This window comes from Hevea brasiliensis, chromosome 7 (genome assembly GCF_030052815.1).
Source record: "Hevea brasiliensis isolate MT/VB/25A 57/8 chromosome 7, ASM3005281v1, whole genome shotgun sequence".
NCBI lineage: Eukaryota > Viridiplantae > Streptophyta > Magnoliopsida > Malpighiales > Euphorbiaceae > Hevea > Hevea brasiliensis.
In genome coordinates, this window is record NC_079499.1 from 7,247,340 (window position 1) to 7,391,518 (window position 144,179).

The window sequence follows — 144,179 nt, forward strand, 5'->3', positions numbered from 1 at the left end:
AGGGTTATGATAGCAGTACTGCATATGACATTATGCCATTCCGTGATTTATGGCTTTTGTGGCCATTTTGTGATATTATGGCTTTTGGCCATTTCGATACACTTGATATACTTGGCCTTGTGCACGATGATTACTACGGCTTATTAGCTGTTCTGTTGCACACCTGGAGACAGTTTGTGACCGATGGTGTGATGGCCTAAGATACTTGGTACCCAGTACCAGTTTATCGGATTATCCAGTCCAGTCAGTTGCATAGGTTACTAGGGCAACTAAATTTAGTTTTAATAAAAAGCACCAAATTGTTAATAATATTAATAATTACCTAAAATCTCAGTATGCTCATAATCATAATATGAATTTTGCATATTTAATTATCTTAGTTTATTTTTATTTTATATTGGCACCACTAAGCAGTATTGCTTAGCGCGTTGTTTTTGCCACGCGTAGGTACTGGAGACACAACTGAGAAGCCCAGTAGACCTCAAACCAGGTGATTAGTCAGATCTGCACAGAGTCCAGAGTCACCTCTTATCTGCAGTGCACTTGGTAGGACATTAGGATTTTGTTTTGTATTTTGTACTTAAACTTTCACTATTGTCATATACATTGTAAACTTATGAAATTTTATGTTAATGTAAATATTTTGTAAATCATTATTAATTATTAAAAATTGAGTATTTCTCCATGAAATTGAGATTGATTATAATATGAATGGAATTGTGAGGTTATATTAAAATGTTGAGATTGATGAGAAATTTTGAGATTGTGTTGAGATAAATTGAGTTTAAGAAATTGAGTATTATATTGAAATTGTTTTTAACAGATTCAGAAGAAATGTTTTTTCAAATTACAGCCGGCACTCTGCCGGATTTTTTGTAAAATTTGCCAAAACTCAAATTTATCAAAATTTAAAATAAATGACATAAATGGTATGAGTTTTATATAGCTCCAGCACTCCGTGTGACATGCCTTGCTCGGCTACACTGTAGACGGGTGATGGGTGTTACAATCTTTCTTTCATATCATAGTACATTTTTGTGGAGCCTGGGTGAACATTATAAGGTGTATAGTGTGCCTCTTACATCATTTCAGTCTTGAGATTGTCCACATCTAGCACATATACCCTAAAGCCTTGCATAAGGGTACCATCTGTACCAAACTCAAACTCATAGTCTTCTCCCTGTTGTATCCTTTTTTACAATTCTCATTAATTTATGGGTCTCTGTATTGAGTAACTCTAATTTTGTCTTGCAGGTCTAGCCTTACTCTAAAATGTGCCAATAGTGCAGTCTCATATGATATATCCAAAATTAGACCCTTATCCATTAACTCATGTATCTCTTGTAGGTCTCCTTTCTGTTGAGATATGTGCTAGACTACCATAAGATTTTCTATTTAAGACATCTACCACCACATTTGCCTTACCTGAGTGATATTGCATTGGTGCAGTCATAATCCTTCAGAAGCTCCATCCATCTCCTCTGCCTCAGGTTTAAGTCCCTTTGCTAAAAAATGTACTTTAAGCTTTTTATGGTCAGTTTATATCTGATATACTTCACCATACAGATAATGCCTCCAAATCTTAATTCGAAAAGTACAGTTGCCATTTCTAGGTCATGAGTGGGTAATTCTACTCATGCCTCTTAACTGCCTTAAAGCATAAGCCACTACTTTGCTGTGCTGTATTAAAATACACCCTAACCTAATCCTGGAGGCATCACAGTACACTATGTATCCTTTGCTACTCACTCGTAATGTCAACACATGGGTTGTAGCTAGACATTCCTTAAGTTTTTGAAAGCTTTCCTTACACTCGTCTGACTAAAAGAATGAGACATTTTTTCAACTCAATATGGTCAGAGGAGCTGCTATTCTGGAGAAATTCTGCACAAAGCACCTGTGCTAGCCTGCTAGACCTAGAAAACTTTGCACTTCAGTGACTGTTGTAGGCCTAAGCCAATCAGTTACTACTTCAATTTTCTTTGGGATCCACCTGAATACCTTCACTAGAGACCACATGTCCCAAGAATGAGATACTCTCCAGCCAGGACTCATATTTTGAAATTTTTGCATATAGTTGATGCCCACTTAAGGTTTGCAGTACCATCCTTAGGTGCCAAACATGCTCTTCCTCAGTGCAGGAATATACCAAAATGTCATTTATGAAGACGATGACAAAACGATCCAGGAACGGCCTAATCACCTCGTTCATTAAATCCATAAAGGCCGTTGGTGCATTAGTGAGCCCAAAAGACATCACCAGGAACTCAAAATGACCATACCTAGTCCTGAATGCTATCTTTGACACATCCTTACTTCTGATCCTTAGATGGTGATAACCTGACCGCAAGTCTATTTTTGAAAAGTACCTTGCTCCTTGTTGCTGGTCAAATAGGTCATCAATCAAAGGAAGTGGATATTTGTTCTTAACAGTCACTTTATTCAGTTGTCTATAATCAATACACAACCTCAAAGATCTATCCTTCTTCCTCATGAATAGAATAGGAGCACCCCAAGGTGAAGTGCTTGGCTGGATGAAACCCTTGTCTAGAAGCTATTGTAGTTGCTCCTTCAGTTCCTTTAACTCTGCTGATGCCATCCTGTAAGGTGGCATAGAAATGGGGTTTATACTCACCACAATGTCTACACAGAACTCTATCTCTTGGTCTGATGGCAACCCTAAAAGTTCTTCAGGAAACACATCCACAAATTCCCTAACAATAGGAACATCTTTCACACTGACACTTTCAACAGATGTGTCCCTTATCAATGCCAAATATAACCAATCCATCCCCAAGATCACATCAAAATCCATCATTGGCAAAGGAACCAAGTTTGCAGGAAGGATCTTTCTATCAACTACTACTGGGCTAAACAAAAAAACTATATCTACATCTATGTTGTCACTAAAAGAGGTAGCTATAGACAAGGGACACTCTAGAGCTGTAGGATTCCTACCCAATCTTAAGGTGAATATAGGGGAAGTAAATGAGTGCATAACACTCGAGTCTATCAAGACACGTGCCTCAAAAGAATACACTGAAAGAATACCTGCCACTACTGCATTTGAAGCCTGATCATCCTGGTGTGTCAGAGTGAAAACTTGAACCTGTACTCTACCTTGAGATGCAAAACTCTGGAATTGGCTTCTACCCCCAGATCTATCTTCAAAGCTGCATCTTCCCTAACCACAACCCTGTTAGCCATAAAACTGGTTGCCTGCCATGCTGGAAGTACTAGGGTGTAACTGGTGGAGTACATTAGCAATCGATCTTTGGGATCCCATTAAATGCTAGCTGAACGTGGGACATTCCCTGGCTAAGTGACCCTATTGGCTACATCTAAAGCATCCATCAGAGCTCATCAAATAAGGTCCTGAGTGTACTCTCCCACATTGTGTACAAGGTGCTAAAGAAGACCCTGAACCAGATTCAGAACTACTATAGCTCAAACTCTGTCCACTGCTAGACCCATAGCCTAGCTTGAATCCTCTGGCTCTATGTTTGAGGCCTGCTTTTTTGTTCCCTCCACTCTTTCTACCTTGGTGGCCCTGGCTACCACCACCCATGGTGCTTATATGTGGCATACTTGATGACCCTTTAGCTATATTTTTCTTTGTTCTACTCCTATCATTTCCCATATAACTAATTTCAATCTGTCTGGCCCAATCAACTACCACATCAAATGGCTGGTTTAACAACATAGCCAAGTTTGCATACTTATTGTCTAGCCCCTTCAGAAATCTTTTCACTTTCATGTTTTTTGTGGCCACTGTAATAGGGGCGTACATGCTCAACTTTAAGAACTCAGAGGCATATTCATCCACTGATATGCCATTCTGTCTTAAGGCCTCAAAGGCCCACTACTTCTTATCTCTCAAACTCTTTGGCACAAATCAGTTTATGAACAATTAAACAAACTATACCCAGGATAACCCCTCAATGTGAGGAAGCATATCATTTGTCATCCATTATCTAGGCATAGGTCCCATTACATGCTGCACACACTCTATTAGTCTCCTATCATTCAATTACAGTTCCACCCCTACCTGTTTGCAAGAGTCCAAAAATCAATATGCATCATTTATAATATCATAAGTACCCGGCGCCAATTTCTTGAAATTTATTATCTGTTTATAAGGTTCCACTCTCTATACTGAGGGCTACTGCTATTGTGGAGGGTGAATTATATACTGTGCCATCATGGTAATGGTCCTTTGTAGACCAGCTAGGGTGGCTGCCATTGGATCCATAGGACCCTGGGCTGTAAAAGATTGTTCCTGTACTGGTGGCTGCTGCTTTTTCACTTGAGTAGCTTTAGGTCTCCTGCCCCGTTTTCTTAGGGTAGGTGCTTCATCTTATATCGATACTTAGTCCGACACTTCCTGTTTTGGCGCTGTGGTAGCTCTCCTACCTTCACGCATTTTCCTGAAATTTAGCAGTATTAGCTCACAAAAATCCAAAACAGTATACTAAGCATCTCTACAACTCATAATCACATACAAGTACATAAAGCAGAAACTAGATGCAAGGATGACAGTGCAAGGAAGAATATGGATCCTATACTTCGCATGTGACTCCTAATAAACCCCCTTTTTACATTCCCAAATACAATCTTTCCCAAGAATTTAGAGCCTAAGCTCTAATATCAACTTTGTCATGACCCAAATTATGGGCCGAACTAGCACTAGGACTTGGTTTTTGCATAAGGCCCCCAAAGCCCATAGCAAGCCTAACTATTCTGGCCTAACCAGGAAGCCCATACTCTCAGCCCCAATTCAAGAAACTAATCGGACAGGATCTGGCCATAATCTAGACTATCCAACGGGGAGTTTTTAGCTCACTTGATCTATAAATACAAAATATATCAAATTGGGGAGCTCAGCTCACCCTTACTATCCTCAATCAATCACAAATCAATCAAACAGGAGCTTAGCTCCCTCATCCATAAAACATTCCATCTCAAATACCCATACACAGTCACATATATATTATTATCACAACCCTAAGGTTTAGTTATTTTAAACCCAAATAAATATTACACCACTGATACATGCGGAGTTCTAGAATGAAGATAAAGAAAAAGAAGAATACACTAAAACTTCTTTAATTGAACCTATGAGAAAGAATACAGGTTATACTTAAAAAGAGATTCTCCTATAGCCTAGAAAAATAAGATGAACAGGAGAGAGCGTTCGACTTATAGAATAAGATATTAATTTTAAATACAATTTCTATAACTATCTAGGGCCAATACATCCCTAAGGATGACATACAACATACATCATCAAAGTCAATCAAATTTAGACAATATTTGCACAAAGAATAATTTAGAGCACTCATACACCCGTATGTCACATTAATCATATATATATATATATATTTGGGAGCTAATCCCCTATATAGCTCTATTAATTTCAACCTTTACTAGCGAGATCAACTCGAGTCGGACTTTATCTTAATAATTCAAATGTGGAGGTCAGCGAGATCAACTCAAAGTTGTACTCACCCTGACTTATAACAAAAAGGATCAGGCCCCAAGTGAGACTAGCTCAAGCCGATCTGCTAGTCCTATCCATATCCAGTACTACACCTTACACACGCCGACACACACATACACCTTCAAATTACCCTAAGGCGACACTCACATTAATTTCATCAAGTAACAATGCAATAAAAAAATGTGCCTATAATAGCTATATACATATAATTATAAGTGAATGCATAAGCATACCTTGTATGTATAATAATATTGAAATTATAAATAAAATTAATATCTACTCATACTATATCGGAGACTACTAGAGCGGTTGAGTGGAGAAAGATGGCTGTCCCTGTTCACCTAAATAATTATATTAATGAATTTGTCAGCTTTGATACAAAATAAGAACTTAGACAGTCAAAAGACATCCTAATTTATGCCAGAAATTCGGTAGAGTTTCCTTTATATCTAGGACCTACACATCCTACAAAATAATTCAAATCACGCTTCTAAAATCACAAGTCCCATATTCACATCTCATCAACATCATATGGCCCCTCCTGGGCCCTTCAAACTAAGCAAAACTCACAAGATCAGAAAATTTAGTTACAGCCCCTAAAATTGGTATTCTGCAAAAATCATTCAAGCTAGCTCTAAAAATTTTAAAAGTTTGCCCTGCAGTCCTTAACAATGCTATAAAGCTATTGCAAAAGGAATTAAATTTTTTTAACTACCAACGAATATTTTATAAATTTTTATTCTAAACCTGGCACTAGATGAATAAGGGAACTTAGAGTTCGGGTTTATCTACGCTAATTCTGATGCTTGAAATGTGTCCGAGGCATCTGAAAATAGTGGCAGGGACTATAACTTCGATCGGTTTCCAAAGCGACTCTGACAGCTCGTCTGTCCAGCAAAAAAATATAGATCTGATCGCTAGTAAAGTTTTCACGAAACGAAGGTACCAACGCGAAGCCCTCAACATTAGGAGTTAGAATATAATTTTTATGAAATTAAATAAGCTCAGTTAAGGATAAAAAAAGCATTGCAAATTTCGTGGGACCTATTAGATTTTTAATGTCAGAAAATTTTGAAATTTATATCACTCTAAAACTCTTATCGAGTGGAGCACGTCGATACTCTCGGAATCTTTATGAGATTCCCGGTTTAGGAAAAATTTAGTCTAAAAGTTGAAATTGGCTAAAATTTCCTGAGCTCGATTTGGATAAATTGCTTGACAAAAATTCGTGTTCTTAGTGTCTTTAGAAGCTCTCGAAGTGTAAAAGGTAATTGGGACTGGACCCGATCCAATTGGTGGCCAGATCATCGAATTTTGGTGGAAAGTCGAAGAGTCGTGCACTACGTGTGAGGGAGTTTCAAGCTCAATTTTTCGGTGATCCAAGTGGCGGCCAACGGTGATGAGGTATCCTGGTGGTGCGTCAGTAAGTGGGGGAGGGAGGGGAGGTGGTGGTCGATGGTGGGGAGGAGAGAGGAGAGAGGAGAGAGAAAATAGAGAGGAAAGGAGGAGAGGTCATGAGCAAGGGAGAGGAAAGGAAAGAAAAGAAAAAGAAGACCAGTCCAATTTGGTCTGGTTCGATTCAGCTAGTTCGATTTAGGATACCCGAAATTGAATTTTTACTCTGTCTTGGGACCCAAAATGAGGCCCAAAAATTTCAAAAAAATTACAGAAAAATCAGAAAAATCTATAGAGTCCAAATATAATTTTTAATTTATCACGTGTCTTTAAATTAATTTTTAAATATAGATGAAATTTATTATCTTAAGAAAATCAAACCCGATTTTAAAAATTCAGAAAATTTCAAATAAATTTTCATAATATTTAATATGATAAAATATTTTAATTTTCATAAAAAATAATTATTTAAAAATTTAAGGTGTTATAACTTTTATGAAAGTACTCATAAAGTTAAGTGACAATGTCTGATAATTATCCATAAGAGTAAGGTACTTAAACTTTAATATGTAATATAAAACTACTAATCTTTAATTCAAGTGACATAAACTCTTTTGTGGCTTTCAATAGCAGATTTTAGGTTGTTTGTACTTACATATATCTTGTTTGATTAAAAAAATTATATTCTCTCTATCAATTTGACATTTATTAAAAAAAATTAATTATAAATAATATTTTATAATTAATTTCTCTTTAATTCCTTTTTCACTTGTTGTAATCCAAAATGCACAAATTTGCTTGTAGAGTTGCTTTGCATTGATTTGCTGCACGGTTTGTTTTCTTTTCATAAGTTTCAAGATTTTATTTATCAATACTTGTAAGAGATGTGATAATCCTCTGTGCATCAATAGTTTGTTTGTTTAGGGGGAAAGAAAAATGCAACTCCAAAGATCCTTGATACTAGGTTTATAAGAACCGAGTTCTTTAATTGAGCAAGAGGGACAGGAGGCATGACAGGCATATATTGTGTCAACTGTCTAGTACAATAGAGACTCTTGTCCTGTAGACCTGGGTTGAGTGGGAGCCATTGCCATTCAACCATGTCAAGGACTGTTTCTTTTTCTTCTGCGTCTGGTTATATAGTTTTCTCCAGTTACTGTCGGTCATCCATGAGACGGCTGGGCATAACTGAGTCTGATTATACCATTTTAGTCAAGTATCATATGACTGCAGTTCTAACGTATTTATGTATTTTCAATAGCAGCATTTGCACTAATGAATAGAGGAATGCCTTCAGAGTTGCCTAATCCATATTTTCGGAACCAGCCATTTGACAGCCAAAGATACTTACCTGATAAAAGGAACTGAATGATTATGTAAAGCTTGGACTTTAATGCCAAAGTCCCTAAAACCTTGGGCAGTATCACAATGGAGTTACATTGGAAGACCCTTTTGTTTTGGGCAAAATATTTAAATAAAAAGTTTAAATTAATAAACTATTTTATTAATTAAATAAGAAAGGGGGGGCGTGTGTCACAGGACGGGAGTTCTAGTCCCGTGTGGCACCTAGGTCTCCCTTGGCCAGGGCCCCTAGGTCAGCCTCTTCTTATCTGGCAAGCTTGCATAAGCCCAAATAATAAGCATCTTCAAGGTTTCTGGCACGTACCTGTACAAATTTACACTGGTTAGCTCCATAGGGTAAGAGACAGCTTGTGACGGCCTTGCCAACTGCCAAGAATAGGAGTGGGGAACTTTCGAACCGTTACATTCTCCCCCACCCAATCCAGCAAACGCCCTCGTTTGTGTGCATTCACGTCGCTTCCTTGCGTAACTTGGTCACACTCCCTCGCACTTAGGAGTTCACACACCATTGTTGCGCTCGCCCAACGCAAACACTTGAACAGCATGTTGGCCACCAGTTTGCCAATGCACTCACCCACTTTCGCACGCAGACAACCTCCAAAATGCCTTACCAAGATTCATTATGTTACTCGCCAGATGCATACAAGCTACATGACAGGCCGCACTTGTCTCTCGGATCCACCCCTTTCTTGTCCGATGTGGGATCGAGAAACCCATGTCTACCTTTGTCCCATTGAGGCCTGACATTATCCCCCACCCAATTCTAGCAACACCCTTGTCGCCATCAACACCCTGCCTACCCTGGTCCCGTTAGGGCGCTTGGCGTGATTTGGATCGTCTGGAGCCTTGCTCTGATAGCACTTGTCACGGGACGGGAGTTCTAGCCCCGTGCGGCACCTAGGTCCCCCTTGGCCAGGGCCACTAGGTCATCCTATCCTTATCCGGCAAACTCACATAAGTCCAAATAATAAGCATCTTCGGGATTTCTAACATGTATTCACACTTGTTAGCTTCGTAGGGCAAGAAACAGCTTGTGATGGCCTTTGAACTTTGAAAGTTTACAAGTGCTACGGGGAAAAGGCAGGCAAAGGCACCAAAATGTCGCGTTAATGAGGGTAAAACTGTAAAAGGAAAGGAAGACGATTACGGTGGCTCAAAAACCACTGTGATTTCTGTCAGCCGGCGCCAAAAGCCCTCATCGTCCAGAATTTTGAAAACGAAATGCAACAATGAAAAGGTGGAAGATCGACATTTTTTAGAGAGCAGCCCAACTGATTGATCGACTATAATCTTGAAGAGGGGAAATTTCGAAATGAGTGGACCTCGATTGTGTGCTTTGTTGGTTGAATTAGGATACGAAGGTGCAGAGACTTTGGACCCTGACAGCTTCGAATGGCCCTTCCAATATGAGGACGCACGCTCCATTCTTGACTGGATCTGCTCTAGCCTCCGCCCCTCCAATGTCCTCTCTCTCTCCGAACTCTCCCAGTTATTAACCTACTCCCTCTCTTCCTCTCTCCCCCTTAATTTTTCACAATTTTTATGTTTTAAAATTCATTTGTGTACTCAAGAAGATCTGCATTGAGAAACAAAAGTCAGTGCATTTTCCTTCAATTTTGCTGCATTAAAGCCTAAGCCTGTGTTAATTGATAATTCTTGTGTCGAGTAATTCTTGGCTTGTTTTGTCCAGCTATGAGCAGTTTCTGCAGGAAGGTAAGCTACTGGAGGTAAATTTCGCATGCTTGTTCTTTATAACAATTGTGTCTTAATTCTTGATTTGGAGAGTGTCTTTTATGTAGCGGCAAGTTTTATGGTGTTACTGTTCTTTTATTGATCATGAGCTCGGATTTTGAAGGATGCTCTAAAGCAAATGTTGTAGTTAAATTAAGTGAATATATCATGATTCAACAGGGGGAAGATTTAGACTTTGCTTATGACAGCATTTCAGCCTTTTCTTCTGGTAGAGACAATCAGGAAGCGGTTTTTGGAGCTGAAGAAGGCTTAAAAGACATACGGTAATGGTTTTTCCATGTGCACCCATGGTTTTCAATCATTCATTTTTGTTCTTCGTGTTTCTCTTAGAGCTTATTGGTATTAAATAATGTTATTCACGCTCAGTTTGATGATTTTGGAAGTTCTTTTGAAATTGCAATCTGCTAGTGATTTTGTTTTCTAGCAAATTAGCAATTGAGGAAGGGGCATGAGAAGGAGAGTGGTAGGTGTTCTGAATGCCTTTTTTCATGACACATTTTACTGCAAGCAAACACAATATTGATGAACTATAAGACTAGAACGAATGTTAAGAGGGTGAAATATGAGATAATATCTCCAGGACTTGGCTTTGATTGGAATTCTTTGAAATTAAGGGATGCATTTTGGATGCCTCTCATTTTATTTAGCTGTGGAAGGAATTTGTTTAGTTAGCGTATAGCTTGCCTCTGGCATTAGTTACTTGAGTTCTTAGTGACTTCGTGTCGGATTCTAGTCAACATATTGATTTGACATAAGGAAATATTAAATGAGGAGGTGATGACACTGATTCTGAGATTTTGTGGATGCAGGTTTGTAGGTTCTATTCGTGTTCTCTGTGTTTTGAACTCTCACTTTGGATTATTCTTAGTTTATGTTAAAGGAATATCTAGTTGTTGGATTTACTTGAAATAGTGTTAAGCAAGATCTTGCATTGTGGTATTTTCACTTCCAATGTTATACACTTTGTTTATGCTTGTGGAGATTTTGAATAATATAAAAGATAGGACAAAATTATGAGAGAAGGATTTATGTGGTTTGACTACCGTTTCCGAGAGCCTACTCCCAAGGACACAAAACCTCAAAGGGTTACATTTCATTCAATTTTGTCTTTTACATAATACATAAGAGTCTATATTTATAAAGGAAGATACAAGATATATATTAGCATGATATCAATAAACCATAAATCACTCTTGAGCCATTGATTTTGCTAATCAAATACATGGTTTTTTCATAATCATGAGATTCTTCAATTTGAGAAATATACCATGAATTAAGGGAAAATCTCATTAGTTCCAACAATGCTTAAGGTGGAGTCAGATTTTCAAAGTAAGACAATTAAAACATTGCATAGTTGTGGATTCTACCATGTTTTGATGTAATTAAGGTTCTCAAATTACTAACAAGTATCAATATATAGTCTTAACATTCAAGCTTGTTCTTGCATTCTTGCATTTTGCTTCTAGCACCGATGGATTTCTGTTCATTATTAGGGATGCTACCTTGGAATATAAAGCTGAAGCTTTAGAGTTGCAGAGACAGCTTAGGCATCTGCAGTCTCAATTTGACATGCTCACTGGCCATGCTTCAGCTTTGATTCAAGGGAGACGAGCTCGAGTTGCTGCAACATCTACTGTCAATGGATGCCTTACATCATTAGATGATAGTCTTTCAGCTAGAAATTTACGGGTATGGAAGTAAAAGTTATGCTTACTTTATAGCTTTGTAGTTAGAATACTCTCTCTGAGTTTGGTGTTTCTGTATTTATTGTTTCTATGCACAAATTTTCTATGAGAGGAAACTGATTGTAGCAAGCTGCTGCTTGTATATTTTTTTTCCCCATTCTCATATAGATGAATGAAGTTCTTGGAAGGATTGCATCTACAGCTCAAGAGTTGGCTCATTATCACTCTGGGGATGGTAGTAGTTTGCTTTTCATGTTTACACTTCTCTTATTCACCATTTGACATTTTAGAATCAATGATATTGCTGTTTTATCTTTTGTTTAAAGTATATAATGTCAGAGATGTGAAATTCACTTCCCATATTTTCCATTTTGAAACGTAATAAGTTTGATTTGGTTCTAATTGTAAATAGGATAAACATGGTCAAGTTTGGGTTAAGAGTCTTTATGGTTATATTTTAAAGATTAGTGTTTAGTTTAGTCTCTTCAATGTAATTTACCTGCTTGATGTGGGGCTTGTTGTAATACTTATTATGGTGACATGTGGGGATGTTGCAACTTTTATCTTCATTCTCTCTCTCTCTTTCTCAGCAATTGTAAAGTATTAAATAAAAAGTAGGGTGTTAATGCTGTATACAAGATGTCTATTGATGCAACTATCCAAAAGAAGGGAAAAAGAAAAAGTAAGACCAAAGACAACTGTTGAGGCACTATTCTTAGGCAGACTGATATAGATTCAAAATTGCAGGTGGGCTGTAATGGACCTGGGCCACTAAGAGTATATTCTAAAAGGAAGATTAAAGGAAATGCTAAAGAAATGGCTGTTGAGCTAGACGATTCTGGAAGAAAAAAATATGTTAAAAGCTGAGCTGGAGGTTGTTACCAGAGAAGGAATGCATGTGCGAGAATGACAGTATAAGGAGAGAATAATGTAAAATAAGGGGGGAGGAAAAAAAAGAGAAAAACAATTGTATTACCAGGCTATTTCGGCTTGTAGCTGGGCCAAGAGATTCTTAAAAGTCTCTTTGGTGTTACTGGTTCTTGTTATTGTAATTGTTGAAGACAGTAGTAAGAACTCAGTAGTTGTATTGCTGATTGAATCCTTAAATTAGTAATACAAATTCAATTCCGTCTTTATCCATTTTCTGTCTTTAAATTCCTAACTCTATCAATTTGGTCCGACCTGCCAGATCCAAAACAGCGTGAATGCCATACACTCGGATGGATTCTAGAGTAGATGCAATAGAGAGGAGTTTGGGTGCATTAGAAGAAGGAATGATGAGGATGGCAGGAGAACGGGAGCAGAGTGAGAGAAAGGTAAGTGGAGTTATGGAGGAGATGGCTCAGAAAAGGAAACGATTAGAGAAGCTAGACTTATTGGAAAGCATGATAGCACAGTTGCTAAAGGGAAAAGTTAATGAAACAGAATCAGAAGGGATATCAGCCTCTCCATTGCAATATACACATTCGGGACAAACATCTAGCCAGCGCAACCAGGTCCCTTTGGTAGTCACGGACGATTTACAAGTTACTGCCAAAAAAGTGGAGCTACCTAATTTCGATGGACAAGATCCTGTAGGGTGGTTGGCTCGAGCTGACCAATATTTTTCCGCTCATCAAACCCCTGTGGAGACGAAAGTTCCTTTGGCTCTGGTTTGTATGGAAGGTGTTGCATTACATTGGGTACGTTGGTTGAAACAATTATCAGTGGAATTGTTGCAAAGGTTTGGGGGAGATGCTTTTGCTAGCCCTTATGAAAGGTTGGCAACTGTTCGTCAAGATGGGTCAGTAGATGATTTTATTGATGAATTTGTGGCAAGAGCGGCACAAGTTCTTGGAATTACAGACCAGTTTTATATTGGGTTTTTCTTGAATGGATTAAAGGCAGAAATAAGAGTAAGGATTCGATCCCAGGATACCGGAGACATTTTTCGATTGATGACTCTGGCTCGAGAAGTTGAAAGAGAGCTCTTGCACACTGGAATGACAAAGACTGTTGGTGAGAAATCACCAGATGCAGGAGGACGATGGAGCTTTGGTTCTGGGCCAAGTTATAAAGCTGGAGGCCTAGGCTTTTCTAAACAAGCCCAACAACAATTTAAGGCTCAGACTGATTGGGTAGGGGCAACTAAAGAGAAAGTTCAGTCCAAAGTTGGGAATATTGCACAGAAAGAGATCCAAAGATTGCCAGCTCCACCATTAACGCAAAACAAGAGTCAGCAGCAATTCTCCAACAAAAGTAGAGGAACTCGTCATCTTTCCCACCAGGAATTTGATGAATTACGAATGAAGGGACTGTGCTATCATTGCAAGCAGCCGTATCATCCTATGCATGAATGCCCAAAGAAAACGTTACGAGTAATCATTGTTGGAGATGACGAGGAAGCATCGGAAGAAGGCGAATCAGTGGACGGGGAAGCTAATCAGAGTCCTATGATAATCATAGAGGTGGATGATGGCCAAATTACTCAATTGGAACTGCCTTTATTTTCGGTAGGTGGAATTTCTCGACCGATGACAATGAAAATTCGAGGAAGGTTGAAGGGGCATGAATTGACAGTGATGGTGGATAGTGGGGCGAGCCACAATTTCATAGCAAATAATCTGGTGACTCAGTTAGGATTACCTGTTCAATTCACTCCCACTTTTGGAGTAAAACTGGGCGATGGTCATAGGTCTGAATCACGCGGTATGTGTACTTATTTGGTTGTGAAATTCGGATCTTTCAATATTCAAACTGATTGCTACTTATTTCCTTTGGGGGGTGTGGATATGCTTTTGGGAATTGCATGGCTTGAGACACTGGGTGACGTGAAGGTTAATTGGGCAAAAATGACAATGTACTTTAATCACAATGGATCAATAGTATCGTTGACAGGGGATTCTTCATTAACTAGAGCTCTGGCTTCTGTGTCTTCTATTGAAAAATTAGATGATGTTGAATATTATACACTACTCTGGGAAGCTTCACCAGAGATGAGACTCACTCTTACAGATGCCAATTTGGAAAGGGAAAAACAGGATCAGCTACGGGTCCTACTAGAACAGTTTCAGCCAGTGTTTAATGACAATTTTGGTTTGCCTTCATATAGGCCAACAGACCATCGAATTCCGTTATTGCCGGGTATTGCTCCAATTAGTGTGCGTCCTTATCGCTATGCTCATGGACAAAAAGATGAAATTCAGAAATTGGTTGCTGAGATGTTATCTGCGGGAATTATCCAACCTAGTTCAAGTCCTTTTTCAAGTCCCATATTATTAGTGAGAAAGAAAGATGGTAGTTGGAGGTTTTGCGTGGACTACAGGGCTTTAAACAAGGTTACTGTGCCTGATAAATATCCAATTCCAGTCATACAAGAGATGTTGGATGAGTTACATGGAGCTATGTATTTTTCAAAGGTTGATCTTCGTGCTAGGTATCATCAAATTCGGGTACACAAGGCTGATGTTCCTAAGATTGCGTTCTGCACTCATTCGGGGCATTACGAATTTTTAGTCATGCCATTTGGCCTTACTAATGCCCTTGCCACCTTCCAAGCCACCATGAATGACTTATTTCGACCATACTTGTGACGATTTGTATTGCTTTTCTTTGATGACATCTTAGTTTATAGTCATTCTTGGAAGAGCCATTTGGATCATTTGAGATTAATTCTTCAGTTATTGCAATCACACCAGTTTGTGGCTAACCAAAAGAAAAGTTTTTTCGGCAGGCAACAAGTGGAATATTTAGGGCACATCATTTCTAAACAAGGTGTGGCAATGGATCCGAATAAAATTGCTAGCGTGCTCAATTGGCCTATACCAAAAACTTTAAAAGGAGCACGGGGTTTCTTAGGCCTAACTGGTTATTACTGTCGCTTTGTGAAGGATTATGGGAAAATTGCTCAACCTTTGACCCAATTGTTACGGAAAGAACAAGCTATTCAATTTCAATGGACACCGTTGGCACAAAAAGCTTTTGAGAAACTCAATCAGGCTATGACTACTTCGCCTGTTTTGGCTATGCCGAATTTTAACAAACCTTTTGTACTAGAATGTGATTCATCCGGAAGGGGTCTTGGAGCTGTGCTAATTCAAGATAGCAAGCCAATTGCTTATTTTAGCAAAGCATTGTCAACCCATTCTCTTGGCAAGTCTACTTATGAAAAAGAAATGATGGCATTGGTGCTTGCAGTTCTTCATTGGCGACCATATTTGATGGGGAGAAAATTTGTGGTTCACACAGATCAGAAAAGTTTCAGGCACTTATTGCAACAACCAATTACAACTCTAGCTCAACAACATTGGGTGGCAAAATTGTTAGGATATGATTTTGAAATCAAGTATAAGCCCGACAATACCAATAAGGCTGCAGATGCACTCTCTTGTTGTGAGGAGGAATTTGAATGCCAACCACTATTCAGAATTGGGTAGGCATGGATCAAGTGGACAAGGAGGTGAGCCAAGATCCTGAGTTGCAAAAGTTGATAACTGAATTGCAGCAAGACCCGCGCTCTCATCCTCAATACCAACTTATTCAGAATCGACTATTTTATAAGGGTCGAATGGTAATCTCAGCTACCTCTCCTCTTATTTCTAAGTTATTATTAGAACTTCATACATCTCCTGTTGGAGGACATTCTGGAGCCTACCGTACCTATAGACGAATTGCTGCATCTCTTTACTGGAAAGGAATGATGAGAACAATTCAAGATTTTGTGGCACAGTATATTGTTTGTCAGCGACATAAGTATCAAGCCACTAGTCCAGCGGGTTTACTATAGCCTCTTGCGATCCCGAAGGCAATTTGGGAAGACATATGGATTTCATCACGGGTTTACCTCGGTCGTATGGAATTGATTGTATATTAGTGGTAGTGGATCGACTCTCAAAATATGGCCATTTTCTACCTTTAAAACATCCATTTACAGCAAAAGAAGTAGCAGCTGCTTTTACAAAGGAAACAGTTGGACTCCATGGCATGCCTCAATCAATAGTGACTGATCGGGATCCAATTTTTCTAAGTAATTTTTGGCGTGAACTATTTAAATCACAAGGAACATTTTTGAGAATGAGCACTGCCTATCATCCAGAAACAGACGGGCAAAGCGAAGTATTAAATCGATGCCTTGAGACCTATCTGAGGTGTTTCTCTTCAGAACAGCCTAAACAATGGAGTAATTGGTTAGCTTGGGCAGAATATTGGTATAATACAAGCCATCACACTGCTATAGGCATGTCACCTTTTGAAGCAGTATATGGTAGACCACCGCCAAATTTACTCAAGTTCTTGCCTGGTGAAATGAAGGTGGAAGCAGTGGCACAAACCTTGTTGGACAGGGATGAAATGTTGCATCAGCTTCAATACAATTTGGCAAGAGCTTAGCAGAGAATGGTAAAAGCTGCCAATAAACATCGAAAGGATGTTGACTTTCAGGTTGGTGAAGCAGTATTTTTTAAAGTTTCGACCACACATGTCTGTCTCTTTACAATCGAGAGTTATTCCAAAGTTAGCAGCTCGTTATTTCGGGCCTTTCCAAATACTGGAACGTGTGGGACTTGTTGCCTATAAATTGCTCTTACCGGTGGAAGCCAGAATTCATCCGGTCTTCCATGTTTCTCAACTCAAACGTGTGATAGGCAATCATCCAGTTGTTACTGAACTTCCAAAGGAAATGGTGGTAACTGCAAATATGGTAGAGCTAGAGAAAGTGTTGAACTGGCGCAGGATTATAGTTGATCAATACCCTGTCATTCAAATTCTGATTCAATGGAAAGGGAAACCTGTGGAAGAAGCAACTTGGATGAATTTAGTTGATATCTAGAACCAGTTTCCTTCATTCAACCTTGAGGACAAGGTTGGTCTTTCAGAGGGTGGCAATGATATGGATTCAAAATTGCAGGTGGGCTATAATGGACCTGGGCCACTAAGAGTATATTCTAGAAGGAAGATTAAAGGAAATGCTAAAGGAATGGCTGTTGAGCTAGACGATTCTGGAAGAAAAAAATATGTTAAAGGCTGAGCTGGAGGTTGTTACAAGAGAAGGAATGCATGTGCGAGAATGACAATATAAGGAGAGAATAATGTAAAATAAGGGGGGAGGAAAAAAAAGAGAAAAACAATTGTATTACCAGGGTATTTCGGGTTGTAGCTGGGCCAAGAGCTTCTTAAAAGTCTCTTTGGTGTTACTAGTTCTTGTTATTGTAATTGTTGAAGATAGTAGTAAGAACTCAGTGGTTGTATTGCTGATTGAATCCTTAAATTAGTAATACAAATTCAATTCCTTCTTTATCCATTTTCTGTTTTTAAATTCCTAACTCTATCACAGACTTTCCGCAGCTAGTTGGAAGTCATGCATGAAAGATTCATGAAGTCCAACTCCAATGGTTGTAAAAAATGGGATTCCTCACACAAAAGGAAAGTATTGTTTCGATTTTTCCTTTTGGTGACACTAGCATTGTGTTTTCTTGCAGAGGATGGCATTTACTTAGCTTACGCTGATTTTCATCCTTACTTGCTTGGAGATTCATCTTTTATAAAGGAAATAAATCAGTGGTTTTCTAAGCAACTGGACACGGTATGTAGGTGCAGAACTTTCATTCTCTAAGATCTTTGAAGCCATTTTTATCTCCATATTGGTTCTGGTAAAAGCTGAAGTTGTCAAAATTTGGATAAGAAAGATATCCTGAACAAGGGTATAGAAAGTGTTTCTATCGAGTGTTTCTCTTTTCTAAACAATTTCAAATAGTAGCATTGTGCTGATGTTACTTCTGTAGTCTGCAGATATGGTATCTTTCAGAACATAAGAGGAATAAAGCTGTGTTATTTTACATTTCTTCTTTTCTGCTTGGTTGTTGTTTCCTTACAGTATTAATACAGATTATATTCTGATATAGACAATTTTATATGCTATCATATCAACTTTACTTAGCCATAATCTCAATTTTGTGGAGTCAGCTGCATGGATCCTTTTTCTTCATTCTCTATTTACGATCATATTTACAACTTCATAGATTATTGTATATTAATCAATGTCATCCTTGTTTATCTCTCATCTTCTTTGCTCAATAATTGAAATGTGCTTATTCTTCCAAATTGGTGTATTGTATCATTCTTCAGTTGGATGTAACCATACTATCCCAAACACCATTGATGAGTAGCAAATGATTAATTTAAGGATGTGACGATTTTATGGTGGTTGTCATCTTTTGCAACTTTCCTCTATTTGGGCTTGGAACTGGTGATGCTTGATTTAGCTGGGGTTAAAATCTTTCATTGGTGGAGTTATGTTGTGTACTTAGCTCAATAATAATATGTTCTAGCTGCTAGGTTTTCTACTATCTCCATTGTTCAATATTTTCCATACCCTGATAATTCTGACTAAAAATTATAAATGGTTAATTAAGACAGATGGATATGTCTTAGATATCATTGTGGTGATGGTCTTAACATGTTACTATAATCAGGGTCCTTTCCGACTTGTTGCTGAGGAGGGAAAATCAAAATGTCCGTGGGTGAGTCTTGATGACATCTCAAATGTTTTAGTTAGAGGTATTCTTCCCTTGTGCTTCTACATGTTAAGTTTAAGTTGTTTCTTTCTCTTATTCTTGCTGCCTTGCTGTATGATTTATTTCCAATATGAATATATTGAAATTTAAGTGCATGAACATTGAGACACATGAACATCAGATATTTAGATACTCTTGTGCTATTAAATAGAATCACATGCAACATAGCGAATCTAGTGAGATTCTGCCATCAATGTGGTATTGTATTGACGGTTTATGTTGATGCTCATGTGCAGTTAAATATCCTTGATTTGAACTGGCATGAGCTTCAGAGATGTCAAGTTATTTATTATGGTATGTACCTAATTACTTGTTTTTCAATGCAACAGATTTAGAAAAATCTCATCACCAACGTGTATCTGAGTTGCAACGGCTTCGATCCATGTATGTATATTTTCATAATTTTTAAAAATTAATTTTTCCTCAAAAAATCTCATCGTACTTTTTTTTTTTTTTTTTGTTCCTATAATCTCTGAAATTATGTTGGTTTTCTTGATCATAGGAACTGCACTACCATTTAACAGGTTGTTATGAATGGTACAAGTTTTCATTTCATGCAGTAACGTTTTTCAATTTTAGCCAAAAAAAAAAAATACAAATTTTTGGTGGTGTAAATCATTCTTGTGGAAGAAACTAAAAATCAGAAATTTTAATCTTTAATGCTTAGTGCAACTTGACTTCCATAGAAAAGCTTCTTTTACAGGAAACCTATGGGTTGTACATGCGTTTAGAAGTATTTGCTATTCTATACATTTTATTTGATGATTTATTCTGCTCCTCTCTCTCTCTCTCTCTCTCTCTCTCTCTCTCTCTTTCACACACACACACACGATTAGAAGTGCTGGGTATGATTTTGGTTTTTGATTATTTGATCTTGCTGTCATGTCAGTGAGAAAATTTTGGGCCAATGTTGAAGGCCCTGCTTAGTGCATACTGGTGATATTTGGTTGCTGCTTTGTTTAATTCAAATTGTTTATAAGCTGTTAACTAAATTGACAGATTTGGAACAAGTGAAAGACAATGGGTTGAAGCTCAGGTTGAGAATGCTAAGCAGCAAGCTATACTTATCGCTCTTAAATCTCAAATAACTTCAGATGAAGCTCACATTCATCTTGATCTTCACACTCTTAGGTAAAATTTCACATTTCAGATTCTCTCTTTTCTCTTTTAGCTAATAACTTCTAATTTTAACAGCTCTGTTCAAAAGTCACTGGAAAATTTTTATCTTGAGTTTTTGTGATTTGCATGTAAATTTTAAACCTCTCCCAACCTCAAATCCCTTGTGCTAGTGTACTGGGAGTAATGTTAGACAACCTTCTTTTATAAAGTTCTTGTCACACAGGAAATGGAGCGGAATGTCCAGCGTCTGTCTTTTTGAAGTACTTGAATCACATTGTAAATCTATTCTTCTCATTTTTTTAGATGATATTGTATTAATTGAAATCATAAAATCTGAATTTATACTCTTGGATCTACTTAATGTGTCAATAAAACAAAACAAGTTGTCATATCATATGATGAAGTGTTATCAATCACTGTTGTAAAATGTCATTTAGAATCTTGCTACCCTTTTTCATGTCAATGGCTCAAATGCATAGTTATTAAAGGCACAAGGCGCATTGAGGTGCAAAGGGGTCTTGGGGTCTAGACGCACACGTGAATGAGGTGAGGTTCAAAAAATAAAATTTAATAAAAAATTAAAATCAAAATCAAACAGTCATAGATATAGAACTTTTTAACCAAACTTATCAAAATAACCAATAAACAAAGCATTAATAAGCGTAGAAAAATATATAAAATGAATATAAAATTCACCATTTATAATATTTTTTTTCTTTAAGAGAACATTATAAGAATTTGTTGGAAAATAAAATAAACTCAAATTTTGGACATTCAAAAACAAACTCTAGATCTTTAATATTCTCAAACAAATTCAAATAACATTATTAGTGTTGTTAACAAAAGGGGAGGGGGAATCAATTTTAGATAACCTAGAAATAAAGGACCTAAATAACATGTTAATGTTTCATTTTTTAGAAATATAGGGCAAACAATCAAGAAATAGATGACCTAAATAGTGTGTCTTTTTTGAAAAAAAAAAAGCAATATCGTAAAAATCATGAAGCGAAGGACCCATATAGCATTTTTAGTGATGTTAAAAACAAAAGAGGACAATTTCAAATAAAGCTGAAATAGAGGAGTCCAAGCAGTGAAGATGAGAGAGATAATGAGAAGATTGAAAACAAGGTATTAGGAGAGGGATTAAAGGAGCATGAGTGTTGAAAATGAAAATATGTGCAGTTTGTGATTTTGGGTGAGGTGGTTTGATGAGATGTTGACAACTTTTTATCACTAATAACCCTAATCTCGATGACTTCCTATTGTGTCAACGCCATATTCTAGTAGATTAGCAAATTCCCAGTCTAGTTGTAGGTGGAAATAAATTAGACACGCCAATCTACAGCCTTGCACCTAGAACAAGGCGTACACCTGTTAAAAGTTGCTTGCCTTTCTCCTGTAGAGGTGTTAGAGTTGGAGCCTTGTGAACCTTGAGTGTAAGGCACGCCTTTAATGACACTGCTCAAATGCTTCCATGATATTTGAAAGACAAATGATTATCACTAGTTAATTTGTTGTCTACTGAAATTTTTTTTTTACTCGTTATTTGGAGTTTTCATAAATTAAGAAATGAGTTTGGACTTAGGGCTATGCAATCGATCGGTTCGGTTCCAAACCGAACTAACCAAATAATCAAAAAAGAAAATTATACCAACCGAACCGAAGTAAATAGAAAAACCAAATTAAACAAAAAAAAATTGGTTCAGCCCATCAGTTTTGGGCATTTTCTCCAAATTCTATATTGCAATTCATAAATGCAAAAATTTCTCAAGTTGTCAATTGCCAATGAAATGAACAATCTTAGGAAATCAAAAGGAGAAGCAAATCAAATATAATGCATAATCTACACAGAGAATCACAAAAAAATAGAATCAAAACTAAGAAATTAAAAGAAGAGAGAATAATTAACTCAAATTATAATTCCACCTCATTTTTTTTTTCATTTTCCTACATTTTCTCTAGAACCAAAGAGAAAACTATGCAAAAATTCCATAACCCAGAGCCAAACAAAAAATTAATTTATGAACATCTTGACAAGGCAGTGGCAACTTGTTGGAGGTAGACCATCTTTGAGCTTCTCTCCACATAAAATAACCCAAGAGAAGAAAGGAAGGACGTGAACCAAGGAGAAGAAAATGGCGTGAACCAAGCAATTATTTTCCTGTGGCAAAGGCAAAAAACGGTGCCGTTCTGGACCAGAGAAGGGTGAGCTTGAGAGAGGGGCATAGATTAGGGCAGAGCTATAGTAGGTGAGAGAGGGAGAGATCAAAGGTGAGTTTGCTGTATATGTATGTCTAGGGCTCTTGTCCTTTTGAAAACATATGGGCCTAAAAACTTTCGGTTCGGTTAGTTTGTATTTTGACGTAGTTAGCCAAATCAAACTAAAAAATGAAATTTTTGAAAAAAAATAATAGAAACTAAACAGAAAAAACAAAATATGAACTGAAAATTGAATTAAATCAGTTCGGTCTGGTTTTTTAGTTATAACAGAAATGTGCTTTCCATTATTTGGACTTGGTGAAATTTTTGTGCCAATGCCATTCAGGTCATGGAAATGCTTTTAGTATGTCAAATCATTAGAGTTGGTTTCTGTTTATATTCCAGCTTCATAGTTAAAAAAATCTTGGCATTCAATTTTAGATCTATTTGATTCTACTTTAAACTAGTAAAGAAGACTTCACCATACCATCTCCCAACTTCTATGGGTTCTCTGTTGCACTTATAAAAGAATTTCCAGTTTTCAACCCTCCTTAATAGAAAATAACTATTTAATTGAATAAGAGTGAAATAAGAGCATCCATGCAGAACATTCCCTAATTCTATTTTGAATGATGGTAGCATGTTTAACCCAAAGGATAATAACAGCATCCTTGATGCTCTTGAAAAAATTTACCTTGATTTTGTCATGTTTTTGTTAAGCTGGAACCTCATGCTAGCTGGTCATTTCTTATAAGTTTAACATTTCCCATTTGTTGTTGCATTTCGTTCCTTTTTTCAGAAAGTGCTTTAGCATGTTATTCATTTTGGTTGTTACATATTTTACAATTTTATTTTATTATTGTAAATGACCAGGAGAAAACATTCTGAACTTGAGGGAGAACTTTCAAATCTTCATCAAAAAGAAGAGAAGTTATTATCTGAGGTTTGTACTTGTATCAATTTCCTAGGTGTCTCCTGTTTCCAATTGTTCCACAATTACATCCTAAAATTTCTCTAAAACAGTTATGGATCTGACCAATACAAAATCATTTTGCTCTCAATCTTCTTCACAATCTTGATTATTTATTACATAATTGTCCAAATTGTAAGATTGACACAAGTATTGGCCATCTTTTCAAGTCTCACATTGATAATGATCGGGGCATTAGCGCAGGGCTTTACTTGAAACTCTTATATACATTGGTTATCTTTGTGATTAATTAGACAAGTTAATGTTCTAATTGTTGTGGAGGAAATTAAACCATAGTTCCTTACTGTTGAGATACTTGCCTGAATTTTTGAGATACTTGCCCTAATTAGATGATGTGGTTATGTACCATAATTAGGCCTGTAAATATGCCCATAATCTGTATTCTTCCTTTTTAGTACACTTGTAAACAATATAAATTCCAAATAGCTTGAGGGAATAATAAACCTCTTCAATTCTCTTATCTCCTGCTCCTATTCCTTCTTTTGTTTCACTTACTGATAGATGGTTAGTTTGAATCCGCGGTCTATATGATAGCAATGTTTATATCATAAGGATCCATATCATGAGAGATGACTGAGTTTTAGGTTGGCTGTCAAACTATTGCAATTCTCTTCCTTTTTCCAGGCTTGTGATTGGCTATGTGTTGCTAAGCTCGCATAGGCAGAGTTAAATCCTTGGTCTATCAACGCAAAATTATTAACTTAAATTCTTGGTATTAGATTGTAGGGCAGGGGGGGGGGGGTGTGAGGCGAAATATCATCCATTGAAATTATATAAAATGCACCAGGTAATGCCCAGGAGAGATAGTGGAGTCACAATGGTCTCACTTAAGTACCACCTCCTTAGACAACATTTCCTAGACATGCACTTCATACAATCATAATAGAATCAAACCACTGGTAAGTACCGTCTTCCCATAACACTACCACGATACTAAGGATTTATGCCACGAAGGCATAGATAGACAGGAGTCGCCACCCGAGTAATAACCGGGACATATTCAGTGTTTCTTCCGAGGGTCATGGATGGCAACTTACTCCTTGCAGAGTTTTCACAACCGTCATTAACATAGCCCAATGTCTAGGTTCGGGATAGTGGGTACATAAGGGGAAGGTGTTAGGCACCCCTTACGGCTGGTCTAACCTCGTTGATTCGAGTGCCAGTCCTCTATTAATGTTTCTAGAAGTCTTGTTTATTATTCCTTTATTAAACTTTATCATAAAAAAATGCAATTCTAATCCTACACACGCAAGTAATTCACAAAAGGGTTGTTGTTTACACATAATTTTCATGCACAAGTAATTCCTATCTATGGGGTTGCTAATTATTTAAATGATATTTACCAGATGACTAAAATTAATTTATTATTGAGAATTTAATGTACAAACAAATTCAATTTCAAATAACTCTACGTTTCTATTTAACCTAATTAATTAATTTTCACCAAGTTACCCTAAGGATAATTGAACTAAGTTAATTATGTATATGTGTAATTTATTCTAATATCACATAAGGCCCAAACAATCACAACCTAATGAAGATTTCTATAATGCAAATTTATTTTACAATTACCAAGTGTTAAATTAAATTTATTTTACATGCCAATGTTAGTTTAATTTACAAACAAGATTAATTTTAATTTATAAAATATTTATTTAAATTAATTACATGCAAAAGTCAGTTAAATTGAAAACACAGTTAATTTTAATTTACCAAATAAAAGTTCTATTATTACTACAATTTCATGCCAATGGTTATTCGAGAAGTCTAGAGCTACTTACCTGTTGTTAAATGCAGTTGCCATTGGGGCAAGCTACCCTTAAAAAAGGGTCTTCTCTTCTAGTATGGCAATAATATCCCTGGCTTACTCTTGTTTAGCTCCATATAAGCTCCACGCAAATGCACTTTTTGGTACTTACCTTAGGGCTACTTACCAATTTTGTTTGTAATAAAAAATAAAGAAACTAAAGAAAATAAAAGAAATAAAGAAAATATTAATAACAATTTACATTGGGTTCTAACTCTAGTCTCCTAAAGGGTTAAGATTCCTAATTAGTTACAACTATCTAATGATCTAAGTCTTCTAACATGATCCAAACACTTCATAACACTTCTTAAATTAAAAGAACATAGAAAAATAGATCAAATATCAATTAAAACCTAATAAAATACAAGAACATGCATAAATGTACAATTGCTAAATTCTGGCAGATTAATAGTAGCAAGAAATCCGATTTTTTAAAAATAGTTAGACATGCCTAAAAATCATAAAAAAATTACAGAAGACAGCCTACATATCGTACAAGATCATAAAATTTATAAATCAAACAAAACCCTAGCCGAATGGTCTACATAAATCGTAACTTTTCTAAGTGACAGAATCGCACTATTTTTTTGTAAAATTCATAACTCATTAATCACAACAGATATGAATGCAAAACCAATTGGAAAAGATTCATAAGATTCTGAAGTTAATTTTAGACATTAGATTTACACAAAAATATTAAGGAACAAGGGAGATATGGGCTCCACAAGTCGGATATCCTGCAAATCAGATTTTACAGGAATCCTAACTTCAAACAGCCATAACTTACAAAATATTAAAACTTTTTTAGTGATTCTTGAGCCTAAAATTAATGGAATTTCGTGTAGAATATGAATATAATTTTTACAAATTTTTTTCAGATTCAGAAAATAAAGAAAAATAATAAAAATACGAGAGACAGAAACCAAACATGTGCAGAGTTGTGTATCCCCTCAAATTAAACATGATTACATGATCTATATGAACATATAAAATAAATTAAAGACAAAAAGTATAGAATTAAAATATTGTGTGGCATAGATCTTGAAAAGAAAATAATAAAAACTGACCTTCCAGAAATCTTATATGAAAATCTTCTTGAAGAAAAAAAAATAAGGAAGAACTCAAAGAGTCTTGAATATCTCTAAATTTCTTATAGCTCTGAATTTTCTCTTCCTGTTTCCTCCCCCCCTTTCTTCCCTTCTCTAGTAGGGTATTTATAGTGTTTTGTTAGAGAGGTGTGATAGGGGTTGGAGTCTTAGAGTGATAAAGTTTAGATGACTTAAACAACTAAGATTGCAGAATTCAAATAAGACTGGGATATGGGTAAGGTGTTTCAAACAATAGGAAGACAGGAAAAAATAGAAAGCACCAATAGGGAGTGAGAAAGAGTTGTGGTAGGGTTTGGAGTCCTAGTGTGATAAAATTCAGATAACTTAAATGACTAGGATTGATGAATTTGAATGAGACTGGAATATGGGTGAGGTGTTCCAACCAATAGAAAGAGAGGGAAAGGGGGTGACACCAATAGAGAGTGAGGAAGAGAGTGGGGCCAAGGAGGAGAGAGATATTTTATTATTTTAATTTTTAGAAAATAACTAAATGGGTCCCATTTAAAATTCCTAACTAGGCTTTCCTAGGCCCATGGAGCCCAATCAAACTTAATTAGATCCATTTAAGAACTACCCATATTAAATTTAAATAAAATAAAATTTTATTTAAATTTAATTAAATTAATTTCCCCAAAACTTTATTATTATTTTTATTTTTTTCAAGATCATGCCACGGAATTAATAATTCAGCTCCATGCCTCCAATTACATCTTACAGTCATATAATTTTTCATCATCGGGTTTCCCACGGCCTCAGTGCACATACTCATCACAAAATAAGGGTCTACATAGATATAATTCCCTACAAAAATATCAATGGGGTGTAAACTTATGATTGTTATCTGCACATAGTAACTACTAACTGGTACCTATTTGATAAACTACAAACAATAAGATACCCTAGATACAACATAACCGATGCCTTAAAGAGCCCAATGGGAGTGGGTGGAGCTGAACGTAATTCTTGTGGCGTGGATTAAAGAATCATGGCAAATGTCCACTCAAACAAAGGTCTAAAATTGAGGCACGTGCAACAGGTGGTTGTGGGGATTAGAAAGAATGCACAAGAAGAACAAGCAGGATGGTTGTGGGTGTTGATAGTTTTGGAGACCAGGTTGCATTGTGAATGATGAACCATAAAGTTGGACATTTGGTGGGAGGGTGGATAACCTTTAGTTGATTGCAGCTGGATTGGCCATGTTTAAACTCACCAATAATGAGTTGAGGAGATTAGTAGTCAATCAAGAAATGATTTTTTGATGGTGGCATAATAGGTTGTTATTTGATATTGATCAATGGCTGGAAACTGTGTTGGTGTATGAAGATATGGACCAAGTGATGGTCGGTGGTCACTGGAAAAGAAGGGAGGGGCGGGGGGGGGGGGGGGGGGCGTCTTGGGGTGCCGTTGGGTGTTGGGTTGGGATGGTGAGCTGCAAGGGGAAAGAAAGAAAGAAAAGTTGGACACAACAAGAGGAGCCATTCCAATGGTTACATGTGTCTATTCTGTTGCTCAATTCACTCATTTGTATTCACTGACCATGAAATCTATGTTGTGATCTTTCCTGGATTGTTTTTAGCTCTGTATTTGTATTTATTTGCTAATGATTCAGTCTCAAACTTTCAGACCATTCCAGATCTTTGTTGGGAGCTGGCTCAACTCCAAGACACGTATATTTTGCAAGGTATTGGGTGGTAATTTTCCTGTTTTATGACTCTTCAGAAAGTAAAAATTTTGTTTTTTTTTTTTTTATTTATTTTTCTGATAGTGCTTTCTATGAAGTTATTATGGTGTAAATTTGTACACTTGTAGGTGATTATGATCTGAAAGTCCTGCGACAAGAATGTTATATTAGTAGACAGAAAGTGGTATTGTTGTCAACTTTATATGTTTGTGTATTTGCATTCTTTTCTTCTGCAAATTAATTTCTTCCTAGACTATGAATTTTGAAATTAATTAGCTCTAGCAGGCTCCCTACTGTAACCATGTCTCAACCTCTCTTTCTTTGCAGGTCCTGTGTTCTATTTTATTCCTATTCAGAAGTAATTGTTTTGTTGTATTAATGTAATAATGTTCTAGATGTGCTTTCAGTTGGTTTATGTTAACTAGAGAGATTTGACATTATGGGATAGTGCAATTGTGAATATTAGTGTATCCCATAAAACTACCAACTTCTTCTGCGCTAATATTACCACATGATGCTAAAAGTTCGTTTACTTTGAATGGATCTGGATGTATTCTACCAAGTTCACAATCTTAATTTCTTGTTGCAGTATATAAATCATCTAATCAATCAGCTAGCGAGGCATCAGTTCTTAAAAATAGCTTGTCAGTTGGAAAAAGAAGATATGCTTGGAGCATATTCATTACTTAAAGTTATCGGGTCCGAGCTTCACGGGTACCTTTCAGCAACTAAAGGCAGAGTGGTATTATACGCTTAATAATTCATTTTCTTTTTATTTCAAGTTGTATAAGAAGACTACATCTATTGTTTGCAAGACTGCCATTCTCTGGACATTTACTTGTATAACTAGACATCTTGGTAACCAATATTCAGTTCATTTTGGAATGTATTCACTGGTTACGAAATCAGGGATTGGATTAAAATTTTGTGTATGGATGCAACAGTTCTGTAGGCAGGATTAGGGATAAGACAATCATGGTAAAGGAGCATGTGTGTGTGTGTGTGTGTGTGTGTGAGAGAGAGAGAGAGAGAGAGAGAGAGAGAGAACACTCTTTAGTTGATTTTTCAAATGTGACGAGAAAATAAACTTGAATTTTCTCTTGTGGTCCATAATCATGGAGATATCTTATATTAGACTTTACATTTATTCTTTATTAACATTCTATCATCGATGTAGGGTCGTTGCCTGGCATTGACCCAAGCTGCATCTGATATACAAGAACAAGGAGCAGTGGATGATCGGGATACTCTTCTGCATGGTGTTAGAGACCTTCTAAGCATTCATTCAAGTATTCACCATAAAACATTTTTTATTCAGTCTTACACTTCATGTATTATTGAATATAACTGTCAGATTTTGCATGGTGATAAGATTCAACTTTTTCTGAAAAAAAATTTCTTAGATGCTCAAGCTGGATTGTCAACATACGTATCAGCTCCAGGCATTGTCCAGCAGATTTCTGCTCTTCATTCAGACCTGATGACGCTACAGGCAGATCTTGAAAATGCTCTTCCAGAAGACAGAAATAGATGCATTAATGAACTGTGAGTAATCATATTTTGATTGAAGCATCCAAATAGTACTCTTAAAGGAAGAATATTATCTTTATTTCCTTATTGGGCATGTATTTGTGTATTTTTTTTTTTCTTTGATTGGATTTAAACCCAAAATTTCTTCCTCACTAAAGTGCTGTTCTCATTTTACTGTTGCAATATTAGCAAATATGAATAATTTTTTGCCTAGTTCACACAAAAAATTTATGTGCCTGTATGACAAGAATAGCTGTGCTTATGCGAGGGAGGTACATGAGGAGTTTACATGTTCCGCCAATACTATCATGCTTCTTATTAGATCATTTTTCCTTTGGATAGATCTATTGTTTGTTTAATAGATTACTTATAGTTGACAATGAATACAAGGGGAATGAAAGGAGTATTGGGTTTTTACTTGCGGATATTCACCTAACACATGTAATCATAATGTGATAGAGTTAAGAACAAATAAAAAATAAATGAACAGAGCGAAACATGAAGAAATGGAGAGGAAGGCAATTTAGTATTATTTTGAAGAAGTAAAAACAACAATACAACTTAGTTCAACCAATAATGGCTCTTACAAGACAAAATTACACCAAATAATTCCCAAAAGAAATCTCAGGCCTAGCACTAAGCCGAATACAAGATTACTCAAGAAAAGCATGCCTTCCCTCTCTTATGGGTGGTTACTTATAGCTTTCAGCAGCACATGAAAAGAGCGCCAATTTGTTATCCACGTCAGTGCTTCCAGAATGCTCTTCATAAACAATGGTTACCATTTTGTTATCCAAGCCAGCACCTTCAGAATTCTCTGAAACCTCAGCTCCATTTCTTCTTATTTTTCTCCTTGTATAAACTTTGAGTTGTCTAGGCCCATTACCGGTCTCATAGCCTTGTTGATTCAGCCCTGTCATATCATTGCCATCTCCTAACCACAGCCTTGTCCTTAAGGCTAAATGTTGGAAATTGATTACAAAAATCAACCCAACCAACCCGTGTAGCATCTTCCCTCGACTTACCCTTCCAATGGACTAAAATTTGAGGAACAAGAGTGGTGGACCATTGAACCTTTTGGTGCTATAAAATGGCTTTAGGCTCTATCATAGGTTCATCCACTACCATATCACAAGGTATTTCTACAATAACATCATGATTACCTACTACCTTCTTTAATTGGGATACATGAAAAACTGGGTGAATTTGAGCTTCAACTGGAAGTTATAATTTATATGCCACTGGTGCAACCTTTCCAATTATTTTGAAAGGTCCATAATATCTTGCTGCTAGTTTTGGCACCACTTTGGAATAAATTGAAAGTTGCCTAGGGGGCCTGAACTCGAGAAAGATAGAGTCACCAACTTGAAATTGTACATCCTTTCAATGAATATTAGCAGCCTTTACCATTTGCTGCTGTGCTTTCTGGAGATTATCAACATTTCATCTTGGTCTAATAATTCTTGACCCACTGCCTCTACTTTTGTTTTTCCTAGCATAAACTTAGAAATAGTGGGAGGAGAATGACCATAAACTATCTCACATGGTGTCATTCTCGTGGCGGTATGAAAATTGGTATTAAACCAGTATTCAGCCCAGTGCAACCATTTACTCCAATGCTTCGGTTGTTCGGAACTGAAACAAGCAAATAGGTCTCCAAGCACCGATTCAAAACCTCTGTTTGCCTATTTGTTTCTGGATGATAGGCAGTACTCATTCACAAAATCGTTCCTTGCAACCGAAAGAGTTCTTGCCAGAAATGACTAAGAAAAAGTGAATTGTGATCACTTATAGTGGAATCTAGCATGCCGTGTAAGTGGACCATCTCTTTGATAAACAATTCTGCTACCATTTTTGCAATAAAAGGATGTTTGAGGCCAAGAAAATGCCCATATTTTGAAAGCCTATTGTTAACAACCAAAACACAATCAATTCCATATGACTTGAGTAAACCCGTGATAAAATCCATTGAGATATCAGCTCAAACTTTGGTAGGAATAGGAAGAGGCTAAAGCAAACCCGCTGAACTAGTGGTCAAATATTTATTCTTCTGACAGATTAAACATTCTGCTACAAATTGTTTCACATTTTTCATCATTCCCTTCCAGTAGGGATTTGCAGCCAGCCTTCTATAAGTATGATAAGCACCCAAATGTCCTTCCGTTGGCGTCGAATGAAACTTAGATAATAACAAAGGAATAAAAGAAGAATTAGCTGGTAGCACTAACCGACCATGATAAAATAGATGCCCATGAATTAGTTGATAATGAGAATGTGAATGAGGATCTTGCTCTAATTACGCAATGAATTTTGCAAGTTCTGGATCCTGCCGCACCTCCAAATCCAATTTACTATGATCAATCCAATAGGGCATAGAAAGAATAAAACATTCCCAATCCTCATCACATCTAGATAATGCATCTGCTGCTCTATTGGTATTTCCTGGTTTGTAAACAATAGCAAAATTGTGTTGAGCAGGGTTCATTATTGGTTGTTTAAGCAGGTGCCTAAGACTTTTCTGATCTGTATTCACTAGAAAACGGCGTCCCACCAAGTAAGGTCGCCAGTGATGAATGGCAAGTACCAATGCGATCATCTCTTTCTCATATGTTGATTTGGCCAAGGAATGGTGAGATAGCACCTTGCTAAAGTAAGCTATTGGACATTTTTCTTGCATAAGAATAGCTCCTAATCCTCTTCTTGATGCATCGCATTCCAATATAAATTGCTTTTGGAAGTTCGGCATGGCCAATACTGGAGAGGATGTAATTGCATATTGGAGAGCTTCAAAGGCCAACTGTGCTTCCGCTGACCCAGCAAATGAGGAGGTATTATCCTTTTTTAGCAACTGTGCAAGTGGATGGGCTATCTTCCCATAGTCTTTAACGGATCGCCGGTAGTACTCTGTGAGGTCAAAAATCCATGCACATCTTTGATTGATTTGGGTTTAGCCGCCTCAATACATTGGACACTTTGCTTGGGTCCATTGAAACTCGATCAACAGAAATTACATGGCCCAGGTACTCCATGTGCAAACGACCCATAGAGCTTTGTTTAGCGTTGGCTACAAACGGATGAGTATGTAAGAGAGGGAAAACCCGGCGAAGATGATGAAGATGATCTTCTCATGAGCGACTGTATATTAATATCTCGCAAAAAAAAACCAACACAAACCGTCGAAGATATGGATGAAAGAGCTCATTCATAGTTGATTGGAATGTCGCTAGTGCATTTAAGGCCAAATGACATTACTAGGAATTTATAATGCCCTGAATGAGTACAAAATGCCGGCTTCAAAACATCTTCTGATTTTACTCTAATTTGGTGATAGCCCGATCATAAATCAATCGTAGAAAAGAATTTGGATCCATGTAGCTCATGTAACATCTCTTGGATAACTGGTATAGGGTATTTGTCAGGTATGGTCACCCTATTAAGAGCTCTGTAATCTATGCTGAAACGCCAACTTTCATCTTTCTTTTTTACCAATAATACAGGACTTAAGAATGGACTACAACTTGGCTCTATAATTCTAGCTTGCAACATTTCAGCAACCATTCTTTCAATCTCATCCTTTTGCCAATGGCTATATCGGTAGAGCCTGACACTCGCCGAAGCAGTTGCAGGTTGGAGAGGAATGGAATGGTCTATTGGACGACAAGGCGGTAGTGTGGTAGGTTCTGTAAAGATTGAATCATATTCCTTCAATATAGCTTGCAATTGCTCTTTTTGTGAAGGAATAAGGTCATTCCCTTATAAACTCATATCAAATAATGAAGAAGATTCCGAAACTAAACCATAATATTCGATCTCAGTGAGTTAAGTAATAGAAGCGTGTGAAACCACAGCTTCAATAAGGGATGGGTTACCTTTTAGAGTTATGGCAAAACCATTTCTCTGAAATGTCATAGTCATTTGAGCCCAATTCACATTTATATCTCCTAGAGTGGAGAGGCAAGCTACCCCCAATATTAAATCAATACCACACAAAGGAAAAATGTAGCAATCTGAGGATAGTGTAAAATTATCTAGCTCCAATTGCAACCTAGCACATAACCCAGATGATTCAGTGTGATGCCCATCTCCCAATCTAACTCCAAAGAGGTGTTTGTGTGATTTGCAACCCAGGCTTTGTCAATAGATTATTAGGAATGAAATTATTTCTTGCTCCACTATCAATCATAATAGTTACCTCCTGTCCATGTAAACATCCTTGAGACTTCATGGTTCTGAGTTTGGAAATCCCTCCTACTAAATACAACGGCAGTTCTAGTTGCTTGAAATGACCCTCCTGCAAACCTTCAGTAGTGATGCCTTGCCCTGTTTCTGGTTCGATATCCTTTGAAACTTCTTCATCATCCCTTACAATTAGAGCTCTAAGAGTTTTTTCCCGGCACACATGCAAAGGGCTATATGGCTGCTTACATCGATAATACAATCCCTCAGCCTTTAGATCCATGAATTCCTGATGAAAGGAATGCCGCAGTCTCCTTCTCAAGATATTAGAACTCATGCCTTTGTTGGTTGACCCTTCTGGTGGTGCAGGTAACCGGAGAATATTGGAGTTGGGCTTTTCTAAATTGTGGTTCTCTTTTCTTCCCTTATTGGACCATTGAGCAAAGAAATTGAATTTCTGTTGAGAGTGTTGATTTTTAGAATAAGTAGGCCTATTAGACTGGCCCAACCCTTACTCTTTCTGCCCTCTTCCTCCTCCCTCTTTAGATTCCTTGGTCTTCATAGTCATCTGAAGCTCTCTTTCAATGGTCTTGGCAAATGTTATAGTACAGAAAAAGTCTGGTGTTTCTTGGGGCAAAATTCTTACTCATATCTCCGTTTTTAACCCATTGAGAAAGTATCCCAAGTAATGCTAGTTGGTAATACCTGGCACTTGAGCAGCTCGTGCGATAAATTCATCAATAAATTCTTCCACACTTCCTTCTTGCTTAATTGCTGCTAATCGTTCAAATGGAGTAGCTATGGAATCTTCGCCATAATGTTGCAGTATTTCAACTGAAAACTGCTCCCATGTCATATTAGGGTGTCGTTGTCTCACTCATTTGAGCCAATGCAAAGCTGGTCCTTCCATGCAAACCAGAGCTAGCTGGACTTTCAAGGCTGCAGGTGTTTGATATGCTGCGAAATAATGATCTGCCTGAGTCAACCAACCCACTGGATCATCACCATCAAAATTGGGTAGTTCCACCTTCTTGATTTCTAGTTGAGAAACTTCTGTAACTACTTGTGGTGCCAAGATTTTGGGTGCCAACGTCTCACTAATAATGGGTTGACTGGTGGAAGATTGGGAAACAACAGGAGTTTCAAGAGTACCCTATGGACCTTCTGTTGTTTTTCCTTTTATCATGGTAGATAAATTAGAAAGCATCGATTCAATGCTATCTAACTTGTCCAGCTTTTGCCTGTGCTGCAACAATTCATCCCGCATTCCATTAATTTTCTATCTTGCTGCTCTCTTTCCATACTAAATCGTTGAAATGTTTCTTCCAATGCGGACATGTTCCTCTCTATTGCATCAACCTGTGAATCCATTCTTGTGTTTCGCATTCGGCTGGTCAGACCAATTTGATAGAGTTAGGAATAAATAGAAATAGAGAGGAAGGCAATCTCGTATTATTTTGAAAAAGTAAAAACAGTAATACAACTTAGTTCAACCAGTAATGGCTATTACAAGACAAAATTACACCAAAGAATTCCCAATAGAAATCTTAGGCCCAGCACTAAGACGAATACAAGATCACTCAAGAAAAGCATGCCTTCCCTCTCTCACGGATGGTTACTTGTAGCTTTCAGCGGTACATGAAAGGAGCACCAATTTGTTGTCGACGTCAGTGCTTCCAGAATGCTCTTCATAAACAATGGTTACCATTCTGTTATCCAAGTCAGCACCTCTAGAATTCTCTAAAACCTCAGCTCCATTTCTTCTTATTTTTCTCCTTGTATAAACTCTGAGTTGTCCAGGCCCATTATCAATCTTATAGCCTTGTTGATTCAGCCCTGTCATATCATAATGATATTTTTATTTAAATGTGTATATTTAAATCTCATGTCACAGAACTTATGTTTTGTATCTTTTTACCCAAACAAGGTTATTATTCCAGACTGCTAATGTGCATGCGCACAATTTTTTGTATATGAAGGTTAGTTTATCCAGGGGGTAAAGAAGGTGGCAGAAAGAGACTATGCTTCTGATTACTCCAAGAATAGTTTGACATGCACATACTGAATGTGGCATTTGTTCTTTACTATTTTATTTTAGAAGCAAGAGGACTGTGGTGGTTATACTCAACAAATTGGAGGAGAGATGAATATTAAGATGTTGAGTGTATAAATCATTTGATATGTTTTTGGATTCATGAATTCTTTGGACTGGACATTGCCAACTTTTAGGCATGTCAACTGATAAGTAGTTGCAAATATTGGTATTTTAAAATCATGAATATTAATAGTGATGTTAAACACAGTTTGTAACAGATTCTCATTTTCTTTTTTATTTGCTTATGTTTTTAGGTGCACACTTATTCAGAATTTACAGCAATTACTATTTGCGTCTTCGACTACTGCACAGCCAATATTGACATCCCGTGTATGACTTTCTCATCATTCTCTTAAATCCTGCTTGTGCTGTTATTTTCACTTGTTTTATGTTCATTGGCTTTTTTTTTTTTTTGGTAGTTTATGCTTTTATTACTCATATATTAGAACTTTTCTTGATTCGATGATGAATTTGGAAGATCAATACTTATCGATTTTAACATTCTTATTTCTGCTATGCTAATTATGTGTACATGTTTCTTCACTGCCTAACACGTTGCACATCAAAGGCTAGTGTAACTATGGTCTGATAAAACTTCCCCTTTAACTTAGCCAGTATTTTGTGACTACATAGGACTCTTTGTCACATTTTTCACACACCTATCCTGCTTTAATTCTGTGGTTGGCATCTTCCTCACTTTTACCATCCTTTTATAATGAAGCATAGGTATTTAAAATCTGTTTTTTCGGTAACGTTTATGTCACCAAGGCTAACCCATTATAACTTACCACAGGAGGATGAGGAAGAATAAGTAGTTAGGGATGTCTGATAAGAATGGATTTTGGAGGGAAATATGTTGAAAGTAGCAGTTAGCATATCTGATTGTTAGGGAGCAGTTATCATAACTGCATTAGTTAGTAGCTGATAAGCTATTTTGTTATAAATAGGTATACTTTATCCGGGTACAAGATATACTTTCTCCCCCAAAAATTCTATTCTCTTCTCATCTAGTTTTTCTTTGTTCTCATCTCCTAATTTTTCTGTTCTAGGATTCTGTTGCAATCTCTGTAATAGAGATTGATGCTAGGCCGATATCTAACACCCTACTTTGCTTACCCCCTTCCCATGCTGTGCATATAATTTGTTTTAGTTGTATTTAATTTTAAACTTTTGTAGGTATTCATATTCAATAATAATTATAAACCATGATGTGCAGTAATTTGTTCCAGTTTATGTAATGATTTTGCTTGTGATTTCCAAAAGTGTTGAGCTGATTCTTAAGGCTTTCGGAAGCAAATTTACTGAGGTAGGGAAATTACTTGCACTGAAAATAATGGAGTGTAACGTAAAATCTTGAATGCCAACATATTTCAACTCATCACAAGGATGCTTGTGATAGGTCTACTTTAAATTTTACCTTGGAGCAACATAACTACCTGGCCTTATTTGAAAAGTTTCTGCCCTTGCAAGAGTCTTGACAATTCTTGTCATGATTCACAGTAGTTTTAGAAAAGTTGCCTTTGAAGAGAGATTGCCTTAATGTGTTTGGTTCTTCAAAGGGATTTGGGAATACTCTTGGGATTGACATGAAATTATTAGAATAGTTGCTCTGATATTTTTTGGCTAGATATGGGTTTGAAATTTCCCTCTGGAATATCACATCTGAGAAAGTCCTTTTTTTAAAATTTGATATTCATTGCCATGTTCATTTTACTTTGTCCTGTGCGTGATTCTTCTGTACTCTAATTTGATATATTAGCTTCATGATGTATGCTGCTATTTTAGCCATTAATGAAGGAGCTTGATGAAATGGAAAAGATAAATGCAAAACTCTCTGCTGCAGTTGAGGAGGTCACTCTTGAACACTGTAAAAAGAATGAGGTAATCTTAATTTGATTGTCACTATCATTTAATTGGTTAATTTCTTCTGGCAATTGAACCAATACTTCTGCACTGGTGGAATCCTGCCATGATCTGCAGCTGTGCCTGTGCTGGTGCTTTTTTGAATGTTGTGTGGTATAAGAGCGACTAAGAGACCCCTCTTAGATCCGCCTCGAAATTTTTGAAAAACAAATGCATCTCCTTATCAGACGAGTCTAAATCAAATTAACTTGCCAAATGCTAAGTTTGGGCAGTGTATGCCTGCAATGTGAATGCCTACAAAAAGGGCATTTTGGATATAAAGACTGAAGATAATAACAAGTGACGATTATATGATATCTCATATTAATAAAAGCTGAAAGAAATTTAAAAGAAAGAGAAGAAGAGACAAGAGAGAGATCATTCTCTAGTAGCATACTATGCATAATATATCCAACCAAAATTCCTCCTATCATTGCTTTATAAGAAAATCTTTGCTGTGAAATTTCCCGATATTCTTGCTGTTTTTGCTTGTACTGCATCGTTTTCTGGTTACTAGTTACTGAACTGCAAACTGAAGTTCTCATCTACATTCTTTATGCCATGTAGATTGTAAAACATCATTCTCAGGAGGTTGGATTTCAACGGCGTGTTTTTGTTGACTTCTTCTGCAATCCTGAACGTTTGAGGAGCCAAGTTAGAGAATTGACTGCACGAGTTAGAGCACTTCAAGCTTCATAAGCAGTTCATTAATTTATGTACTTCAATTCTTTCTTTTTTCGGCTTTTGTTTTTGTCTCCCCCGCCAACCGAAAGGGGGGGAAATGCACAAGGAGACTACTGAATCACATCACATATATGTAGATTTTTCAATCTGGCTGTATTATAGGGCATCGTAACTGCATTCCCAGCTACTGTTGTTTATGAACGTCAAATCTTTTTATGAAATAAGGAACACACTTTCAACTTGCGACTCTAACATTAACTATCTGCTTGTTTCCCTGTTAAGCTGGATGCAAACAAGAATGTGTACAGTAGAAATCATGGCATGGAAAAATCTATGCTTTCCACTCTCCCTCGTCCCACTTTTGGTAGATGTCGAAGGCCACAATTTGGTCTAACTGCAAGCAGAATGATGTAATTGAAAGCATTATGAACCTGTTCGGGGTTGAGGTTCAAATCTGCGTTTTGAAAAGTCATCTTTTCAGATGCTCTGTAGGTTGGGCTTGCACTATTAATCTTGCAGGTATAATTATGGTTGCTCTTCTCTATTATTAATTATTATTATTATTTTGTTTTTGTTAATTTAGAAACTCAGTAAAAGGACATCATTGGTATTTTGTATCCCTTTCATATTTCAAGCATGTGCGAACGAGCTCTCTCTTGGGCAGGTTTCTTACATTTTTACCTTATCTGATTGTGGACTGACTGTCGTTTATGAATACGATCAGTGATTGTATCTTTAATTTTTTGAAGTTGGGGATAACATTATCGCCAAGGTTGGTTACATTCCTTATACAATAGCCAGCCTAAACATTTAAATAATTTTGTCTTTATAAGAGGTACACATGCAACATCTGTCATCTATAATCTGCAAGCCAAAAACACCAGAACTGTAGCATTTGGACTCACGTTGCAATTAAAGATCCTGGTGTGGAATGCGACTTCAAAACAACTCGCAAACCAACAAAGATTAGTGAAACTTGACATTTCAGCTCTACCCACTATAGTTTTGTCACAATCGCAAATAACACTAGGACACTGTCCGCTACCCACTCCCTCGTCTTATGGAGAAATTCTCCTTCTTGGTTGCCCTGCACCCATCAGCTTGTCCTCTAACCCGTAAAAATATGAAGGGGAAATTGATCTATTGTTATCAATCAGCAAAGAAATCCCCACCAAACCTAGACAAGTGATGAGGTTTCCCATCAGAGAAACTGCGTTGCGTTGGAATCTTGATGGACTTAAAGCTTAGGATAGTTTTGCTATTTTTACAAGTATCGTCTTCTTCTACTAAAGGTGGTGGGTGTGGTGACTTTTGTTCTGTAGTAGCTCGGTGGAGATGGCACCTAAAAGAGCCAGCGTGGGTGGTTGGAGAACATATGCAAGTCCTTTTCGAGGCCACTGTTGGGTTCCTTTCGGTCACATTCTTCGTAGCCATTCTCTGTACTTCATTTGGCGGATTCTTGCATTTACTAATCCTGCTAATAAGACCCATAATATTTTAGGCACAAAGATAACTATTCACACAGCACAAAGATAAACTATTCACACGCACACGCAATTAATTAAAATATTTTAATTAAAAATTTTTTAAATAATTATTTAATTATTTTTAAATTACTTTTTCTGACAAAATTTAAATAAGTGCTTTCTGAACTCTCAACTTCAATTTTGGATAAGTTTATTAGTATCTTAATAATTAAATGTCTGTCTTATAATATAATTCTAACCATCCTCTCTCTGTTCAAAGAATTAAAGAAGAAATTCATACTGGGTAACTATGAAGAGCTTCTTCGTAATTAAAAAATGCTCTAGGAATTTATGGTAAATAATGAAACTCTCATAGACCAACAATCACAGGGATCGAGATGCATGGAAGTAACGTAGCTCCAAAGGACAATGGACAATTCAGTTCAAAATTTTGCATTAATGCAAAATCTAAGTTTTTTTTTTCTCTTTAAAATAAAGTAGAAATGAATTTATAATAAAATGAATTGGAAGCAAACAACAATCAAGTCATCAAGCAAAACTGAATAAAATGTAACTTACCACGTTGGGTCAGAATCTTCTTTACTCTGCAACTCAACAGACATTGAAAATGGAAAATTGAAAGAGAAAAGGAAGGGAAATTGGTAAAATGGAAGAGAAATAAGTAGAAATTAACGCAAGAATCGGTCAAAAATATCTAACTTACATCTTCTGATATTTATCTTTTATCCAATACAAATTTGGAATATGATAGTGGAGTCCATAAATGGGATTTAAATTGATGGGTGTTTAATATTTAGAACTCTGAATCAGAGTTTTTATTTTAAAAATTTTTATTTATAGAATTTCTTCTATATTTATATTAATTTGGTTATTTTAATTTAAATAAAATATTAATAAATTAACATATAATAATAATAAATCTTGTATTAATATATAAAAAATAAATAATTTAATAAATTAAAATTCACTTAATATATATTAAATAAAAATTTTAAATTTTAAATGGTTAACGACAACGTAGAAATAATTTTCTGAATTTTTTTTTTTTTTTAAGACAGCAGAAATCGATCTAATAGAAAATGGGCAACGCATGTAATGCATGGAACACAAGGCAATTAACTTATGTCATTTTTCTATTAAAGGAACAATAATCCTGTCCTAATTTCGTTTTTATCCCTCTAATCTAATCCACGTCAAGATGTTAGCTTCCCTGTTTAAAGTTAAAGGTCTTGCTTTTGGATAGAAAGATTAAGGGAAAAAGTTTTTTTTTTTTTTTCCCTTTTTAACTTCGGCTTAAAATAAAATTTTGATTAATCATAAAAAATATAATCACTTATTAATTCATCTTAAAATTTATTAACTGAGATTTTATTGATAAAATGTCTTCAAAAACAATTTTATGAAAACAATATCATGATTTTGAATTAAATTATATTTATTAATACACATATTAGATTGTTAAAATATAATGGTTAACATCTTAACCTCTGTTACGATGGAGGCAACAGTATAAAATTTTAGTTTAAAACTTAATTACACTGTTATTTATTAAAAAAAGTTCAATATAGTTATTTTTAATTTTTTTTATCTAATTTAATTTAAAATTTAAATTTAATTTAATTTAAAAATAAAAAAGAATTAAACTTCTTAATTTTTAAGTTTAAATCAAAAAATCAAGAAATTTAGTCTCAAAAATAAAAAATTAAACTTTTTAATTTTTTATTTAAATCAATAATTCAAAAAATTTAGACCATAAATTTTAATATTTTAACTAAATTGAGTTTAAATAGAAATTTTTAAGTTAATATAGACAAAAAAGTTGAAAATTACTAAATTGAATTTCTCCAATAAATGCAGGGATTAAATTGAATATTTTGCAATAAAACTTTCAACCAACATAGATAATTTGGTATTCAATTGAAATTAACTCCATTGCAAAAGACGAAAGTTTTTTTTTTTATTAATAAATATTCACTTTATTAAGAAACACTTTAAAACTATTTATTCTGAATGTATCAATCAATTTTTAAATTAAAAATAATAATAATAATTATTATTCAAATACAACAACTGACTTGAGGATATTCTTCATAGTAAATAATAAAAAAAAATGAATAAAAATTTTCAAGTAAAGTTACCTAGAAATATGAAACTTAATTATTTAATAAATGGAGGTGCAACCAGTTTTCTCATCCATAATTATCAATTAATTTTCTTATATATTTCAATAAATTAATTTTTTTTTTATTGTGATATTAAATGAATTGCAGAAGTGTCTGAACCTCACCATAACTTTTCCAAATCATTCAGAAGAATTCTGATTTCAATATGTTTTAAAAAATGAAAATTACAGGACTTTTTATGTAGAAATTCAGAAAAAGCAATCAGAGGAAAGATGGGAATAGAAGAGAAGACTATTTAATATTCCAAGTTGCATGCGCAACCAGAAAAAGCACCAGCATTTGCCAGTTTTCCTTCCTTCACCGCCTTTCTTTTTCTCTGCATAACAACACCATGTCTCTCCTACCTTTTTTATTTTTTAAAAACCCTAATTATAAAAAGAAAAAAAAAATTTCCATCCTAAATTCTATTATAAAACTAAATTATATTGATATTTCATTATAAAAAAATAATTATCCTAAATCATAGGATAAAAATATTAATATTAATGCACGTTTAAAATTTTTGCATTGTCAATATTAATCTTTGGTTATGATCACTGAGTCACTTAGGTCTCTCTAGTTTTTAGAAGTAGAAAACTCTCTTTTTCACTTTTGTTCTTTGTGCTTCGGGTGTTCTTACTGCCAGCTTCTCCTGCCCCAATCGGACAAGGGGAGCTTCTCTCCCTCCCCGGCTGTGGATCAACTCTTTTCATTATTGGGTGGGTGTAAATAAACAATTTTATTTTGAGTTGTTATGGGCAAACTGGGCTTCAGTGAGAGTTTCTTTTCAATATGCTTTTTTCCTTTTGCTGAGTTTGTGCTCATCTCCATGCATGCAGGAGGGCTGAGCTTATGATGTGTGTTGCTTTCTTGGTCAGGTGTAGTTGTCCACTGTTCTTTGTTGCAGTTCAAAACTTTTGTTGCTTCTATGAGGGGGTTTATCTTTGGGGTCGTGTGTATCGACTTAGCCATTAAAGTGACTCTGTTAGCATAATTATAGCAATTAGCATAATTACAATAATTAATATGATTATAGGAGATTTATAGCATAATTATAGCAATTATTATTCTTGTCTAAATTAGCTCATATTCTCATGTATAAATAGATGTAATATCTCTGTAAATAAGGAATGCAAAGACACAAATACACAATCATTTTCTTCATTACTTGTATTCTTTCTTCTAACATGGTATCAGAGCCGTAAAGCTTTTATTTATAGTTTCTGGGGTCTCTCCTCTCTCTCTACAATATGTTCTGGTTCATTCTTTTATTTCTGTTATTATACCAAAGAGCGTTTCCAAATCTGATCCAGTGATTGTGATGTGCTCAATATTAGTCCAACTACACGCCTCTGTTGAATCGCACTAGGTATTGATCCTCTTAGCACGACTCTTCGTCGTTCTACCCGGCCCGGCTTAATCGCTGTTGAATCTGCACGATTGTTGATCCTGCGCTTGCATCTGCTCCTAGCACTACTCATCGTCGTTCTACCCGTCTAGTTTAACTGCATCTGTTGAATCTGCACGATTGTTGATCGCTCCTAGCACTACTCTTCGTAGTTCTAGAATCGCACGATTGTTGATCCGCTTGCACTACTCTTCGTAGTTCTACCGAATCTGCACTTGTTGATCCAATACACGCTCCTAGCACTACTCTTCGCTGCCCAATTTGATTCATGTCTCCTCCAAACCGATATATTCACCAAATGCATCCTCCCGCTCGCTTTCAGGATCTCTTAAGCAAACTCAAGTTGGCACCTGTGTTACCACCTTGAGTTTGAGGGGGGGTGTTAGCATAATTATAGCAATTAGCATAATTATGCTAATTGCTATAATTATGCTAACATAATAATTGCTATAATTATGCTACACAAATCTCCTATAATCATGCTGATTGCTGTAATTATGTTACACAAATCTCCTATAATCATGCTGATTGCTGTAATTATGCTAATTGCTATAATTATGCTAATTGCTATAATTATGCTAACAGACTCGTTGTTGCCGAGAGAGCTCTGCCCCATTAAAAATTTATATTATAATGTTGAAATAAATTAAAAATATTAATTTTGTATATAAAATTATAAAAAAAAAATTATATGTGCTTAAATTTTTCTATGATAAATTGTAATTGTGGCTTGTGATTGTTTCTGTATAATAGGTTAAAAAATAATTGATACATATAAAATTCTTTTATGTATTGAATTATACATATATGCAGTGAGTCTCAAAAAATTATAATCATCGTAGTTTTGTCTTTTTAAATTTTAATAATTATAACTCTATTTGATAATATTAACTATTCTAATAGTTATTAATTACTTTTGTAGCTGTTAACTATTTTATTGGCTATTAGCTGTTAGTAATTAACTGTTTATACAATGATTTAAAGTAGAAGTATTCGGTAAAAATAATTATTGAATGTAAAAATAGTAATATTATCTTATTAATTTTAATCAAAATGCTCTCTCAATTTATAAAAATTAATAATTTTTCATAAATTATTTATTTAATTATTAAATATTACTATAAATATTATATAATCAAATATTATAAACAGAAAAGATAATATTTTAATTATAATTAAAACACTAAATGTTGTTTTATAAATTTATTATCAAATAAAACCAATATTTATATATTTATCTATTTTTTATTATTCTGTCAATTTCATATGATGTACTGAGACGGTATAATTACTTTATTATATAATTTCTTGTCAAAAACTTTTTTTTATCAAAATTTCAAAATTTGAAGCAAGAAATTAAGAGCATAGAAAAGTGGTATGCAAAAATAAAGGGAATCACGTGATCTTACATTACAATATCAATATGTCTCAATCAGTCAGTCCTTTAATTAAAATGGTACCAAAGTATGAGAGATCCAATTTTATCTCTAAAGCTTTTGGTTTTCATGATGTCTGTTGACTAAAGAAGAAGGAGGAGACGATCTGCAAAGTTAGTACTCAATAGAAGGGAATATACATTGCTCCACATCAATAAAAAAGAACAAAACAAAAAAGAAAGCTAAGCACCCATCTCTTTTTTTTAACATGCCTTCATTTCTAATCTCCTCCTTATCCACTTGAAGTGTCATAAGCAAGAACTTCAAGTTGTCTAAGAAGTTAGAGACTCTCAATTTCTTCACTTCTCAAAAAGTAATTTACCCAACCAAAAGTAAGGCATTTGAGACAAAGGAGGCCTTGTCTGGCAAAAGAAAAGGAAATTGAAATAACAACCTTCAAATAGATAATAGCAGTAGCTCGCAATATTCCTCTACAATAATAATCTCGTGGAAAACCTTTAAGTGCATAAAAACACTTATAGTTTTTCAATTATGTATAATATTCTTCTCATTCCCAAATGTATGTACTTCTCCTACAAGCTTCACAATACACAAGTTGGCAGCAAGCAGCTTGAAAAGAAGCCCAAACCTCTCTTCTGCACAATTAACAACAAAGAAAGAAGCAAAGTTTAGTGCAAAGTCAAAAAGATGCATAATCAAGCATGACAGAAATTAAAGCTAGATAAGATGAAATTATGGAGGGTGATGATAATAATTGAATTAAAAGAAGATAGAAAGAGATTAAAATGGGGTGCATGCCTTTTTGGGCTTTGCATAAAGGAGCTCTGGTGGGATTTTGTATAAGTCTTCATCAACAGGCTTAGGTGTTGGCCTGGTCATTATAGGATTAGAAGGAGGAGCAGCAGTGGGGCTCGGTGGTTCTTTCACGTCACCAACCACCCAACTTTGCTGCTTCCTTTTCTCTTCTTTGACACGGGGTTGACGTACTTTTCCCTGCAATCATCAATTATAGACAACAATTTCCAAGCTTAATCATCATCCCATTTTCAAATCCATAATTACATTTAACATATATCATATGCTTCCATCATCACCGCCACCATTAACTCCAGCAACAAACACCATCATAATTCATTATAATGCAGTGAAAGTAGAGTGGACTTTTGGGGAAAATTTCCCCCCTACACATCCATCATCACGAACCATCTTATGTGAAAGTGGAAAATTTGCCTTGGTCCCCTCCTTGATATAAGCTATACTTCTATAATATTTCCTAAATAATATGCGACCACTAAGAAAGCATTCCTAGAAGACTCTTTTCTTGCTTGTTTTTCAATTCCCCATAATTACAAGAATTCTAAAGCATTTCCTTTGCTTGTTAATTTCTTTTCATGAACCCTTCAGTTTTTTCTTTTTCCTTTTCCTTTTCTTTTTCTTGTCTTCTTTTTTGGTTTGTGTTTTACGCTGCTGGCTGCTATTTTTCATGAATCATCGTGTGCATGGACATGAACTAATTAAGAAAATTTTCAAGAACACAACAACGGGAAGAGCATTTGATAACAGAGTAAGCCAAGGGAGGAAAAAAAAAAGCCAGCAAGCTTAAATTACGTACCCTTCGGCGAGGAACGACAATCATGGCCGGTGTGACCACATCATTTTCATACAAATCACCAGCAACATATAAATCCCGATCTTCAGAATAACTGTAACGAAGCAACCCAGCTTGTCTAGCAGATTCAAAGCACTGAGTGAAAGGGAGGTCATTATTCCAGTCCCAGCTTCCAAAGGCTGGTACATGGTTCCTCGAATAATAATATTCCTGCACAATGTAAACCCAGAAATTAACAAGCATAATAAAATCGGTCTGGCATGGCATACACGCATCTCTATAAGAAAGGAAAAATAAAAAAGAGAAGGAAATAGGCTTACTTCCATAAGGATTGAAGCAGCAGAAGAGTTGATGAGAAGAGTCAAGTGGTAGAGAAGTCTTGCAGGTGGACTACTTGAAAGGGTTTTTAAAATGCAATATCTTTCTTTCGTTTCTTTCTTGGAGCAGCTAAGCGTGGGCACAAAAACCAAATATATATAAAAGAAAAGGGAGGGGGTATGCCTATGCCGTATGGGAATGGATCCAAAGCAATTAAACTTGTGAGGGTAAAAAGAAAACTACTCAGATAACGAAGTTTCACAGTAACAGACAGATAGACAAAGTGGCAAGGAATGTATAAGGGAGAGAGAAAGAAAGAAAGGGGTATTGGTTTACAAGGAAATGTTACTTTTTCTCTTCTCCTTTTCTTTTGTGGCTTCTTTTTATATTCTATCCTTTTATTCTTTAACTTGCATCAGGGTTTTTTGCTTTACCCGGTTTGTCTCTGATCAGATGTATATTCCAATGCATGATTAATATCAAAGGGTAGTTGGGTTTCCTCTTTCTTGTGGTTCTCCACTCGTCTTCTCCAAGCAATAAATTAAATTAGAACCCACATTAGGAAATTGGGTTAGCTTGGTTTTCTTTTTCTTTTTAACCCCACACGCGTACCCAGAGGGAGCCTGGTGCTTTGAGCTTGTGCAGTACCTAAAGCCAATAGGTATTGGCTTAGGTTATATAGGTCTTTTCTAAAAGGTAAAACTAAAATTAATTGCCTAATGACTAGTGAATTCAGGGATCAGGTCAACGCCCCAGCACCTCTTCTCAGGCTCGGGGCATCAGGTTCAAGGCCAAGCTCTGGCAGGGAAGAGGCAGCAGCCCGGTGAAAAGAATTGCTTAATTTAATAGGCGTGTACTTCTTGACAGGCTATGACATGTGCAGAGAAGGCACAAATTAATACTAAAAAATTATAATTTCTTGGACCTTGAATTCATGATTATGGTGCCGATGGTCATTCTGTTTAATTTATCCAAATGGGTATTTAGAATTTTTCATTTTCATGGAGATTCTAGCCCATTCTGTTACTCACAGGTTACCAAAGCCTCAAAACCAGAGCCAAGGGAATGAAAAATTGAATTGAAAGAAAGAAAAAGGAGAGATTGAACAAGGGCCCTCTTACATCTGCTGTAATAATGCCATGACCAAACGTTAGCTTCTTCTTTATTCTTGTTATTTTGTCGTTTACATAATCTTATATAACTTTTTCGTTGCCTTGTATTTTCAAATGAAAATCAGAAATAGTAGTTTTCACTGGTAGGAATTTCTTACCGAGAAATCATTGTTTTCACTTTTCATCCATAAAAGAGCCCTCTTGGCCCAATTAAATTCATATAATGGGCTTAACCAAACCACACAGAAAGAGTCCACTATGACTAAGAACATTGCCCAGTCCAGCACTCCAGCTTTCAGGCCTACTTGCCAACACCCATATGCAGAACTGGATGTAATTGTAGAGCTCAGTTATGACCCAAAGTTCCAAATATATGTCCCAGTTGGGCCATTGTTTGAAAAAAACAAATGTATGAACATCACCCATATGTCTAGCCAGTTTGCTAGATTTTTATATTGAAAAATCTAGCCATTAATTAATTAATTATATTTAAATGGTTTATTAAATTATTAAATTATGAGATTATGAATTCCAACTCTAATTTTTTAGAGTTTAATTAATGAAAAAATTTATCTTTATTAAAGAAAAATATGTTAATAGATCTTACATTTTTAAGCAATTTTTAGGTGAATTTTAAGGACAATTGCCACGAATGACTTCTGACAAGGCATACATAAAGCTAGCCTTAATGGGCCAAGCCAACTTTATATAATTAATTTATAATGAAATATTTCATAGAAATTAAAACCACACAAAAAACTTTAACATGCCTTAATGATTTTGGTAAGAAAGGTGTCAGTGCCCTCTTAAATCAAATCACCTTCTTCAACTTCAGCTTCTTCTTCACCATCAAAAGAAGCAGGTGGTTCAGCCTCACCAATAATTGGTGACCCTGCATTTTTTTCATCTTTCACTTCATTTTGCGTTTCCTCTTCATGGGTGTTTTCATGCTTTTCTTCTTCTTCCTCTTCCTCTTCATCGTCTTCCTCGTGCACTACTACTTCAGCTTCTTCGCTGGTGGCTGGCTTTTCTTCAAGAACGGGAGTCTCCTGTGTTGATTTTTCAGCTTGCTCGTTGCTTACCTCTTGGACGGGTGTATCAGCCTGAGATATAAATTACCACTGTTACATATTTCCAGGGAAAAAATATATATAGACTATATTTAAATAATTATATGTGTGGAAGTTACAGGGAAAAAAGAAAAGGCAGCACCTGTACTGAGGCCATGGAAAGCTGATCTGGGGAAAGAGAAAAGATTAGGGGAAGGAAAAGGGAGGTGATTATAGTTTAGAAGGGGAAGAAATTGAAGTGGTTAGCTTCTGAGACAGCAATGTGATCAAGTGAGGTTAATTTGAAAGGGTGTTGATGCCTATTTATAATGCAAAGCGCATGCTTAATTTGAATGATGTCCCAAAATATGTCCAAAAAGGAGGTGAATGAGACTTTAAAAATAATTTTTCGGTTATCTCTCAAAATCTTAAAAAAATTACAAATTAGTTCAACCTAATTTTCTACTGTGAAATATGTGCAATACTGCTCAATGATAAGTTGATACAAAGTTAGCTCATAAGCATTAAGTATACTGATCTAACAGAATATATTGGCATTCAGTAAGAATTTCAGTAATCTGAATAAAATTACAACACAGCAAATAGAGCAATAAACTGAATATATTAGTTGACAGCAAATATAATAATAAGCAAATTATTTCAGATATCAGCAAATTCAACGGTAAATCAATTATCTCAGTTTGCAGCAGAGTTAACAGTAAACAATATCAATTTTTATCTTAGCAAAAACACTTCAATCAGAAAATTAAAATGCATAAATGTAAAGAGTAAAGGTTGAGAAAATTGAACATTGAATTTTTATAGTGATTCGGCTCAACTAGCCTATATTCACTCTCTCAATGATCTCACTTTGCATCTTTACTCCACTAATCTTCTCTTTTAAAGGCAAGAGACAAAAACTCTTTACAAATCTTCTCACCAAAGCTTTTACAAATAACTTCACACTTCTATCAAGTGTTATCTCAAACACTTTTCACAATTAAGCTTCAATAGGTGCTTGAATGACCTCTCATACATGATAAAAAAGTGTTTAAAACTCAATCTCACTTAATACAACAAAATCTATAAAGAAGATATGAGTAGATAAGCCAATGATGAGCAATAAAAATAATTTGAGCACTTTGAATGAAAGCTTTAATGATCTTAAAAGGTTAGGAACAGTAAAAAGACTTTCATTGAGTGTAAAATGGCCAAGAGTAAGTGTATTTATAGCTTTGGATCATTTCTGACCGTTTAAGAACTCATTAGAATGTTAAAATTTCAAATTTCAAGAAAATAGCCGTTATTTTGTCTTTTTCTGCGATATTCTACAGAGTTGAGACAGTTAGCATACCAGAAAAAATAGCAAACCAGTTAGCATACCAAAATAAGTAGCAAACCAGGAAAACTTTTCTACGTAACTTTGAAAACTTTAAAACTTTACACCAAATTATAATCAAATGCTTTTAGGCCATTGATGATATTTAAAAGAAAATAATTGAGGGATTAAAAATAAGTATTATTAGCTTCTACTCCTCAATTCTTTTCACAAGCAATCCTAAAACTTAAAACTAACTTCTATACTACATGTACCTTCAAATTTGATCTTCAATGCAGCTTTGAAATGTAACATTTTCTTCCTTTATCTCCTTTGATTCATCCTGTGTTATCTTAAAATGTCATCCTTTCTTTAAAAGCATGAATTCATCATGAATTTCTTGGGTCTTTTTCTTTATTTTTTGAGAAGCACAACACTTAACACAATATTAGTTTGATTCTAATTGAGTTTTGTTATCATCAAAATCTATGCTCTTTTGAGCTCATTGGGTCAACATTTAATATGCTCCCCTCGTTTGGAAATAACAATGTGGGGGGCTAAGGGTAGAGATGGCTCCGTCCATTCTTGACTCACAGGAGTTCTGGGCAAGGACTTCAGAGTGAGGCAAAACAAATTTTCTACAGTAAGTTTTATTTTTATTTTTTTATTTTAACTTATTAGTATACAATATAATTTTATTTATTAAAAAATAAAATATAATTAAAAAATTAAATTTAAATATTATTTTAATAATATATTTATATTTTTTTCTAATATTATCATATTAAATATATAAAAATATGAAAATAAATTATTTTTAATAAAAAATAATAATATATTATTATGGACAAGGTCTTCCATGTAAATTCGAGTCAAGGAGAGATTCGAAAAAATTGATCAGATTCATAATGGGTCTGATTGGGTTCGTGCACAAAACTTAGAGTTTTTTTTTTTTTTTGAAAAGGTATAATTAAGAAATTAAAATATAAAAAAGGATTCTTTTTGTACTGGAGAGAAAAATAACCGAATAAAAATAAAGAAAAATTAAAAAAAATCCATGTAATTCCTTGCATTTGTCAGCACAATAAAAATAAGGTACTTTTTTATTGAAAAAGTTCACGTTTATTTAAAAAATATATAAAATTATACAATAATTTTTTTTTTAAATTTACCCTTGAAAACAAATTAAAAAAAAAAAAAACTAGTCAGCACAAATAATAATTAAAAAAATTGTTATTCTGATATTTTTAATGTATATACATCCTCATTTATAGAATTATAAATTTTATATTTTTAAATTTAAAAAATAATTAACTTTTTATGAATAATATATACATTATTTTTTAATATATTAAGTCTATTTAATAATTTGTCAATACTTATTATATATGTTTGGTATCAAAATAATTGCAAAAAATAATTAAAAAAAAAATTGTTTCGGGCTATTAATTGTTCTTATTAAGAATCACCATTAATAATTAGAGTTTTATTCTTTCAGCAATTAATAAAAAAATAATAGCTAATCAAATTTTATATCCATTAAATAATAATCACACAAACCCCAACAATTGTCTCGTTGTTCTTATTATAAAATTAATAAAAAAAAAAAAAGCACCAGTGAAGATTTTATTTTATTTTATTTTTTCTTAATTGTCTTAGCGTGCAATGTTTGAAAGGTGATCATAAATTCTATATTCTTAATTTCCATCGCATGAGTTAGGTGAATTATTAGATTATTAATTTATGTCCATATCGTAGTATGATAGCTAGCAATTGTGTCTGTCATTCCTTGTGGTTTAAGTTTATAGCTTATTAGTTTTTTGGCCACGAGTTGCACAGCTTATTTATTTATTTATTTAATAATATATATTAATGCCGACTCTTTCTTAAACTCAACAGTTTTTTATCTGATTTGAAAAATTGTATCGAATTTATTGATTTAATTGTTAACTTCAATTAGTTTGATTCTATTTAGAAATTTTGATAATTTTAAACAATCGATTCAGTTTAGTTATTTTTATTAAAAATTAAAAATAATTAAATCGAACCGAACGTACTAAACTATGTAATTTTGAGGATATATATATATATATCTTTATTTAGGGAAGAGCATTCGATCGGTTTGATTTGATTTTGAATTGAATCAAAATTAAAAAAAAATTGAAAATTTGATTTTACATGAAATGCTAATCGGTTCGGTTTGTTGGTTTGAACAAAATGACAAAAATAAAAAAAAATCGATACTGTTTTTCACTTTTGTCAATAGTCCACCAGCAGAGCAGTATCCCCAATCCAATTCACACACCAAATACCACCCAACAACAAACACAAGATTTCCACAAATTTTAACAGAATCCTCACAAAGTATTAACACAATCAAAATTTAAAATCTTCAAATCCTCGATTGAATCAACAATAGCATAAACTAAAATTTTAACGAGAAATCAAAAAACTACAAAGTAAACAAATTATAAAACCGCCATGAGAGACCCATGAGAAAAAACGATGAAGAAGTCAAGAGACAAATGAACCTAAGGTTGAATCGGCATTAAGAAGTGAGAATACTGCAGGAGACGTCGGCCACCAAAGATTAGAGGTGTAGCAGATAGTCGCATGGAAATTGGAGAGATTGGAGGTGTAGCAAATATTCTATTAAAATTACCATCATTTTAACTACGATTCATTTTTATCACTAATCAGTGTGTTTTATCTATCGAAGAAAAAAATTTTCTAAATCTAACTTTTTAGAGTTTAATATTAATAAAAAAGATTTATCTTAATAAAAGAAAAATATGTTAATAGATCTTACATTTTTAAACAATTTTTATTGGACAATTTGCCATGCATGACTCGTAAAATTTTAAGTTTAGATTAGAAGTTGATGAGTCCAATATATAATTTTTTTAGAATTGAGAGATAATAAATATAAATTTGAATTAGAGTTTAATTGATAAATCAAATAAAATAAAACAAGAAATAGGCAACTGATTATTAGCGTAAATAAAATATATTAATAAGACAAATAAAGAGAAAAGAAATACCGAAAGTTCATACTTCTAAGGAAATCCACGGGTAACAAGGGCACCAACTTTCTATTAAGCAACCATACAAATACAAAACAAATTAATTAAGACAAGGCATATATAAAGCTAGCCTCAACGAGCCAAGCCAACATTATATAATTAATTTATAATAATATATTTCATATTATTTTTGCTAGAAATTAAAACCACACAAAAAGCCGTAACAACCTTAATTAATTTGTTGATTAATAAGAGAGGAGGCAGTAATCTCTTAAATCAAGTCACCTTCTTCAACTTCAGCTTCTGCTTCATCATCAAAAGAAGCAGCTGGTTCAGCCTCACCAATAATTGGTGACCCTGCATTTTCTTCATCTTTCACTTTATTCTGAGTTTCCTCTTCAATGGTTTTTTCATGCTCTTCTTCTTCTTCATCTTCATCGTCTTCCCCGTCGTGCACTACTACTTCAGCTTCTTCGCTGGTGGCTGGCTTTTCTTCAAGAACGGGAGTCTCCTGTGTTGATTTTTCAGCTTGCTCGCCGCTCACCTCTTGGACGGGTGTGTCAGCCTGAAATATCAATTACTACTGTTACATAATTCCGGGGAGAAAAGTATAAGCTGTATTTAAAGAATATGCATGTATACAAGTTCTAGGAAAAAAATAAAATAAAATAAAACACATGACCTGGACGGAGGCCATGGAGAGAGCTGATCTGGGCAAAGAGAGAAGATTAGGGTAACGAAAAGGGAGGTGATTATAGTTTAGAAGGGGTTAGCTTCGAGACAGCAATGGATCAAGTGAGGTTAATTTGAATGGGAGTTGAGGCCTATTTATAATGCAAACGCTATGCTTAATTTGAATATGCTCCCTGCATTGTGTAAACAAAACTTGCTACTCACAAAAGTGGAAGGGATCAATTATTGTATACATAAATTCATTGCCAATTTGCCTTTCTTTTGATTGGATGAAAATTTAATTTATGAGCTGGGCTCAGTATATCTATCTAATAAGGAATATAACTTATTTCAAAAAAATAATTTTTAATATTTTAATTCGATTGAGATTCAAACTTGAGAATTAACAGTTTTGATGATAAATTCAGTAATTTAATGATAGTTGTTAATTTATTTATTATGATAATATAATTTAAGTAGAATAATTACATTGGAATGCAAGAAAACCAAAATCTTTGTTGAAAACTTAGCAAGATTAAAATGAATGGAAAGAAAGATAAGGGAGAAAGGGAATAAAGAAGAAAGGAAAGCAAACGGTAATTCATGCTAAATCCTGCATGATTGAGCATACTTTAGTCACTTGTGGAACCAATTCTAGTCCACTTGTCTTAAATCTAGTGGAGGGATCAAATCAAGTTGCAAAGGTAGAGGAACTAAGTGGGTCCTGATGAGTTGAAAAGATGCAAAGGAAGAGATGGTGGCGGTGCTTTAATGGCAATAGCTCACTTATTAAGGTTCTTTGATGAAGTGATCGATTTCTTCTGGTGCTTTAATTTTGAAAGTAATTCATTTTCATAGAATATGGTGTATGGGGTTCCCTATGTTGTGGAAAGGTACGGCCAAGGGTTTCTTTTCCACATGATCTTCTCAATCAACGGCATAATTTTGGATTCGGCTCTTCATTAGTTTTACTTTTATGATTTCTGTAACTGGTACTATATTTATATGCTAGCAAATTGCTGCCATGGTACCATTGCTTCTAATAACCAAATCCTTGAGATAATGGCTTCCTGATGCTTAATTTTATTTGGGTTTTTCCTTTAGGAATTCTGCAATTTTTATTTGATTTAATTGTCTCTTAACTTCAAATTTTAACTTTACACCACTCAAATTCTCTTTAGCTAGATTCCGTTAAATATTCTAATCAGAAGCTAATCTAAACCTAACCTAACTAGGTTGATTAAACATAATAAAATATAATTCAGTATTTAATGTGTTCAAAAATAAAGAAAAAAATTAAATAAAATAAAAAAGTTTTCTGTAATATTTCGACCGCGATTAGAGAGTGTTCATGGAGAGATTTTTTTATTACGTCTAGACATGTTCATATTAGTTTTTGCATTATAGCAAGGAGGATTGATGAATTATAGAATATATACTCTTCCAAAGTTTTGAAGTCTTACCTCCAATAATTTTCAAAATTTTAAATAAAATAGAATACCATGAATCTTTAGCAAAGGAATCTATTAAAGTGTTACACACCTTACTCACTCGAAGTGTGAAAACCAGAAGCTAGACTCAATACCCCTTCTGAGAGAGTTTCAGTAATTTGGCCTCCATAGACCATATTCTGGGTTTTGGACTACTTGTTTCTCCCTTGCAGCTCCAGAGGATGATGGGTTTCTCCTCGCAATTTCAGTAGATGAGGCTTGTTGGAAAATATATTGTAAATATAAAAAATAAAAATTCATTAATCCTATTTTAATTTCCCCCTACTAGCTAGAAGACAAGAAACATTATTCTCTTCGAACCAACCAGACAACAATCCACCTCAGGGGTGGCCGCCCATTGGAAAGCAATGGGCTCGTGAACCTCAATCCTCCCAATTCTCCTTCACGGGTCCCTAACATGTGGTTCTTATCTTGACCTTCGCTCTACATATAACAATAGACAGCTTCATCGCCACCAGTACTACGAGAACGCTAAATACAAGAAACAACCGATGATGGAGAAAGCTGCGGGGAAATTGGTGGTGGTAATGGTGCTGGTGACGGCTGCCATTTTTGAAGGCACAAGGTCGTTGAGTTTGTGTGACATGAGTGACGATGGTCTATTGGCATGCAAGCCATCAGCGACGCAGCCAAATCCGGTAGATCCACCATCGGAAGAATGTTGCAAGGCGCTTACAGGTGCCAACTTGACGTGTCTGTGTTCATATAGGAATTCCTGGATGTTGCCTTCTCTTGGGATTGATCCTGATCTTGCATTAGGTTTGCCTGCCAAGTGCAACCTAACCACTCCCGCTGATTGCTAAGGTAAGTTTTGTAACGATTCATTTTTCCATTCATAATTCACTGGGCCACTAGGTCTAAGATTAGAAAAGCCCAATGACTATAGGCTTTACTCTTGTAGACCGATAGGGAGGCAACTACTGTCTGTGTTTTTAAAGCCTATAAGTAAAAAGCCATTTAAGGTCCAACGTCGAAGATACCCTCGGAAAAAGAGCTTTTTTTTATTTTCTTTTTTAAAAGAAAGGAGGAGAAGATATCGATTTTTGAAATCGTCAAAAGTGTGCAAAGGGTTAGTTCAATTTCGAATCAAATTAAATTGATAAAATTAAAAATTTTAAAAATGAATCAAATTGATTAATAAGAGAAAATCGAATTGAATTGAATCAATAAATATCAGTTCGGTTTGATTTTAAATCGATCAAATTGAAATTTATAAAATTTCATATTTTTAACATTAAATCTAAATAATAAAACATAAAAACAAAAAAAAATTAGAAATCAAAAACTCAAAAATCTTAAGGTTCAGTTCGATTTTCTTTGATTTCAGTTCGATTCAGTTCGATTCGATTTGATTCGATTTTCTTTTATTTCCTATATATTAATAATTTCAGTTCGGTTCGGTTCGATTTTTTTATTTTTTATGAAAATAACTGAACCGAACCGATTAATCGAAATTATTAAAATTATAAATCGAACCAAACCAATTGAATTTTAAAATCGAACTGAACCGATTAAATTTTAATTCAGAGGGTTCTATTGAGGGTTCTATTAAAATATGTAATTTATTAATAAATTATTTATTTTAATATTAATTAAAAAATTAAATAATTAATTATAACAATTATTTAATAATTATAAAATAAAATTTATATAAAATTATTATTAAATCTACTTAAAATTTTTAAAATTATTAAAATAAAATTTAATATAAAAATAAAAAAACTTTTAAAAATTACCATTAAAACCTAAAAAATTTTCAAAATTTTGAAGGCTCCAACGCCCCCCCTTCTCACCCCTGGCTCCGTCTCTGTGTGGAAGCATCTTTATATCTCTTCAACTGTATTCTACTCGAAAGGCAAAGAACAAAGATTTTTTTTTACTACTTCAAATATATAAATATAAATATGAAAGATTACAATTTTCATAAAAAGATCCAAACTCTGTAATCTGCATTTCATCCTGTGTCCTTTGTTTAGAGGCATCGGGAATGCTCCTGTTTCATCTTTCGCTTTATATCCTCTTATATATTGATCTTCTATACAATATGGAACAAATTAAGATGAGTCTGTGTAAACTGATTCCAAGGCACTCATCTCATCATAAATTATTCTTCTATAATTTATTTATTTATTTATTTATCTATTCTTATCTTATTAAAGATGTTTCAAACTAAATTAAACAACGTATCATAATTAAAAAATAATAATTATTATAAAAATCAGACTATATTTATATTTATTGTTAAAATCAAATCGGAGAATTGATTTTTTACATATTTTTTATGTACTTTTTTATATGTATTTTATAAATTAAATAAAAGTATAAATTTATATATATATATATATATATATATATATATATATATATATATATATTTGATATTAGTGTTATTATTTTTATTATTGTTTTAATATTAAAAATTTAAGATTTTTTTAATTATTTTAAAATAAATATAAGAATGTTGTAGTTTTAAGTGTAACAATTGAGACTCAAACTAAAATTGGAACTAAATGTAAAATCAAAATAAAATCAAAACACAACTCAACTCAACTCAACTAAACTTTTATCCTAAAAATTTAGGATCAGCTATATGAATTTTCTTTTTTCACTCAAAATTAGAACCAAAACCAAATCAAAATCAGTTACAATTGAATCAAAATTGAACTTTGATTTGGGTTCCTAAAAATTAAAGAACCAAAGATTTGATTATAGTTTCCATTCTTAAGCAAAACTACACCAAACCTGAAAACAAACACCCCTATTTTTAATGCATAATTTAACTCTTTGAAAATAGTTTATCAATTTAGTGCCATTATTTTTTTTTTTTTTTGAAAGGTGGATATATCAAAGAAGCCTTAATGTAAGGCAAATAATACAAAGTCATGCTGAGATAGAAGATTAATAATGGAAGACTAATCCATCATAGCTTTAGAAGCTAACAAGTGAGCTACCCTGTTCCTATCTCTCTTAACAATTTGAAAAAGAGATATAGCGAAAATATGGGTAAAATGAGAAATGTCCTGAATAATACTCTAAATGTCTTGTGGAACAGTGACACCATTAAGACTGCCGATCACAATTTGAGAGTCTCCTTCTAAAATGATGCTTTGAAATCCTTTGTGCTGAGCAAGAATAATGGCTATCTACAGGCCATTCCTTCTAGGATGAGAGGATCTGATATGCCAATTACACGCTTGCAAGACCAACCAATAAGATTACCAAGATGATCCCAAGCTATCATCACAACTGACCCCATATTCTTTTTCGAATTGGTGGCTGCATATCAAAATTGAGCTTAGTGCAACCAGGGTTAAACTTCCTCTAAAATTGAGTTGTATTGTCGAGGACGAGCGAAAGTCTTCAAAGTGAGAATTTGTGGCTGAAAGGACTTGGTGGAAAGGCAACACATTATCGTTAAAGATTTGCCAGTTTCTATTCTTCCACACTTGCCATAAAGATAAACACAAATAGAGAACAAAGATTATGCATTGGGGCTTGATGCCGAAAATTAGAACAATTCTCCACCCAACAATCGATCAAACTTTGATGGATTTTAGGTAGGCAAAGAAAAGGTGGTGTGTTGTCTCTATATGATTGCAAAAAGGGCAATCTAATGGGATGTCATGAAATTTGGAATTCAACAAGGCTCAAGTAGGAATTTTTCTTTAAGAAATCTCCAAAGGAAAACACTTAACTTTGGTTGTAAAGGGAATCTTCCAAATGTTCCTCCAAAAGGTACTTAAATTGGCTTGAGCATTTGGACCTGGGCCAGCTAAACCTGCAAAAGAATTCATCATTTTTGTGTGATGAGCTAGGTGATACCCGGATTGAATTTAATATAATCCAGTTTGAGCGAAATGCCAACACAGTCAATCTTCTCTATCAATCATACTGGTAGGAATAGCCATGATATTATCAATCTCTAATTCCTGGAAGACTTAAGCTTTGCAGTGTCCCATTTACAATTAACCTTGTCAAAGGGTTGGGATACTCAATTGATAAAAGGATTGGCATTCTCTTTTACTTTTGACTAATTAGGAAAAGATTTGGGTATCCACTTGCCCTCTTTGCAAAGAATAGAATTCCCATCTTGAACTTGCCATCGAAGACCTTGCATAAGCAGTTACTCCTCCATCCCCATAAAGGCCTACTACTTGTTTGAGCATCCAAAAGGGAGGAAGCATGAAAGTATTTTCCTTTGAGTACTCTTGTGAGAAGAGCATTCGGGTTGGTAAGGAGCCTCTATCCTTGCTTTGTCAACATCACTTGGTTAAAACATTCAAGATCCTTAAAACCCAACCCTCCTTGAGATTTGCCAATGCATAAACTTCGCTAAGAGATCTAATGCTGACACCTTTCATATTTGGTTTGATCCACTAAAAATTAGAAATCATCCAATTAATTTGTTGGCAAAGAGAATGGGAAACTTAAAACAAGCCATCACATACACTGGTATAGCCATAGCAACAGATTTAATACACTAAAGTTAAAGGGCTTTAAGTTAAGTAAAACGAAGACGGAATACATGCATTGTAAGTTCAGTGAACGCCAAACTAGTGATAGGGAAGGAGTTAGTTTGGATTGAGTGGTACTGTCCCAAAGTAATCACTTTAAATATCTCGGCTCAGTCCTTCAAGTAAATAGGGGATGTTAGGAGGATGTTAGTCATAGGATTAAAGCCAGACGGTTGAAGTGGAGACAGGCCACGGGAGTTTTATGTGATCGCAAGATTCTCAATAAGTTGAAAGGAAAATTTTACTGTACAGCCATACGACCGGCTATGTTATATGGTAGTGAGTGTTGGGCATTGAAGGAGTCGTATGCGTCTAAGATAAGAGTTGCAGAGATGAGAATGTTAAAGTGAATGAGTGGCTATGCTAGACTAGATAAAGTCCATAATGAGAATATTAGAGAAAAGGTAGGAGTGGTGCCAATTGAGGATAAGTTGAGAGAAGGGAGATTGAGGTGGTTTGGTCATGTGAAGTGTAGACATACGGAGGCTCCAGTTAGACAAGTAAAGCACATTAGGTTAGAGGATAGAAAGAAAGAAAGGGATAGACCTAAATTGACTTGGAAGAAATTAGTACAACATGACCTAGAAACATTACACATTTCTGAGGATTTAACCCAAAATCGTGTAGAGTGATGAAAGCAAATTCATGTAGCCGATCTCAAATTTTTGAGATAAAGGCTTAGTTGAGTTGAGTAAAACTATCAACAAATTCTTAATTTTTTTTTATTAAAAAATGAGAAAAAAAATTTAAAATAAGGTTCGATACCATTGATGATTTTATTTATTAATTTAAATTACGCTTGTTGGAATTGCTTTAAGAATTTTTAACTTTGATCCTTCCTTATATTAATGTCCCCCTCTGTTGAGCCCATGAATGCAAGCCCAATTCAACAGGACTCTCTCTTCTGGGTTCCAATACTGTTTGAAACTTCCGCGAATACCCAGCCTTCAAGAATACCAAACCTTGCCGCCTACACCTCTTCTCTCCCTTCCTTTCTCTCTGAATTCTCATATTTGTTGTCAACTCTCTGAAACAATCCCTTTCCTTCACTCCCCTCCTCTTCCTTCCTCAAGAATGACTTCCAAAGCAAAGCATCCTTCTTCTTCTATATATCACCCGCGTCCCTTCATCATTCAATCAATTCCCAACTCCACAACCTGCAAATTTTCTCCTCCTTTCTTGTCTCAATTCTATCTTCTCCTTCTGTTTCAACCAAAAAATGGCATCCCAAGAAATTTTGGCATCTCAGAAGTCCAATAAACCCTCCGAAGAACCCGAAACAATCCCTCTTGAAACAGAACCCTCCACTCCTCTGATTCCACCATCCAAGTACTCGAACCGGGTGGTCTTGAGAACAATAATAGAACGAAGTGATGGAGGGGTTGGATTGGTGGGTGAGACAATGGTGATTGGTGGGTGGGTGAAGTCTGCCAGGGTGGTAAGGAAAGACCCTCCGCCACAGTTGCAGTCCGAGGATAATGATGGGATTGTTGTGCGTCCAGGGCTTAAAGAAGTCGGCTGCATGGATATTCTTCAAAATCAAGTGCCCATATTCAGTTCAACATCAAATATTTTCGATGGTAGCGGCAATTACCCAGCTCGTGCAAAGTTGCAGCCTGCGCCCTCTAAACGAGTTGCAACCTCTAAACCTCCTCCTCTAATTCTTAACTTGCTTGTTATCGATGGTTCTTGTGTTGACAGTCTCCAGGTATGAAAAATTTTATACATGGAGATCTCTGTTTCTTTTGAAATCCTATGGTTAATGCTCTACGTTAAATGCTTCATAGGTTACGATAGAGTTCTCTGATGACTTCCCAATCCGACCACTGCCTACTGGAACTTGTATATTAGCGGAAGGTGTCCTAAGTCAGTTACCAGCGCAGGGAAAACATAGCATTGAGTTTAAAGTAAATAAAATCCTTCATTTAGGAACGGTGGAAGATGATAAGTATATTTTATCAAAGAAGCGATTGCCGTTGGAGACCTTGAGAGACTATTCTCATCTTCGGCCTCGGACAACTACGGTAAGTTGTACATGTGTTGTTACTTGATGCTCCACAAGCAATTTAATTCATAATACCAGGTTTAGGGGGAAATTTAGATACTTTCTTGTTGTTATGCATTGCAATTTGGGGAAAGAAAAGTCTGGAAATGATTTGTGATATTGCCCATCATTGAAGAGATGAGAAATGCAATATTTTCAATTATATATGGGAATCCAAGTTTCCAGGAAATCGAATGAACAAGTGATCCTTTTCAAGTTGATTTGACTTGTAATTCAAGATAAATCACATGAGGATCACATATATGCAATTTTAATCCTGGGGATTTCCAAGACAGCCTAAAGTTGATCATCCTATTACTCCTTCATTGATATGTTTTATACATTATGCAGGTGGCATCTTTTATGCGAATCCGTAGTGCCTCGACTTTTGCAACTCACACATTCTTCCAAGTTAATGGGTTTTTCAGTGTGGAAGTGCCCATTTTAACAACCACAGATGAAGGATTTAGTGCAAAGTTCCAGGTTACTAGCCTTTCTGCTAAAGAAGTTAAAAAGGAGGAGCCAAAGATCACTGGTGATACTGAAGCTCTTGAAGTTGTCAAGGCTGCCATAAAGGAGAAGAATAATCTAATTCAACAACTCCAGAGAAGTGACAGCGACAGGGAGGCATTGCTCGCAGCAGAGCAGGATTTGCTCAAAACAAAACAATTGGCATCACAATTAGAAGAAAAAGAAAAACTTAGGTTGGAAACTTTGAAGGCTGCGAATATTCCTGAAGATTTCTTCTCTCAACATACTTATCTAACAGTTTCTGGTGTCCTCCATCTGGAAAGCTATGCATGTGGCCTCGGAAATGTCTACTCATTTGGACCCAGGTTTTTAGCAGATAGAAGGTTATCCACAAAACAGGCGGCAGAGATGTGGATGGTTGAGGCTGAAATGGCTTTTTCAGAACTAGAGGTATGACAATCACTGGTTGGTTCCTTCTGGTATTACGAGCTGAAAGTCATTAATGCTGGTTCGGCCAGTTTGGTCTGTCACAAACATGATTTTTTATAATAGTTTTTTTATATAAAAATTTGTTCATCACAAGGTATATTATAGGAATTAGCTTGTCTATAGTCACTAAATCTTTTCTGAATTCTCATTTCAACTTGCATAGAATGATGTCCAACTGATTGATAACTTTTCTCAACTTCTATTAATGTGATAGCATCCTATTTACATTGGGAACCTCTGCAATGTTTCATATGGATTATAGCACTCTTGAGAGATTATGAATAAAAATGTCTGAAATAGATATGAAGGTGTTATAAAAATAAATAAATAAATATTTCTATATGTTGTGGGTTTCCTAGGATGCCATGAACTGTGCAGAAGACTATTTCAAGTTCCTCTGCAAATGGGTTTTGGAGAATTGTTCAACGGACATGAAATTTGTTTCGAGACACATTGACAAAACCAATCTTCTTGAAGCAATGATATCATCTTCATGTGAAAGGATCACCTACATGGAAGCAGTAAATGTTTTGAAAAAGGTTTAGTTTCCTGTTCTTTTACATTAGTAACAAACATGTTTACCTCTGGCAAGTTATATTCATAAAGGTGTTACTGCATTTTGACAACTAGGTTGCTGATAGAAAATTTGAAACTGAACCTGAATGGGGCACTGAATTAACATCTCAACATCTAAGGTATTTATATTTTGTTGTTATTTATTCATATAAAAGTTCCTGTAAGGATTGGAAATGAGGTGTTTTTCGAATGTGGCTACTCATATTGTGTTTATGCATTGACAGTTATTTGGTTGATGAAATCTATAAGAAGCCTGTAATTGTATACAACTTCCCAAAAGAATTCAAGCCATTCTATGTACGGTTGAATGATGATGGAAAAACAGTTGCCGCATTTGATATGGTTGCACCCACGGTAAGATTAAAATAAAATCTCTAATGATGTGCATAATCCTTAAAGAGAACATTAATGTTTATTGAGGCTTTTGCACTCCTTCCAAATCCTAATATAACAGAATTTTATAATACTGGATGGCATTTTTTCAGGTTGGAAAATTCATCACAGGTAGCCAAAAGGAAGAGCGCTTCGATTTGCTAAATGAAAGGTAATAAGTAAATAGTTCTACTGATTTCTACTGGATATCATGTTTAGTGGTTAATTGCTTTACAAGCCACGAACAAAGAAACAAAGAAAAAAGAGGAAGAGAGATTATGGTCAGTCACTTGAACACTGACTCTGAATTGACAAAAGCAGCAAGATTATAATTAATGTGGACAATGGTTCAATTCCTAACAGTGTCTGATCTCTTCGGAACTTCACTTATGGCTCGCTTTAATTACTAACAGGGTCTGATCTCAGCTAAACTTCATTTATGGCTCACATTAATGGCAATTCAACATTATGATCATAAGCAATTACATAATCTCTTAGCAAAATAAGAACTAATTTCCAAACTTTGTTACTAAACTTGTTTGCAGGATAAATGAACTAGGCTTGCCCAAAGAGCAGTATGAATGGTACTTAGATCTTCGCCGGTATGGAACAGTCAAGCATTCTGGTTTTACTCTTGGGTTTGACCTTATGGTTCTCTTTGCCACTGGGCTTCCTGATGTCAGAGATGTGATTCCTTTCCCCAGAAGCAGTGGCAAAGTTGACAACTAAACAGGCTGCAAGAAAGAATCATACCTCCAACAATGGAATATCATGCATAAAAGGCAAAAAAAAAAAAGTTGTATACATGTAAATATGTAAATGTAAATGCTGACACAAAATACAAGAAAGGTGCATGCTAGATCAAGAGCATTATTTTAAATGCAGGTTCACCTGATGTATACAGAGAAAATATTGGTTGAAATAAAGTTGTTCCAACTTTATGCATTTATTATCTTTAGTAAACTGAGTTTTGGCATGCTAGAAAAGCCACGTTCAGATTGGAAAAATCTAAGGATAGCGTGTCACCATCGTACTATTAAGCTGGTAAGTTCTGGCATCAACGGGGAAGAAAAATAGATAGAGCTCATGTCGAACATAAGAGCTACTGTAAAATAATCTTCATCCCTTCCTGTTGTCACAGAGGTTTAGGAAATTTCCAATAGCAATTGCCACACACTGAGCAGTCTGTCTGAGGTAATTCCCTTGTGCATTGCACCAAAGCATAAAGAGTTACAGATGGAAAAAGCTTCTTTTCACCCTTCCCCAGCCCCCTGTTTCTACGCAAAATAGCTCCTAGTTCTTGATCAAAATCTTCAAAATCTCGTACTTCCTCATCATTGGTAAAGACTATGCTAAGTATCAACTTTTCCAATGAAATTTTGTTGTCATAGCCTAAAAAAAAGAAGTCAAAACAAATCCTGGCAACAGCTTGGTCAGGACAAACTTCACGGATTTGCCTGGCTGCATCTTGGATACAAGTGTAGCACTCTTTGCTGCTCACATCTCCTCTGCATTTTCCAAGGCCATACACTTTATCCTTGCCTTGGCCACAGGAGACAGCTGCAAAACTAGTTATGGCAGTTCTGAAAACCAACATAGACAATAACCTCCCAAAGGATATATGCTGATGTCTGGCTGTTACTACTTATATCAGTGTCTGCATTGCTGTAACTGTCCTGCATGATCTGCCCTGCTAGTACACAACATTAGTAAGAAAAAAACACTGTATAATAACAAAGTCATGGTTTGCCTTGAAACAAATTTATCACCTAAAAAGCTATTACTTTTTGAGTCCCTAACAAGATAACTAATTGGTAATTGGATCATTTGCCAGAGGGAACATGATTTCCTCTTGCATCAACTTGTTGGGACTTGGGGCAGCGTTGGCTGGTTTCCTTTGCTGCGTCCTTGAGACAACCGGAGCAGTTGTCGTGCTCACATCTCCAGATGAGGGAGCTTTGAAAAATTGTTCTGCTAGTTAGTGATCAATAAAATAGTCTGTTCTTTTTCTTCTTCATTGAAACGACCAAATTTTAAATGGCGTGCAAGGGAAATGTTTCCATTTTTCAGGGAAAACTTTTCCTTGTCGTCCATGGTTGACTGATAAACTTTTCCTTTTAATGACAGGGAAACTTTTCCCTTGATTCATTTTGAGAAATCTTTCGATATATGATTCAAACATGAGTATGCGAGATATTGGACCAAACCACACCAGGCAACCAAGATAAACTTTTATCATTTACTATTGGTAAATACTTAATTGAATAATGATCTATATATTTATACTTAATTTATTTAAAATGTTTTAATAAAAGCTTGTAAAAAAATTGTGAAAATATAAAGAAAATAAAATAAAAAATAAATATAAATTAAAAATAAATATAAATTAAAAATAAATATAAAAAAGAAATAAAAAAAATCAATAAAATGTATGTAAATAAATCTTATAAGATGAAGATTACCTTAAAGATTTTTGTGCAAATCATTTATCATCTGTTTCAAATGTCTTGGTTACTAAAATATTATTTGATAGATTTGGAAGAAATCTTGACTGGACATTGAATCTTCTATTTCCATTAAGAGGTGGATAATTTGATTTTTAATGTATAATATTAATTTATATAATTTATAACTATGACTTTTAGTTTTCCTACTATTAATTAAATTGTACTTAAATTGTAACTTTTATCATAAATTTTTTAATTATAAAGAATTAATTACATGATTCCATAATTATAGTGAAAAATAAAAAGGTTGCTTTGATTTATATAATTTATAACTATGATCCTTAAATTTTTTAGTATTAATTAAAGTTTGTAACTATTGTCATATTTTTTTAATAAATGCCTTATAGTCTGATAGAATTTACATATTAGTACATATTATCGATTCATATTGTAAAATTATTAGGAAAATAGGGGTAAAGCTTCGTTTTATATATATATATATATAATAAAGCGTTACTTATCATGTTCCGATAAAAGGAGACTAATTTTATTATATTTATATAAAATTTTTTATCAATTTAAAATGAATTCCAAAATTTATGGTAGAATTATACCAAACTCTGTGTAATCCAAAAAGGATTTAAAAGAAATTGATGCAAATGGTTAATATGAGAAGCCGAAAAAGTAATAAAACTAGAAGATCACAGAATTGCTATTAAAACACTGATCCAATTTCATTTATCAACCATATATCTAAGATAAAGGCTGATTTGCATTCCATGTTCTATCTATTTGACATCATTACACAAGTATAGCTCATTTGCCAGTTTTATCTAGTGGGTTTCAGCTCCACGCCTATGGATAGCCACTAGATTTAGGGGTGTGCAAACGGTCGGTTCGGTTTCGAATCAAACCGAACCGATAAAATCGAAAATCAAAAATAAAAAATTTTAAAAACCGAACCAAACCGATTAATAAAAGAAAATCAAACTGAATCGAACCGATAAACCGATAAATATCGGTTCGATTCGATTTTAAATTAATCAAAACGAAATTTATAAAATTTCATATTTTAACATTAAATCTAAATAATAAAACATAAAAACAAAAAAAAAATAGAAATCAAAACTCAAAAATCTTAAGGTTCGGTTTGGTTTTCTTTGATTTTGATTCGATTCGGTTCGATTCGATTTAATTCGATTTTCTTTGATTTCCTATATATATTAATAATTTCTGTTCGGTTTTTTTTTTTATTTTTTATGAAAATAACCCAATTGATCCCATTAACCGAAATTATTAAATTTATAAACTGAACCGATTGAACTGAATTAAATCGATTCGATTTGATTTTTCGGTTTAAACCGAAAATTGCTCTCCCCTAACGTCTATTGTTATATGTCAAATATGTAAATAATCTAATTTTGCCGACAATAGGCCACAACTGTCTTATAGTTGTCATTTTTGTCGATCAACTTTGATTTATTAAGGTAAAATTTTTTAATTTTAATTTTATTTCAGTTTAACTTATAAGTTTTAAATTCATTTTATTTTTTAATTAACTTAATATTTAACTAAAATAAATTTATAAATTATTATTATTTGTTGTTTATTATTTTTTATTTTTTTATATAAAAATTAAATATTGATAAAATATTATATTCATAAAATATTACTTTAAATTTTAAAATTTATTATTATTATTATTATTTAGATTGTTACAAATTAAATTTTAATCAATAATAAACAATATTATATAATTATTAATTTTATTAATAAATGTAATTAAAATAAAATAATTTTATTGAAAATAATTATTAATTAATTTAATCATAAAAGTAAAAAAAAAAAAAAGTGAGTAAAAGATAATTTTATTTTTTTAACTTGAAAACCTGTTATTATAGGTAGTGACAGCTCTTGAAAATTTTTTTTATGGAATTATAAAATATTATTAAAAATATCAAAAATTTAAAATTAATAACTTATCATTGAATTGATGAGAAAAATATTAAGTATTAAAACATTACTCATGCTATTAAATACATGTCTCTATTATAATTTTTTAATTTTAAATTTTATTAAAGAGAGTTTAATAACTAAATTATTGAGCGGTTAATTTATACATATATAAACATATATAAGGATGATTTTAGCAAAATAAGGGGTGAATTGACCCTTGTTTTGCTATATACATCTATCACTAATTATAGGTCAAGTAAGAGGGTTTTCCTAAAATAAATTCATAATTAAGAAATTTTATTTTAACTCAACTAAACTAAATTTTTATCTCAAAAATTTGGGGTCGACTATATGGATTCTTTTTCTCCATTCTAAACGATTTTAGGTTAAATCCTCGAATATGTGTAATGCTTCTAGATCATATTGTACTACTATCCTCCAAGTCAGTTTAGGTCTACCCTTTCTTTTCTTTCTATCCCCTAACCTAATGCACTCTGCTTGTCTAACTGGTGTCTCTGTATGTCTACACTTCACATTACCAAATCACCTCAATTTCCCTTCTCTCAACTTATCCTCAATTGGCACCATTTTTATCTTTTCTCTAATACTATCATTACGGACTTTATCTAGTTTAATATGATCACTCATCTACCTTAACATTTTTATTTCCGCAACTCTTATCTTAGACACATACGACTCCTTCAGTGTCCAACACTCACTACCATATGACATAGTCGGTCGTATTGTTGTACGATAATATTTTCCCTTCAATTTATTGGGAATCTTGCGATCACATAAAATTTTTGTGGCACTTCTCCACTTCAACCATCCGACTTTAATCTTATGACTAATATTCTCCTCACATCCCCCATCTACTTGAAGAATTGAGCGGAGATATTTAAAGTGATTACTTTGGGGTAGTACAACTCCCTTCAAACTAACTCCTTCCATATCACCAGTTCGACCTTTACTAAACTTGCAATGCATGTATTATATCTTCGTTCTACTTAACTTAAAACTCTTTGACTTTAGAGTACTTCTCTAAAGCTCTAACTTTCTATTGACTCCTTCTCGTATCTCATCTATCAGGACTATATTATCTGCAAACATCATGCACCAATGGATACTCTCTTGAATATGTTTCGTCAATTCATTTAAAACTAATGTAAAAATGTAAGGGATTACAGCTGAACCTTTGTGTAATCTAATTGAGATAGAAAAATATCTTGTGTCCCCTCCCACTGTGTGCACAATAGTAATTGCTTTTTCATACATATTTTTTAACACTTGTATGTGTCTAGTAGATATCATATTTTGTTCTAACACTCTCTATAAGACATCTTTTGGAATACTATCATAAGCCTTCTTCAAATCGATAAAAATTATGTGTAGATCTTTCTTCACATCTCTATATTTCACCATCAAACTTCTAATGAGAAAGATCGCTTTCATAGTTGAACGATCGGATCGCTTTCATAGTTGAACGATCGGACATGAAGTCAAATTGAGTGGAAGAAAGAAATTTTATTTTAATAAATTGAAATTAATTGATCAAAGAGAAAATAATTAGAGAGACCTTTGGTGTAATTGACTGTCATTTACTAGTCTGATTTCTTTTTCGGCCAAATAAATAAAATTTTTTAAAGCAACGGAATTAATTAGCTGATAGCGTAACGAATGTCTTCCATGTGAAGTTTGAATTCAACTAGATTATTTTTTAGTACTCGAATTCGAGTGTATAATTATAGCTAGAAGTTTTAAAATGTCAAATATAAACTTAAATAAATTCAATTGAGACTAAATTGGGTATTAAATTTTTTTTAATTATATATATATATATATATATATATATATATATATATATATATATATATATATTTTAAAATAAACTCGATTAGGTTTGTGAGAAGCTTGATTAGACTCGTGAATTGTCGAAGTCACCCCTAAAATACTTAAAAGTTGAATACCCAAACTACTCTCTATTTTTTTTTGGAAACTACTCAATTTTTTTCCATGATTAGATTGTACATATATCAATTATTAATTAAAATTTCGCTTCTGCGCATAATAAAAAAGTATCATTTTCTTGGAAGGATATAGAGGTTCGTTGATGAGTTTGATAACTGCTTTCCTGATAAGACCTTGTATAACTTTCTTCAGTTTTGCAGGAAAGTATGGGAACAGAAAGGGGCTTGAAAAAGACTCATTAGCTAAGGAACACTCTCCTTTAGCTGTGGAAAGTGATCATTTAAGTCCCAGTTGTACATGTAGTACCATTCATGTTTGATAGAGCTTGAATCGATTTTCTTTTGTTTGAATTGTATTTACAAAAGTAATCATGAATTTTCATCTGAAATTAATTCTGTTTAAAAATCCAAACTCGTTCCACGTCACAAGTTCAAAACAGCAAACTTATCAACAAGGCATTAATAAGACAGTAACAACTCTCTAAATCCTCACGAGAACCCCATCCCCAAGGAAAAACCACTTTCAGCCGGACGACAGAGGCCTTTGGGACCACGCATATACAACAACCTCACCGCAATTGACACGGGACAGATAGCCTTACAAACAAAGTCTCCTCACATTTCATCCCCAAATTATCTATAATTAACTTACCATTCAAGCCTCAAACAAGCTCCTCTCCAGACACTCCCCATGCGAGGAAGTCTCGAAAGTCGAAACAATATCCATATGGTAATTATACTAATTTAAATATTCAAAAATTAAGATTAGAACAACACCCACTGCTCAGGATTATCCATATCCACTCATCCATAGGATATTTACCATCCCACTTTCCACAATGCTCCTGATGGCACTGACACCTGCCAGAGACTTCACTATTTCACAACTTATTGGATATTATAATAAACACAACTTAATTAAATAACAGAGCAAACAACAAAATAGAAATCCAAAAGCTGCTGAACACTAGTTTTAAAGTCGATAACTGCCAGCTGTCAGTTAATATTTTTCAAAAATTACGAAAAATATCCATCCTGAACTAGATCTTAGTATTTAATAGCCAAGAGCAACCTCCAGCATCCACCCTATCCATCACCTAAAGAGGTAGAAGCATATAATTTTTTCCTGCTAGGAAGGGTCCCGGCATTGCATTCAAGTCAAAACCTAAACAAGCCAGACTACGAAAGAAACAACTACGACTAATTAGAAGGTCAGGATCGAGATCGGATCGAGTGGCCTCTAAGCTTCCACGTCAGTGTTCGACTTCTTGGCAGGAGAAGAAATGACCCACACTAAACCGTAAGGATCCTTCACCTTGCCCACGCGCCCAGCACCGCAGCATGCTCCATCGCCCTCGAGAATCTCCCCCTCGGCGACTGCTCCCGCGGCCACGGCCTTGGATATAGCAGCTTCAACATCCTCGGTCTCCAAGCAGACAGTGATTCCGGTTCCCCCAGTCTTCACCCTGCTCAACCACGGTCAATCAAAAACGGCATCAACATCTCCCCAAATAAACTCTTGAACAAAAAATGTAAAGCATAAAATGGCCATAGCACGCAGTCCAGTGAACGAGATCACACGTAGACAAAACGAAAAAAAAAACATCTGAAAAACTATGGCCCAAAAGGGTGAGAAAGAGAAACTGAAGCAAAGGAACAAAAACCGTAGACGCGAAGAAACTCACGCACGAGGCGAAAAAACAAAAAAATATAGCGAGGGAAAAGCCTTCAAAAATGATATGAAGAACTAGAACAACAGCTCAGAACAGCCAGATTCAATCGAACACACCAAAAAAAAATAACTAGGCCAAGATCAAGGTAGTTGGGTAAAATACAGTGAACTACGAACCAGCTTGGACTTGACCCAAAAACCGCGTCTAATCTCAAATACTGATGAGAAATGAGCTAAACGTGACATGCATGCGAAGGGAAATCCAGGAAAACATGATCGAAGCAAACACATGAACCATCAACGTTAAGAAAAAGGCTTGTTTAACATCTACAATAACGAAGAAGACTCCACCAAAGACAAAAAAAGTCTTAACGCCTCTTCATCGTTCAAATAACTGCCAGAACAGAGTGAATAACGACCCAAAAGCTAAGTCAAAAGGCAAATCTACAGAAAGGGTTGATAAACAGCGAAAACAAAGATTCAACCATGTAAAACGTCTAACTTAAACCACAATATCCCAACCACACTGCAAGATCTAACAAAAGAAGCCAAATAAACGATCCATAACTATAGCTAGAGTGCGCGTGTGAGCGCACACGCGCGTGAGAGATAAAGAGGGCATACGGTGCAGAGTCATCAGCGAGGTCAGATACAATAATGGTTGAACCAGCGAGCTGAAGCTGAGCTGAGATGATGTGAGGGAGCTCCTGTTCAGCCTTGCGCTTGGGCTGAGTGGTACGACCAGTTTCCACGGCTCCAAACGCTGCCTTGTAGAACTGCACGGCGTCATTTGCCTTTGGTGCCTCAACCAACACCTGCAGCTTCACGGCGGTAAAAGTTATCTCAGCATCAGCCTTGATGGAGTCTCCGTTCTGGGTTTCCTGCTGAGCCATTGATGCCTTAGAGAGAGAAAAAGCAAGAGAGTTTTAGAAGAAAACCCTAACCCTAGGTGAGAGAAAAATATAGCAGAAACGGATAAATGAGGTTGGTGTGAGGAGCGAGTGTGGGCTCTTATAGAAGCGGGGAAGCGGAGCCGTTGGTGTATTGCAAGGAGAAGAACGCAGTTGGTATGGAATTGCCACTAGAATTTTGCTTTATTTACATGTGATGCCCTTGTCAAAAGGCCAAACAGCTTCGCTTTTGTTTCTACGCACTCTGTGACCAAAATGCCCTTGATTTGTCTCACGCTCAAAAACTTTAACTAGTCTTCGGATAATAATATTTGATCATGTCTGCTCTCCACACACTTTTTTATTAAGTTCAAGAAACTGATTTATTAAGTTTTCAATTTTACTCTTTTGGGTTTATTTAAAAAATAATTTACTTTTAAATATTTATATTTATATATTTTTTAAATAAATTAAATGTATCGTCTAAATTTACATAATTAAATATAATTTTACTTATATTAAAAAAATTTATTATAAAGATAAAGCATTTTGAGTAAGAATTTTCTTTATTTATAAGATTAAAAATTCAATTTTACTTAAGCGATATAAAATTTTTTTATTATTAATATTAATTCTTTTAATTATATATTTTTATTATAAATAAGATTTTATTTTAAATGAAATTGAAATTAAAATTGAATTTGATTAGGCTAATTTAAATCAAAATTAGAATTTTTTTAGATAAATGAATTGGACTAAAAATCTCACATTTAAAATATAAATAATGACAATATACAATATAAATGAGTTGTAATATTGAATTTTCTAATCATTTTTACGCATGAGTAAATCAATTATTTGTATAAATTTATATTAAAAGTGTAATATGTCAAATATTCTTTTTGAATTTAACAAAACAAAATTGAAATCATTTAAAATTAAATTAATTAAAATTGATATGAAATCGAATCTAAATTAATTAGTTTGATTTTGATTCTCTTAAAAAAAATAATCATTACATTTAATTAAAATTAAAATTAAATTAAAATGGAATCATGATTGAAATTAAAAATAAATTAAAACTTTAATCAAACTAAAATTAAAAAAAAAACTTTAAAAACTGATTTCTTAAATAAAAAACCTCTTAATAACCAAACCTAAGCTAGATAAAAAGCATTGTAATAATACAATATTTAGAAAGGGAAGGGCAGTAATGGAAAATAAGTAGGAAAATAGGGGGAGATAATAGTTTGCGGATTATAGATAGGACAAGGTGTGGAAAAGATTTTGGAGAAGATTTCAAACATCATTGGCAATATGTGGCTAAGGTCTTATATCGTCCTTTTCTGCTTTCATTTTGTTGGAAGGGTGGGTTGGGTGGTTCAACTAATTTTTTTTTCTTCTCGCTCGTGGATTTTTATTTTTCGGTTCTTTGTTTTATGCTCGTCGTCGAACCTTCGCACCTTAATCTTGAACTTAAATAAATAATAATTATTTTTTAATAAAATTAAAATTTATGAGAATAATATTTATTTTTTTAACTTTTTATTAGATATTATAAATTAATTAAATTTATTTATAAATAAAAAATTATAAATAGATTAGTATTTAATTTGATATATAAGTAAAAAATTTTATTTAAAATAAATAAAAAATCACAAGTAAAGATATCTTATTTATGACTTATTTATTTATTATAAAATTATTATTTTACTAAGTAAAATACTACATTATATTGATAATTTTAAAAAATATCAACGTTATACTATTTTAATAACTATAATATTTAATTACATATTTATTTTTATCATATTTTAACTAAATATTTAAATTACTTAAAAGTTATTTTTAAATAATTTTATCAAATAATTAATTAGTTATTTTTAATTTGATTCATAAATTAAAAAGTATTTTAAGTCAAAAGTTTTAAGTAAGTAGCCAAAATAAATACTCTCAATATATAGAAATTAATTCATACTCACAGCAACAACTATAATTTATATATTAATATTAATTAAGGATAATCTACTTATTTTTGTTGTAACACTCTGAATTTTTAAATAATTATTTATATGTAAATTATGATATTTTAATGTATTAAATATTATGGTATTTAATTTAAATTTTTTCGGTTTTCAAAATCGAGTTTTTATTTTTCGAGATAATTAATTTTAATAATTTTTAAAAAATTAATTTAAAGACCACGTAGTAAGTTTAAAAATATATTTAGACTATATAAATTTTTCTGAGTTTTCTTTAATTTTTTTGAAATTTTTTAGCCTCGTTTTGAGTCTCAAAGCAAAACAAAAATCAAATTTCGAGTACTTTGAATCGAATTGACCGAATCGAACTAAATTAAATCGGACCGATCTCTTTTTCCCCTCCCTTTTCTTTCCCCGCGCACCACTCCCTTCCTTTCTTCTCTCTTCTTTTTTGTCTCTTTCCCCCCTTCCCCACCGCCGACCAACCATCCCCTGGCCTCCCCCACACGCTGGTGCACCTCCCACCACCCTCCCTTGCTGGCACCGCCCCTCCAACCAGTCAAAAAACGCCCCAAAATCCTCATCCTTTCACACGTGACATTTCAGCTTCTCGAGCCGATTCCGGTCAATTCAGCCACCAATCGAACCAGGTCTAGTTTTCTTTGTGTTCTACTTCTCAAGAGCTTTCCATAGACACCTATTTCATCAATTTTCATAGGGCGATTTGTGCGAATCAAGCCCGAGAAATTTTATCCCATTTTGACTTTTTGATTAGATTTCTTCTAAACCGTGAATCCCACTGAGATTCCGAGACTACCAATACACTCCATTCGTCGAGAGCTTCACAATAATACCAATTTTGAATTTTTCTTACACTGAAATTTTGATGGGTCCCACGAACATTGTAGTGATTTTTTTTTAGTCTTTAATGAGTCTATTTAATTAAATAAAAATTATATTTTAACTCCTGGTATTGTGGGCTTTGCGTAGGTGTTCTCATTTCGAGAAAATTCTACTGGCGATCAAGACTGCATTTTCGGGCTGGATAGGCAGGCTACTGGACTCACTTTGAAAGTGGATCAATATCACAATGCTTTCTCCCATTTTTAGATGCCCCAGATGCATTCCAAGTATCAGAATTGGTGTAGGTAAACCCAAACTTTAAATTACTCTTTTTGCCTAATAAAATAAAATTCATAAAATATTCGTTAGTAGCCAAAAAATTGTAATTCCTTTTATAATAGTATAATAGCATTGCTAAGGACTGTTGATGCATACATTTTGCATAATCATTTAGGTTTAATTTCATAGCCATTTTATTTGATTATTAGTTACTTTTAGCTAATTTCATTAGTTATTTAGTTAGTTTTTCATAATTGTCAATTTTGGATTAATTTGTAATTTTTACTTTGTTTTGTAGGAAAAATGGTGTTTTTGAATGATTGAAAAGAAATTTTGCCATTGAGGAGTGACTTCTACAGCCAAAGATGTCAAAAACAAGTTTTCAAGTGGAAATATGCATTGACAAAATTACGCATAACTTGCCGCATAAGCTATGCAGATCCGCATGAGGAGAAGAAACACTGTTCCAACACCTGCCGAATTGTGCATAAGGAGAGTGCATAGCTTATGCAGATTCACGCCTCCCTTATGCAATCTCACGGAAATGTGCATAACCTATGCGTCAAGTCATGCAGTTTTGCATAAGTGAACCAGAAACAACCGAAAACTGCATAAGGGACTGCATAACTTATGCAGTTCACTTATGCAGTCCCACAAAGGTTTCATTAATGAGCTGGCAGAAGATTCCCTCAGAAAATTCCTCCTAAAACACACCATTTTAGGGCTCCATATCAGAAAATGCTATAAATAGTCCCATTTCCCATTTTAGAAAGGGGAGGAAGCAAGTAGAGGAAGAAAAGGAATAGGGGAGGCAGCAGCTGAAGAGTCACAATCATCTCCCACTCCATTTCCAACCATATTTAGAGATTTCTTTCTTTTCTTACATTTTTCCTACATTTCTAGTGTTTAGTTTCTTGTTTCTTAGCTTAGATTAAAGCTTTATTTCCTTATAAACTCAGAATTTCTTGTAAACATTATGGATAGTGAGTAGTTTTACTTTGATTCTGGAGTAAGGGATGTAATATTTAGTTATTTTTGTGGATTTGAACTGGGTTAGTCCCAATTTAATGAATTTATGAGGTTTAATCCATTTCTTGTGTGCTTATTCACATGCTTAATGAAGGGCCCCATTAAGTTATGTTCTTAATCCTTGGTTGAAGCACTGAAAGGAGAAAACCAAGTGATAGTTAATCAAGAAATTGGACTTAATTAACTTAGATCTAGAAATAGACTAAGGGTTAAGAGGGTTTTAATAGATTGATTAAAGAACCTAATGGGTCTTGGTTAATTTTAACTCCACGAAAGTAGGATTAAGTTAATTAAGGCACTCTTTGTCTCACTCGAAAGAGTTTTCAAAGGATTTTAGAATTAATCTCCTTTAAACCCATAAATTTTATGGATTGGGCTAGCTAGGAAAAATCCCAAAATGACTTAAATATGAACCCTTAACTCCAGAATCGTCTTTCATCAATTATTGCTTGGAATTTTACTTTTGAGTGTTTAGTTTAATCTCATTTTATTAATTTTCATTATTATCAATTTCTTTATTTTGCGAATTATTAAATTAGTCATTGTTTGAATTTAGTTTTGCATTTTCATACCTTATGCTTCAAATTCCTAAATTTCTTTTATTAATTTGATTAAAATACAATTTTAACATATTTTATTTTATATCAAAAATTCAATCATTAACACAACTCCTCGTGGGAACGATATCTTTTTCTATACTACTTGAACGACCCGTGCACTCGCGGTTGGGACACATCAAGTTTTTGGCGCCGTTGCTTGGGAGTTGTTTGTTTAAGATTGAATTCTTGATTATTTTAGTTGTTTATAGTTTTATCTTTGTTATCTTTTCATTTTGTGTTTGTTTGTTCTTTTTCAGGTACTCTTAATCTTTTATGAGAAGAGCTAGAAGCACAAGTGACACATCCTTATTGTTTAATCCTAAAATTGAGAAATTTTGTAAAGCCAACAAGAAAGAAACCAGAAAAAGAAAAGAAGCTTTGAGAGCAGCTGAAATTGAACAAGAAATGGCTGAAGAAAGAGTTGGAATCGGTGGTGATAATGCTGAAAATGATCGAAACAATGAAAATGCAGCTCATGGCGAAGAAGTTGTAAATGCTAATGTGCCTAAGGGAAGTATGATGGATCACGCATTTCCTCATTTTGATGATTTAAGAGAGAGTATAGCAAGACCAAGAATTAATGCAAATAGTTATAAGATGGATTTTGGAGTACTACAAATGATTCAGAATTCTCAATTCGGAGGTCATCCTTAAGAAAATCCTCATACTCATCTTAAGAAGTTTGTTATGATCTGTGACATGCAAAAGCAACTAGGAGTATCTGATGATGCAGCAAGGCTAAAATTGTTTCCATTCTCTTTGAAAGATAGAGCATTGGATTGGCTTGATTCTTTACCTCACAACTCAATTATAAATTGGGAGCAGCTCACTGATGCATTTCTTGCCCAATACTTTCCACCTGGAAAAACTCAAGAGTTGAGGAATCAAATGATTGCTTTTAGACCAAGAGAAGATGAGACTCTTTATGAGTCATGGATGAGATGGAAGGAATTGGAGAGACAATGTCCACATCATGCCATTCCTAAATGGATGATAAACCAGAATTTTTACACAAATGTCACTCCTGCTATCAGAGGAATCATTGATGCTCAAACTGGAGGGGAATTCATCATTAAGCATGAAGATGAAGCTTATGAGTTGTTAGAGAAAATAACAAAGAATACTCATCTTTGGAGTAGTCCAAGAGGACCAGCTCCAACTCAAAAGAGGCAAGCTGCTGGAATGTATGAGCTTGATCCATTCAACATGATCAATGCCAAATTTGATGCACTCACTAATGTCCTTGCTAAGAAAATGGAGGATTTAAGTATGCTAGTCAGTTCATCATCATGCTCTAGGAATTCTCAACAAGTTACTTATGCAGAAGGAACAATGAGCTGTGGAGTAGATTATCCTTCATATGCTTGGAGGAATCATCCAAATTTTTCATGGGGGAATCAGCAAACTCAAGCTTTAACTCAGAACTTTCCACCACAACAACAAGGGCATCAATACCAACAACCTTGGCAACCACCACCTAGTTTTCAGCAAAAGAATGCAAATCCTGCACCTTTACCAAGACAGCAAGAACAAAGTTCCACCACAGAGGCTTTATTACAACAAATTCTTGCTAATCAAATTAAGCGTGATGAAGAGTTGAGAGAGATGAAAGCAAGGCTAGAACAAATGCAAACACACAATAGGATGCTGAAAAATCAGATTGCACAACAAGCATGCTCATCAAGTACCAATTCTATGGGGAAACTTCCTAATCAAACAGAAAATCCAAGGGAGCAATGTCATGCCATCACACTGAGGAGTGGTAAAATAGTGCATAATGAGAAGAGTGAAAAAGTTGAAAAGAGAGAAAATGAGGAAGATTTTGAGGGAGATGAAAAACAAAAGAGTGAAAAAGGGAGTGCAAGAAAAGGTAAAGAGGAGGTTGGAGAGAAAGAAGAGAAATATATACCTCCAGAGCCTTACAAGCCACAGCTTCCCTTTCCACAGAGATTTCAAAAAGCCAAGCTTGATAAGCAATTTGGGAAGTTCTTAGAGTTTTTGAAGAAGCTATATATAAATGTGCCTTTTATCGATGCTCTTTTCCAAATGCCTTCTTATGCTAAGTTTCTGAAAGAAATTCTCTCAAACAAAAGAAGACTTAAAGATTATGAGACTGTAGCCTTAACTGAGGAATGCAGCACTATCCTCCAAAGGAAACTTCCTCCAAAGCTCAAAGATCCAGGGAGTTTTTCAATTCCATGCCACATTGGGGAATCATGTTCTACAAAAGCTTTATGTGATCTAGGGGCTAGTGTTAGCCTTATGCCCCTCTCCATTTATGAGAAGCTCAATAAGGGAGATCTTAAGCCAACCCACATTTCTCTTCAGTTAGCTGACAGATCAATTAAGTATCCTGAAGGGATTTTGGAGAATGTGCCTCTGAAGGTTGGGAAGTTCTATATACCTGTTGACTTTGTCATTTTGGACATGGAAGAGGATTCTCATATGCCAATCATTTTGGGGAGGCCTTTTCTAGCTACAGCTGGTGCTTTGATTGACGTGAAAGGTGAAAAGCTTACTCTCAGAGTCGGAGAGGATCATTTAGTCTTCAACATTGGCAATGATAAGAAGAAGCAACATGAAGATGTAGACTTTTGTTTGAGAATTGATATAGTTGATGAGTTAGTAAAAGAGCACTTTAGAAAGAGCTATCCGAAGGCTTCTCTTGAAAGTTGTCTTATCCATGAAGGGAGTATCAATGATGAAAATCCAAAAGAGGCTGCATTTGCACAACATTTAAAGGGTAATCCATCTTGTCCTATGGCACCAATCTTTCAAGTTGAGCAAGGGGAGAAAAGTAAAGCAAAGCAACCATCTCTCAAAGAAAAAGATGCACCAAAGGTTGCCAAGAAAGAAATGGTTGGATTTTTAGACAAAGCAACAAAGATCTTCTCTTGTGATGGAAAGAAAATTAAGTATAGATTCATTGAAGCACCTATTGGAAATAGAGGCAATAAATTCCAATTCCAGCCACCATGAAACATGACAAGAGTCCAGCTAAGGACTATAAATTAGCGCCCTTGGGAGGCACCCCAAGTTCTTTTATCTTGCTTTTGTTGATTTACTTTTATTTACATTGCTTTTGTTTTTATCTTAAATCTCCCCAAATTCAATTTTTGACATTGTTGAATCTTGTCCCTTGTAGATGTATTTTAATGAAGGAAGGTTGGTGAACTGCTGGGGAGTGACTCTTAAACTGAAATTATGTCCTTCAACTCTCCCAAAATTGACTGATTTTTACTGCATAACATGTGCAGGTTTGCTACTTTGTTTATGCAGAAAAATGAATTTTGCAGCAAGGTAGGGTCTGCAGCAGATGGCTTATGTTTCTTGGTGAGGTTGGGTGTGTAACTTTTAAGTATATGTGCTTTTAATGTTAATATGGTGGTAAGTGAGCCATTTTTGCAGTTATGAGCTTATTTGGGTTGTGGGATTTAAGGTGGAAATGCTGCATTTTTCTTGGCATGACTTGGGGAGTTCATCATTTGTGAATAGATGCAACTTTATGCAGATTTTATTGAGTTTTAATGTGCTAAATGTTGATTTGCAGAATTTGAGTCAAAATGGCATGGGTCACAAATGCCTTTTATGCAGGATTCATTTTTACAAGCATGTGTGATGTAATTTTGATGGATTTTGTATATGTTGATGTGTTTTTGGTGATAATTTCTCATGATTTATGCTTCATAGAATTATATTTCTTCATTCTAGGGCATTTTTCACACTTGCAAATCATTTTCAGTTGTAATCTCATTCTTGTTGAATTGTGCATAAGTAACTGCATAGCTTATGCAGCTTTTAGATCACAAATTTTGCCATTTTCTCACCCTGCTAAAAACTGCATAAAAAGAGTGCATAGCTTATGCAACTCTGTATAGCCTAATTTTGTCAAATTTCATATCTTTCGAAACCTGCATAAGCAGAGTGCATGACTTATGCACATTTGCATAACTTCAAATTCTTCATTTTCTCTCTCTGCCAAAGTCTGCATAAGGAGGGTGCATGACTTATGCACTTCTGCATAACCAGAAACTCCAAAAATCAAAACCTGCCGAGGGGTGCATAAGCAGAGTGCATGACTTATGCACTTCCGCATGACCAAAAACTCTGATTTTCTCTCTCTGCCGAGACCTGCATAAGGAGAGTGCATGGCTTATGCACAATTGCATGACCACCAACCCAAAATCTCAAAACTTGCCGAGAGGTGCATAAGGAGGGTGCATGACTTATGCACAACTGCATGACCACATTTTCTGAAACCCAAAACCTGCCGAGAGGTGCATAAGCAGAGTGCATAGCTTATGCACAACTGCATGACCACATTTTCCAAACACCAAAATCTGCCGAGACCTGCATAAGGAGGGTGCATAGCTTATGCACTTCTGCATAACCACCAACCCCAAATTTCAAAACCCACCGAAAAGTGCATAAGCAAAGTGCATAGCTTATGCACAACTGCATGACCACATTTTCCAAAAACCAAAACATGCCAACAGGTGCATAAGCAGAGTGCATAGCTTATGCACTTCCGCATGACCACTCTCCCTGAAAGTCAAAACTTGTCGAACAGTGCATAAGGACAGTGCATGACTTACGCACTTTTACATGAGCTATTTCTCTGAAGTCCAAAGCAAGCCGGAACTTGCATAAGTTAGTGCATAAGTTATGCACTCCTGCATAATCAGTTTTTCACACCTTTTTATCACCCACCGAAACATGCATAAGAGAGTGCATAAGTTATGCACAACTCACTTTTCACTTATGCAGTTTTTACACAAACCCTGTTCAAATCAAATTTGTTTTCGACACCATTTTTCCCACCTCCACCTCCCGATATTCCTGTTCACTCCTTTTTCCCCCCACGTCCATTTATTTCGGCATTACCTCTCCTCTTCTTCTCCACTCCTATTTTCGCTGCATTTGCCCTAACTTTTCTCTGCATCTTTCACTTTGTGCATATTTGTCCATACTCTGTATATATTTGCATGCTTCTACTGGTGGTTGCACATTTTCCCTTGCTTATCATCATGCAGCAGCTTTTGAATATACTGCATAGGCTATGAATACCCTTATGCAAATGTTCTGCATAGCCTGTGTAGTCCTTATTGCCACTCACGCAGAACCGCACAGCTTATGCACCTATTCTGGACAACACTTTATTCTGCATAACCTGTGCAGCTTCTTATGCATCTCCATTATATCTTGAATTCTCATCTGCTCCATACCAGGTAACTCTTAAATCTCACAATTCCTGGTAATTCCTGTTTACTTTGAGTTTTGATAATGCACTACTTGAGACATTGAGGACAATGTCTAATTTTGAGTTTGGGGGTGCACATTTTGATTTTTGCTTCATTTTCACATTTTGAGTATAGGAGCATCTCATCCCATTCCATTTACATATATTGTAAATATTTTACATATACATCCTTACATACATATACATAACACATTTACACACACATTATACATCACTTAGAAATTGTACACATTGCACACAATTAGACTTCCTTCATTTAGTTAATGCATTACTTATTTTTAGGAATCATGCATCATGCATCAAAATCTTTTGCCAAATCCCTTGAGTATTGAAAAGTTGCTTATGAGAGTGATTTGACTTACCTTTAGTTGGGTTTGTGGATTGAAAGTTTCCTAAGAGATGCAAGGTTTTGAAGTGTCTATCCCTTGCCTATATCTTTTTAGCCAAAAAGCCACCCAACTAGTCATTTGGAGATGGAAGTGTTTAGAGGGAGTTATTGGATATAAGGTAGTCAAATGATGTCTCACCAATCCTAGAACAAATTTTCTAAACCTTTCAAGGCGAAATACCAGCTTGTACTTGAAAAGAGAGATGATTAGGCATTCTTTGATTTAAACCTTCTCATTTTAAACCTTTGGCCCTTTTCCTAATTAAAATTGACCCTTGCAAACCCTTTTGAGCCTTTTTGTCCCTAATTTTTCTTGAAACCCTTATTACTACCTAGCCAATGAACCAAACACTCCAACCCTTTTCATAAGAATAATTATTTATAACATTAGGTACATATTAAAAAAAAAAAAAAAACAGAGAAAAGAAAAAATGCAATAAAAGGGAGAAGAAATGCTTGTCACCTTGTAAAAGTGCTAGTATATGTGCTTTTCACCATTGTCATTCAAAATAAAAGAAATCCACCCAAAGTATTAAAAGAAATGAGTTTGGGGGTGGCAAATTTTAGGGATAATCATCAAAAGAAAATGCAAAATACAAGTTTAAATAATCAAAATGTCCCTCCATTTTTATGTGTTTTGTAAACTATGCTAGCACTTGACAATTCTCATTGTGTATTTCTCTCCTCCATATATAAAAAAAAAAGAGAAAAAGAAAAAAATATAATAAAATAAGAAGTGTACCTTATGTTGTCAAAATTGAAAATATTCTCATACTTTGAATCCTTTTTACCCATTTTTCTTCTTAGCCTCATTTTTGAACCCCATGGCCCCATTACATCCCTAAAAAGACCTTTGATCTCTTGATAGTACTTGCTACATTAGTGGAGATAGGAATAGGGAATTTGCCTATGGGATTGGAAAATTATCTATTCATTCATTTAATTCCATCATTCTATATAAAGACACTTTGGTTATTGATTGTCCTAGAATTCCTTTTGAGCATGACTCTCTCTTTTGATTGGTTGGTTTGGAGATTTTGAATGATAATTGACTTGATGGCTAAGCGGTGAAAGCTTGGATAAGCATTAGATTCTTTGCATTTTGAAGGATGGGTATATGGATTGTTGGTATGGCTAAAGGTGTGTTAAGTTACTTTAATAGGTGATTTTCATAGCTCTTTGGATAAGGCACCCCTAAAAAATTGCATCACACTTTAAAGTTTGCTTAAGGATAAGCAAAAGCTTGAGTTTGGGGGTATTTGATGCATACATTTTGCATAATCATTTAGGTTTAATTTCATAGCCATTTTATTTGATTATTAGTTACTTTTAGCTAATTTCATTAGTTATTTAGTTAGTTTTTCATAATTGTCAATTTTGGATTAATTTGTAATTTTTACTTTGTTTTGTAGGAAAAGTGGTGTTTTTGAATGACTGAAAAGAAATTTTGCCATTGAGGAGTGACTTCTACAGCCAAAGATGTCAAAAACAAGTTTTCAAGTGGAAATATGCATTGACAAAATTGCGCATAACTTGCCGCATAAGCTATGCAGATCCGCATGAGGAGAAGAAACACTGTTCCAACACCTGCCGAATTGTGCATAAGGAGAGTGCATAGCTTATGCAGATTCACGCCTCCCTTATGCAATCTCACGGAAATGTGCATAACCTATGCGCCAAGTCATGCAGTTTTGCATAAGTGAACCGCTTAAAAGCGCATAAGGACTGCATAACTTATGCAGTCCCACAAAGGTTTCATTAATGAGCTGGCAGAAGATTCCCTCAGAAAATTCCTCCTAAAACACACCATTTTAGGGCTCCATATCAGAAAATGCTATAAATAGTCCCATTTCCCATTTTAGAAAGGGGAGGAAGCAAGTAGAGGAAGAAAAGGAATAGGGGAGGCAGCAGCTGAAGAGTCACAATCATCTCCCACTCCATTTCCAACCAGATTTGGAGATTTCTTTCTTTTCTTACATTTTTCCTACATTTCTAGTGTTTAGTTTCTTATTTCTTAGCTTAGATTAAAGCTTTATTTCCTTATAAACTCAGAATTTCTTGTAAACATTATGGATAGTGAGTAGTTTTACTTTGATTCTGGAGTAAGGGATGTAATATTTAGTTATTTTTGTGGATTTGAACTGGGTTAGTCCCAATTTAATGAATTTATGAGGTTTAATCCATTTCTTGTGTGCTTATTCACATGCTTAATGAAGGGCCCCATTAAGTTATGTTCTTAATCCTTGGTTGAAGCACCGAAAGGAGAAAACCAAGTGATAGTTAATCAAGAAATTGGACTTAATTAACTTAGATCTAGAAATAGACTAAGGGTTAAGAGGGTTTTAATAGATTGATTAAAGAACCTAATGGGTCTTGGTTAATTTTAACTCCACGAAAGTAGGATTAAGTTAATTAAGGCACTCTTTGTCTCACTCGAAAGAGTTTTCAAAGGATTTTAGAATTAATCTCCTTTAAACCCATAAATTTCATGGATTGGGCTAGCTAGGAAAAATCCCAAAATGACTTAAATATGAACCCTTAACTCCAGAATCGTCTTTCATCAATTATTGCTTGGAATTTTACTTTTGAGTGTTTAGTTTAATCTCATTTTATTAATTTTCATTATTATCAATTTCTTTATTTTGCGAATTATTAAATTAGTCATTGTTTGAATTTAGTTTTGCATTTTCATACCTTATGCTTCAAATTCCTAAATTTCTTTTATTAATTTGATTAAAATACAATTTTAACATATTTTATTTTATATCAAAAATTCAATCATTAACACAACTCCTCGTGGGAACGATATCTTTTTCTATACTACTTGAACGACCCGTGCACTCGCGGTTGGGACACATCAACTGTAGGGCATGTTTATATAATTTTTGGGGTTGATTTGAATAGTTTATGCAAAATATTAGTTTTAAGCCTTATAGTTAAATTATGTAATTACCTGAGATTTGTCTGGTTTGACGGGCCTAGGAGGGACCATATAGTGTTGTTGTGATGAAGGCCTAAGGCCCTTTGATGTAAGTGTTATTTGAGTTGCTGTACAGGTTAGGTACGTCTTAGATATAGGAAAAACCCTGCTAAAATTTCAACATAAAAAATTAGGGTATCTTTGATCATTTAGATTATTATTTTGTTTTAATATTGATAAATTCATGGATATAATTATTTAGGTAATTTAAGTCAACCTTCTTCATCCAGCCAGCCGTCTCAGTTATCTTCGGTTGATCTGTGAGTAGATATTGATTTTATTTATAATTTCAATATTATTATGTATTCAAGGCATGCCCATGCATTCACTTATAAATATATGTACATATTTAAATACTAGGCATGCCTTATATTGTATATTTATTTTATAAAATTGTTGTGGATGTCACCTTAATGTAATTTGAAACTGTGTGCGTATATCGACATATGTGAGGTATGGATATGGATATGGGTAGGAGGAGTAGTCACGGCTTGAGCTTAGCTCGCTAGGACCCGATCCTTATATATGGATAAGTCGGGGTGAGTACGGCTTTGAGTTGATCTTGCTGACCCTCGTACTTAGATTATTTAGCGAAATTTTGACTTGAGTTTATCTCTCTGGTAAGTATTGGAATTAAGAGAGTTGTACAGGGAATCAGCTCCTATATGTATATATGTTGACATGACACACGTGTGTGTGCGTACTCCAAATTATCTTTTGTACCAATATTGCTTGAATTGTTTGATACTATATGACTATGCTGCATTTCATATCTAAGCAATGCATTAGTTCTAGATAGTTATAGAATTGTATTTTAAATTAATATCTTATTCTATAAGTCGAACGCTCATCCCTATTCAATTATTTTTCCTCAGGTGACAGGTGTATTTTTTGATAATAACCTGCTTTCTTTCTAGCAGGTTTATCAGAAGAAGTTTAATTGTGTTTTTATTTCCTTGATTCATATTTTAGAACTCCGCATGTACCATTGGTATATTAATTTTGTTTGGGATTATAATAACTTAATCTTTTAGTGTTGTAAACCTATTATGTGGATATGCATGGATGCATGAGATGGTTATTTTTTTTAATGAGAGAGCTGAGCTTCCATTTTATTATATATCTGCTTTGTGGATTGTGAGGATAAGTTGATCTCTTCAGATTGTGATATTTTGTGTTTACAGGTCGAGTGAGTTAATGCTCCCTATTAAATAGTCTAATTTATGGCTAGACTCTGTTAGTTTATTTTTTTAAAATTAGACTATATTTATGAACTTTATGATTGTATTAAGAATTATTAGGCTTATTATGAATTTCAAGGACCATATATTGACCCATGTTTTAATATCAGTTCAGCCCATAATTCCGATAATGATATTCTTTACTTTTAAGGTATGGGAATTAAAAAGTCTGGTGTTCAAAATCAAGATGTCTCCATTTATCTATTTTAGATTAAAATTATTTATTTTTATAATAAAAAAAATACTAAAATAAAATTTATAAAAAGTTAGGCCCAAAATAAAATAACCCGTTAAGAGTGTTTTGTTAGTAATAAATTTGTTCATTTTTTTAATATATTTTAATATTTTATAAATATTAAAAGATTTTTATTTATAAAAATATTTGTGACATAATACTTATAAATATTAAAAAATACATTTAATAATATTTAAAATATTAAAATATATATAAATGTAACCTAATTAATTTAAAATTTTAACGTAAATAATTAAAAATTAGTTAATTCAATATATTTATTTAAATTAATTATTATATTTTCAAAAAATTAATATTTATTATATTTAATCAATGTATATTTAATTAATTTAATGATTAATTATTTTTTAGTGATTTATTAATTGAACCTGTAGAAAGAGATAATTCTTATTGATTTCAATTAATTTGTATATGGGTATATATATACAATTGATTCATATAATTGTGTTCTACTAATTAGGAAGAAATCCTAAATAGGAATACAAAATACAGAATATATAAAAAAAATAATATAGTGATTGACTTTCCATAACAGAACCAATGACTTTTCAATTCAAATTTCGCCAAGTCAAACTCCAAGCCACAGTTTAATAACTAAGGTGGCAAGGTAAAGTGTTTTCGTTTATTCGATCTGATTAAATTTTAATTAAATAGATTTAATAATATGTAATTAGATTTAAAATGAGTTAAAATTTAATAAATAATACTCACATCAAGTTTGAATTTTATATATAAAATATTAATTACTCAAATCTATTTATATAAATAATTAATTAAATATAAAATACTTAATTTTATAATAATATTTATAAATTTTTATATATTATATTTTAAATAAATAAAATTTAAATATTTTATGAAATCATTAAAATTTTAAATTATGAATAATTAATATAATATATAAAATTAAATAAAATTAAATATTTTTTAAATAGTAACATCATATTTATAACAAGTTTAAGCAATTAAAGATAAATTTTAATCAACTTATAACGAATTCGATAATTTTTACAAATACTCTGTATTTAATTTTAAAAATCATTATCATAGCAAACCTTGACTAAAATTATCATATAGTAAAAATTATAATAATTAAATATTTTAGATAATGGTCCATAATAAAAGTCCATTGAAAATAATTGCCCAACGCTATGCTTTGGATTTTGATTATGATCATGCATTTTGTTTTTCCAAATAGAAAAATTAAAAAAAAAAGTCAATTCAACCCTTTTTTTTTTCCTTTAAAGGTAAAATGGACACTTGGTTAAATTTCAATTTGAATTGTAAATATCTTGCATTTGTATGATCATTAAATAGTTTCTCAATTTATGTTTAAGTTTATGCAGCAACTCTGTAGAAATCATGCCAAATAGCCATGAAACAACAATGCAATGTGCTTGCTTATGTGAAGAGAAAAGAGGATTGAGCCACCGTGCAGAAAGTGATCTGGTTAAGGTGCAGTCATTATCACCGGTGCATGCCATAACAGTTAAGAAACACCAGTAAATTACTTTTTACAATAATATGATTGTGAATATTAGTGACTTGAAAAATTGAGGGAAAATTTGATAATAAAAAAAAAATTGGAAACTTGATAATTTGAGTGGAGTTTTATATATCGAGTATTTTTTATTTAAATTTGTCTATATAAATCATAGTTAATTAAGAGAGTATTTAATCTGACTTATGAAAATCAACTTATAAGTTAATTTGAATTTATAAATATTTAAAATTTTAAGTAATTATATATTTATTTAAAATATTTATAAATGATTGATAAAAATTATTAATATGTTTGATAAAAAATAACTTATAAGTATATTTATTATTAAAGTGACTAAAATATTAAATGAGATTTATGATTAAATTTTTAAAATTAAATAAGGATAATATAGTAAAATATTTTGTCAAATTAACTTATAAGCACTAAAATAAAAATGTAAATCTCTATTTTTTAAAAATTATTAATAAAAATATATTTATTTAAATTATTAATTAAAATATATAGAGTTAAATGAGTTTAGATATTATTTAAGTAAAATAAATTAATGTAAAATAATAAATTTGAATCACAAATTTAAATATTAAAAATATTAATTAAATTCAAATAAAATAATTTCCACGTTATACCACTCATATCCCTAAATTTTACCATCCAAATGTTTACAAATACAAATTCTAAAATAGTAAATAGAAGTTTCATTCACTTTAAGGAATATGATAAAATCCGTTGATTGACTTTCATGATTTTTCATCAATAATTCATTATTTTACTGAGCTATAAGAAGGCATAAAATCAATTTAATATATTTCTAAAAATTCTTTTTTCGATGTTGCTACTGTAAAGCATTTTCGAAGCAAAAAATATAAAAAAATATTTTTTCTAACATATCGTTATTAATAATAATTTATCTACATAATTTTAATTAAAATGTTATTATGAAAATAACAAATTATACTTATTGATTTAAAATATTGTAACCTTAAATACATCAAATCATACATTATTTTTGAAAAAATAATAATTTTTTAAAGATCATACTTTTCTTTTAGATTATTTCATAGGACTAAGATTCTTCACAATTATATATTGAATTTTCAATCCTTCGTCACTTTTGATGGTAGAGGAAAAATGACATAGTCTTATTTTTATATTTGATTTTTGTCCTTAATGGTGTCTTTAAAACCCATTACACCTAGCTGAATTTTAGTATTTAAAATCCATGATAAATAATTCTTATCTGAAATATCAATGGTACAAGTTTAAGTTTTGCAAAGTTTGCAACAATGAAGAAAGAAAAAAGTAGAATTATTTTTAACTCAAGTTCAATTCAAAATAGGTGCTTAGAAATGTTAGGAGGATGTGATGATAACGTATTATAAAAATAATATTAATAAAAAATTTTAAAAAAAATGTAAAGAGAGAATGTATAAAGAATTTTATTATGTTTTTATTATCAATGAGAAAATTTTATTATATAAATAAAAGATAAGTCTAAAATAATAATTTCTATAGAATTAAGAAAATTCATATTTATAAGATATAAATTATGTTCTAAAATACATAACATTAAATAAAATATTAAAATTGTACTCTAAAATACATAATATTAAATGAAATATTAAATAAATTTATAAAATATTAAATAAATTTATGAAAGATAAAAAAATTAATGGAGAATTTAAACCGATATTCACTGTAAAATGAATATATAACATTTCAGCAAGAAAAAAAAAAATTAAGAGATCTGTCGGACCAAAACATGCCAGGCCTATTTATAAAATATCCTCAATCCAATCCTCTCTGTTCCAGATAAAAAAAAAAACAAAAAAAATCCTCTTTACTCCTAAACCCAGAACCCCAAAGCACTAGCTAGGAATCAGGATGTTGCAGATGAAATTGCAGTTCTTCCCTCCATCCTTCTCAAATACAACTGCTCTTTCTCCTTATAATTCTCCAATCCTTTCTTCACCCTCCTTCGCATCACCGTCCTCCTTCCACTATTCCCAGTGGCCATTAAAGCAACCCAGGAAAAAGCAGCAATTGTTGGTGTTGTGTACTAACTCTGAGGTGGGTGGGGGTTATTTGGATGGGGAATTGGGTGTACAAGACAAAAGAAGTAGAACCCAAGAAGAATGGAATGAGAAATTGGACTCTTCCCAGTATGAAGCTGTGCTCAAAGGGGGAGAACAGGTCACTTCTGTCCTCCAAGAAATGATTACCCTTGTAAGTCAATTTCTCTCTCTGTGTCTGTCTTTTGGTTGATTCTGGAAAGAAATTGTTCTGCCATTTATATTTTCTGATGTTTGTGCAAATGATGGTAATATAAATTGGGGACTACTGCTTTATATACACTTTTAAATGCTTGTGGATATTTATTTACATTGAGTTTTTGGGTGCTTAGGAGATTCTTTTTTTTTACAAAATTTTTCATGATATTTTCTGTGCAATTCAATTAGCTCTAAGTTGCACTTTATGATGGATAATCTGCATTTTCTTTTTCAAATAGAAATAGTCTGAATACTATTGTTAGTATTATAACTGGAACACTTACAGTTTGGCATGTTATTACCTTATAACACTTCTGTAGATAAAAAAGGCAAGCAGGTAATAAAAGATCTATTGGACATGAATGTATAAACTGGAGTGTGATTTTGCATCTTTGAACATGTAAACTGGAGGGTGATTTTACATCTGGCACTTTCTCTTTACCTTAAGGTCGTCTACCTGATATACTCTAGTATTTATTATGGATCTAATGAATCAGGAAAATGTGAATCCAGTGAAAAGATTCTGTAGTATAGTGGACCAGCTGATAACTTGTCTTTGTTAAGTGCTAACCCTAGCAGTGACAGAACTCCTCTAAAATCTGGCCATATGAAAATTTTGTCTTTGGGTCATACCAAGGACAACAGGAGGCAAATCATGCCAAAAGTCTGGTTAATACTAATAATCATTACATTTGATACATCGAACATTTCTAATTTTCCACGCTTAATTAATATTTTTGGTGTTTGGCGATGGAGTGAGGGGCTTTCTCTGACAAAGCAAGCAATTAAGTTTGACATGTCTAACCTTTTCCTCTTGGTTCTCTTAGCAAAGCTCATTTTTGAAATCTGGAGTCACTGATGGTTCTTTATGCTGTTTGTCAAATGCATATATGATGGTATAGTTGGAGGATATGAACATGGATGAAGCATCTGAGAAGGTGGCAGTAGAATTGGCTGCACAAGGTGTCATTGGGAAAAGAGTTGATGAGATGGAATCAGGGTTTATGATGGCTCTAGATTACATGATTCAAGTTGCTGAAAAGGACCAAGATGATAAGGTAATATTATAATGTTATACTCGATTGGCCTGCATTTTTCTGGACTGTTCATTGTCAATCTACAATTGCATCATGTTTAATTTTTTCAAACATTTTTGAATAATAAATTTTGATTTCAAAGGTTTTGAATCTCCTGTGATTGAACATTAGAAGATATTAAGACCTTACAATAATGATTTAAAGCTGTGTATGGACTTATTCTATCGACAGCATAAACACATATAGGATCTTTGTTATCTTGGAGTTAGGGGGTGGCAATTTTAAATGCGACCCACGAGCACGATAAAAAAATAGAGGGTTTGGGTTGAGCTTATTTGTATTTGTATCGACCCGTTTATGACATATCAATCTAACTTGACATGTTTATGACACACTTTATTATTTGTGTCACGTGTCAACCTATGACCTGCCAATCTGTTTTGACCCGCCAATCTGTTTAACCCTCTAATATGCAAATGACACTATTATAAAATAATAAGTTAGTAAATGTAAGCCTAATTATTTATTACATTATAATTATTAGTTTTAATTTTTTAGTTAAAATGTTTGATTAGCTAAATATTAAGTTATCATTCGATTGTTTTATGTTATATTTGTATATATTATTAAATTTATGAATATTAAAATTGTGTAAATTTCATGTAATATATTAATATATAAAAATTAAAAATGTTGAATCGTGTCAAACGAGTTATGTTGAGTTATGTCAAATTGTGTTAAATGATTGCATCATGTCAAATCATGTTAAATGAGTTGATTAGTGTCAAATCGTGTTAAATGGATCGTATCTTGTTGAATTAACTCAACTCGATTTAATATTAATCGTATTATGTCATGTAACTCCTATAATAAATGGATCTTGTTTGTGTTTCGATTTTTGCCATGATTCATTAATTGTGTCGTGTTTATATCGACCATAATCGTGTTTGTGTCCGTGTCGTGTCGTCACGAACACGACCCACCAATCGGAATTGCCACCCCTACCTGGAGTATCATTTGGTTTTGACTTTTGAACACTTTCATGGTATAGAACCATGGATGCATGTTAATGCTCTAGCCTTAAACATTTTAAACCACCTGACATGTGAGAATAATATTGAAAGTTCCAAAAAGTTAGTTTTTCATCACATTATAAGTCTTGTCAGTTCTCAGATTCCATCATTTTGTAATCAATCACATTGACCCCATCATTCTGCTTACTAATCAGTTTATTTCACTTACTTTTTTACTGGTAACAATCGGGCAACTGGGTCTACCACGTAATATTAAGGCCATATGCTGATGAGAACTTAGTAGACATTCTAATACAGAAGTCCTATGTGTTTTCATTTGGCCATAGTTGGTGGTATCCTAGGTTTAAAATGGTTGCTGTGCATTTTGGCTTAGTTTTGTTCATTTGTGAAATTCAGCACATATGATTGAGTCATCTTTTCTTAATCACTTTTTTTTTTTTGTTTCTTTTTGTCACACAGCTATTTTTTTTTTGGTTCTTAGATTATTTTTATTTCTTCGTTTAAATAAAAAGATGACTGTGAAATTCATAAATGGCTTTTGACATTTGTACATGGTTTCTGTTCAGCGCAAGTCACTATTGGAAGTTGTCAAGGAAACTGTATTATCCCATCTAACCAAAAAATGCCCAACACATGTAAGAATGCCCCCTAAGATCTAATTGATTCTTGTTCTGGTTAACTGTTAGTTCCTTTAATTTTATGCATTGGCATATGAAATTATTCCCTTTTGCAGGTTCAAGTGATTGGCTTGCTTTGCAGAACTCCTGAGAAAGAAAGCAGGCATGAACTACTACGTAGAGTGGCTGCTGGTGGTGGTGTCTTTGAAAGTAAGAATGGAACCAAAGTTCATATTCCAGCAGCAAATCTAAATGATATAGCAAACCAGGCAGATGATTTGTTGGAGGTACTCAGCAGATACTGTGTCCTATGCACTACTGTGCTATTTTTGTAAAATATTTAGGCTAGCAGTAACTATAAACTTATTGCTAATTTGCTATTTAGTTCAGCAGGCAGCCCCTCTCTTTTTTACATGCCAATTCATTTGGTGTATGGCATTCTTTACAGTTTTTTGTTTTTTAAGAAAGTGTTAAACATATATATCTAGTTAAGCTTTATATCGTTAATCACTTCTGCAGCAATTTGAAATAAAAAATTGATTGGTGCAAAGTGGCCATTTTGATTATTAGCATTTATGTTTTTCTGGCATATCATAATCATTGTCTTGTTGTCGATACTTCTTCAGACAATGGAAACTCGGCCAGTTGTTCCAGATCGAAAACTACTTGCAAGGCTTGTTTTAATCAGAGAGGAAGCTAGAAATATGATGGGAGGTGGAATACTGGATGAAAGAAATGACCGTGGTTTCAGAACACTTCCCGAATCTGAGGTCTACATTCTTAATTTAAGACATTTCACATCAAATGATAGCATACCTAGCTGATTCTAATCCAACTTTGTTTCTTAAAATAAAGTATGATAATTGATGGTTACTTGCTGCATTTTGAAGAACTCCAGTAAAAATTAGTATATTTGTGTTGTCATAATGTTGTTGTCAATGGCTTGATTATTTACCTTGTTAATACAGGTTAACTTCTTAACCAAACTGGTAGCTTTGAAACCTGGGAAGACTGTACTGGAAATGATAAAAAATGTAATGCTAGGGAAAGATGAAGGTGCTGATAATGCAGCTACTGAGGATGACACTACGAACGGAAATATTTCAAGTGGAATTGCAGGAAGGGTGCGTTTGTTTTCACTAGATGTGTGTGTGAGCACATGCATGCACATATGCATCTGGGTGCACTGCAAAAGCACATAAAATTACTGGCATAAATACTGATTTTCTTTTCTTTCCCTTTGCTTCATTCTTTTACATGAATCATACTAATTTGCTTGTCATTGTTCACAGCCAAGTGTAACAGGACGAAAACCACTCCCTGTTCGCCCTGGCATGTTTCTGGAGACTGTCACCAAGGTATCCAATCTTTTTTGTTTTTGTTTTATGCACAATGTGTGCATGTTACTTATGAAGTTGTGATAACAGTCAGAAAATAATCTGACTGGAGGAAAGTACAGCACAAAGATTCTTGCTTCTAGAGTCTAAACTAATAACATTTTTCATGTCCTCTTGCTTATAAATGCTTCAGTCAATCTGGTTGTCACTCATTGACTTGTGCAGCGGCCATTATGCTTAAATAATAACTGATGAAATATCCTTGGACTTGTTAGGTCTTAGGTGGTATATATTCCGGAAATGTGTCTGGCATTACAGCACAACATCTAGAATGGGTAAATTCTCTTGTGCCTGATATAACTTAATCTCTCTCTTTTCTTTCATTCTATGCCTCATGTAGCCTTTAGTTCTTTATTCTTATAATTGTTTTCTTTCCAATTTTCATAGCATAGAAACTTTTGGTGATTTCTGAAATAGCAAAAATACGAAGTGGGTTATCTTTAGTTTGTTGATCTTCAAAATTTAGCTCATCTGGTACCACTGCGTCTCCCAGCCAGAGAGTTTTGTAGCTTCTTTTCTTCACGCATGATACGCAATAATCGTTGAGTTTGCTTCTCATGGTAAAATCTCTTCAGGTGGCTGCCATAATATTATTTAAGTGACTCACCTAGTTTTTTTGTTTGCCTGTGTCCAGGTTCATCAGAAGACTCTTCAAGTTCTTCAGGAAATAGCATTCTAGCCTTGTGGAAGTGACAGATACTTCATCACACTATATAGTAAAAGCCCAATTTTGCCCATAACATGCTGTTGGAGGAAGGTTAAGCCTAGATTATAATTCTGCCTTGTTGTAAAATGTCTTTTAGCTATGAACCTCCAAGAAACTAGTAATTGTTGTATCTGTATACCTGCAATTGAAAAAAAAAAAAAAAAAAACTCTCTACACTTTCACAATGGAACAATCACTGCAGTTCAAACCATGCTTAAGTTAGTGATTCTTGATGGGAAAACTTGGCGGCCTCTCATGCCTTGGAAAATTACCAGTGGAAAGTGCAGCCTGCTTTGGCAAATTTCTTATGCGACAAATGTGGTGTCTCAAATTGGTGGCAGCAAACAAAAAAAGCTCAGACAATAACAAGCTTAAAGATTTACGGTTTAGTAAGTATCAAATTCTTGAACATACTATGTGAATTCTGCATTTGCTTGGTGTATGAGCTGAAGTCGAGGGAGATAATTTCCTTAATTAAATGTATTATAATTATACTTGTTAATGGGATCTTCAATGATAAGCAAATCAAACCCGTGTGATAGCTGAAATCATACTTTTATTGAATACCAAATCAGCTAACAATTATGAAGATTTAATTTGCAGTTAACAAGAGTGGAATGCCATGTGGGGAATGGGCCTACTTTATATACCATACTGATATATTATTGGGATCAATGTAGACCTGGGTAATGATTTGAATGTTTTTAGTAGAAGCAAACACGGCAAGGATTGCTACATATTCCCCCAATTGTTTTCTCAAGCTTTTTCCCCACAGGCTTCCTTCATTGCCTTAATGCCTTTGCCCCTTGATTTTGCCTTTTTAGTAAGAAAACTTACTATATGCATAAAACTCCCTACCTGTTTTGGATTTGGCATCACTCATTGTCTAACGTGTGTGTATCTGTATGTACCACTTAGGTCTCTTTCTGTCGCCCCACTTTGCACTAGCAAATGCTGTCTTCCCATGCTCTACCTTCTTGGTGTTCTCCATTTGCTCTCTTTTGATCAACCAATAAAAAAGAATTGTTGAATTAGCCACATGAGCCGTCTTTTCAAATTTGTTGCCTTTACCTAATGGTGAGATCAAGCTAATCACTTGCTTTAAAGATACGAGTTTGAAATATGGCAAATATTTTGTTTCACTATTTTTATTGTTAATTTTTGTTAGCAGCCAACTTTGTGAAGTGGAGTTGACCTTTCTTTTCAAAATTGCATATGAATTTGGTTGAGTTGTCTTTTTAATTTTTCATTGCACGCAGCCGATCTTCTTGTTGGTCCACCATGAAATAATGTGTGCATATTATTCCCACTTCCTTAGAGATGAAATGAATGTGAGCTTTCCGTGTTCTTTTTTCAAGTTAGAAATTTGCTTTAAAACTTGCCATTGCTTTGATATATTACAAATTGCTAATAGAAGGGCCTGTTATTGTTTAAATTTATTCATTGCAAGGTAGACACCTCCCATGAATTTGAAAATTTGGTTTATTTTTCATTATTTCACTTGCAACTTTTCCAATTGTACAGCGACTAAGTTAATCTCAAACTAGTTGTGATGAACTATATGAATCATTTTTCGCCATTTAGCTTAATTATTTTTAATTCCTTGAAGTAGATCATAACATAGCTATTGTCCTACATTTATTTGAAATTAGATATTTGAGCTATATATATAGGACTTGGGCAAATCTATTATCCTTGAGTCACTTTTGGGGTGGATTAAGACACAATGTTGGGCAACCCGCGGATGTTTTTCCCTGTAAATTTCAGCGTGAAGAGGGTGTGTTGTTCTATATTGGTTTGTGATGAAGTATTTAAGTTATATATAAAATTTAACAAACCTCCTCCTTTTGAGTTAATTTATAGTAGACTTCATTTAAAATTGTAATTAAAAATACTATATTAATTTCCCTTGGAAAAAACAGTTTGAATAAAAGATGTTTAATTGTTTTGTAGTTCTTATTATTAAAATATTCAAATTTAATTTTAAATTAATTTTTAAAAAGGTGTATTTCTTTATAGTAACCCTACTTGGGGTGCAGGATTATTAAAATAAATTTTAGAATTCACATCTTTAATAATTCTTTCTTTATTAAAATGGTGTTTGAAATCATCTATTGTTTTCATTAATAAAAATCTTTTGTAATGCAGCAATTAATTATTGGCATTGCAAGAATGAGGAGGAAAAGGGGTTGAGAGAAGGTCGGTTATAAAGGCAACACCTCCTTTCTTTATTCGAGGCATCACACCCTTTTAGGTCTCATATATCTCTCTGTGGTCCCTCCATCACATGGCTTACTCTTTAGGTGGAACGGATTTAAATATTAGATAAAATGGTACGTAATACTGTTCATATGCATCATGCATGCATGCCACTCCATCTACGGTACTACAACGGCTACTTTCTGCCACTGTTTTTCACCTTGATATATATATATATATATATATATATATATATATATATATATATGCTATTTGATTTTTCATTTCTTTAATATCTTAAATTATTAAGTTAATAACAATTTCAGAATTTTTAAATTCTTCAAAGTTTTAATGAGGCAATTTTTTTTTTATATATCCTTATTTTTTATATAATTTTTATAAATAAAATTTAAAAAAGATTTGACCTCAAATAATTTATATATGAAATTTTTCGTTAATTTATTTTTTTGAATATTTCAAACTTTAAAAAATATAAAAAATAATTTTTTAAAGTATTTTTCATTAAATAAACAGAGCCTAAGTATTGTTTTAAGCTAATTCTTATATAAACTCGAATTTATTAGATAGCTCCATCCTTTCTATAATGACAAATAATCCATTGATGTTATTACTTATAAATGAAGGAAATAATATAAATTAAATTTTAAATTAAATATTTATATTGAGATTTATATAAAATTAATTAATGTATGTACATAATCAAAATAGTGAGTACATAAATTTGAATATAAATATTTTATCAAGAATTATTAACTCTTTTTTATATAAAGTAGAATTCATAATAGCTGCATTAAAAGTTATATGATATACTTAATATAAGCTTAATTTTATATAAGAACAAGTCTAATTATTCATAGATCAAATATTTGCACTGTGATTTATGTACTCATTATTTTAATTTTATGCATATCTTAAATAATTTTACTTGAATCTGAATATAAATATTTAAAATAAATTTTAAAAATTATTAAATTTGTTTTTAATATAAAGTAGAGTTTATTATAATTATATTTTAAAAAATAATGTCTCTAAAAATAACTATTAAAATATTAATTAATCTCTCTTTTAAGTGAACTTTAACATAATTTGAATTGATAAAGAAAAGGAGCTTCACTCATATCAATTGATATAACCTTATTGGGTACTACTTGATAGGATTTATAAGCGAAGACTGAAGAACATTGATTAGCTATTGGCCAAAGGAAGAATGACTAGATGGCTCAACAACTTTATTTTGCTATTTTCAAGACATGTATTACTATGTACAATATAAAAGGATTGAGGAACATTTGACGCCAAAGTAGGGTAATAGTTAAAAGTTCAAATGCAATAGGGTTCGTCCAATTTAATGGGAAACGTCAAAGACGACCGTTCTGTTATCAACTCTACTTTTTAAAAAGCAAGGAAGCTTTCTCTGGTGGGCCTCACCCAGTTTTGAGAGTGGTCTCATCTTCCTCTTCTTTGTAATTACCTTATTATCCCTTTGTAATTTTTTTTTATATATAATTATGTTTTTCCCACAAGTGGATTTTGCAAAATTCATGTGTCAATTTTATTAATTAAATATTTTTTTCACATATTCTTTGGCAAAGAAAAAATACGACTCTCTAGATATAATGTTAATAGCTCTTAGATTCGAGACTTGCGATCATGAGCTGACATATTTTATTTAAATTAATTTTATAATCTGAAATGATATTTCATGAGACACTTTTAGATAATTTATCATAAACTCATTTATACTTCTTAGTAGAGATAAAATTTAATAATCAAGAATGATGTGAAGAGTCAAATTTGGGTGAGATAAGGTTATCTCACTAAATTAATAATCAGACTATTATGTTCAGTGATATTTTTTTAAGATTATGAAATTTTAATTATAATAATTAATAAAGTTATGGGAAATGATTCTTTTAGTTTAAATAGAAGTAAGACCAAATATATACATTATGAGTTTAGTTATTATAGGAGAAATGAAGAGCGTTTGATTGAATAGGGTTTTGGTATCAAAATGAAATCAATTTAAGTATTTAAGTTACATCATTTAAAAGAATGAAATAATATATTAGAATGTAACTCATAAAATAAAAATAGAATGAATGAAATGAAGGAGTGTGTAACACCCTCCCGGTAACCACTCCGTACATTCTACTGTTCCGGAGACCGGTGTCGGTCCGGACAGCTAGAACGTCCGGAAAAATATTTAAACTAAAGTCAGGAACCCTAATTAACTTAAATATTAATAAGAAAAATTTAGTAAAAATTTTAGAAATAAAATACAACTGAGTCAAAAGAGCCGGTGCCCAAGCGATGGGTCACCGGAGGGAAGTTGCGGTTCTCGCAACGAGGAGCCCTAGACCCGGGGGAAAAATTATAAAATAATTTTTGGGACTCCAGAGAAGGGTTATTGAGGTTCCTATGGCATTAGAATGCCAAGAAAATACCTAGAAAAATTTTTCAATCGGTACAGACGATTTTGACCCGTTAAGCCGAACGGAGGGCATTTTGGTCATTTCGCCTTCTGAGGTGATTTTTGGCCTACTTGTCCAGTTGAGTAAATAATTAATATGACATAAAATATGAAGAAATATTGCTAGAAATTAAATTGAAAATGAGTAGTGGAGGAAAGGAAAGAAAAATGCAACAAATGCCAATTTATGACATCAAAGTGATGTCATTCAAGATTACCCACCAATCACATTTAGTCAACACTTAAATTAACTAATAAAATATGTATAAAACACAACAAAAGCTCCTAAAATTCCAGCAGCCATCACCTTTACAAAGTTCACCCGTAACTCTCAATTCCCATAGCCAAACCTCCATTGATTTTCAACCAAAACTTCCTTTCTCCTTTGTTTCCACCACTAAACCCTAACTCCTTTCGTTAAACCTTGACCATATCACTTGGGGAAGTTTTTGGCAGCCAACAAGAGGGAAGAAAGTGAAGTTTAGGGCTTTGGAAATTCTGCCCAATCAAGGTTAGTGCTACAAATTTCATTCTTCTTCTTTTAATCTTAATTAGAACATCATTTGAGCTAAGAAATTTTAAGGAATTGAAGTAAATTACATGTGTTATGGTACTTTAAATTTTCAGCAGCCCTATGAGAGTATGATATTGATTGTTTAATAAACTTAGAATGGTTGGAAATCATGGTTAAGGTATTAATATGCATGAAGATTAAACTAAGTATGTTAATCAAGGTTTATGGATAAATTGATTTGAACCTTAGGGTTTTGAAAGGTGAAAGTGTGAATGGGCTTAGGAAATTGTTAGGGCACATTGTAATGGTCAATTAGTGACCATTTTAGATGTGTTGACCATAAATGGGACTGAAAAACACTATGGCAAGGTGAGGTTGCAGGCTGCCCTATGGATACAGAGATAGGGACTGAAATTTCAGTCCCTTTGCACTGCCATAACTTGGGCTGTGCTTGTCCAATTGGTGTTTGGCCAATTGGACATGAAACTAGGCTTATAATGGCACATTTTTGCTGAAGAAACCATGCCCAAAAGACCAAAGCAAAAGGGTCAAAACTCAGCCACAATCCGGAACCCTGAAACTGCCTCTGCAGAATTTGACCAAATAAGTCACTGTAGATTTGGTCAATTGGTCTGAAATTTTTACAGCAACAAGTTAAGACATAGACAAACAACTTTCATGAAGGAACCTACCCCAAATTATGGCCAGAACCCATTCAACCAAGTGACTCAAATCACTGTTCATGCACTGTAGATATGGTAAAATTCTGCAGACTGCATTCCGGGCAGCTTGGGTTTTTGAGCCATATCTGGAGCTACAAAACTCCAAATGGAGTGATTCAAAAAAGGAAATTCAACTAGACAAAATAAGGAACAACTTTCATGTTTTATATTTCTTCAAATTCCAACAGTAACAGTGTCCAATGGAACAGTGAAGTTAGGGCACCAAAACTGAAATTTTCTGCTAGTGTGGGTTACACTTTGAAATTGCAAAAACACTTAATGCCAACAAGTTTTAAACACCAAATGTGGTATGTTGGGAGTGCCAAAGTTGATGTACACATTTTTATGCTAAAAGTCAACATTTTTGTTGACCAATGATGAATAGTAACACCAAAAAAGTTGAAATTCACAAATTGACAAAGTTAAGAGTTTCAAATGCCCTAGTATACCTAACAAGATTGGTTTGGATAGTTTGGCATGCCAATAGGGTTCAGTTAGCAGTACTGCACATGGCAAAAATGCCATTCTGTGATTTCATGGCTTTTAGCCATTCTGACTTTGCATTGAGACTTGGCCTTGTGCCTGATATCATTTACACTTGTTAGCCGCTCATGCACACCGGAGATGCATATGTGACCGATGGTGTGACGCCCGAGGTACTAGGTACCCAAAGTGCGGTTACCCGTTATCCATCCGATGCCTAGTGTAGGTTACTCGGGCAACCAAATGAATGAAAATGAGCAATGCAGGAGAAATAAATGAATGGATATACAAATACATGACAAACAAAACATGTACATGCAATACATATTTATATCTGTCATTTCTTGTTATTTTATTATTGCACCACTAAGCATTATTGCTTAGCGCGTTGCTTTTGCCACGCGTAGGTACTGGAGACCCCGATCGTGAGCCCAGAGACCACGATCGGGTGAGGCCATCCGACAGCTTCGATTGTCTGTGTCACCTCGTCACCTGCAGTGCATTGGTAGGACACTAGATGCCATTTTGTCATCTTGTAATTAACTTTTTATTTTCTCATATGTATTTAGGATTTATGTAACGTATTTTGAGGTTCATGTAAATAATAAAGATTTATGGTCATGTATGGTATTAATTTGAGTATTTAATGGTTGTTTATATATGAGAACCCTGAGAAAGGGATGTTTTGATAAATGAAAAGGTTGTTGAGACCTGAAATTGACAAATTATTGAGATATTGATATTGAGTTTTGTTGATAATGTTGGAGTTGAGTATGAATGAAATTGTATATTGGAAGTGTTTTTAACAGGTTCCGAAGAACTGTTTTCTCCATTTTTAGCCGGTACTCCGCCGGATTTTCCTTAAAATTTTCGGAACCTCAAATGAATAATACTTTTGATAAATGGTTAAAAACAAATCATATTTCATAAATTAACTTCAAAAGCATGACACAAATTAAGTAAGGTATATTGGAGTATGCCAGTACACCGTGTGGCATTACTTATTCGGGTATACTGTACACGAGTAAGGGGTGTCACAGAGTGTCTATGTGACCATAAGTTTTATAGAATCATAATCAGGCTAATTATTTTGTAAAATAATGAATGTTGCGCGTCTATAATATACATATCTGAAAGATGAATATAATAGAAATATGGATAGTAAAATGTATGCTTTATGTTGCAATAATGGATAAGGTTAGCAATGATCATATCCTCTAGAGAAAAGTGTATCTAACATAACTAAGAATAAAATGAGAGAATGTCGATTTAAATTAGCTTGGTCATGTCCAATGTAAAGAGTTAAATACTTCTATATAAAAATGTGATACATTAATGGTGTAAAGAGTGAGGAATAATTGGGAGATCTAAAATGACATAGAGAAAAAATAGTATAAAAAATTTACAATTATTAAGTATTGCTATAAAATTTATTTAAACAAATTTGAATGATGAAAATTAATTCATATAATTAATCTAACTAGTTCGGAATTAAGATTTTAATGGTAGTATTTAGAATTTTAAATTTAAATCACAATTAAAGTTTAATAATAATAATAATAATAATAATAATAATAATAATAATAATAATAATAATAATAATAATAACAATAATAATATAGATTTTTTTTTTGAAAAAAAAATTTTCATTGTAAGACAAGGTGGACATCTTATCATTAAGGTAAGATAATTATTTTAAACTTTTAATATCATTAGAGGAAGAAAAATTAATATTAATGAGGTTGAAATTTTGATGCCCACTTTTAATATAATGTGAGCTTATCATGAAATTAAAAAATTATTCACACTCAAATAATTATAAATTCATGAATATAATAATATTAATTTTTATATAAAATAAAATTATTATTAATAAAAATACATTAAATTATTAAAAAAATAAACACAATAAATAAATTTAATGGAAATTTAATTTTGTTTAATTTTTATTTTTTATCGTTAAAAAAAATTAACATGCAAATTAAAGAAAAGTAATTAAAAAAAAGGATAAATTTATAAATTTAAAATTAAGAGTGAAATATTAATTAAAGAAATGGATAGGATCCGCGGGCACATTCGCCATTGTGGATCCGGCACCGTGGGCAAGAGCATGGATTAATGAAAGCTAATTTGAATTATAGTGTCGAAAGATTTGAAAAAAGGGAAGGTCACTTCACAAAGTGGCAGTTGGGGGACAGATTAGTAATTATTTGAATTTGGAAGCGACAATAAAGTCCTTAGGAATGGAATATCATCACTGTGTATTAGATATAAAGAATAAAAAGAAGGGGACAAATTGGTCATTATTTGAATTCTTTGAAACTCTGACAGCTCCCACCCCGTCCCCTCCAAACTGAACTCACACACACAGAGAAGCTTAAAGAAACATCAAAACACACTGTTATTAGAGAGAGATAGGGAGCAGAAAAGGAAGAAATTCTCTGGTTGAGAAAGCTAAAACGTAAGGAAGGAGAGGAAGAGGAACAAATCTTTCTCTCTTTCTTTCTAGTTTTGATTAGAACAAGAATTGAATCAGGTTTAAATTTGAAGAAAAAGCAAGTAAAATGTCAGGTTACGTTGGGATTCTTGTATCGGATCCATCGCTCCAAAACCAGTTCACTCAGGTCGAGCTTCGCAGCTTAAAATCTCATGTAAGTTTGCTATGGAAACTTCAAATCAAATCTCTCTTGTTTTTGATCTGTTACGGTTTTTTTTTTCTCCCTCTTTTGTAATCTTTGCTTTTGTTTGTCAAAATGAAGTTTATGAGCATGAGAAGGGAGAGTGGGAAGCTTACGCTCAGAGACTTGGCTTCAAGGATGTCCAGGTTGAAGGTAGTGGGAGAGAATCTCACAGAGGAAGAAAGAGCTTCATTTATTCAAGATTTGTATCAAAATCTAGACGATGAGGTTGATTTAGAGTTCTTTTTGAAGGTGATCAACTTTTGCTCTATTTTCAGATTCTTGTTTCTGTGTGAGACAGATGACTGTAGATTTTTTTTTTAAGCTGTTTAACGCGTAAATCACAGATCTTGAATCTGCAATTTCCTTTTATCTGGTGTTTATTGATTTGAATAGTTTGTGTATGCGATGGATTGCAAGCTATTAAATCCTACATTGGCTGCTTGGAAATGAAGGGAAGAACAGAATTATATGCTTGGATCTTCAATCTATTGGTATTTGGTGGTCAAGCAGAAAGCAAGCTTATTGCTTGTACCTGTATCCATATTTGTTTTGTATATTTCGGTTTCATGAGAAGTAGCAATCACAACATAAGGTTCTCTGGAGAAGTTCCAACCAATCAATTTTGGGTTTGAAAGTGGCTTTTTTTTCTTTGTAAAATATTTCTTTAACAAATTTGGAACATGATTTTCCCGTGAAAAATGATCAGTGAAATTAATGGGTCAAGCAGGATATCATGCCTTGTGTAGCCTTCAGAAATAAAGCTTATTTTTAGTGTGACGTTAAAGTGGAATTTGTAATCACTGCAGGTATATTTGAAACTTCATGCACATGCAAGTGCAAGAACAGGAAGTGTTGCAAAGAACTCATCTGCATTCCTTAAAGCCGCCACCACTACATTGCTTCACACCATCAGTGAACCCGAGAAGGCATCCTATGTTGCTCATATCAATAACTACCTAGGAGAAGATCAATTCTTAAAGAAATACCTCCCTATTGATCCTTCGACCAATGATCTCTTTGAGATTGCAAAGGATGGAGTCCTCCTTTGGTATTATGCTTTAATCTCATTATGTTGTTCTTTTTGATTTTGCAGGTTTTTAGATGGTAGGCATTAGAATTTGAAGTATTCTTCTTTGATACAGCAAGCTTATCAATGTGGCAGTGCCTGGAACAATTGATGAAAGGGCTATTAATACGAAGAGAGTACTCAATCCATGGGAAAGGAATGAAAACCATACACTCTGTCTTAACTCTGCTAAGGCTATTGGATGTACTGTTGTCAATATTGGAACCCAAGACTTCATTGAAGGAAGGGTATGTGGACATGGAATTCTGTATTTACTTCATCCTTTACTTGGATTATATGTTGAGTTCAATCAGTTAATGCTCATGATTTTGTGTGAAGTAGTTTTAATTAACTGTGATCAATGATAATAATATCCTAATTGGTTTCAATTTCAGCGCCATCTTGTGCTTGGATTGATTTCTCAAATCATTAAGGTAAGATCTCAAGGATCTTGCCATAAATTTGAATTTGATGATATTCTATAGAGTTTGAATTTTTGTGCTCATAAATAGCTAATAATGAAAGCGTTGTAATCAATGCAGAATTTAAACTGTTAGGTGTTTACACAATGTGTTAGTTGATGACAGTATGGTATATAGTGTCATTTTTTACTTATATCTTCTTCTATGATTGTTTCTTTAAAGGATTTTTACCTTTATAACTCAGTGGTTGTGATGTTTTAGATACAACTCTTGGCTGACCTCAATCTGAAGAAAACACCTCAGTTGGTGGAGTTGGTTGATGACAGTAAGGTATATAGTGTTCTTTTTCACTTATATCTTCTTCAATGATTGGTTCTTTTAAAGGAGTTTTACCTTTATATATTTCCCTATGCAAATAGGATGTGGAAGAGTTGATGAGTCTACCACCAGAGAAGATCTTATTAAGGTGGATGAATTTCCAGTTGAAGAAAGCTGGATACAAGAAAATAGTCACAAATTTCTCTTCTGATGTGAAGGTAGAACAGAGCCAAGTTTTGATCATGAATAATTTCATAAGTTTACATCTCTGACCAATTTTTGTTCATTCTGATCTGCCAAAACTTTTGTATAACTTTAAGGCACTGCAATATGATTGTGTTCTTGAAAAGACGAGTTGGCCTCTCAAAGTTACTGACAGGTTTAGTGGTTGGTGTTATGGAATCTTTACGCTCAAAATATGCTCGAGATTTTTTAGCGCATAGTATGAACTGACTGGAATTTTTCTTTTGAAAATCATTTGAGCTATAAATGATACTTTAATTTACACTCTGGAAACCTGATATGCTAATAATTCTTAATGTTTAAGTCAGGATTACCAAAATTTTTATAATGATGTACTCAACCCAAATGACTTTTGATGTTTGACTTGTAGGTTTACTGTCTCCTGCAATTGATTTAGAGACTAAAATCCAATGGTCAGTTTGTTGACCATAGAAACTGACACTTGATCAAATTAGATATCACTATCATATGAACAGAACACGTCTTTTATAATGATCATTGATTTATCTCATAGTTGCAGTGCATTTAACCCTGATTTTGGTTTCATTACAGAAGTAATAGCTTCAGCTATCTTTGCTTGAGATTTGCACCTAGGCTACAATATCCATTCTTTTTCCTCTTTTCTTCTCTTGAAGAAATTCTGACATATTCAATATTTATATAACAATTTAACATGTCTTACTTTGTGTGGTCATTTTTTTTAATGTTTACTTGATATACATATCATCTAATGAGTTATTAATCTAAAGTAGCAATTATTATCTTCAGATTCATGCTCGTTATTAATCTAACGTAGCAAGTATTATCTTCAGATTCATGCTCGTTGCATCTAACTTCAATAATGTATTACCATTTGTCTTCCTTCACTGATGCTAATGGAACTGACTAGTAAATTTCTTCCAGATTTGTTATGTCAACTGTAAAGAAACATTATAAACAAACCACAATGTTTTGCGTCGATGGCAGGGTGTAATGATAATGATTGTGTACTTTCTGATACATATGCTTAGGGTTATGCTGGTGTTTAACTAGAGGATATGCTACCTGCAGGATGCGGAGGCTTATGCTCACCTTCTAAACGTCCTTGCACCAGAGTATAGTAATCCATCTACATTGACCATGAAAAGTCATCTAGAAAGAGCAAAGTTAGTTCTTGAGCATGCAGATAGGATGGGTTGCAAGAGATATTTAACTGCAAAGGACATTGTTGAAGGTTCACCAAATCTCAACCTTGCCTTTGTTGCACATATTTTCCAGCATAGGTGAGAGTTCACCCTTTCTCAAGCAATGGATTTCATGCAAAACGGTCATAGTTCGTTTACAAAAATTGATGGGTTCCTTCCACTTTTCTGTCTAAAGATTAAAGATAAAAAAAGCTAATTACCTATTTTTGCCCGCAGGAATGGGCTGTCTACCCAAACTAAACAGATATCTTTTCTCGAGACATTGCCTGATGACACACAAATCTCTAGAGAGGAAAGAGCATTTCGATTTTGGATGAATAGTCTTGGGAATTCAACCTATATTGACAATGTCTTCGAAGATCTCAGGAATGGGTCAGTATTAGCCTATGGAGTTTTTTTTTTCAATCATTGACACTTTCTATCATGGTGCTTTATCCAAATCCTTTGAACATAAATACATTTAACTCACCTATGATTTTGTGTCATAGAAAAAAGTTTCATTGGCTTTATAATAGCTAAAAAGTTGATCGAATTCTTTCAGTTTCATTTTCGATCTGATACTGAAATGAATTCTCTGTTGCTCCGCAGGTGGGTACTTCTGGAGACCCTTGACAAGGTGTCACCGGGGATTGTTAATTGGAAGATTGCAAATAAGCCTCCAATCAAGTTGCCATTCAGAAAAGTAGAAAACTGCAACCAAGTTGTAAAAATAGGAAAGCAGTTAAAATTTTCCCTGGTTAACATTGCTGGAAATGACATTGTGCAAGGAAATAAAAAATTAATATTGGGTATGTTCTTCACTCAACAAGGACCATTATTCAACTACAGCATTTATGCTGAATTCTACTGTACTTCGGTTAATGTTTTGGTCAATTCTTAAACTTTGCATCAAAGTTGCTCTGGTGGTCTTATCAGACTTGAACTAATGTTTGCAATTCTGTTTAGCTTATCTGTGGCAGTTGATGAGATATAACATCCTCCAACTTCTAAAGAATTTGAGATTCCACTCTCATGGAAAGGAAATCACTGATGCTGATATTTTAAAATGGGCCAACACCAAAGTGCGCGATGCAGGAAGTCAAAGTAGCATGGACAGTTTTAAGGTATGATTCTGTAGCATAGAAAACGCATTCTACACTAACGTGACAGCATTTTTGACTACTGGAGTTGATTACACAAACATACAAATGAATACTGTCTGTGAAGTCTTGTGTGACAATTACTTAAATTGCAAACTGTGTATTTTCTTGAGTAGAAGAACAGGATTCTTCCATGATACAACTGTTGTTCTAATTTTTTCAGTTTAGCAACTGTTTATCCTACAAGTCATCAAGTATGACGGTGAAGTCTTTTTCCAGTCGTGCTTAGGCATGTTTTGACTTTTAGTATGACGTTCCAACAATGAATCAAAAGAGAACTAGGGCAGCATATGATAAATTGTGCAATATTTTGTGTTTTCTTTCCTTCTCTCCTAGGCTACATGAACAACGCAGACTGCAAGATACGATAATCTAGGATACTATCAAGTCTGAACTTTAATTACCTGAATTTTACAGGATAAAAGTTTGTCAGATGGCATTTTTTTCCTTGATCTTCTCAGTGCTGTTCAGCCCAGAGCAGTAAATTGGAGTCTTGTCACAAAAGGAGTAACTGGTATTTGTTCTCTTCTAATATCATGCGACTGAAGTTTCCGTGTGATCTTGACTACTATTTCTACTAATACCACATTTTAGATAATTTTCTTAGTTCGTATATTATTTATTATATTCTTTTCCACTAAACTTGAGAGCAATGCAGATGAGGAGAAAAAGATGAATGCCACCTACATCATAAGTATAGCAAGAAAGCTAGGATGCTCAATATTTTTGCTTCCTGAAGACATAACAGAGGTACTTGTCCATTAACAACATTTTGCATTGTATTCTGTTTATTGTGATATCCGATCCGCATCCACAGCCTTTTTGAACCTAAACATGGGTGGATGATGAGTGTTTTGATTTATTTATCATTGAAGACATTATTTGTCCATTTTGATGCCATTTTATGACTGAAACGTCTCAGGGGACGTCTTCTAATTCTTGCCAACATGTCCTACTCGCCTAGTGGCACTTGAGCTTCAGAAAGATATTTCCTATAATTCTTATTCGTTTCTGAAATGAACCATGAACTTCAATATGGTGTTAAAATTTTTTCAGGTGAATCAGAAGATGATCCTTACGTTGACAGCAAGCATCAAGTACTGGTTCTTGAAACAACCTGTTGAAGAGAAGCCAAACGGAACTTCAGATAGTGAGACCACCATCTCAATTTCAACAGTGGATGATTCAGCCTCAGAATCATCGTTAGAAGAGAGTGGGAATCTGTAAACAGACCATAAAGTTTATGTATCTTTTTTTTGTTTGAATTAATATGTTAAACTTGATTGCAAAGATGCCTGTATGAATAGGAAATGGAGTGTTTTCAAAGCAAATTTTGCTAAGCAAATGCATATGCGAGTAGTTTTCCTTTATTATTTAGTTTTTATCTGTCAAAACTAGCAATCAAGCTAACCTAACTAAGAAAGTTTAGAAGGGAAGGGAAACTAGAAAGGAACAAGAGGAAGTTTGAGGGAGGCAAATTATACAATACATTGGAAGCATTAAATTTTAGTGCTGTCTCACAAGAAGAATCCATAATTTTGTGTAGGGATGGCATGTACTTCAGAATCACATGATAATTCCTCTAAAAGGGACAGTTTAGCTGAGAGCCACAATCCAGCCTGATGACTAACATTTTGGGCTAGATTTAAAAATAAAAGGTTTTCATCAAAATTGATTTTTAAGGTAAATATAGTTTAATTGTAATATTTAACATTATACTTTTCAGTAGAATTTTAATTTGAAATATATTACATTTCTTACTATCACACATTGTTCATAAAAGTAAACCACTTTTTCCCATAGTTAAAATTATTTTTTAAAATAAACAAAATCATTTTCTTAATGTTAGACAAAAGAAATTGTTATTCATAAGATTCAAATGTTAGTCTCGTTTTAGATAATTTCACTTTTATTATTAAGGTATGGTAATTTTAGTCTTAAAATATTATAATAACTCAATTTTAAATTGTCAGATAGATTAGCTTTAAAATATGGTAAAACTAAATCATTTGATTTTTTTTAAGAGCTTGATTATTGATGTTATTCGGAAATTTTTCTCACGGGTACGAACTTATAAGATGTCACGACCCGATCCTACAGATCAAATCGGCACTAGGACTTGAGTTAACATAAGGTCTCTAAAACCCATAGTAAGTCTAATTATTCATTAGCCCAACCTCGAAACCTATACACAAGCCCAATTTTAAGCAATCAATTGAACAGAGTTCAGTCATAAACTGGACCATGCAAGGAGAGTTTTTAGCTCACCTGACCAGTGATCACAATATACATATATATGAGGAGTTTAGCTCTTCCTCACAATCATGAACAAATCATTATGAAATCAAATGGGAGTCCAACTCTTTCATCCAACAAGCCATCCATCCACACATTTACACATACATAGATTAATAAGTCACAATTCCAAAATAATTAATCTCACAGTCTCAAACTAAATAAAATGGTTTTATATATGTGGAGATTTAAAATTTAAATTTAACAATATAAAATACGGAAATAGTAACTAGTAGACCTACGAGATAGGAAGCAGGTTAAACATAATAATAAGCTCTCTTGTAACCTGAAAAAAAAATAAGGTAAACAGAAGCAAGCGTTCGACTCATAGAGTAAGATATTGATTTTACATATAATTTTTATAACTATTTAGTATTAATGCATTCCTAAGAATAAAATGCAGCATAAATCAACAATTTCAACAATACTCGCAAAAAGAATAATTTGGAGCACTCACACACACCCGTGTGTCACACTAGTATAAATACAATATGGGAGCTGATCTCTTATACAACTCTCTTAATCCAAGGCCTGACAGCGAGATCAACTCGAGTCAGACTTTCTCTTACAATCCAAGTCAAAACCATACTCACCTCAATTTACCACAAAACGATCGGGCCCCAAGCTAGACTAGCTCAAATTGATTTGCCCGTCCTACCCATATCCACCACAATACACCACATGCACGCCAACACACACACAGTACTCCAAATTACCTTAGGCGACATCCACATCAAACTATCAAGTAAAGATACAACAAAAAGTGTGCCTATAGTAGCTAATACATATATTTATAAGTGATGCATAGGCATGCTGTGACATATAATAACAATAGTATTGAAATTGTAAATAAAATCAGTATCTACTCACGGTACTTCACAAGTCACTACGACAGCTGGGCGGAGGAAGAAGGTTGGTCCGGCTCACCTAAATAAATATATTACAAATTGAGCAATATTTATTTAAAATAAAACTTTAAAAGAGTCAAAGACAATTTAGGTTGTGCTGAAAATTTGACAGAATTTTCCATGTACCTAGGACCTACCTAACTTGCAAAAGGGTTCAAATAACACTTCTAAATTATATACCTCAATCCATATCCCATCAACATAATATGGCCCCTCTTGTGCCTGTCAAACCAAACAATAATTACAAATTAAAAAAATTACATTTTAGCCCCTAAAACTAACATTCTGCAAATATCATTCAAACTAGCTCTAAAAATTCTAAAATTTTACCTGCGATCCTTAAAAAGGTTATAAGACCATTACAAAAAGAATTATAATTTTCTAATCACCCATGAATATTTTATAAATTTTTATTCTAAACCTAATTCTCGGTAATTAAGGAAACTTAGAGTTCGGGTTGTTATATAAGACAAGAAAGAATAACCATATGATAATATTTATATTTGCGGTCCTTAATAAGGTTATAAGACCATTGTAAAAAGGATTATAACTTTTTAATCACTAAAGAATATTTTATAAATTTTTATTCTAAACTTGATACTAGGTAATTAAGGAAATTTAGAGTTCGGATTGTTACATAATACAAGAAAGAATAACCAGATGATAACATTTATATGTTAGAGTGCTATTGTATAAATTATTATAAAATATTATATTTATCATTGATTAAATTTAAATCCTCATTCTTAAAAAAAAAAAAACTAAATCCTCATAAAACACTGAGTCAGTGGGTTGGGCAAATGACCTTCCATTGGGCCTCAGCCTACTCTATAGCTTAATAACAGAAGACCAGAATAAGCTGGCCTGGCCTGGCCACAAAATTAATTTCTCTATCAATGCAACCTATTTTCTAGGTTGTTAATGGAGAAAATCATAGTCTTAAATTAATTAATTAAAGAATACTAAAAATAATTTTAAATTATATTTAATTTATTTTAATAGAAAAATTCAAATTAATTAAGAAAAATTCAACGCATCTTTTTAAATTAAAAAATAAATTTTAAATCAATCTCAAACATATTCTAAATTTAAATTGGATCCACACATTTTTAGAAGTAATTATTCAATTTATTTTTTTTAAAAATTTTAAACTTATAAACAAAACCCATAATTAATTATATATTTGTTATAGATTCAGATATTTTGTCTCTTCAGTTTGAGAAGAGATTTTCTCTTTAATAATAATAATAATAATAATAATAATAATAAATCTTGAGTTCACTTGAATCGGAGTAGTTATTATCATATAGACCTATGCATGAGGGCCATTTCAATCAGTGGCTATTATGAATCATCCCCACCAATTATACTAACTGAAATACTCTGATAGTTAGCTAGTTTCCTAAATCAAATTAGGTTTTTTCTTTTTTAAGACATATTATATACTTTCAATGTAATTATATATTTATATTTATATTATAAATATCAATTACATACAATTTAACATTATTTTTCATTTCTGTAATTTTTTAATAATTTTAATTAAAATACATTAAATTACATTATAATTTTTATTTTTAAATGTACGAATATATATATATATATATATATATATATATATATATATATATATATATATATATATATATATAATCCTTTATGTGTGTATCTTGTAATTAAAGAATAGTTAAAAAGTATATTACATTATATATTATGTATTAATAATTAATTTTAAAGATTAAATAATAATTAAGTATGATTTTTCATGAAAATAATCATAAAAAATTATTTGAAGAACCGAAATCCAAACTGAAGCAATACTAAACCGAATCCAAATTGAAATATTAAAGAATCAAATTGAAATTGTATCAAATTTTTAATTTATTCTGATTTTTAGGCAGACCCTAAATGAAAATCAAAACCTCATATCCCTAATTTAAACCATCCTACAAATATTAATTTTTGAAACTATATTAATTTTCTTGATTATTTCACAATAAGGAATTTAAATTTTTATATACTTTTAAAGTTCAATAACGTAAATTTATATTATAATTTTTAAAATTATCATTCATTTTTAGATTTAATTATTTTAAAAACAAAATAATAATAATAATAATAATAATAATCAAACTAAATTTTAATCTAAAATTAATTAAGGTCGACAATCTGAATTCTTTTTCGTCATTCTATTTGAAATTAATTTCATATCAATATTTAAAGGTTATAGATTTTTTTTATATTATTTCCTTTCTCTTCACTTTAAATCTTTTTCTTTTCTTTTTCGATCATTGCACCATTAACTTATCACATTTTTAGAAAGGTATTTGATCTACTTTGCACATAATCAAACTATATTAATCAATAATATCTCATTTTATATTCAATATGTGCTACCTACACAACTTAATAAATTTAATTATTTTTTAATTTTATCTATTATAATATTACTTAAATATTTATTTATTTCGAGTATGTTATATTTTAAATATCTAATAGTCACTCCCATGTATATTTCTTGACTCAACCATTGTTCAATATAGTTTATATTTTACTTTACTAAGAATTCTAAAATCGCATAATATATCTCTAGCATTTTTTTTTTTTAAAATTATCCATCATATTTTGTAATAATAATAAAGGAAATTAGGAGAAATATGGTAGTAGATGATGAAGTGGAGCGTGAGTGAGAAGGCAATAGTAAGAAGTGGTCCAAAACAACTAAAAAGAAAAGAAGCATGTGGATTAATTACGACTCTATTTCTAAAGTTTCCTTAGGCAAAATGCCTTCACCATCTTCTTCTTTTCTAATTTTATATCTAATAACTCCAATGAAGCGTGCGTTTTGATTTTCCTTTTCTTTCTTTCTTTTTTCTTTTCTTTTTTTTTTTTAATTTTTCCTGTCATCAAAAGTTGAAAAACATCAGCATCCACAACCTTTTTTAAAATAATAATAATAATAATAATAATAAATTCTCTTCTTTTTATTTTATAATCATTAATTATAATAAATCTCATGTGAATATCATCGTAATCAATGATCAAAATATATCTATTATATATACAACAATTGTACTGAATAATTTCCCCTTATTTTCCTTCTATGCATTTGCTTTCCTTCCAGGGTTATTCCCAAACGAAGGGTAGGGTAGGGAAAACAAGCTAACAACCCATTGGTGAACCAAAAGCTAGCCATAATTAAGGTCATTGGTCCTCCTTCCTAGCTATTCTCTAGTCCCTTTTTTTTGGTTACCTGCTAGATTAGGCTATGTGGGGAAAACAGAATTATCAACTAAAAGCTTTAAGCTTTCCTTTAATTTTGGGTTGATGCAATTTTGCTTTTGCATTCAATGAGACAATCAAGCTTTAATTAGTGGACATGAAATCAGAAGATAAATACAATTAACTATTATATTCCATAATAATATTTTATTAATTTTTTATTTTTAATACATTTATATTTATAAATAATATTAATTAATTATAATATAATAAATATAAATTTAATATTATATAAATTATTAAAAGACATATCTCTAAAATGCATTAAAAATATATAAAATATTAAAAGAAATTATTATTAGCATAAACTTGCATTAATATCCCAAATAATTAAAAAAATTATAAATAAAAAGCAAAAGTAAAACATAAAAAATATACTTTCATTTAAAAAACTGCTATAAATTCATTTTAAATATAATATTATCAACTAATACATTTTATTATTTTTTGATTTATAATATTTAAAGTTGATTGTAAAAATATTGAGAGTTGGATATGTAATATATATATATATAAAGTAGTGTGGTGTTCCCCCAGTGCTGCCACATAAGATTCTAAAATCATTATATTTATGCCATATAATAATATTTAAAGTAATCAAATTTATCATTATATTTATGCCATATAGCAATATTTAAAATAATCAAATTTTCTCCTGTGTTAAGTGGCAATGCCAAGTGGTCATATTAAATTTAATTTATTGCTAGCAATATTTTCTACTTCCCACATATGCCAATTATATTAAATTGAATTTATTACTAGCAATTTTTTTTTCTTACCTCATTTGTCAATTTTATTGATAGCAATTTTTTTTCCTTATTTAATTTTTAAGTTATAATCCAAATTTAACTTATTACTGTCTAAATACACATAAAAAATATTTTTAATATGCCTAAATACACATATTTTCTTTTTTATCAATATCAAAGTTCAATTTCTTGAGTACAAGAAATTAAAAGAATTATATTATATTCTCTGTGATCCAAATTCTATCATTTGTGAATTGTAATAATTTTTCAGATTTAAAGTAAGGCAAAGAAGTCACTAAAGGCTATGTGTCTTTATTTGGAGGTTGTACCACAAACATATTATTAGATCAGCACTACAATATCAAATTTATAAATCAAACACTAGGAAGATCCATCATAAGATTCACATCAACAAATAAAACATGCCTCCCATAGTATTAAAAATAAATAAATAAAAACAGTTTTTATTTATTTATTTTTAATACTATGGGAGGCATGTTTTATTTGTTGATGTGAATCTTAGAATAGAATGATCATGTTCTTGCAAAAGAACAAGTAAAAAAAAAAAGCAATCTTCTTAGTAAGGAAGGTTTCCCATATTCTTTGAAAATAAAGTTGAAATATTTTTCTTTTTAGAAAAATTAAGTAGAAAATCAATAATCCCAACAAGAAACATAGCACAGAACCGAGTGTAACAAAGTCAAATAAAAAAAAATAGCAAAATTACGATAAAGAGTGGCAGAAAAAGTGAGAATCCAAAAAGAATCACAAAGGGGATTGTCATTTTAAAGCAAAACACTAATAAAATGAAGGAGAAGAAGAAAAGAATGATAACTAAAAAAAAAAAACTCTACCTTGGAAGCCTAATATTTTCAGTATTTTTTCTAAAGAGTTGAAATATATAATTATTATATAACTTCTAAATTTAAATATCTTTAAATTAAAAAAAAAATAAAAGGTCAACATTAAATTTTATTTATATTTCCTAAATAGTTTTAATTAAATTTAAATTTCTTTAAAATATTTGTTTTAAATTAGAACAAAAAATCATGGATATTTGAATATTTGTGAAAAATTAATAATTGAATTTTTTTTAAAAGATGTCTAATTATTAAAGGTTATTTAAAAAAAAGATCAAAATTAAATTTTATCTATATTTTCTAAATAGTTGTAATATATAATTATTATATAATCTAATTTTCTAAATACAATTCTTAATTAACATGATCTTCCAAATTTAAATAATGAAAAATTATTAATTACTATAATTAGGTTTAATTTTCTTTAAAATATCTATTTAAAATTAAAACTAAGAATCATGTGATATTTAATTTTTTTTTTAAATTAATGATAAAAATTTTCATTAGGTGTAATTTCCTTTAAAATATATGCTTTAAATTAAAATCAGGAATGAAGAAATATTTAAATTCTTATGAGAAATTAATGATTGAAATTTTAAAGGTAATTAACATTTAATTTAAAAAAAATTAAAGGTCAACGTTAAATTTTATTTATATTTCCTAAATAGTTTTAATTAAATTTAATTTTCTTTAAAATATCTACTCAAAATTAGGATCAAGATTCTTAGTGACCAAGATTCTGGATATACCTCATAATTAGATTTAATTTCCTTAAAAATATATGTTTAAAATTAGAACTAATAATCATGAGATATTTGAATTTTTTTAAAAAATTAATGATAGAAATTTTCATTAAATTTAATTTCCTTTAAAATAGATGCTCTAAATTAAAATCAGAAATCAGAGATATATTTTTAATTATATATATATATATATATATATATATATATATATATATATATATATATATATATATATATATATATATAATTACTATAAAAAAGAGTTCTACACTCATTATTTGTGAAAAGGGTACGATCATATATGGTAAATAATATTTTTTCATAAAAAAATTTAAAAGAAAAAGTAGTACAAAAAATTTTTAAATAATACATTTAATCATAAAGGCATTAATTTTAAAAAATTAAATTTTAAAAAAAATAATAATTTAAATCATAAAATTAAGATAATAATGTCAATAATAATTTTAATTAAAAAATAAAAAAAATCAAATAATTAGTATAAAGAGAATTATACACTTGTTCTTTATGGATGGTCACATATAACAGATAATATTTTTGTATAAATAAATTTATAAAAAAAAAAGTAATACGATTAATTTTTAAATAATATATTTAATCAGACAAACCTTAATTTTTAAAAATAAAAATTTAAATCATAAAAATTAAGAGAATAATATTAATATTAATAATAATTTAAAAAAATAAAAAAATATTAATTAATTAATATAAAAAAATATCTATCTGATGTATATATATATAAAATTAAACAATATACCGAAGTGTTCTCAACATACTTAGAACGACGTTTAAGATGATAGTCAATACAAATAATTTACATTAAAAGACGAGAAATGTTGATGCTTTTATTTTATTGTATGTGTCATTTTTATACAATTTTATAATATTCTATCCATTATTTTTATGACTAATTTAATAATGAAATTATTAGTCATTATCACTTGATTCTGTCATTAACCGAAATTTCAACTTTCCCCATAATAATAAGACATGCCCACTTGATTGTGGTCCACGCAAAAGCGAGGAGTTGTCATCAACAAAACATCTCTTAGCGTTTGCATCCAAAATATTATTTCTGGTTCATTAATTATCTTAGGTATATAATTAATTAAAATTATTTTTTTTTTAAATTTAATTAATTTTATTATATTAATTAAATTATAAAATTTAGATATCATCAATTTATTATTTTTTGGATAAAAATAATTACTAGAAGGATGAAAGTTAAAAAGAAGTTAGCTAATAAGGGAAGTCACGAGAAATTAAAAATGATAGATAATTAAAAGGTACTTGAGATAACTTTCATGTATGGTGGCATCTAGAGCCTTTCATTCAATTCTTCAGTTACCTTCAAGATAGCTATATAGCAGTGTATTATCAATGTTTAGAGGCTCTAGCCTACCAACCAATCAATTAATCAACGACAATGCAAAAACTTCAATAATTCATTCGATTCAAAGCTCTAGTAGTCATTTTTAATTTTCAATCATTATTAATTTTAATTTATGTTATAATTTTAATAATTATATTTACTTTCAATCAAATAATATAATTTTCTTTTCATTTTTAAGTAAATATTTCAATTTCGATTGTAGTGAGATAATTTTTTATTTTTCAATGACTTTGCAATTAAAGGCGAAGTGACGTTCATTGTGGCTGATTTTACAATCATCCAATTAGAGAACACAGTCTATTTTGGGCAAATTGACAGAATTTGCTGCAATGGCACCGAATTTAAAAAATAAAAAAAAAAAAAAGAAAAAGAAGCCATTGAAATTAAAACTGATGGGCACTTAATTAAGGTAAAACGACATAATTTTCTCACTAAACTATACCATCAAAATTCCGTATCTCATTAAATTACAATCTCACAACATTGTATTTATCGACCGTCGTTTTCATAATTCACTTTTAGCAATATAGTGCCTATTTGACATTAAAATTTCATTGTTAAAATTGCTTTTTAAAGGAAAAGTATCACTTTAAATATTAGAAAAAAATTATTTTACTATTTTAATGTTTAATAACTAAAATTTATTAAATTTAATTTCAAATTATTTTTAATATTTTCTAATTAAAAGTATTTTTTTAATAGTAATGGTAATAATAATACCAAATAGGTCTACAAATTTAACCAAAGACTATAACAATGGTGAACTTGATGGAAGACTCTATAAATATAATTACTCCAAATGACATCGTTTTGACTATTTAAATGATCATATGCTTTTAGTTCATTTTATTATTATTTTTTAAAAAATAAATTCTAAGTCTGTTTAGATGTCAGTAAATTCTAAAAATCAATTGATTAAAAACTGATTGTGTGCTGTAATTGATACTAATTTAGAAATTCATCTGAATAATTAAATAATTTTTTGGTTATTTTCAAAAATTGCTATAAAATTTAGAATTTTTTTAGTTTTTAAGCCTTTAGTAAATAAAACTAAAAAAAAAAAAATTCAACCTGATTTTTTTTAATCCTAGATAATTTCATGGTGAGATATTTCATTCTCTCTAGAAATCCTCTTCCTTTATTTTTTTTTTATTATTTTCTCTCTTTTCTTTAATCTTTGAATAGTCATTGATCAATGAGATCTTTTCAATGATAATAATCTCTTTTTATTTTAGAATGATTAAATGTAACTTAAATTATATTATTAAGTTTTAACTTAGTAATACTAAAATCATCTTTAAAAGTATAAAATCTCAGGTGTATTCTAGTCAAACAAAAATAATTATAAAAGAATAAAATTAAAATGATACTTGATAGATTGAAAATAAAATTTAAAATGTCATTTAAGAAGCAAAATATGTGATGTTGCCATGACTTTTTGGATTTCAAATGAATGTTGAACATGCAGATTGCCTGTAATCAAAAAGCAAAATGAGGTCTAGTGGTCATCTAATAGCTATCAAGATTAATTTTTAAATATATAGAGATGATTAATAATCACCATAAATCCTGACGGAATTATATAAAACGATATGTACCTTGATTATCGTGCTTGATCACAGCCGTGATTTTTGGCATGATCTTTAGTTATTCCAAATTTGATATCAAAAGTACTGATATCCCTAAATATCGGTGTAAATTGGTTTGAACTCATGGAGAGCCTTCCTATTTGGCATCGCTTGTAACCCATCCTGTTACTTGATTCAGATCCATAAGAATTCGAAATTGGACTCAATTGACCTAATAGGTAGAGTTCGATTTTTGGGACTAGACTACATCAATTTGCATGGGAACATTCATATCATATATTATGGTGGTCTGGCATGGCATGTATGATTTAGCAGCCAAAGCAAGCACGATATTATTATTAGGGGCTAATTAATTAAAGCAGCATGAGATGAATAATAACCACACAAAGAACTTCCATGACAAGTCTTGTGCCGACTCTGCCGTCCATTCCGTGTATTACATCACCACCCACCTTTGTCGCTTGCAGTTCCAGGGAACTATAAAATCCGTCAAACTATAAAATAGGAAAAATTCCTACCTGTGTTTGCACAAAGGAATGGCAGCGAGTTTGATTTTTCCTGATGGAATTTTAATAGAATAAATTTAGATAATATATAATTAAATTTAAAATAGATATAAATTTAAAAAATATTATTTAAAATAAATTTAAATTTTATATATAAATATTTGTCAATAGAATTATTTATATAAATAATTAATAAAATATAAAATAATTTTTTAATAATATTTATGTTTGAATATAATACTGGAAAATATTTATGTTTCTCATTAAATATTTGAATTATAATTTTTTTTACTGATTCAAAATTAAAATTCATCTTCCATTCAAATTTAATTTTTATATTCAAATTTAATTTTTATAGTCGAGAGATACTTCAATACTACTGAATTAAAACTCATAATTTAAACTTTTGATATAGTGAAAATATTATATTTAGAAAAAAAAAATCAAATATTAAAAAACTTAAGTGAAATTTTAATATTTTATAAATTAAATTTATGATTATCTCAATTTATGATTTATTTAATATTTTTTTTTGTTTTATTGAAATTTTTAAAATATATATTTAATATTTTTATATATAAAATAAATATTGAACTACAAAATTGTTAGCAAATCTTTGATTGATTTATAATGTAAATAATTTTTTTTTTTTTATCATACATCTCAAATGCATTAAAAAGCCCTAGGGTCATCTAAAGATAATACAGCCACTAGTTCCCTTGGAGGATATATTGTCCAGCTAGAAGAGAGGGAACCTTTAAGATACAATTTAGCAACACAATCTGCAACCTGATTTTAACCAAGGGCAAAGAAATCTGGGGCAAGGAGGATATAACAGCCTTAATGGCTTGTACAGAAGCTTGAATATTCCATCTTTGACATTCATGTGGCTTGACTATAGAAGAATAAAAGATTTCTGAATCAGTCTCAACAATTACTGGGGGAGCTCCCATAACTAATGCCACATGTAAGGCTTCAAGCAAAGCTTTTGCTTCACCTGCTAAAGGTAATTAATACAAAAAAGGAAAATGGAAGAGATGAAAGATAAAATGGACCCACAATCCAAGTGGGACAATGGAACCATGTGCGATCATATGGTGGTTAGCAATTTGTAGGCCCACAAACTCACTTTCCATCTCCAAATCCCCAAAACTGAAAATGAAAGCTGAAACGTATAGTTTAATTCAATAATAATAATAATAATAATAATATCAGAGCTTGATTCCCCTCTCTCCTCCTTCTCCTTCTTCTTCTTCTTCTTCTTCTTCTTCTTCTTCTTTACACCTCCCCATTTTCAATCTCTTTTCTCATTCTTCTTTTTCTTTCATTCTCTTCACACGCATGTTTTCCTCTTTAAAATTTCCCTTCATCACATCTCTCTCTCTCTCTCTCTCCCTCTCTTGTTTTCTGGTTGGTGATTTATAGATTCTGTGTCAGAGAAAGAGGACAGAATTATAATTTTCCTTTTGCCTATCTGATTTCTGAGCAAAGCCCCTTTGTGTCAGAAACAAAATCTCTCATCTCCAACTGTTTACTTGCAAGTACTATCATATGCATATCTGCATCATCATCAATACCCAACTACACAAAAAACCTAACTTCACCCTGTAAAAGAAAAGCTCCATGAATCCTGATCACCACTCTTCTTTAAACCCTAGTTCTTCTTTAAAATCTAGGTTCACTAAAACCTTCCTTCGATCTTTGATTAAAATAAACAAGCAAAGACCTTTCCCATATTGTCCTAGAGAGATCTTCCAGCGATGTCATAGGGTTAAGACAGCTGCTGATAAATCCCTAGCTCGCGCTGCTGGGTCAAGAAGGGTTTGGAGTAGGGCAATGCTTTGCAAGATTCGAAACCGATCACTGAGGCGGGGATGCCAGCAGCGTCCTTCAGTGAGAAGAATCATCATCGGGTATCAAACCACGAAAAAGGGTTATTGTTTACAGAAGAAGATGAGTGATGATCAAGAAGTTGGTACGGATCAAGCCAGCAAGCTAAGAAAGCTGGTGCCGGGAGGTGAAGCTATGGATTTATGCAGTTTGTTGGACGAGGCTGCACATTACATTAAGTGCCTTAATACCCAAGTACAGGTGATGAGACGTATTGCTGATATCCACTCTAGTTGAGCTATCTATATTCAATATATATATATACTTATTTTCACATAAATATATAACACAATAAGTTGAAAGTAATGAATCCAATCAACAGAGGAAAAAAATATAAAAAAATATTGTAATGTATGACATAAAAGAGGGAAAAGTCCAGGCCTTTTATGTGAAAAGTATATATATGTGTATTTTATAAGTACCATAGCCCTAGTAATTTCTATGTATGGAAATGTACTTGAACCAGAAGAGCTTGATGTTTGTGAAAATCAACGGGGGATTTGTTTATATCTATATATTGCCTGTGTGACGACATATGGTGTGTCACCTATGCTTATATTTTTTTTCACTTATCTTCTTAATTTCTTGCTATTCTTGTCAGTTTTCCTGTTAGCTAGCTAGCTTCTTACATTAATGAGAAAAAACTGATGATGATGATGAACTGATCTCTAGCTTAGTGTTCCAGGAAATTCTCGATACAGAAAGCTTAAGGATTGAAGAAAAATGGCTCCTTTTTTAGACAGAAAAAAGGGCATATGTTATTTAATTAGTAGAGGTAATGGGTCCAAGCAGATAAGAATAATAATTGTGCTCCCTGTAGTGATGAAAACCCATGGTAGCAGTGTAGTTTTCTCCAGTTTTCAATTGTTTAGGGTTGTCATCCAGTTGCTTCAAAAGTGCTGACCAAATGATTCCTTTATCCCACACATGCTTCCCACCAATTCTCATCTATTTTTCTTTCCCAGCTGGTTTATGTTTTTGCTTTTTCTTTCCTCTTTCAACTGAAAAGTTCCTAAGCCACCTGAATTTTTCTTGGATTTTGTGGAGACTATATATAGTCTCAAGCTATTGAAGATCATACGAGTCCTGTAATTTTCTAGTCAATTTTCAAATCTCTCTCAATTCATAAACTTACAGAAAAAAGTGAAATATAATGAGCACATCAGGGGAAAGTGAGAGATTCAATTGCATTACATAACGCTATCACGGTTCTTTGGCTTTTTTCAAAAGCTTTAAAAACTTGTTCTAGGATGATGAAACCATATGAACAAAAAACAACATAAGTCATTCAAAGCACTATGTCTATAGGATCTCTTATTGGTTGTCAACAACTAGTGTTTTAACTTAATAGTAGATGTGAGATCACATATAGAGAAAGAGAGAGAGACATGTAAGGCTTAAATTTCAATAATCCCCTTCTCTAATATTCTTTAAAACAAAAGAAAAGAGGAAACATAAAATTTAGGGGTTACTGACAAAATTAATTAATAATCTAACACAAACAACCATTTTAATTTGTCAAATTTTCATTTTTAAATTAAGATTGTATCTCAAGCTAAAGGATTTGATTTAGATTTGCTGTAGTCCTTAAATTTTCTAGTTAATTAGATATATTCCACATTCAATATATATATATATATATATATATATATATATATATAACTGCAGGAAATCACTAAAACCATAATTCTTGTATCCATATATATTAATTTTCTTGCACTTTTCCCTGTGTAATGTGAAATCACTGGCTATTTTACTCTTAGACTAAGAAATTTAGGATGTGTGCAATTAAAATTAAACCATTAAGTAAAGTTTGGGATGCAATTTATAGCATGAACAAAATCTTTATTACACCCTGCTCAAATAATTTTCAGAACTTAAATCATTTGGCCCAAAATATTTAACTCAAGTTATTTTTATACAAATCCATTAATTTTTCTATTTCCACTGATATGGAATTGTCCCAGTGGAATGTTACAATCCCAGTGGAATGTTACAATCTTTGTGAATTGCAATAAAATATACAGTCATCATGCATGCACCAATATAGATATGTTATTCTAAAAACAGGCTCAACATATATCATCCTTAAAACCTTTTTAAAATGCCATGAATTCTTCCAAAAGCAATTCCAAGATTTCAGATTTTGCATCACAGGTGTATCACTTTTTCAATGCATCAATGCATTTCTAATTGTTGAATGCAGACTACAAACAAAACAAGTTAATAATATCCAGTAGCTAGAGCTGGCACATGATGTCTTTTACAGGTTTCTTTAATTAACATATGGAGAACTAAATTCCCCAACCAATCCATATTTAAAATGCACTGTGATTTTTAAAGGTTTATCAATTCATTCTGATCAGATCAACTTCAACTCTAGTGAGATTTGAATATGAACTTTTCCAATGAGAACTTTAACATTATAATTTGAATGATCAATTTGCTTATTTTCATGCATGGAACAGCCTAGAAAATTTTTTAGCTGATTCACCAATTAATAGCTTTTGAAACTTTGTGAAACTTATGTGCCTGTCTTTTTTCCTCCCTCTCCAGGTAATGTTAATTCATGCATTCATTCATAAAATTTGATGTGGGCAATGGGTTTTTTGACAACAATGGGAAAGTTGATCGTGCAGAAAAAAAATTCTAGATTAATGATGGGATGCACTCATTCATTTATCAAAGAAAAATGCTTCAATAAATAATAAAAAGACTCAAGTTAATTAACAAAAAACCATCAGGCATGAAACTTTCTCTTGACTGTAACTGGGCATAACAAACTTAGCCAGATAGTAGCTACAACCAGCTAGTTCTACAAGAATTATAGGCGCATGCCCATGTTAAGTTTTGTGCACAGAAAACTATAAAGTCCAGAATCATAACCTAGCTAGCTCTACAAGAATTATAGGTGTATGCCAAAGTTAAGTTTTGTGCACAGCAAATTATGAAGTCCAGAATCATTTTCTCATATTCTTCCTTCTTTTTGCTCTGAATTCCTTTATATAAACTTGCTTAATAATTAAGCCAGTAAACAGTATTTTAAGTTTTGCCCTCGCGGTGTACTATTTTATTAGAAGCTGGAGTTTCAATTTGACCGATACCAATCTCCTCTAATACTAAAAAATGTTACACTTTACACCAGTGAAAAGCCTGCAACTTGGGCACTAGCTAGTAAAGTAAACTAGGAAATTACAGTTGGTTTAACAATAAAGCTTTGCTATGGAACGCAAATAACAAAGAAGATGGTAGAAAGCCACGAACTTGAGAATTATACATGTTGGAGACCATGCAGGTGACCGAGACTAAGAATATATAAGATCTATATATAAAAGTAAAGCCAGCGTGAGCGTGAACAAGACTTTCAAAATTGGTTTTGACCCTTACAATTATAGATTTAGCCTCTGTTGTATATTTAAAGCTTTTGCATCATTTTGTCTTTTTTTTTTTAATCTTAAATCCAGCTTGTATTATAACATTGAGATTACAACTTAAAATCTCATATAATTTTAAAGATAATTTTAATATTATTGAAATAAAACTAATTAAAATCGTACTAATATGAATACCTTAAGGCGATATTATTATAAAATAAAATCGTATTAATATGAATACCTTAAGGCGATATTATTATAAAACATCAAATACCAATTTTTGTTGGTATTTTATAGTTTAATTTTTTTTTTCTTGAAAATTGATAGAATTTGAAAACAAATTTCATAAAATTTTATGAAATTTATTTATTTCAAAGTTTGCTATGGTTTGTGATTGTTGATTCAGTTTGGTGAATATCTCCATGTATCCCATCAATATAAACAAGAACAAAACAGTTAAAAGTTAATGCACCAAGCTTAAGTCCTAATTCTTGATTGTTTTGGAGTTGGCTGCAACGGCAACAACAAAAATCAAGCTAAAAGAAAGAGGCCCATATCATTTTTTTTTTTTCACTTGTAACTTGAGGAGCTGAGCAATTTAAGAATTGCTAAGATAAAGTAAGAATTAATTGAAGGATATGACTAACAAAATTTTAGGGCAACCTATAATGAATTGATCATAACACAGCAATTATGAGTTGAGATATCTGCTTGAAGTTTATAATTAGAGTCTAGGCAGGAGAGGTGGTGGAACTCAAGTCTACCTGAAGCCAAGCTCAAATCCAAATCCCAGCAACTCAAATAGGTTTTTTATAACCAATGTCTCTTTGCTCATCTCCTAGCGATTAATGGCCAATCATTAATTTTCTAATAATGGTGTATAGCAAATATTCTTGATCTATTTTCATTTTGCAAGCTTTAAAATTAGAATTTAGAATTTAGTAGGTGTTTGAATTAATTTTTTTTATTTAATTTATAATTGATATATATCAAAAGAGGTGAATGAACCGATTTTATAAGTCTATTTCCACTGAAACTAATAGTTAATAACAAGTAGTTTGTAGCTTTATTTTTAATACTTTTTTATAGGCCAGTAATTGATTTACTTTTATTTTTTATTTAAATTATATTATCTTTTTAAAATTTATTAATTATAAAATTTTTATATCTTTAAATTAATTTTATATTAATAAATTATTTAAAATTATAATAAATAATTTATAAATATAAAAAAATTATAAAAATAATTGTAGTGTGATTTTTACATATACTTAAAAAATAATTATATTTTTAACTATATATTATATAATAAATTAATAATTATATATCTATAATATATATTTTTATTATTTATTTTACATATACATATTAACAGTTAGATATGTTTATTATCACCTATTATTAGCTGTCAATTATGAGTCATATCCAACAATTAAACCAAGGAGAAGAGGCTCTTAGTGCCTACTTTGTCTTCTTGAACATAAGAAAACAATCTAGTTAGAAAGTCCCCTTTTCAATCTCCTGTCGCTGCTCATTGAATTGATTTCCTTCATATAACCCCACCAGACAAAAATTCAAAATTGCAGATTTAAGGTACAGAAGAACACACGCATAGGAGGGGGAAGAGGGGAGGAGAGAGAGAGAGATGGAGGGACAGAACTTCATTTTGGCATTAGGCAAGCAGCCGAGCACAGATACTCCTATTCTCTGCACCTTGTAATTTATAATCATATGCCTCTAATATATACAGTAGCAATTTAAGGTGCAACTGGGGAAAAAATCTTTTCTTACTATAAAAGCACCAGGCACAGCCACCGTTCCTGCTATCTATATTTTGCCTCTGCTTCTATATACTGTAAAGTTATCCAACTAGTTATGATGGTTCAGCAATCACTGCTGATGGTTTTTTTCGGTGTAATAAATTAGCTTCATTTTGTCTTCAAAATGTTCTCCAATGTTGTGCCAAGCCTCGTCAGTAGAAACAAAATGTGGCAAGAGGTGGGAAGGCAGGTCCCTTATCTGAGAACCATTGCCCCAGAAAGAAGCAAGGGAAAGTCCCATGGTCGCCATGGCAACTACCGAGCATGCTGGTGGGACGGCCTGAGTGGTCCCAATGGAACTGGGTTGCCAGAAGGCCAGCCAAAGTGGAGCTTTGCATTCCCGTGCACAATGAAATTGTCCTGCTAACTTCTTCATCTAGCCTGTGACAATAATCATTTTAGTTCATGTCATTTTTAAAAGAAAAGTTTATACATGTGATGGAATATTAATTAATCACAGAATCATGCGTTTTATCATCATCCATCTTAAGTTATTTAAAAAATAACTCTTTGGAATGGAAATAAGTTTCTAGCAAATATGCATTCACCAGAGGAGAACCAAGAAGGCAATGAATAATTGCACGTTAAAATTTAAGAAAGCTGGGAAAAAAATACACATTAGACTACTGAAAAAACCAATAATCAGTGGAGTTGCAAGAAAGGCCCCAGAATAGGAAAGAGCAATGGCGACTTCTTTCAAGTTCAACAACAAGGAATTCAATAGACACCTGCACAATGCATAAAGCATAGGCAACCAATAAGGATAAAGCTTTGATAGCTTCTCATAAGTTCCATGAGAACTGGAATTACTCCCAAGACATGGGTTAATAATCAGAAGGAAGCAGGTAATGCAAGTGCAGAATGACAACATGCTGATCATAAGCAGTAGGAATGGAATGAATATGCAACAGAATAATAGCCTACCATATGAAAAGTCAGAGAAATAACACCTCCAAAGTACATACATTAGAATTTAATGCCTCGGGATAGCATTTGTACTAGCAAACATGTAGAAAATACAGCAACAATTTTCAACTATCTACCCCCAAAAAATGCTAGGACAGTTTGACCCATCCCATTCCTTGGACAAGTATAGGATTCAGCCACAGAAGTATATCATGGCATCAATAGGCTTCTAACTAGACGCTAACAACCCATGTTCATAAAAAAATTTTATCACTTAGAGGCAGCATGACATTTAAATGAGCAATATAGGGTCTCCAAATCCTACTAGTTTAAAACCGTCCCCAGAGTTCATGAGACTGGAGATATCATAGCAAAGAGCTTTTACTACTATTAGTTAGAATGACTGCAAACAACTATTGCATGATTGATACAAGGAACCCAAGTCCAAAAAACAGGGCATTTGCAAGGAGGCTGATTCATACCCCATTATATATTTGCCAAAACCCTTCCTCAAAATGCATAGTGCAGGATGCAAAGTATGAAATGACCTCAAAGCTGAAATTCTGGAAATCCAATAACCAATGGAGAATGCAACTGTACGAAATGCCAAAACTGGAAGAACTGATCTGAGACCTTCTGTAGACAGAATATGACTTCTTTTTATAGCTAGAAGGCTAACAATTAGGGGTAGCAATTTTAGACACGACTTGCGAACACGACATGAATACGACACCAAAATATAGGGTTTGGGTTAGGCTTATTCGTGTTCATGTCGAATTCGTACCGACCCATTTATGACACGATTATAATCGTGCTAACTCGACTTGACACGTTTATGACACATTTAATATTCGTGTCACGTGTTGACTCGTGACTCACTACCCATTACTATGACACATTAACCCACTTATATAGCGTGTTAAATAGGTTAAGTCCTATCAAACCGTGTTAAATGTGTTATTTTGTATTAAATTGGTCGTGTCGTGTTGAATACACATAATACAATTTAATATTAATATTAATCGTGTTGTGTCGTGTAACCCATATAATAGAATGGTCGTGTTCGTGTTCGTGTTTAAATTTTTGACACGATTTATTAATCATATCGTGTTCGTATCGATCTTAATCGTATTCGTATCGTGTGTTGACACAACACGAACACGATCCATCAACCCGAATTGCCACCCCTACTACCGATACAAATTGAGGTACATATCATAGCAACAAATGGCATCACAGGCTGAATAACATTTACAACTGGCTTCGCATAGGTATTGAGCAAGAGGCCAAAGGTGACTGGAACAAGAACAACCTTTAAAAAAATAGTATTACTTAATTAATTTCAGTGAAAAATAAAAAGAGAAAACCACTTCAGACATATATCACTTTGTCAAGCAGAGTCATTACCTGCAATATTGACTTCGAAATGGCGACAGCATCAACTGGAACAACGGAGCCAATGAGGAGGCCAGTTAAAAGTGGCGTGAAAAGCACTGATGCAATTGTGGTAGAGCTCGTAAGGAGAATGCTCATGGCCACATCCCCTTTGCTCAAGAAACTGGCATAGCTTGATAGTTGAGCCCCTGCAACACAAGATGCGAGGACAAAACCTGTGTAGAACATCTAAGACATCCCAAATGCCTTTGCAACTAATACCCCCAGGGCCGGTTTGAGCACATACTGTGTGAGAAACCCAACAGACAGTGGTAAAGCTCTGCAACAGAAGGAAAATGAGCATAATAGAAATGCTATAATAGCTATAACAATCAGGACTTGAAAAAAAAAAATGACTGAAATGCCAAGTTATGGTATTGTAACTTTTAAATGCAAGAGTAAAATCATTAATAGAAAGTTTAATTCCAATTGACAACATGATCCCACTGCTGGGGCGTATAGCTCCTTAGATACCCTTCACAAGTTTTAAAATCAATGTTCCTCCTTGTTAACCATAAATTTCCAAAATACACTATGTGCTTATATATCCAAGTCAATTTGAAAGAACAACTCAATACCTGAAGAGAACCAAAAAATTAAAAAAAAAAAAAATTGCCCTGACATCTGTTTAAACAGAAAGCAAAATACAAGCGAAGTGGACTAAACACAACCCCTCTCTCTCTCGCTTGAGACTTAAATCATACACCTGTGGGAAGTCCCAAACAAAGCGGCGCTTAAAAATTGATCCCTTATTTTAAAAGCACTCTCCTCGTTCCCTTAAAGACAAAATAATAACAAACGACTCGAAAAGTTAACATTAAAAAAAAATTACCATATCAGATATTACAAAACAGCTTACAGATAAAGAAAAATGTATATGACACAAAGCCCATGAGAAAAATCTAAAATTCTATTCGTTTCAGAAAGCTTGAAGATTTATAAACAAGAAGAGATGAGAAAGAAAATATTGAAATCAGCCATGACAGCCAAGTTCCCACAAAACATAAAGAAAAAAATTCAAAAGAGGACGATAATCAGATCAAACCACAAGAACATATGATTCAAGAGACACTGAAATATATATATATATATATATATATAGAGAGAGAGAGAGAGAGAGAGAGAGAGAGAGAGAGAGAACAGTCTAGAAGTTTCCCAAAACACCAAATATTGTTTAATATTGATAGTTTAGTTACTGGTATTAGGAAAACCAATATTTTAACTGATAAGAAATAATCAAACAAACAAACAACCCAGGAACAGGGAAGAAGCTGAAATCATCACAAGCCGAAATCCCAACATAACTAAACCAAATAACCACAAATTTAAATCAAAATTAGTCAAGATTGCATTCAAGAGAATCAAAATTAAAAATGAAAAAAATGAGAAGCAACAAATTCGTACAACCCACCAAGTGAAATTTGATGGCTGGGCAAGAGCAGCAATAGCAGTTGCAGCAACCACAAAAGGAAGCATTGCTGAAAGTACCTAAGAGGCATCTGTCTTTGAAACCACGTCATTAGGATTAATCCCAAAATACAAAATAGAAATGTTGCCTTCTCTTCTCTGCGACCCAGCTCTCCCCATAAAGGGAGACGTGGAGCACGCAAATGTAAACAATCCCCCATTGTTGCAGGCGCTTGGCTCTGTGCGCTTCGAAACTGAACAACAATGTAAAGAAACAAAGTTGGGTGGTTTTGCAAAGATTGAGAGGTTTGGTACCGTGGTCATGGGAAGTGCGGGAGATATAAAGGCGATTGAGGCCATTCAATTTTCTCGAGAAAACAGATAGATGAAATGGAGAGGTAATAATAGGTTGTTGTGGGTTTTCTGGGGGTTAGAGGTGGTGGTGTGGACGCTAGAGACTGGCGGATTCCGGCGACGCAAAAGGTCGAGAAGGAGGGAAAGAGAGCTAGTAGAGTTGGGGGAACATATTAAATATTAATATGTTCATATTTAATATACATGTTATTAGTAAAAATATCATCAATCGATTGTAGTTAGAGTGTTTATATGAGTCATCAAATAATAATAAAATATATATTAAAAAAATTAACAATATTTTTATTACTTTTATATGTTAAAGTCTTGTTTATTATTAAGATTGAGACGCTGAAAATTAATTTTTCGGAAAAGTATATTTTAAGTATTATTGTAAAAAAATAATTAAAAAAAAAGTTGTTTAATTATTTTAAAATTTAATTTTAAAGAATTAAAAAAATTAAAAAAAAGCAAAAAATATCTCACATTATGCTAGAAAATTGAGAAAAAAAATTTACATCAAAAAATTATAAAAAAATATCTTAAAGAAAAAAAAGTTAAAATATCACTTATCAATTGATAAATTTTATTATAATTTGATTTCTTAAATTGAATTAGTTAATGGTTGAATTAATACTTTGTACAATAAAAAGTAAATAATTTAAAAAATAAAAAAATTAAAATAATATCAACCCTAAAAATAAAGTATTTCAAGTTTGAATTTTATATAAAATATTTATGCATTTTAACTCATTTAAAAAATTAAAATATATCAATCGTCAGTTGATAAATCTGATAATGATTTAAATCAGATGAAATTAAGTGATATATTTATTAAAGAGGATAAATAAATTAAAAATAAATAAAAAAATATATGTAAAACATTATCAATTCTAAAATTAAAGTGTTTGGAGTTTAAATTATATAATTTTTATTAATTAAATAAAAAAATATCACTTCTCAATTGAGAAATTTTATTACGATTTAATATCTATGTAGTACTAACACTCTTATAAGAAAAATGAATCATTTTAAAAAATAAAAACTTTAATTAAAGAAAAAAAGGTGCTCAAATCACTGTTGATTTGGGATTGCATTTTAAAGAGTGTGTGTAAATATATATATATATATATATATATATATATATATATATATATATATATATATATATATAATTCAGATATATGTATATATATTGAATTTATTTTTTTAATTTAATTTAATTTTTTATTTTATAGTTTGATTTGGTTGAGTTTTGATTTTAAAATAATTCTATGCCAATATTATTAGGAATGGTTATAGGTAGCACTGGTAATCAGTTATTAATATATAATATATTATATGATATATATTTTAATTATTTATTAATTATGTAAATTTTAATTATTAAATATATAAATAATTAAATATTAAAAATATATTATTTAATAAATATAATAATCTTAATTATTTATATTCTAATTAATTATATTGAATATATATAATATTGTAATAATTGCTGAAAAATATATGTTATTTAGTTCAATTTTAATTTGATATGAATCTAGTGTAATTGTAATATAATTTTTAATATAAAAATTAAATTAAATTAATAAAATAAATTTAATCTGATATGATTTCTTGTTTGAGTTTAATTGCACACTCCTAAGCCCAATAATGGAGGGAGAAGTTCAATCTATTTGGAAAAAATATATTCATAGTCCCGCACCACTCTCATGGGACTCCATGCTTTCAAATTGATGTTATGAGCATTTGTCACAAAATTCCGTGAATGACTGTAAGTTTTTTTTTTTTTTTTCCTCCAATCAAAGTGAGGTCATTAAAGTTCACCTCTCCCTCAAGTCAATTGCATTAACATTTCATATTATTTTATTTTAATTATTTAATTTTAATTTATTTAAATATTTTTTTATTTTAATTTTATTATAACATAAATTATTTTTAATTTATAATAATAAATTTTTAGATTAAAAAAATATAATTACCCTTTTATCTCTTTTTATCTTTCTTATTTTTATAATAATTATTATTAATAAAATTATTTTTTAAAATTATAATTTTATTAACATCAAGAAAAACTTAACCTGAAAAATCCAATCTAGCACAAGTCAATGAAAACACCCCATACATCTAACCTATGACCAAAAAATATTAAGTTAAAAAACCTGGCAAAGTAACATCATTAAAGAGCACAGATAAAATGATTTTAGTTTAACTAAATTTATTAATAACATTATTAATTAAATATATGTTATTTACTATTAATTAAAATTTAATTCGTAATAATTTGAAATAATAATAAATTTTAAAATTTGAAATAATATTTTATTAATATATAATATTTTAACAATATTTTAGCTCTTATATAAAAATTAAAAGTAATAAATAACAATTTATATATTAATTTGTTATAGCAGATTAAAAAGATTTTTTTTAAATAAAATTAAATTTGAAAGATTTTATTTTAACAAATTAAAATTAAGTGGTTGAGATAAAATAACAATGAGGTATGGAGGTATAATTTACTAGCACTTCCGGTCCATCAAGATTTGTAGTTCTGCACCTGCGAGATAAAATAACTGCACCAGCAATGCCAATCTGCACCCCAGTTAGACCAAGCTATCAAAAAAATGTGTGGAGAAAAATCCATCCAGTTTGATGTAGATTTTCCCCATGTGTGGGCATACACAAAACTGTGGTACTCGGCCAATATCATTTGATTATTAAAACAGATTGATAATTAATGATTAACAATGGATGCTTCACATACACCCAAAACAAAAAGGGGGTCTTGTGTATTCAAACAGAGATAACAGAATAACAAGTCCAAAACAATATCATTGGAGTGTGCAAGGTATAAATGACGATTTCTGGTAAAATAATTTCAACTAATAACTGGTGACAAAATTAAATTAAATGACTTGTATTTGAGATGAGCATTTGACTTAATCCCTACCTTCTCCATCAAAGAGTAAAGGCAGATTTAAGTACAAACTCAAGGGTTTTAACATGGAAAATTTCAACTTTGAGATTCCAAGTTTGAATTTGAAAATTATGCTGGTAGGGCAAGGGATTTTATAGGATCGGATGACATAACTCATCTCAATTCAACTCAACTAAGCCTTTATCCCAAGAATTTAGGGTCAGCTATACGGATTCTCTTTCTCCATTCTAAACGATTTTGAGTTAAATCTTCGAAAATGTGCAATACTTTTAAGTCATGTTATACTACTCTCCTCCAAATCAGTTTAGGTCTACTCCTTTTCTTTTTACTCTCTAACCTAATGTGCTATACTTGTCTAACTGGAGCCTCCATATGTCTACGCTTCACATGAGCAAATCATCTCAATCTACTTTCTCTCAACTTATACTCAATTGGCACCACTCCTACCTTTTCTCTAATACTCTCATTACGGATTTTATCTAGTCTAGTATGATTACTCATAATCGAATGACATAAATTGATAAAAAAAAAAGCTGATTAATCTGGTTAATTCACATAAATTTCCATTTGCAGCAACGCACAATGGAGTGATTATATGGAACAAGTAGAATGATTACCAATTATTGCATTGTTACACAGTGCACATGTAATCAATGCCAATGTTATTTGGCATAACTCCTATCACAAAGGCCCGTTGTCATGCTAGTTCCCCCCTTAACACGGTACTGACAGATGTGCTTGGCTGCTTGCGCAGCCTAGACACATCAAATGCCATAACTGTGCCGACCAAAACAAACATCCGAGAAAACAGGACAACTACCATGCATACCGGTGAAAACATCCTAGCTATTAATGCATGTGAGATAGTTTGGGGATCACATAAGCCTGAACATTCAAATAAATTAAAAATCTAATCATAACAATACAGGTATTAAAACATGGATCATCCTGGTTGTTAAATAAATGTTTCTTGAACCATTATAACACACACAGAACTACCTAAGAAAGCTGGCGGTCCAACCCAGTTTGTCCTGTCTGAACCCTCTTAGTGATGGGACTTTTATTCTATTGAAATCATCAATCAATTTTTCACAACATCAATAACATGCAAAATAGAAACAAATGGACAACTGTTCCAAAATATGCTAAACAGTGTTTGAAAACCATATCAGACCCAATATGGCAGGTAATAAAAGCAGAGAAATAAGAACAAGATCTTCATCCATGAGGCTTAAATACAAATTTTGTTTTGCTCAACTGCATTTTTTTTTCTCCTTCATAGAATTGTTTCATATAAAGTTCATATGATTAAAATCTCCAACAAAAAAAGGTAAGCAGACAAATATAAGCAGTCTGAGTTATATTAACCATTTCTTACTTATTGATGTCATGCCACATATCCAAAGGGCAGCAGATTCACTTGAAACATTATTTTGCGCTCAGAGATATTGGGCATGAACCAACAGAGGAAGACTGTCACTCCAATGTAGCAAAACCAAGGGCCAACGCATAAGTCTATCCAGCTTATGCTCACTAGGTGTTCTAATGCAGCCAAATAACTGTTGGGACCAAGCCACATGAGAGTTGAGACCCTAAATCTGACTGCTTGAAATCAGAGGTTTATCTATCATTTTCAACACAGCAGATAGGCAATTTTCAAGTCAAGAAAAGTTGGCCATAAGCCTGGCAGTTAAGTGGTTGAAGCCTGTGATGCCCGGGAGCTTTAACATCCAGTGATGAAACCCTAAAGCTAATAACTGAATAGAAATAACTAGTAGGGCAAATCATGTGGATGGCTTGAGCATTAGAGAGGGATGGAGATATCTTATTTGTGTAATCAAGACTCAGTGGACAAACATTTTTAAAGAATAAAAAAGCCTTTTTCTTACTAAAGAGGAAAAAAGAAAAAGAAAAAGAAAATAAAAGAAAAATAGAGGACTGTAATAAAAAAAAAAAAATCATGATTCAGTAAGGACAGAGTTCAAAAGTTGCACCTGAAATTGAACCTCCAAAAATTTCTCAAATGGCTCCAATGATGCACAATATAGTAAGATAGCCTATCATGAGTTCAGAAATTCCTTAATCAAACCCAAAATCCTGATGTAAATTATTAACCATCTTGTCTAACCGCAATCCCTCCAATCCCGTGCCCCCACCCCGTTCTCCCAGCAAGAAGAAGAAGAAGAATCCAGGACAAAAGACAGCAAAAATCTCACTTGAGAAATCTACTTCAATAAATATGACTACTCAATTCCTCTGGTCAAATTCTCTGAAAGTGTTGAGATTACACCCGAGCATAAGAAGATAAATATAAGCCTTTTGAAAAAATGGTAGATGACTATTAGGTGATGGTTTCTCATATGTGTTCCACTCACCCATCAATCCATCACTGAAAGTCTAAATCATGCTACAGAATTTAAACTGAAATAAGAACAAAGGTAAAGTAAGCAAACCAGAAACAAAGGTGAAACAGTAAAAAAAAAAAAAAAAAAAGATCGACCACTGTTGCAGGAGGAAAATAGAAGGAAGAAATCCATTATTCTTGAAATTTCCTTTTGTGATCGTATATGTCTCTCATCAATCTAAAAAAAAAATAATAATAATAAACTACAAAACCCGACCCAATATTGCAACCACATATTTATTATTATTATTATTATTATTATTATTATCATGATACAACAAATTTAACATATGAAAATAACTTGTCTCTGATTTATCACCTGAAATCACCTCAGCCAAAACTTTAAGTTCTGCAGGCAGGAAGCCTTTGATGATCATGCTGCTACTTCATTAAGTTTCCCTCTCAAAGAGGTCCATCGGGCATCCATGCACAGACAAGAACCGGCTCTGCTAAGTTGCATATTCTGCACTTTATAGGGAAAAAAGAACACAAGCAAACACACTGACTGGAAGCATTGGACCCGTTAAAGCAGAATCTCTGATGATATTTACAAGGTGAAAATGAGAAACCATGAGTTGATTGAACTATGACCCGTCTTAAGAAACTTTCTCAACGCATTCTACAGAACACCCCTCCCAAAATTCTCTTGATCGAGTTGATATCTTAACCCCCCAAGTTGGCTCTGCATAGAAGGTAGAAGATTAGACCATAAGGATGAACAAGCACAATTCAAGAAAATAATAGCCAATTCTAAAACTAATTAATTCCAAATAAAATAATCAATTCCAAGCGTAATTAAATCTCCTTAATACAAATTCAACTCTGCAAGTGCCTTAGACATTATACAGATTGAACTCGTATAATAACAGTTCCTTCTCAAGAATAATTTTCTATTTCTAGTTCAATTTTGTCCGAAGCCTCTCACTATCAGGATCAGCAACGAATCTCAACACCCATCAAATCTGGAACCAAAATATTCCATCAACGAACAGAAACAATAAGAAAAAAAGAAGAAACCAAACCTTGGACACAGCCTCGGCAATGAGCCTTCCTGTCTCAATAGCCTCCGTTTGCCCATCTTGAACCGCCAAACAATCCCTCGGTGTCTCAAACAAGGAAAGCGAGAACTGCTTAGACACTACACCAACATCGAAATAAATAAGGCCCGAACTGGGCACATCTACCCGAATTCCCTTGACCGGAAACCACAAAAACAACTCTTGAGCAGAAATTCCAGACAAAGCCCCGATCTGGCCGTAGCTCAGAGTCCCAGAAACATTCCTATCGTAATGCAATTCGCTCTCGAACTTGGCGTTGCAAGCCTGATCCAAGTGGACCACGAAATGGCCCGTATCTTCGATTCTGAAATCCTTAACGCCCTTAGGGAGTAGGCCCATGGGAAGCCCATGATCCTCAAGAACATCGTAGGCTGATGAATACTGCTCCCGTGGATTGACACCTGGGATTGATATTGAGATTGAGATTGCGAGAGAGAGAATAATAAGTGAAAGCAAAGGCAAGAAAGGAACCATTTTTTTGCCTTTTCTTTTGCGGCAATACGTTAAAGCATGAAACAATTTAATGGTGCAAGTCCAGGACACTGTGTATGTTTCTGCCGGTGGCCGTGGCGGTGAGCTGACGACGCCTTTATTTTACAGTGAGGTGAAATTAGGGTTAGGGTTTAAGGATCGTTCCAGAATCAATACCGAAATGGAGAAGAAGCAAAGAGAGCTTTACGAAGGCAGTAGTGCCAGCTTGAGTACAGAGAAAGGACCAGGAGACTGATCAATTATTGGCGGTGCTTGTGGGGTCCTCTAATTTATAATCATCTATGGTCAATCCTTTTTCGAGTAATTATTCTCTTCCCAATAGTATTGTAACATGTAAGTAACCCTGGTAGTATTTTTGTAATTTAGAAGTGATTGTAGGGCAATTGAAAAGCTGAGGTGGCGACGGCCGAAATATGAATCGGCTAGTGCGTGGAGGGTAGTAGCTAGCGGTGGGTATATTATTTACGGCAAGAAACAAGGGGACACGCGGCGCGTGGGAGAGCGTTGTGACAGTGGAGGGTGAGGAAATTGGTTTGGGAATATCTGAAAAGAGATAAGCAGATGAGGACGCGTGAGTGGAGTTAACGAGCGGTAAAAAGGGCACGTTTGATAACAAGTTGAGACGAATCAGTGAAAAGCTGCTCGCTAGCTGGCGCTTCTCTGACACGTAGATCTAAAACGCTGAAAATTTAACTTAATAGAAAAAATCTACTTTTAAGCCTTAAAATTTTAGTCACACGCAAACACCTTTATTTCTGAAGAAGGCCAAAGAAAAGCATCGAATTGGGACGCATACGAATAAAAGTATTATTTTATATATTATTAAAAAAAATAAATTTTAAAAAAATATTTTATTATTTTAATATTTTTATAATTAAAATTTATTAAATTTAATTTTAAATTATCTTTTAATTCTCTTTAATTAATATATTTAAAAAAATAATTTTCTCGATAACAATTTTAATAACAATGCTAAACAGGTTCTAAATGGTGCTTGAATTAAGAAAGGAAGGGAACCAAGAAGGAAAAATTATATCCTATTACAATGATTCCATGTAGGCAAATCCCCATGGAATGACAAATAAGTAAATAAATTACAAATAAGTAAAAGTAGTTATTAAATTTTGAAAATAAAAAAATTGCGGAGTAGCTACTTGACGGTTATAATTTTCAAAGGCCCACATCTGTATATATGTTCAATCCTTATTAGATTGTCATTCAATGTATGATATCCTATATAGAATCACCGTTGTATGGTATAAATACTCACCAAAAAGACAAGGGAAGAGAGAAAATCGTGAGTGAGATTGCCCTACTTAAATAACCTTTAATGTGAGTTTTATGCATTTTGAAACTCCTAAAATTTTATTATGGTGGTAGACTTTAGGAATTTAATGGCTTGTATATATGTTTGAAGTTTGACATTTAAATTGGAAAAAAAAAATAATTATGGCAAGTAATCGATATGGAGTTCGGATTAGGATTCAGATTTTGAAATTGTCGTTATTGAATAGTCAAGGTTGCTTATCAGATAATAGGACTCATTGATAAAAAAGAAAAAAAAAGGCTATATAGCCTTAATGTAATGCTCTAGATTTTTAAATAATTATTTTATGTATAACTATTTGATTTTTTACTCTTTTAGATGGTTCAGGATGCGTCATATAATGTTGATGAGATGTGGTTATGAAAATTTGAGATTTAAAAGTGTTATTTGGATCTTTTCACAAATTGGATATGTTCTAGGTATAGGAGAAATTCTGCTGGATTTTCAATAAAATTTAGGATTGTTCCTTGATTTTTTAAAATTTTGTTTTAAGTAAATATTGATTAAATTTTTGATATAATATTTAGGTGAGCAGGGTCAGCCTTCCTCTTCTGCCCCGCCGCCGCAGTGACCTGTGAAGTACTGTGAGTAGATATTAATTTTAATTATAATTTTAATATTATTATATATTCAAGGCATGTTCATGCATTACTTATACATATATGCATGTAGTAAAAATTAGGCACGCCTTATATTGCATCTGTTCTTGATGATACTGCGGTGATTATTGTTTTATGAAGATCTGAAGTTGTGCGTGTAAGTTGGTGTATATGTGGTGTGTATATGAATATGGATATGGATAGGACGGGTAGACGCAGCTAGAGCTTGACTCGCTGAGACCCGATCCTTATGATGGATAAGTTGGGGCAGGTACGACTTTGAGTTGATCTCGTTGGCTCCCGCATTTGGATATTAAGAGAATGTTCGACTTTGAGTTGATATCGTTGGCAGAGGTTGGAACTAAGAGAGTTATATAGGGAATCAACTCCCATATATATATGTATGAGTATGGATGTGACATATTAGTGTGTGAGTGCTCTAGATTGCCTTTGATGTGATTATGACTTGATTTTTTGGAAATGTGTGAAGATGATGCATTTCACTCTTAGGATGCACTAGATTTAGATAGTTATGAAAATTGTAAGTAAAATCAATATCTTACTCTATGAGTCGAACGCTCACTCCTATTCACCTACTTTTTTTTTTCAGGCTATAGGATGAGTTTTTTTTTTTCAGAACAACCTGCTTTTTTCCTCGCAGGTTTATTAGCAGTTATGTATTTGTATTACTATCTTCTAAATTTGAAATCTAGATCTTCGCATGTGTAGAACCATTTTATTTAGCTTGGGGTTATAAACTTATTAATCTATATATGTGTAAATGTGTAGATGGATGACCTGTTGGATGAGAGAGTAGGACTCCCATTTGATTTTATATTGATTTGTGTATGATTGTAAGGGTGAGTTGAGCTCCCCAAATGGTTTTATTTTGATATTACAGGTCAAGTGAGCTAAGAACTCCTCGTTTGATAGTCCATGTTATGGTTGGACTCTATCCGATTGGTTTTTTGAAATGGGCTCGAACATGGGCTTTTAGTTTGGGCTAAGAAATAGTTTAAGCTTACTACGGGTTTTTGGGGTTTTATACTGACCCAAGTCCTAATACCAGTTTGGCCCGTGAGATCGGGTCGTGACACTTAAGCCCACCAAAAGGAGTCTAGTTTACAAGCAGCAAAATCTAAACTCAAAACCAACAAGTCCTACTCTAATTGGGTAACCCGAAAGAAATGGATAGACTCATAATGCTTCTTGTTTCAGCGCTACTTGGAGGAGGAAATCGGACACTAAGAAAAGCACAAGGTCAAAGCTCTTCAGGCAAGGGACGAGAAAACACAAAGCCCGATAAAGAGTCATCGCTTAATCATCCCCACAACGTAATAAGACCGAGCAACTCATAGAGATATACAAAGAAACTCCAAAGCAAATAGACCATATGACCAAAAACAACAATGTAAGTTAAGCAAATGAATCATTTGAGGGTGATGAGGTAGAACTCTAATGGTAGTAAGACTTTGGAGTCGACCATATAGGCAAAGCTGACTAGAGACTTTGACGCATTATCATCCCTAAAAACAATATGCCCTCATAGAGTTTTTTTCAACTAGAGTTTTTTATTAGTTGAATGAAAAGTAAAGAGGAAATAAAGAAAATTGTGGTAGAAAAGGGAAATTATTCTTTTTATGTCTATTTATGAGTTTTACTTTGTTGAATATATGTAAGGTATACATGCATAAGGAATTATTTAAAAAGAGGGAGAGAGACATGGCATGTGAAGGATCGGGAAAGTGAGGGCGTGAGCATGATTATGATTTTGTCTTCACACAATAATTTCACATACCATTAATTGTAGGCAGTTTTACCACTAGGCATGTCTTTTTTAATTATTATTGTATTTTTTTATGACATTGCCTCAACATTTCTATCATTTTGCTTATTCTCTATCCAATCTTCTACCTTTTGTCAATATCAAATTTTCATTATTAAA

At 32.8% G+C, this 144,179-nt stretch overlaps 12 protein-coding genes, 1 non-coding gene and 2 pseudogenes across 21 annotated transcripts; 6 read left to right on the forward strand and 9 right to left on the reverse strand.

Annotated features, from left to right (window-relative positions):
• Positions 1-1,972: 1,972 nt before the first annotated feature.
• On the reverse strand, positions 1,973-3,757 carry LOC131181634 (uncharacterized). The gene is made up of 3 exons (XM_058150497.1): positions 3,386-3,757; positions 2,636-3,184; positions 1,973-2,554 (listed from the first exon to the last, which is right to left on the reverse strand). The coding sequence occupies exons 1-3, from the start codon at positions 3,755-3,757 to the stop codon at positions 1,973-1,975; spliced, it is 1,503 nt and encodes a 500-aa protein (XP_058006480.1).
• Positions 3,758-9,360: 5,603 nt separating this feature from the next.
• On the forward strand, positions 9,361-38,789 carry LOC110662278 (AUGMIN subunit 3). Of its 3 annotated transcripts, none has more exons than XM_058149931.1 (18): positions 9,361-9,745; positions 9,948-9,984; positions 10,169-10,272; positions 11,503-11,698; positions 11,863-11,929; positions 18,150-18,253; positions 19,143-19,227; positions 19,574-19,628; positions 20,244-20,375; positions 23,436-23,505; positions 28,093-28,150; positions 28,279-28,334; positions 28,740-28,892; positions 29,328-29,439; positions 29,554-29,695; positions 36,206-36,281; positions 37,737-37,832; positions 38,421-38,789. In XM_058149931.1, the coding sequence occupies exons 1-18, from the start codon at positions 9,570-9,572 to the stop codon at positions 38,550-38,552; spliced, it is 1,851 nt and encodes a 616-aa protein (XP_058005914.1). In that variant the 5' UTR covers positions 9,361-9,569; the 3' UTR covers positions 38,553-38,789. The 3 variants fall into 3 exon arrangements, with proteins under 3 accessions (XP_058005914.1, XP_058005915.1, XP_058005913.1); XM_058149932.1 differs by having other exon boundaries at positions 9,948-9,970; XM_058149930.1 differs by lacking the exons at positions 9,361-9,745; positions 9,948-9,984; positions 10,169-10,272; ... (11 more) ...; positions 37,737-37,832; positions 38,421-38,789 and adding an exon at positions 12,884-15,266 and having other exon boundaries at positions 11,658-11,698.
• Positions 38,790-45,144: 6,355 nt separating this feature from the next.
• Positions 45,145-47,289, reverse strand: LOC110662279 (uncharacterized). The gene is made up of 4 exons (XM_021821210.2): positions 46,921-47,289; positions 46,604-46,810; positions 45,790-45,984; positions 45,145-45,626 (listed from the first exon to the last, which is right to left on the reverse strand). The coding sequence occupies exons 1-4, from the start codon at positions 46,924-46,926 to the stop codon at positions 45,573-45,575; spliced, it is 462 nt and encodes a 153-aa protein (XP_021676902.1). The 5' UTR covers positions 46,927-47,289; the 3' UTR covers positions 45,145-45,572.
• Positions 47,290-48,763: 1,474 nt separating this feature from the next.
• Positions 48,764-49,409, reverse strand: LOC110662266 (uncharacterized). The gene is made up of 2 exons (XM_021821197.2): positions 49,243-49,409; positions 48,764-49,133 (listed from the first exon to the last, which is right to left on the reverse strand). Exons 1-2 carry the CDS (start codon positions 49,255-49,257, stop codon positions 48,837-48,839), a joined length of 312 nt encoding a protein of 103 aa, XP_021676889.2. The 5' UTR covers positions 49,258-49,409; the 3' UTR covers positions 48,764-48,836.
• Positions 49,410-53,462: 4,053 nt separating this feature from the next.
• LOC110662282 (uncharacterized) lies at positions 53,463-54,247 on the reverse strand. The gene is made up of 2 exons (XM_021821212.2): positions 54,103-54,247; positions 53,463-53,985 (listed from the first exon to the last, which is right to left on the reverse strand). Exons 1-2 carry the CDS (start codon positions 54,115-54,117, stop codon positions 53,692-53,694), a joined length of 309 nt encoding a protein of 102 aa, XP_021676904.2. The 5' UTR covers positions 54,118-54,247; the 3' UTR covers positions 53,463-53,691.
• A 1,655-nt stretch (positions 54,248-55,902) lies between these two features.
• Positions 55,903-56,652, forward strand: LOC110662334 (putative lipid-transfer protein DIR1). The gene has a single exon (XM_058149933.1). The coding sequence runs from the start codon at positions 56,095-56,097 to the stop codon at positions 56,404-56,406; it is 312 nt and encodes a 103-aa protein (XP_058005916.1). The 5' UTR covers positions 55,903-56,094; the 3' UTR covers positions 56,407-56,652.
• A 1,796-nt stretch (positions 56,653-58,448) lies between these two features.
• On the forward strand, positions 58,449-65,014 carry LOC110662280 (asparagine--tRNA ligase, cytoplasmic 2). Its single transcript, XM_021821211.2, has 8 exons — positions 58,449-61,825; positions 61,905-62,141; positions 62,513-63,082; positions 63,481-63,660; positions 63,752-63,816; positions 63,922-64,051; positions 64,183-64,241; positions 64,615-65,014. Exons 1-8 carry the CDS (start codon positions 61,337-61,339, stop codon positions 64,796-64,798), a joined length of 1,914 nt encoding a protein of 637 aa, XP_021676903.2. The 5' UTR covers positions 58,449-61,336; the 3' UTR covers positions 64,799-65,014.
• A 63-nt stretch (positions 65,015-65,077) lies between these two features.
• On the reverse strand, positions 65,078-66,277 carry LOC110662281 (cysteine-rich repeat secretory protein 55-like; annotated as a pseudogene).
• Positions 66,278-71,382: 5,105 nt separating this feature from the next.
• Positions 71,383-73,175, reverse strand: LOC110662283 (uncharacterized protein At5g48480). The gene is made up of 2 exons (XM_021821213.2): positions 72,736-73,175; positions 71,383-71,905 (listed from the first exon to the last, which is right to left on the reverse strand). Exons 1-2 carry the CDS (start codon positions 73,002-73,004, stop codon positions 71,680-71,682), a joined length of 495 nt encoding a protein of 164 aa, XP_021676905.2. The 5' UTR covers positions 73,005-73,175; the 3' UTR covers positions 71,383-71,679.
• A 5,430-nt stretch (positions 73,176-78,605) lies between these two features.
• Positions 78,606-78,713, reverse strand: LOC131181837 (small nucleolar RNA R71). The gene has a single exon (XR_009150313.1). It is a non-coding gene; the product is annotated as a small nucleolar RNA R71 (small nucleolar RNA).
• A 12,446-nt stretch (positions 78,714-91,159) lies between these two features.
• On the forward strand, positions 91,160-98,708 carry LOC110662284 (protein PEP-RELATED DEVELOPMENT ARRESTED 1, chloroplastic). 4 transcript variants are annotated; one of them, XR_009150023.1, is made up of 10 exons: positions 91,161-91,585; positions 92,532-92,687; positions 94,267-94,335; positions 94,434-94,604; positions 94,944-95,087; positions 95,286-95,441; positions 95,610-95,675; positions 95,930-95,989; positions 96,349-96,809; positions 98,569-98,708. XR_009150023.1 is itself a non-coding variant. In XM_058149934.1 (9 exons), the coding sequence occupies exons 1-9, from the start codon at positions 91,244-91,246 to the stop codon at positions 96,391-96,393; spliced, it is 1,209 nt and encodes a 402-aa protein (XP_058005917.1). In that variant the 5' UTR covers positions 91,161-91,243; the 3' UTR covers positions 96,394-96,968. The 4 variants fall into 4 exon arrangements, 2 of the variants coding, with proteins under 2 accessions (XP_058005918.1, XP_058005917.1); XR_009150022.1 differs by lacking the exon at positions 98,569-98,708 and adding an exon at positions 97,339-98,001; XM_058149934.1 differs by lacking the exon at positions 98,569-98,708 and having other exon boundaries at positions 96,349-96,968.
• Positions 98,709-105,135: 6,427 nt separating this feature from the next.
• Positions 105,136-111,252, forward strand: LOC110651227 (fimbrin-2). The gene is made up of 14 exons (XM_021806489.2): positions 105,136-105,480; positions 105,589-105,759; positions 106,317-106,558; positions 106,653-106,824; positions 106,972-107,010; positions 107,260-107,328; positions 107,418-107,534; positions 108,610-108,821; positions 108,960-109,115; positions 109,332-109,531; positions 109,689-109,846; positions 110,300-110,396; positions 110,541-110,632; positions 110,939-111,252. Exons 1-14 carry the CDS (start codon positions 105,394-105,396, stop codon positions 111,107-111,109), a joined length of 1,983 nt encoding a protein of 660 aa, XP_021662181.2. The 5' UTR covers positions 105,136-105,393; the 3' UTR covers positions 111,110-111,252.
• A 12,177-nt stretch (positions 111,253-123,429) lies between these two features.
• LOC110663854 (transcription factor IBH1) lies at positions 123,430-124,647 on the forward strand. Its single transcript, XM_021823299.2, has one exon. It carries the CDS (start codon positions 123,849-123,851, stop codon positions 124,350-124,352), a length of 504 nt encoding a protein of 167 aa, XP_021678991.1. The 5' UTR covers positions 123,430-123,848; the 3' UTR covers positions 124,353-124,647.
• Positions 124,648-129,137: 4,490 nt separating this feature from the next.
• Positions 129,138-133,692, reverse strand: LOC110663855 (probable sodium/metabolite cotransporter BASS3, chloroplastic; annotated as a pseudogene).
• A 3,866-nt stretch (positions 133,693-137,558) lies between these two features.
• On the reverse strand, positions 137,559-140,532 carry LOC110663857 (uncharacterized). Of its 4 annotated transcripts, none has more exons than XR_009150025.1 (3): positions 139,781-140,532; positions 139,078-139,440; positions 137,559-138,411 (listed from the first exon to the last, which is right to left on the reverse strand). XR_009150025.1 is itself a non-coding variant. In XM_021823306.2 (3 exons), the coding sequence occupies exons 2-3, from the start codon at positions 140,153-140,155 to the stop codon at positions 139,378-139,380; spliced, it is 438 nt and encodes a 145-aa protein (XP_021678998.1). In that variant the 5' UTR covers positions 140,156-140,217; positions 140,299-140,532; the 3' UTR covers positions 138,860-139,377. The 4 variants fall into 4 exon arrangements, 2 of the variants coding, with proteins under 2 accessions (XP_021678998.1, XP_021678996.1); XR_009150024.1 differs by lacking the exon at positions 137,559-138,411 and adding an exon at positions 138,465-138,775; XM_021823306.2 differs by lacking the exon at positions 137,559-138,411 and having other exon boundaries at positions 138,860-139,440; positions 139,781-140,217; positions 140,299-140,532.
• Between the last annotated feature and the right edge of the window lie 3,647 nt (positions 140,533-144,179).

Excerpts from the sequence above, each read along its gene's own strand:
- LOC110662280 (XM_021821211.2), top strand. The coding sequence starts at position 61,337 with ATGGCATCCCAAGAAATTTTGGCATCTCAGAAGTCCAATAAACCCTCC. Across the intron at positions 63,083-63,480 it reads TGGCTTTTTCAGAACTAGAG|GATGCCATGAACTGTGCAGA; the intron begins GTATGACAATCA and ends TGGGTTTCCTAG. Across the intron at positions 63,817-63,921 it reads TTAACATCTCAACATCTAAG|TTATTTGGTTGATGAAATCT; the intron begins GTATTTATATTT and ends ATGCATTGACAG.
- LOC110662284 (XM_058149934.1), top strand. The coding sequence starts at position 91,244 with ATGTTGCAGATGAAATTGCAGTTCTTCCCTCCATCCTTCTCAAATACA. Across the intron at positions 94,336-94,433 it reads CCAAAAAATGCCCAACACAT|GTTCAAGTGATTGGCTTGCT; the intron begins GTAAGAATGCCC and ends TCCCTTTTGCAG. Across the intron at positions 95,442-95,609 it reads CAAGTGGAATTGCAGGAAGG|CCAAGTGTAACAGGACGAAA; the intron begins GTGCGTTTGTTT and ends CATTGTTCACAG.
- LOC131181634 (XM_058150497.1), bottom strand. The coding sequence starts at position 3,757 with ATGAAAGTGAAAAGATTTCTGAAGGGGCTAGACAATAAGTATGCAAAC. Across the intron at positions 3,185-3,385 it reads CTTGTACACAATGTGGGAGA|GGAAGATGCAGCTTTGAAGA; the intron begins GTACACTCAGGA and ends GGTTGTGGTTAG. Across the intron at positions 2,555-2,635 it reads AGTTCTGTGTAGACATTGTG|CTTCTAGACAAGGGTTTCAT; the intron begins GTGAGTATAAAC and ends CAACTACAATAG.
- LOC110663854 (XM_021823299.2), top strand. The coding sequence starts at position 123,849 with ATGAATCCTGATCACCACTCTTCTTTAAACCCTAGTTCTTCTTTAAAA.
- LOC110662334 (XM_058149933.1), top strand. The coding sequence starts at position 56,095 with ATGATGGAGAAAGCTGCGGGGAAATTGGTGGTGGTAATGGTGCTGGTG.
- LOC110651227 (XM_021806489.2), top strand. The coding sequence starts at position 105,394 with ATGTCAGGTTACGTTGGGATTCTTGTATCGGATCCATCGCTCCAAAAC. Across the intron at positions 105,760-106,316 it reads ATTTAGAGTTCTTTTTGAAG|GTATATTTGAAACTTCATGC; the intron begins GTGATCAACTTT and ends TAATCACTGCAG. Across the intron at positions 106,825-106,971 it reads AAGACTTCATTGAAGGAAGG|CGCCATCTTGTGCTTGGATT; the intron begins GTATGTGGACAT and ends TTTCAATTTCAG.
- LOC110662283 (XM_021821213.2), bottom strand. The coding sequence starts at position 73,004 with ATGGCTCAGCAGGAAACCCAGAACGGAGACTCCATCAAGGCTGATGCT. Across the intron at positions 71,906-72,735 it reads CTCGCTGATGACTCTGCACC|GGTGAAGACTGGGGGAACCG; the intron begins GTATGCCCTCTT and ends GTGGTTGAGCAG.
- LOC110662278 (XM_058149930.1), top strand. The coding sequence starts at position 12,900 with ATGCCATACACTCGGATGGATTCTAGAGTAGATGCAATAGAGAGGAGT.
- LOC110662279 (XM_021821210.2), bottom strand. Across the intron at positions 45,985-46,603 it reads TTGTCGTTCCTCGCCGAAGG|GGAAAAGTACGTCAACCCCG; the intron begins GTACGTAATTTA and ends TGATGATTGCAG. Across the intron at positions 45,627-45,789 it reads TTTATGCAAAGCCCAAAAAG|AAGAGAGGTTTGGGCTTCTT; the intron begins GCATGCACCCCA and ends TTAATTGTGCAG.
- LOC110663857 (XM_021823304.2), bottom strand. The coding sequence starts at position 140,290 with ATGGTTCCTTTCTTGCCTTTGCTTTCACTTATTATTCTCTCTCTCGCA. Across the intron at positions 139,441-139,780 it reads TTGCCGAGGCTGTGTCCAAG|AGCCAACTTGGGGGGTTAAG; the intron begins GTTTGGTTTCTT and ends CCTTCTATGCAG.